Below are 144,179 nucleotides of genomic sequence, written 5' to 3'. Positions count from 1 at the left end.
AAGTTTAAAAGTTATCTGACGATCCATAACAGAGCCTTGAAAACCTGCTTCCAGTGTAGACGCGTGTATCTTGCCAATAAAATTTTTTTTGTTAAAAGTCGCTTAATTGTTGGATATGTACCGTGTGTCTTGATACGTTTGACATGTGCATAACAAATACTTACATATGTCAATTTTCTCTTCACCTATCTGTGGTAGTTGCTGAATTGGTACAATTGCATGATTGTTACTCACAACATTGTCATCACTGGTGATAATCATCCTATTAGTGCTTGACAATGCTAAAACGTACAAGACATACATGAACACTGCGGAGTACATAACATTTGGTGCAGTACATGTGTGACCATATTTTACAAAACTGATCCACATTGCACATTAGGTAAAATCAATAGCTACATCCTCAGCATTACACAAACTATTCGAGGTTGGTTTTAAGAGGCATATTTTCTGAGTGGTGTGGCAAGTTTTCAATGGCAATTTCTGGCCTTGATAAAGGACCTGGCTTGATGAGAATCAGTGGTGCGCTGGTGGATGGCTTAGCTGATACATTTGGCCAAACATTTCTGTGTTGATTCTGCTGCATAGGAGCCAGTATGGTCCTGTAAAGTTTCATGTGTGCGCTTCACTTGTGGTCTCATTTTATTTTGAAGAGACGGTCTATCTCTCATCCACCCCAGCTCCCTCACCCTCCTGTTCTCTTTGAGTACTCGTGATACTACTTTGCTCATCCAACTTGCCAGATTGTCTATCTTATTGGTGGGAAACTATACAAGCAGCTACAAGTGCTGGGGATGCTCTGAAAGGTAATATATTGATGTATCTCTTGTGTAAATTTCATACACATACTCACTATCCTTGCCAAGTTATAATGGCTTGAAACTGATGCGCAATTTTGATCAGTTTTCTAAAATCCAGTCATATATTACAGAACAAAGAAGCAACTAGATTTAAATAGGTGAGTAACTTACAGTCATAAGTACTTAACTTAATGTATTAACTTACTTACTGTCTCATTAGCCAAAGTTTGTAGGGTTAATGTAGTACAAAATGGCAGTGGTGGAGGAAGTAGTCGATGTGTGTGTGTGTGTGTGTGTGTGTGTGTGTGTGTGTGTGTGGGGGGGGGGGGGGGGGGGGGGGCTGACCAGAGCATGGAATCTCTGGTGTCAGGGGTCAGCTGAAGCCATTTTAGGTTTTACAATGTCTATTTATTGCACAATTTGAAGCATATCACCAACTTTTTAAGTCAAAGGTATTTATTTTAGTAACAGTATAGCTATTTGCAGTCTTGGCGATGTTGACTACTGGGTTAATAAACATGCAGCATTTATAAGCAGTTCAAAATATCCTTTTAAACATCTGGAAAAACTTGGTACAGTGGCATTACACTAACTCTCTCAAGTAAGAGGTTAGTGGTTCAATTCCCAGTGCAGGAAAAAAAATTTTTTTTGCTTTTGACTACTTTTACATGTTTTCATGAAGCGTTTTGACTGCTCTATCATTCTATTAGAGTACAAGTACACAGAAAAATTTGGAATTTTCAACTAGAGTAGGGACCATAGGACATTGATAAAAGTACTGAAACAAGCTGGAGTAGTGCACGATATTAAATCAAAGTAAAACAATAAGAAGTGTTACATCCCTACTGTGCATTTCTATTATGGTATCTCTAGTTGAAAATTCCCAAATTTTTCTGTGTACTTGTTTGTAAACTTTTTTGTAAATATTATTATGACTGGTGAACCCACGCATACCGCATCTGAAATGGCACATTGTGCCACAGCTATATCAATTATCATCTGAAAAGTGAAGTATCCATTACTCTTCGTTGTCAACTATGTTCAACCTGTTACACAGCATTTTGGTCCAGAACTGTTTGAAAAGCACTTCTGCAATCCATGCATATCAAAAGAAATGGTGCCGCGCACCCCAGCTATATCAATTATTGTCTGAAAAGTGAAGTATCCATTACACTGCATTACGCTTTGTTGTCGGCTGTGTTCAACCCGTTACACAGCAGTACGAATCGAGAACTGTTTGAAAAGAACTTCTGCAATCAAAACAACCACACGAAAAATATGGATGATTTCCATTACGAAGGAAAGCCATCACATGCTACCGCCAAATTGACACTTTTTGCTGTCAGCAAAGATGGATGGGACACAAAGGAGGACACTGGTAAGTCCATGAAGAATACAATGTATGTACTGCGGTAGGCCAAAAGGCTCCTCTCGGGCTGAAGCGATGTCGAACAGTGAAAAAATCAAGCCCGTAGCCTTAGCAGTTATCGAGGTATGGTTGTCTGAAGGAATCAGTCAGTCACTCAGGCAGTCAGTAGAAAATTCCATTAAATAAGTAATTTTAAAAATTCCGTAGCAACTTGTTGAAAGCGTTTTGGGTTGATCTGAAAGCTTGTGTGGGCTTAGTTTTACCTAACCAATACTGCCTCATCATCATCAGGGAAAATTGAGGCTGTTTTTTTTATTTCATAGGCCACGCCTACTCGTTTGTGGTACCTACTATACAGTGCTATCGTACTGTATGATATCGGTCCATTCATGGATTTTTTCTTCTTTCTCCACCTTTTCAAACACACTTTCTATAACAACTTTAAACTGGCTGTAGGATCAGGAGTCTTACAGACCTTCAGCACTTGTGCTGTAAAGTCTTAATAAATAAATAAAATATATAAATAAATCATTTTCACGCTTTTCAGTCCCACTCCAGGAAGGATAATTTCAGCCCCTACCTTCCACCGCCTATGCAAAATGGTAAAACTAAAAATCTATATCTCATTTTTGTAATTTTTCTGGCTTTGTGTGTAAAGCATAATGATGTATGAATAACATTCTATTAGCTCATGCTATTAGCTCATGCTATATTGATCATGAGGTACTGATGTATAAAAGAAAGAAGGGGTGCTCTGTAGTTCTTTTGCCTATCAGGTGAGTATATGCCTAGAGTGATATATATCACATATAAGCTTACTATGACTGTCGGGTTTTACAAACTAGCACATTTAAAAATTAGTAATTTAAAAATGAAGTAGGAATCCAAGTGATAAAAGTAGTGAAACAAGAGATGAATGATGGTATTGCAACATAGCTTGGTGGGAAAATCCCCACTTGAACACAATAATTGTTATAACATGCCAATGTAGGGATTTTCTCACCGAGCTATGCAGCAAAACCATCATTCATCTCTTGTTTCCCTAATTTCTATTGCTCGAATCACTACTTGATTTTTAAACAAAAATTTTTCTAATATATAAAAGAAACTAGCATTGGTACCTGCCCTATGTGCAGGACAATTTCACATTCCACATTAACCACAATAACACGTATTGGAAATGAAGCATTAAAGATCACGTTCTAAAGTAGGTGATATCTTTTGCATGAACCTTATTCCACCATCATGCAAGCCTAATGGTTAAAATGATGTGAACATGTGGGTTAACTAAACAGCAGAATTGCACACAAGCTAAACCAATAATTATCAAGACACGTGCAAATTATGTGGTGCTGTTCTATCATGCAGACACTGTAATAATGTGGTCAACAAAGAGCATTTAAATCAGTACTATTTGTTGTAGCTATGCTGCAAGCAAAGGTTTCAGCAAAATTAACTTAACACACAGGTGCACACTTCCTGGCTAATTGTTTTTATAATTTAGGCAAGTAGTTAACATCACAGAATTGGAGCTACAAAGAGAAAGTACTTACTCTAATAGAACATGCAGACAAACAAGCATGCACTCATTTGGCTTGCCCATGCTAGCATTGGTACCTGCCCTACATGCAGGACCAATTCACATCTTCATATTAACCACAATAACATGAATCAATGCACTGGCTAAAGTAGCATGCATGGTGATATCTTTTGCATGAACCTTATGCCTGCAGCAGGTCCTGACAACATACCAACACAATTGCTTAAAGAAACTGCACAGCAAATGGCCCCACTACTTACATTTATCTTCCAAGCATCACTTGACCAGGGAAAATTACCTTCTGACTGGAAATCAGCTAATGTCACACCTATACACAAAAAAGAAATAAAAACAGACCCTTCAAACTACCGACCAATTTCCCTGACTAGTGTCTGCTGCAAGACTCTTGAACACGTAGTATACTCGTCAATATTTTCACATCTAGAAAACCACCAAATATTAACTGATAACCAACATGGGTTTTGTACACGACGATCATGTGAAACTCAACTTATTAGTGCTATCTCTGACTTCCACAATGTCTCGACAATAAAAAACATATTGACGCTATCTTTCTTGATTTTGCTAAAGCGTTTGACAAAGTTTCTCACACTAAGTTCTGTCACAGACTCAGACTATCTCATTATGGAATCAATGGTCAACTTTTATCATGGATCAAGAACTACTTATCTGATTGATCTCAATCTGTAGTACTTGATGGATTATCTAGTAGACCAACTTCAGTTATTTCAGGTGTCCCACAAGGGACTGTACTAGCCCCACTACTATTTTTAGTCTACATTAATGACATAACTATACTTCTGTTAATAGTACAATCAAACTGTATGCAGATGATGTTTTAATATACAGAGTTATTGACTCGAAAAATGACTGCCACATGCTACAAAATGACCTTAATAAACTGGAACACTGGGCAGACTTATGGTCAATGAAATTTAATCCCAGTAAATGTGTACACTTAACCATAACTAACAAGAAAACTTTCCTTAAATATAACTACAGTATCTACAGCCAACAGTTAAAACATGTTACTTCAGCCAAATACCTAGGGATCATTATTGACAGTCATCTCATTTGGAAGGACCACATTAACGAAATTAACTCCAAAGCCAGCTCAGCCAAAGCATTCCTAAAACGGAATATATACCAGTATCCCACAACAATTAAGTCTAACTGTTATGAATCTTTTATTAGACCAATTCTTGAATATGTTGCACCAGTTTGGTGTCCATTTCAACAAGCTCAGATCTATCAAATAGAGAGGATACAGCGCAATATGGCACAATTTGTGATGAATGACTACTCTCGATACAGTAGTGTTACAAGTATGTTAAACCATTTATCCTGGAAACAGGTGAACTTACCTAAAACTATTATTGTTTTACAAAATTGAGAAGACTCTTGTTGAAACCACCATAAGCTTGACACCATTGGATTCAGTCACATGAGGTCACTCCTGCCGCTATACCATCCCTTTCATCAGAACTGAAACCTTTGCACATTCCTACGTACCTACCCTCAACTACCAAGATGTGGAATAATCTCCCAGTGATGATCAACAATTTAGATGAATTTAAAGATAAACTAGCACACTATTTGTTATAGCACTCATTTGTACAATTATCTGTGTTGTATACTCTGCATGAGGTTTACACAGTAATAATTATACAACCAAGTACTAAAGATAATACGAAATACGGTTGAAATTAATAATGAAATAAACAAATAATGAAATAAATAATAAATAATAGATAATGTTTGAGAAAACTACAAGGCCTAATGCTTCGCACTCACCGGGAATAGAATGAAGAGACAATCGTATAATGGGCGGGTGTTCTTATGGAGGTGATAGAAACGTACGACGATTCTATTTAACGCCGATTTAAACAGTTAGCACGTGATGCCCACTAGACAAGCGAACTACTGTTCATTTGTGTTTGAAAGTGGGCGACAGCTATCATGGACTGACTGTATAGTTACAGCTAACAGTAATGTATAGTAGTAATATAAGTAACTTAGGTATTATTTAGAATGTATGATGTAATTGTTGTCACGTGCGTACAATACAATAAGATGGAGTTGTAGCGTTTTCCCCGCGGTCTGGGCTGTATCCAACTGTATCAGCAGAAGACGAAGTAATCCTTCCTAGAAGCACTCCCACACCTTCTCTACTATCACGCCGCCCCCTACATTGCTGGTGCTGTGACCGTACTTCATTGCTGAGACGATCCTCCCACTACTGGAGATTTTGTCCATGAAAATCCAATGACAAAAAATGTTCACCCTGTGAAAAGTAAAGTATTCATTGGGTTGCATCAATGAAATTTTATTTTCATAGCATTTTCATAGGAAAATTTAATGAAAACCCAATGAAAAATTACCGATGAAAATTCCATGAAAAGCAGTTTCAAAGAATTTTCAGTGGTAATTTTTCATTGGGTTTTCATTAAATTTTCCTATGAAAATGCTATGAAAATAAAATTTCATTGATGCCACCCAATGAATACTTTACAAGAGACTGTCCGCCTCAACGACACTTCCAAGTTGTAACCCCAGACGCAAACGCTGTTGTGCCGTGGCATTGGATACTAACGGCACCCAGAGAGGCAAGCATCTGCGTAGCTAAGACAATTGTTTGCTGTTGGTGTTTTTTAGCGGACTGAATACTACGATGGAAGAACCTGCCCGTCTACGAACCTTGCGGAAAGCATACCGCGCACACGTCACCAGAATCCTGAACAAAGTGGATGACGCACTGGCCAATGACCTCGACGAACTAGCTCTGACTTATTTGAGAACTGCCATCACTCAGCTAGAGAAAAAGAAAGAGCAAATCACTGCCCTTGATCAACGAATCATTGACCTTATACAGAACCCAGATGAACTGGAAATAGCCATCTTAGATGCAGAGGAACTACAAGATCTGATTATGGAGAAAATCAATGAACTGAATCAACAAGTGGAGATGCAATCAAGACCGACTCACGTTGTCCCTGCAGTGCCATCAAGCGACAAAGTAACCCAAGAAGCCATCCATGAGAATGTGAGTAACACAAATAACACACCTCAGTCAATTAACACCATTATCAATGACACACCTGCAGTTAGTGCTAGTACTGTAGCAGCTAGTGACACCATTGCAACCACATCATTAACACTTGAGTCAGCCATTTCTAGTACACCACCCGCGGTTACATCACTTGAATCAATCCCACATCCAATTTCAGTGACACCAGTTTCCCACCCACATGTGAGCCATGTACATAATTCAGGACCGCCTCCACTGATACCAGCAAACATGACTCAACACGAACTATTGTCAACCTCTGCTTATGGCTCACTACCGTTACCACCCTTGTCAACCCTTAACTTTGGGAGCAGTACCTCATCAACCTTTGCAACAGTACCGGTAGTAACATCTAGAGTAAATCCAGATTTGAAGGGTGTCAGGACCACAATCACTACAGTAGATCACCGTGACCACTCTCAACAATTTGCTGCAAGTAGGCTACCCAAGTTGACCTTACCGACATTCTCTGGAAACTCCCTAGCCTGGCTTACTTTCTGAGATTCATTTCAGGCTGCCATTCACTTGAACCCCAATCTCAGTGGGGTCCAGAAGTTTAATTATCTGAAGGCTCAACTTCAAGGAGACGCAGCACGAACGATTGACGGAATACCTTTCTATGATAAGAACTATCTTCACGCAGTCACCCTACTTCAAAACTGTTTTGGGCAAACTCACAAGTTGGTTTCTGCTCACATGCAAGCCTTGCTACAGGTGCCAAACCCAACGAACACATTAAGTAGTTTGCACACATTTCATGACACAACTGAGAGCCACTCCCGTGGCCTATTGTCCCTTGGGAAATCTGAACAAAGCTATGGTGACTTGTTGGTGCCGATTATTCTGGGCAAACTACCCAAGGATATCAAGCAGAACGTGGCAAGAAACTCCACAAGTACAGAGTGGAAATTTTCTCAACTCATGTTAGCCATTCTCAGGGAGATCGAAATCTTAGAAACTGATAAAGCCAACCCTCACAGTTCCCCATTTACAGCTGCGTTTATGGTGAATTCCAAGCCACCTCGAAGTACCAAACCTCAGGACAAGGGACCACCAGCTTGTGTGTTCTGCAAGGGACCTCATACAACCAACCAGTGTACTACAACTGATCATCATAGAAGACTAGACATTGTCAAGCAGAATAACCTATGCTTTAACTGTTTAGGGAAACACAAGGTCAGCACTTGCTCATAAAAACATCGCTGCCGCAAGTGCCATCGTAAGCACCACACTAGTCTTTGCACTGAAGTGACCACTGCTAAGAAAGAGGAAAACACTGAGACAACTCCAGTCGCCAAGACAACCCCAGTCACCAAGGAAGGGTCCTTTAGTACAGTTGTCTCTCAACCAGTAACAACTTTACTTCACCTGGCTAGTAACCAGACCTGTTTACTGAAAACTGCAGTAGCCACTATTTCAACTGGAGGTGTTTGTGTGGAATCTCTTTGATGAGAGATCGCAACGTTCCTTCCTAGCCAAAGGACTGGCAGACTGCTTACAAGTGCAGCCACATGACACAGTGGAACTATCTCTCTCTACCTTTGGCACTGGTACCAGTCGCACGGGCAAGTTTGATGTCACCACAATCAATCTGCATAGTATCTCTGGACATTTGATACCATTAACTGTCTTGATTGTGCCAACCATTGCAGCACCGATACACACAGTGAATCAGAAGTCAATTGCTAACCTTCCTTATCTCAATGGATTACGTCTGGCACATCCAATTTCTTCAGCAGAACAATTCTACATTACCCTGTTAATTGGAGCAGATCAGTACTGTAAGATAGTAGAGGATCATGTGATCAGAGGCAATGGTCCAACGGCTGTAGGATCCAAACTTAGTTACCTACTTTCAGGTCCACTAGACACAGCCGCTTCAGGACAGTTAGTCACCAATGCATTCCATGTGGCAACTCAACCCACTGCAACCCCTGATTTAGAACAGTTCTGGAATGTGGAGTCAGTAGGAATTTCACCCAAGGATGAGTCACCAAACAATTTTCTGGACTCTTATATCACCAATAGTGTCGAACGCTTGAATGATGGTTCTTACTGCGCCCGTTTTCCGTGGAAGGACAGTCATCCTCCCTTACCCACGAATTTCTCAACTTCTGCTCACCGCACTAGATCACTGGCTCGCAAACTGGCACTGAACCCTCCATTGTTGACCAAGTACAGTGACATCTTAACAGATCAGGAACGTCGTGGTTTCATTGAGAGAATGACAGATCCGACCAGTACCACAAGATGCCATTACATACCACACCATGCTATACGCAAGGACTCATCCACTACTCCAGTACGTATAGTGTACGACTGTAGTTGTCACCAAACAAGGAACCAACCTAGTCTTAATGATTGTTTACTTACCGGCCAACCCAAGCTTAATGATCTCTGCTGTATCATTTTAAGATTCAGGCTCCACCCTGTAGGAATTTGCACAGATATCGAGAAAGTTTTTCTACACATACAACTTCATGAAGATGATAGGGACTGGACTAGATTCCTTTGGCTAAGTGATCCACAAGATCCAGACAGTGAGTTTGTTACATATAGACTTAGAGTTGTCTTGTTTGGTGCTGTGTGTTCGCCGTTCATGTTAAACGCTGTCCTACATTGTCATTTAACTCAGTACAAATCACCAACTGCAGAGAACATACTTGATGACTTGTATGTAGACAATATTGTATCTGGATGCCCAACAGAATCAGAAGCTATCAGTTTTTACAACAAAGCTCGATCCATAATGAATGATGCTCACCTCAACCTTAGAAGTTGGGCCTCTAACAGCTCCCGACTTATGGACTAAGCAAATAGAGACAAGGTTGCGGACACCAACAATCCAGTCAATGTTTTAGGACTACAGTGGAACACCCAGACAGACACATTAGCACTCACATCCAAGTATTCCATCCCCAGTAGCAGCTCACTTATCACCAAGAGAGATGTCTTGAAGGAATCATCCAAGGTGTTCGACCCCCTGGGTCTACTATCCCCAGTAACTGTTAGAGCAAAGATCTTCATGCAGTCATTATGGCAGAGAAACATAGACTGGGACGAACCACTATCTGATGAGGACCAGCAAAAATGGCTTACAATTGCAGGGAATATCCAGGAGGCTAGAAGTTTACAGATTCCAAGACGATACTTCCCAACAGTTAGGGTTTCAGAACAACCTGACAGGCTACACGTCTTTGCTGATGCCAGTCTCACTGCTTATGGAGCTGTAGCCTTCCTTTGCAGTGGCAACAGCACATCATTCGTTATGGCAAAGTCCAGAGTCGCACCCCTCAAACCACTGACCTTACCTAAACTGGAACTAATGGGTGCACTGACAGTGGCAAGGCTATGTGACTTCATTGTTCAAGCTCTACACCCTCTCAGTCTGTCTACTCACTTTTGGTCAGACAGCCAGATCACTCTTCATTGGATCAAAGGAGAGAAACATGTCAATACATTTGTCACTCATCGTGTTGTCGAAATCCTCAACCACTCAAAACCAGATCAATGGCGATACTGTCCAACACAGGACAACCCAGCGGACTTGCTCACTAGGGGCATCACTTCATCTCAACTGAAGTTGTCAACGTTGTGGAAACATGGACCTCAATGGCTCCCATCCGAGAACAGTTGGCCCACTTGGAGCTTCTCACCGACTATCGAATTGCAGGAACTGGCCGTTACGCAACCAGTTTTAGTCCTTCAACTACTCCACAGTATGCAGGTACTTTACATATTAACTGTATTATTGACATCTCCAATTATAGCACACTGTTCAGACTTCTGGCAGTTACTGCATACATGTATAGATTCATCTCCAATTGTAAGAAGCCACAGCAGGAATGAGAAACTGGATCATTGACACCATCTGAGCAACACCACGCTTCAATCATTTGGGTGAAGCAGTGCCAAGAAGAGGTTTACTCCAGAGAACTCGTGAACCTTACCACCAATTCCGCCAAGAAACTACCACTTGTTCGCCAATTACGTTTATTTGTTGACAAAGACCACCTGCTCTGCTGTGGCGGAAGAATCCACAACGCCCCCCTAAGCGAGACAGCAAAGTTTCCGCTTCTGCTACCACCCAAACATTGGCTAACATCTCTGATCATTCATAGTATACATGTACAGTTATTTCATGCTGGAACCAATGCTACCCTAACGGCCATAAGACAGAAATTTTGGATACCAACTGCCAGACAACGTATAAAGTCACAACTACGCCGATGTGTTATTTGCCGTAAACATAGCGGAAAGCCATACCAGATACCTGACCCTCCACCACTGCCACAGATTCGCACTTGTGCTTCAGTTCCCTTCACCATCACAGGCATTGACTTTACTGGGGCACTCTATGTACGCAGTAATCACACTGAGGAGAAAGTCTACATCTGTCTGTTCACATGTGCCACGAGTCGTGCCATTCACCTAGAGATTGTTACAGATTTAACAGTGGAGACTTTCCTTCTGGCATTCAGGAGATTTGCCAGTCGCAGGTCACTCCCACAGATTCTCGTGTCAGATAATGCTTCTACCTATCTGGCAGCTGCAGATGAACTGCAACAGCTTCTACAATCAGAACGTCTCACAGAAGCACTTGGGAGGAAAGGTGTACAGTGGAAGTTCATCCCAAAATGTGCCCCCTGGTACGGTGGGTGGTGGGAGCGCCTTATCGGTTTAACAAAGATGTGCTTGAAGAAGGTACTGGGGAGATCAAGGATCAGCTTAGTTGTGTTGCAGACACTAATAGTAGAAGTAGAGGCCACACTCAATGACAGACCTCTGATACATGTATCCTCAGACCTCAGTGATGTCGAGCCACTCACACCAGCCCATCTTTTACATGGTCATCGCATAACACCACTTCCTCATGAAGTAGTGGAAGGGCAGGACTTAACTGATCCAACATATGGTGGTATAACCGATGTTTCCCAGAGAGCAAAACTGCAAGCCTTTCTCTTCAGCCAGTTTCAGTCACGCTGGAAATTTGAATACTTGACCTCCCTCAGAGAGTATCATAGAACCACAGGAAGCAACAGTCAGCAGATTAAGTAGGGAGATGTTGTCCTGATGTGGGATGAAGCTCCACGGAGCACTTGGAGTTTGGCGGTTGTTGAAAAACTGATGATTGGGAAAGACGGACTAGTGCGTGCTGCCTACATCAAGACATCACAAGGAAGAACAAACCGCCCCATTGCCAAGTTGATACCGTTGGAAGTCTCATCTCCAACAGTTACCGAAACTGAAGGATCTACCAGTGGTTCCCAGAAGGATACAATCAACAAGCCCACAGTGAAGAACACAGCTGATAAAAGACCGAGAAGGGCAGCCGCTCACAGGGGCAGAGAGAGAGCTGTGAATTGGGTGAAACAGCTTGGTGCCCCCCCGGAAGATGTCATGGACTGACTGTATAGTTACAGCTAACAGTAATGTATAGTAATAATATAAGTAACTTAGGCATTATTTAGAATGTATGATGTAATTGTTGTCACGTGGGTACAATACAATAAGATGGAGTCATAGCGTGTTCCTCGCGGTCTGGGCTGTATCCGACTGTATCGGCAGAAGACGAAATAATCCTTCCTAAAGCACTCCCGAACTTTCTCTACTATCACGCCGCCCCCTACAACAGCGACTATTTCGATTGGAAGGTGAGTGGTTGCTACTCCTGCTTAATAAACAACATGATTGGAAGTTGCTACTAATCGCTGGAGGCTAGTTTGTGTTGGTCAAACACTTTGATAGTCTTGTTTCTTTAGTCTCGCGTAACTAGGCTACCTTCACTCATGTATGGGATGGGAGAAAACCTCACCTGGCAGGCCATTGTGCGAAGAAGGTGCAGTTTCCAGCTGGTAAGTTTTTGTGATGATGCATAGCTCTCCACCTGAACCCTCACATCTCCATAGTCGGATAATCACTGATTGTAATTGCATAATACATCCCTTATGTATATGTGCCAGTCAATTCCTCTAGAATTGGATTATTGTGCATCTTTTCTACCTGCACACACTGTGTTGGCCATGCACTGTTTGTACATGCCCCACTAGTAGGTTGTCCCGTTGGTGATTGTACTTGGTTGTATTTGCCCCGGGCCTAGTTATACAACCAAGTACTAAGAATAATACGAAACGTGGTTAAAATTATGTCATAAATAAGGCCACTCCAAGTCATACCTTAGTTTCTGGTCACTCCCTAGCCAACAAAAGGATGCGGGCGGGCGGATGATCAGGACTTCAGGACTATCATAGACTCTTACATATACACCAGTAATACTGTAATGTTATTAATTTTGCTCAATTTACCCATTTCATATTGAGTTTACAACCAAGCTTAACCAACATTCTTATAGCATAAGTAGTTAATTATGCTTCTGCAAAGTGCACCAGGAAAATTGTTGATGGCTAGCTACACTGCTGAGCACAACAATGTGTAGCTAACACTAAGGAAAGGTCTGCTCATGTAGCTACTTTTGCTTTACAAATGAAATGTTTCATTAGCTATGTCAGGAAATTATTATTTATTAGCTAGCTAATAATAATCCAAAACTATATTAACACATCAGAAACTCTTTCAAATGTGAAGTCTTAGTCAACTATATATGCATGTGTTTCCAGCCTTCTATACAGTAAACCTTCAGTAAAGTAGCTGTCAAAGTTTTGAGTTGAGTTGTTGAGTGCTCCAGGCTAGTGTTTTTCAGTGATCATGAGGGAAAGCTAAGTTAATGTTTTAACTAAGGGATGCCATGCACTTGTTAATTTAGGACCATACTTGCAATTATTTAATCATGGAAAAGTTGAAGTTTGAGCTCACCAAATGTTACCGGATTTCTAGTCAGTATATCAGTGATCAGTGATAAGGAAGTCCAAGTTTAGATCCACTAGAAGAGTTACTAGATTAATCATTAGAGGACCACATCTGAATTGTTAGGAAAGTTTAAGCTGTGGTATATCTGATCATTAGGATAGTGATCAATGCTACATACATACTGTACTGAAGTTACTTACTGGCAACAGAAGCATTACTAATAGCTATATAGCTAATCAAGGACAAGTCAAAAACGTTATAGTAGTATCTGTCTATTCTAGTATTAAAGTTAAGGGTAGTGTGACTGTTCTATTAGAGTATCTCGATCTTTTGCAGTGTTTAAAAATCACTGTCTTTGGTCACGTACACTTAAGCGCCTGTAATATTAATAATAGTCCTCATAAACTGGGGTTCCAGTTTTCCATGCGGGCGGGTGACCAGAAACTAAGGTTTGACTTGGTGTGGCCTAAATACATAATAAATAATTAATAAATAAATAATGTTTGAGAAAACTACACGGCCTAGAGACATAAACTAACCGGGGATCGATTCGCCTGTGAACGAATGCACAAACGTATAATCGTTGCGCCCATTCGTGCTGATGACTTGACCATACGTGTAATTCTATATAACGTCCAGTACCACACCCTTGCTTAATTACAGATTGCGCCGAAGGAGAAGATTAGCGAATGTCTGTGGAGTGACTGCAGGAGAGCCAGAGGCCACTTTACACGTAAACAAGAAGATTACAAGTAAGTTTTTTATGTTTGTAACGTCTCAAGTCTCCATGCCAGCTGCCAGTCACACTATAACTGTAATTAATTAACAATACAAGAAAACATTAAAATACATGCCGCACTCTTTACAATACAATTACATATAAAATACAAGTAAACAATCTTGTCTTGTGTAGCTGGCATGGCGAACTTCCTTTGTGTTGGTGTCAGGCAATTCAATACATGCTTAATCTTTTTTGCCTTCACCTGGCTTAGCTACTAGGGCTTGGCTGTCTTCCTTTATCTGGTTCATCTGGCTTGTATACTCCTACAGTATTGTGTAGCTATCTCCTGCAAGTTGTGTATGCATAATTATAGTGTGTCACCCATCACTTACACCACTGATGAACCTTATTTAGCTCTAGTTGATATTGATACTGTACTGTATATTGGCTAATAATTTTTATCTGTTGATGTTGCCTATAATGTATTGCTGCATACAATACTGCAATAATGTATAGTTCTCTCCTGTATGTTTTGTATATATATATCTAATCAAAAACAGCCAAGCTGTAAAAAAAGGTGCGGCCCCCAAAAAGGCCATGGTGAAAAAAGATGTGAAATCCAAGGTGGCGGCCAAGAAATGGCTGTGATGGTAGGTTAATGGTTACATTTTAATAACCACAATTCAGGTGAATTTGGTGCCAAGACCAAGCGGCACAAAAAATTCACCTGAATTGTCGTTATTAAAATGTAACCATTAACCTACTATCACAGCCATTTCTTGGCCGCCACCTTGGATTTCACATCTTTTTTCACCATGGCCTTTTTGGGGGCCGCACCTTTTTTTACAGCTTGGCTGTTTTTGATTAGATATCACTTCTTTTTGTATTTGTATACTGCAAAGCCGGCCTATGCCTGGCTTTGGGGCTTTTTTAACCCATGTGTTTTTTTCTTTACTACAGGAAGAAGAAAAGAACTTAAAGAAGAATTTTAGTACTTCAATTATTTTTGATTTTATTAGTAATTATACAAAATATATACATATATTTATTACATGCCCATTATGCCCCACAGGATATTTTTTTGCAGCTGATCTCTCTACTGGGTGACTTGAAATGTAGCTGAACTATATACAGGATGGTTTCTTTGTAGCTGAACTCTCTACAAGGTAACCTCTTCTAGCTGGTCTCTCTACAGGGTATTTTGTTTCTAGCTGAACTCTCTACAGGTGATTTGTTTGCAGCTAAACTCTCTACATGGTGGTGTCTTTGTAGCCGAACTCTCTACATGATGGTTTCTTTGTAGCTGAACTCTCTATAAGGTGACTTCGTCTAGCTGAACTCTCTACAGGGTGATTTTTTTGTAGCTGAACTCTCTGCAGGGTGATTTGTTTGCAGCTGAACTGTCTACATGATAGTTTCTTTGTAGCTGAACTCTCTACAAGGTGACTTCGTCCAGCTGATCTCTCTACGGGGTGATTTGTTTCTAGCTGAAACTCTCTACAGGTGATTTGTTTGCAGCTAAACTCTCTACATGGTGGTTTCTTTGTAGCTGAACTCCCTACATGATGGTTTCTTTGTAGCTGAACTCTCTACAAGGTAACTACTTCTCTACAGGGTGATTTGTTGTAGTTGAATTCTCTACAAGGTGGTTTGTATGAGGCTGAACTCTCTACATGGCAGTTTCATTGTAGCTGAATTCTCTACAGAGTGATTTGTTTGCAGCTGAACTCTCTACATGATGGTTTCTTTGTAACTGAACACTCTACAAGGTGACTTCTTCTAGCTGATCTTTCTACAGGGTGAATTGTTGTAGCTGAACTATCTACAAGGTAACTTCTTCTAGCTGATCTCTATACAGGGTGATTTGTTTGTAGTTGAATTCTGTACAGGTGGTTTCTTTGTAGCTGAACTCTGTACATGATAGTTTCTTTGTAGCTGAACTCTTTACGAGGTGACTTCTTCTAGCTGAACTCTCTACGGGGTAATTTCTTTGTAGCTGAACTCCTATATGATGGTTTCTTTGTAACTGATCTCTCTACAAGGTAACTTCTTCTAGCTGATCTTTCTACTGGGTGATTTGTTTGCAGCTGAACTCTCTACATGGTGGTTTCTTTGTTGCTGATAGGGACCCGTCGATTATGCTGGCATAATTATGAGCATAATAGGTGTCTGAAAGCATTGAGCATAATGCTAGCATAATAGGTAGAATATTTGTGTAATAGTATGAATTCTTGCTTATCAAAATAGCTATCACAGAAAGATCGATATACTCTAATAGAACAGTCAGTAACTCTAATAGAACAATCACATAGCTGACTGTTCTATTAGAGTATATCGATCTTTTCTGTGATATGCATTTTGACAAGTAAGTTTGTGCTTCAGCCACTTATTATTTATCCATAAATTGGAAATTATTAGCAGAGCATGAGAACTGAGGCATAAATATTTGGGCATAATTTGAGCATAATGGGTAAGTATTGAGCATAAATTTAAGCATAATAGGTAAATTTTTGAGCAGTGCAGCATAGCATAATAGGTAAAATTATGAGCATAATCGGCGGGTCCCTAGTTGCTGAACTCTCTACAAGGTGAATTCTTCTACCTGATCTCTTTAGAGCGTAATTTGTTTGTAACTGAACTCTGTACAAGTGCGTTTTTGTGGGTGATCTCACTGCAGGTTGATTTGTTTGTAGCTGAACTCACTAAAGGGTGATTTTGCTTGTAGCTGAACTCCTTGCATTGTATCTAGTTTCTAGCTGATCTCTCTACAGGGTGATTTGTTTGTAGCTGATCTCTCTACAAGTTGATTTGTGTGTAGCTGATCTCTCTGCAGGTTGATTAATTTGCAGCCGATCTCTCTACAAGGTAATTTGTTTGTAGCTGAACTGTCTATAAAGTGATTTATTTGTAGCTGATCTCTCTGCAGGTTGATTTGTTTTAGCTGAACTCTCTACAGGGTGATTTACTTGTAGCTGAACTCCTTACATTGTGTGTAGTTTCTAGCTGATCTCTATATAGGGTGATTTGTTTGTAGCTGATCTCTCTACAAGTTGATTTGTGTGTAGCTAATCTTTCTACAGGTTGATTTGTTTGTAGCCGATCTCTCTACAGGGTAATTTGTTTGTAGCTGAACTCTGTACAAGGTGCTTTTTGGTAGGTGATCTCACTGCAGGTTGATTTGTTTGTAGCTGAATTCACTAAAGGGTGATTTGCTTGTAGCTGAACTCCTTACATTGTGTCTAGTTTCTAGCTGATCTCTCTACAGGGTGATTTGATTGTAGCTGAACTCTCTATAAGGTGATTTGTTTGCAGCTGAACTCTCTACATGGTGGTTTCTTTGTTGCTGAACTCTCTACAGGGTGTTTTGCTTGTAGCTGAACTCTCTACAGGGTGATTTGTTTCTAGCTTATCTCTCTACAGGTTGATTTGTGTGTAACTGATCTCTCTACAAGATGATTTGTTTGTAGCTGAATTCTCTGCAAAGTGTTTTGTTTGTAGCTGACCTCTCTTCAGGGTGATTTGTTTCTAGCTGATCTCTCTACAGGGTGATTTTTTTGTAGCTGACCTCTCTTCAGGGTGATTTGTTTCTAGCTGATCTCTCTACAGGGTGATGTTTTGTAGCTGACCTCTCTTCTGGGTGATTTGTTTCTAGCTGATTGCTCTGTAGGTTGATTTGCTTGTAGATGAACTCTCTACAGGGTAACTTGCTTGTAGCTGAACCCCTTACTTTGTGTCTAGTTTGTAGCTGATCTCTCTACGGGGTGATTTGTAGCTGAACTCCTTACATTGTGTCTAGTTTCTAGCTGATCTCTCTACAGGGTGATTTGTTTGTAGCTGATCTCTATACAAGTTGATTTGTGTGTAGCTGATCTCTCTGCAGGGTGATTTGTTTGTAGCCGATCTCTCTACAAGGTAATTTGTTTGTAGCTGAACTGTCTAAAAGGTGATTTGTTTGTAGCTGATCTCTCTGCAGGTTGATTTGTTTTAGCTGAACTCTCTACAGGGTGATTTATTTGTAGCTGAACTCCTTACATTGTGTGTAGTTTGTAGCTGATCTCTCTACAGGGTGATTTGTTTGTAGCTGATCTCTCTACAAGTTGATTGTGTGTAGCTGATCTCTCTGCAGGTTGATTTGTTTGTAGCCGATCTCTCTATAGGGTAATTTGTTTGTAGCTGAACTCTCTATAAGGTGATTTGTTTGTAGTTGATCTCTCTGCAGGTTGATTTGTTTTAGCTGAACTCTCTACAGGCTGATTTGTTTGTAGCTGATCTCTCTGCAGGGTAATTTGTTTGTAGCTGAACTCTCTACAAGTTGATTTGTGTGTAGCTGATCTCTCTGCAGGTTGATTTGTTTGTAGCCGATCTCTCTACAGGGTGATTTTTTTGTAGCTGACCTCTCTTCAGGGTGATTTGTTTCTAGCTGATCTCTCTACAGGGTAATTTTTTGTAGCTGACCTCTCTTCAGGGTGATTTGTTTCTAGCTGATTGCTCTACAGGTTGATTTGTTTGTAGATAAACTCTCTACAGGATAATTTGCTTGTAGCTGAACTCCTTACTTTGTGTCTAGTTTGTAGCTGTTCTCTCTACAAGGTAATTTGTTTGTAGCTGAACTATCTATAAGGTGATTTGTACGTAGCTGATCTCTCTGCAGATTGATTTGTTTTAGCTGAACTCTCTACAGGGTGATTTGTTTCTAGCTTATCTCTCTACAGGTTGATTTGTTTGTTGCTGATCGCTCTAAAGGTTGATTTGTTTGTAGCTGAACTCTTTGCAAAGTGTTTTGTTTGTAGTTGATTTCTCTACAAGGTGACTTTTTGTAGCTGACCTCTCTTCAGGGTGATTTATTTCTAGCTGATATCTCTACAGGGTGATTTTTTGTAGCTGACCTCTCTTCAGGGTAATTTGTTTCTAGCTGATCGCTCTACAGGTTGGTTTGTTTGAAGCTGAACTCTCTACAGGGTGATTTGCTTGTAGCTGAACTCCTTACATTGTGTCTAGTTTCTAGCTGATCTCTCTACAGGGTGATTTGTTTGTAGCTGATCTCTCTACAAGTTGAATTGTGTGTAGCTGATCTCTCTGCAGGTTGATTTGTTTGTAGCCGATCTCTCTACAAGGTAATTTGTTTGTAGCTGAACTATCTATAAGGTGATTTGTTTGTAGCTGATCTCTCTGCAGGTTGATTTGTTTTAGCTGAACTCTCTACAGGGTGATTTGTTTGTAGCTGAACTCCTTACATTGTGTGTAGTTTCTAGCTGATCTCCCTACAGGGTGATTTGTTTGTAGCTGATCTCTCTACAAGTTGATTTGTGTGTAGCTGATCTCTCTGCAGGTTGATTTGTTTGTAGCCGATCTCTCTACATGTAATCTGTTTGTAGCTGAACTCTCTATAAGGTGATTTGTCTGTAGCTGATCTCTCTGCAGGTTGATTTGTTTTAGCTGAACTCTCTACAGGGTGATTGCTTGTAGCTGAACTCCTTACATTGTGTCTAGTTTCTAGCTGATGTCTCTACAGGGTGATTTTTTGTAGCTGAACTCTTTACAGGGTGATTTGTTTCTAGCTTATCTCTCTACAGGTAGATTTGTGTTGATTTGTTCATTGCTGATCGCTCTAAAGGTTGATTTGTTGCAGCTGAACACCCTGCAAAGTGTCTTGTTTGTAGCTGATCACTCTAAAGGGTAATTTGTTTGTAGCTGAACTCTCTCCACAGTGACTTGCGTGTAGCTGAATTCTGTGTAACCGAATTCTCTAGAGAGTGACTTAATTGTAGCTGAATTCTCTACACAGTGCATGACTTGTTTATAGCTGATCTTTCTTCAGTGTGACTTGTAATGTTCTGAATCTCTATAGTGATATATTTGCTTAACTCTCCACATGGTGACTGTCTTCTTGCTGAACTGTCTATAAGATTAACTGTTTGCAGCTGAACTCCCTACAGAATAACTTGTGATGTAATAAAATTCTATAATGGAATAAATAAATTAGCCGAATGCTCTATTAGGGTGACTGTTCTATTAGAGTATCTCGATCTCGCATTTGCTACACGGAGTTGGCTTTCGAATCATAACTCAGTGGTTTGTAATCCAATTCTTCTGTACTACTGCAAGGACTTTCAATGAAGATTATTCCAGCTATGCACCGATTTTCAGCTCATTGCTCTAAGCGGTTTGCCTAGTATGCGTGAAAACTAATACTTTTCTATTCATAAAAATCGATCGCGTAATTGTGACACAGGTTGGGTTTTGTGTCATATCTCCGTGGTCTTTATCTCGATTCCTTTCAAACCACCAAAAGGCACTCCTGCGATGGTTACTCCATCTACATAGCAATTTTCAACTCATTCCATGAAGCGGTTTACCCTGTAGGCGTGACAACAAATCGATCTTGTTTTACGCGAATAATCGGTCATAACTCCTGAACCATTCCTCGGATTTGTACCAAATTTGATGCTAGGATTCGCCTTTGGACTCCCTTTCTGTGTGCCAAATTTCAAGGCGATCGGAGTACGCGTTTGCTTGTTACAGTAATTTTTGCAAGTGTGCGAAAAGACGAAGAAAAAAAATCGAAACTTTGGCAGCTCGTATCTCGGAAATGGCTGGAGCGATTTCCTTCAAATTCGGAATGTAGACTCCCTTGACTGGCGGGCAACTGTGTAGCAAATTTGGTTCCAATCAGATAAGTGATCACCGAGATACAAAGGTGTGAAAATGACGTTTTCGTTCTTCCTGTCAATATACTCACGGTGTGGCGCGCCGGCTTCTTGGGCCGCACGACACACTACCGTGTGTCTTGATACTGTGTACACATCACTGTGCCATTACCACACCAATGATGTACTGGCACTTAGCTACTGGTGGCCTCTAGTTACAATGCCACTATTGTGTTATATTTGCATGTCACTACTGTGACATATTGAGTTGATTTTGGATCATAATTTCAATCATGCCTTCACCACCTAGTCAAGTAATAATAATAATAAGTGACGTCATAAATAAATAAATAAATAATTAATTAATGTACAGCGAAACTACTTAGCACACACACAAATGCTCACTGGGATTGTGTTAGACGATAGTAAAACTGCGTGTCCAGAAACTAGTAAGGCCGGTTTGTAGCTCATAGCAACCAATTCAAATGCGCTGCGCCGCCTGCACGTTAAACCAGGCACTTGACTCCTATGAGGGAAAGCACTATTATTGGTGGAAACAACGATGTTTTCTTACTTGGAGGTTAGTTCTATGTAATGTACTCCAACTATTACTTTACTGCAGGTAGTTTTTAGGGTGTTCCATTTGAGTATTTTATTTTATTTATTTATAATGCTTTTTGAAGCAGGAGAACCTGCATCAAAGGTCTGTGGGCAACGTGTGCTCACAGCCAGAAATGTACAGCTATACATTAATTAACTACATTACAATTTCTTATTACTTAACTATGTAGAGTAACTATGTACTTATTACGAATTTGTCGTTCAGTGTCATTAAAGAGGGAGAAAATTAGTGGAGATTGGTTGTCTTGAGCATCGGTGGCATGGACATAAGAAATGAAATGAACAGGATTGATCAGAGTTGAAGTTAACTGTAAAATGGTCCCATAGATGTTTTTTGAGCTTTTGTTTGATGACATAAGGTGGTAAAGATAAGTTTATAACAGGTAGATGATTCCATAGTCTTACAATTCGATTGAAATAGAAATGATGATGAGTGGTGGATACTGTCCTTGGATGGCGTAGTTTTAAGTGACTTCCAGATCTAGTGCTGTTGGTATTAAGAGATAAAATTTCTGATGTTAAAGTTGTCTGTTGGTGTGTTCAAGGATTTGATTAGAAACATTAAATCATTCAGTTCATAGATGTACATTAACGGTAATAAATTTAGTTGTTGTAGCCTTGATTTATAAGATGAGATGTAGTCATTCAGTATGAATTTAGCAACTCTACGCTGCACACGTTCCAGGGTAGTTATATCTCTTATTAGTTGAGGTCTCCATATTTGTGAGCAGTACATCATTTGTGATCTAACCAAGGAAATGTAGAGTTGCTTTTTAGCTTCTATACAATTGACCCTAAATGTACGTCTGATCAAGCCTAGAATCTGATATGCTTTTAATTAGTAGTGATAGTTTTATAGTGGTCTGTCCAATTGACATTGTAGGAGAAAATGACACCAAGATCCTTGTGTTGTAAGAGTTGCTTTATAGGGTTTCCATTAACTGTGTAAGTTGTGGTGTCCAGATCAAAGGGTGGAAAAGAACATGTACAAATTTGGCTTCATTAAATAATAAGTCTGTAGAGTGGCTCCACATAGCTGTATTGTTGACATCGCTTTGTAGTTTACCAATATCACCTGTGGATTTGATTGCCAGTAGACATTTGGTGTCGTCAGCAAATACAAAGGGTAATGCAGATTGGATGTGTTGAGGAAGGTCGTTTATGAATATGACAAACAAAAGGGGTCCTAATACACTCCCTTGGGGAACTCCGGAGAGGACATTACAGAAGGTGGATAATGAGTCACCAATTCTAACACTGAAATCTTTGTAGCAGGTATAAAAAATATTAAAATGCGCAAAAGCATTAGAATACACTTACGAGATTTTAGCCTTATAGTCAGTAGGGGAAAAGTCTTATTATTGGACCAAATTTACAAGTTTGTACTACTGTCAAATCACTGATACTACGCTGTGTGGTCTGTTATTTAGTGACTAGTCCATAAGTGGCGACTTACTATTTGTAGCTACTGTACAAGCATTGTTTAGCTAAAAGGTAGCAAAACAAAATTTCTATGAAAAAGACTCTGTTTATTGTGCTCAGGATTGAGTGAGGGGCACCAAGAAATAGTTTGTCATAGAGCAGTTGTTCTTATAAGACTTGTTTGTGTTTCATGTGTATGCAGCTTCTGTAGACATATCAGTACTGTGCATGTTGTACACTAATGATGCAGTCACATGTGTCATAAGATAAATAATATGCTTTGAACATTTGCTTTTACCATACCTTTGCAGCACTAGATGTGTGACTGCTGGTCAAGACAAATCTATTGTAGATAACATGGCTTATAGCTACTATAGCAATCAAACCAAGCACTGTAATATTGTTAACACTGAGTAATAAATAATGACTACAATAGCAGTGCAAATGTAGATGTAATGAGCTATTCAATTTGTGGATGGTAACAGTGTTAGTGGAGTATGTACTAAGATTCTGTCTTATAGCAGTGCTGCCTGTTCACGTCTGAAAACAAACCCGACGATTCACTCGCAAACAACTATAAACTTGTTGCTAACTACTCACGTAACACTAGTCTATATATCGCATACATACAGTATGCTATAGGATACTAATATAGTTATGTTCTGGTTAAATGTCAGTTGTTACATATAGCTTGTAATGTATGACTGTGTACAGTACGTATGTATGATAACTTACAATATGTGACCGTCTCAGCGAAAACCCGTCTAGTTTGCACAAGCATGAGTATTAAAATTTTAAAATAATTCGTAAAATTACACATGCTACAAGAAAAAATATGCAAGTTTTAATCGGGCCAGTACTCGAAGAAGGAAGATTCAAATCGATTAAACTATACACCATCTTACTTCATGGGGAGTTCGAAAATCTTTGTTTCATTTCTGTAGCCCCAATGGTTTTCGTGTCACATGAGTTTGTTTACAGAGCAGTAGACGTAAACAAAGTTATTGCTGTTTTTTTAAAAACAAAACCGCCTTCATACCCCTATGCACAGGTGAATGCAAGGCTAAAACTATACCTTAGTTGGTCTGCCAATCCATGGTGAACATTGTAAGCCAAATTCCAACTTTGTAGACTAATCCAAATGGAAGTTATGGCTGCGAATGCAAGCACCTGTAGTTTATTTTTAGTATAGTCACTGTACAAATTGATTTCCTTGTTCTTCCTACTTTCTAGTGCTGTAATTCCAAAACTACTCACTACTGAAGGCTGAAACTTTGGTGAACCATTCCTTGGACTATGCAGATAATGCTGAGAAATTTAAAAAATATATATTATTCGGAGGTTGTGCAAACTAGACAGGTTTTCGCTGAGATGGTCACATATGTGACTATTGTACGTACATTCAGTGAAATTAAGTAATGGATAACTCTCAATCTTTTTTGTTACTGTATTGTGTTGGCTGGTCCATCTGTAATGCTATAATTTTTATAGCATACTGTATTGTTACTAGGTTGTACTGAGAACAAAGCAGATGGGGTTGATAATGGTCCTATTCAGTGTCATACATGGTATTGGGGACGTTAGCTTTATATAAGTTGACCATATAATATTATTATATGTACCACTCTGCGTGGGCAGTTCAAAGGCACCGCCAGTGCCATAATTTGTTTATTGCACTGCTGCAGACCGCAGCGAGTGCATTATAACTTATAACGCACTGGTTGCGGTTTTGTACACCACAACGAGTGCATTATAAGTTATAATTATAAGTTATAATGCACCGACCGCAGTGCAATATACAGATATTGCACTGGCTGCGGTTTTGTGCAGCATAGCACAAGTGCCGGTGGCAAAGACCACTGCGACACCTCACCTAATAGGTGGAAAGACACTTCACAGATCACTCGAATTCTTTTATAACCTGACATGTAAAGGTCGATTGTGGGCCATAACGTCACCAATACGTATAATGTTTACAAGCAGCCAATGGCGATCGAAAAAGCCAGCACGGGTGGCCACAACTCTAGTCTACATATATATAAACGTACTTATACACCTTACTAGTCTGGTACCATCTTAGCCCAGATTAAACTGTAGTCTACTTCGACAATGACTCAATAAAACTAATATATTCTAAATAATACTAACCTTTATGTTCGATTGTAGGAACCAGTTTTGTCATGCCACCAGATTTGAGTTTAGCCAGTGTGAATAGTAAGAATTAGACTAGTATCGTTTAGTAGTTAGGTTACTTAAACCATCTATTTAGCTGTTTTTTTTTTCGCTCGAGAGAATCACTGGTGATTAGTCTGGTGCTTAGTCTATATGGCACACTGGCATGCTGAGCACTACATGATGAGAGTCCAACAGCGAATTTAGGTTAGTGATATAACCCATAGCGTACTAGCTTTCAATACCTCAGGTGGCTGCAGTACTGCAGGGGGAACGTCATCGCAACGTCTGGCTTGGTTACCCACAATCGATGTTAGAAACCTGGCCTTTATAAGTGTTACAGCTGTCTTGTGAGACTCTCCCCACCTATTAGGTGAGTGGTACATAACAGTTATACAACGTGCACTCGTGCTCTGCCTGTATAAACACACTTGCCTTCGGGCCTGACGGCCCTCAGGCTCGTGTGTTTATATCAGGCAGAGCACTTGTGGCCGTTGTATAACTATATAATATGTATGCTAAGCACAGAGTTGACGCTTGTTATCTGTATAGTAGTGTTGTGAACCGGTATGGAAAACTGGTTATTAACTGGTATTGTCTTTTGCCCACTCACTTGGTAGACTTCTGCTGACAAGTGATAATGTCATAGCATAACCTCAAAGCATGTGTAAATGCTGTGTAACAACAAAAGAATTTTTAGGTAATTTGCAGTTGTTAATTTGGCGAAATACACACTATTTAATTTTTATTAAATTTACTGATAAATTGACACTACACTGTTGCACATGTTGTAGACTGACAGAAGGATGAATTTGTATCCTGAATGTTTCTTGTGCTGAAATGTAGATTTAGTGCTCAGTTACAGTGAGCTGTCCACTGATCCCTTTCACAGGGTTAGATCATCCAACGCGTAATCAAATATCTGGATTGGATCATGTGTGCAATGGATCAATTAGTTCATGTTGAAGTGTTTTAACCTAGTCCTGCTACAATCTAGTATTTTTGTGAGCCACACCCACTTATCATGATCATGTACAGGATGTGTATCTCGAAGTAATACAGTAAACCTTTGATTTCTTTAGGATGTCATGTCAAGTTACACATACAGTGTTAAGGAGTGTTGACAATGTCATCAGTAGACTGCTTATTGAAGCCAAACTACAAGGGTTATTGAAACTTAATGCTGAGTAGAGACCTGACCAACTAACACATTGAAAGTGACTTTAGGTATTGCATCATCACTTCGAGATATGCATATGTACAGGCTATACTGAAGTAGGATACTCTCCTCTCTTTATATATTATGAACCCTTGCTAGTGGCCATGGGTTTGGCTCCATGTACGCTTACAGACAGCATCAAACATAAGATTCATGCAGACTGTAATACTCTAATTGATAAATGAATACAAGCAGAGTCTTATAATTAGAGCGAATTTGCTAGTTTGTGTGTAAAATCACTGATATGAGCAGTTGTTCTTTTAAATAAGACTTGTTCGTGTTTCATGTATACAGCTTCCCTAGACATATCAGTACTGTCCATTTGGTGCATATAGGCACACATGTCAGTGAATAATAGTATTGCTTCGAGCATCTTATTTAAAGATCACTTTTACTGTACCTTGCAGCAGTTTGGATGTGTGACTACTGGTTAAGACCAATCTATTGTAGATACACTTTTCTGTACACTTCGTAGAACGAAATTAATTTTGTGTATAAACATGGCTTATAGCTACTGTAGCAATTAAACCTATCACTTTACAATTATATCGGAGTACTGATGGCTACAATAGCAGTGCTAATGTAAATGTAATGAGCTAGTCATTTTGGGAGTGGGTAGCCATGTTAGTAGTGTGCATACTAAGATTCTGTCATATAAACTATTGGCATATAGCTTATAATGTATGTGGACAGTATAGATCCTCGCTAATCCAAACTCCTGTAATCTGAACACTTGCTAATCCCAACAGTAGAAATGACTGTTCTATTAGGGTATTTTGAGAACAAGTGTTTGTTCTATTAGAGTATTTGAATAGGGCTCTGTATATGTGACCGGATTTGCGAAAAGGTACCTTTTCCACACATTTGACATACCAGCAAACAAAATAATGTAACACTTGACTCCTTATACCAATTAACTTGCTCTTAGTATCCAAATGTAGCCAGATACTGTGGCTACTTTCATTGAAAATTTCAAGCAATTATATGCTATGATCAAAAAGTTATGAAGCTTTGAAGTCCAAAAAATGGGTCAAATTTTGTGTGTGAAAAAGGTACCTTTTCGCAAATCCGGTCACATATAGTCAATAATCTGAACAATTTCACTACTTTTATCAACTTAAGAACAGTGCTGTTCAGATTATTGAGGATCCACTGTTTAATAAATTGCTATAATATCCATTATTAGCTTACAATGTGTGACTGTTGTGTGCACATACGATGAAATTAAGTGATGGATAACTCCCAATCTTTCTATGATAGTTTTGCTCTGTGTTGGCTGGTCCATCTGTTGCCCTATAATTTTGATAGCATACTTTAACATTGTTACGAAGTTGTACTGAGCTTTCAGTGTCTTTGTATTGGTACTGGTGACATCAACTTTATAATATGACCATGTATTTTGTGTATGTACACTGTGCACATGGCTTGCCCCTTGTTATCTGTACAGTGGTCCTTCTATTATTTAAATTCATTAAATAATGGAAAGTTAAAACCGATTGATTTATATGTGACTGAATTTGACAAAACAAGGCTTCGACGCACAAAGCTTCGTTAGGAGATATGGCGATTTTAAGTAATCATTGTGTAATAACTTCCCAGTGCCTACAGCTGTGCAAACAAAATTTGCACCAATTATTCATCTATTTACTAGCTATCACTGAGTGGGTGTATACATTTCTGATACCCAAAATTTGCCCTGTTTTGGGCAGCTTTTTTCGAGCGGGTAATAATATCACAGGTGGTAGTAATAGGGTGGGAGGGTGGGCTTAATATAGGGGTATAAAATGAAGTAGGAAGACGATTGGAATCCAGAGGCCAAGTTTGGGCTCTCCATGGCCCTTCATGGCCCTCAAATCACTCCAAATTGACTGAGAACACTATTGGCGAGCTCTCTGTGAAGTCCCAGCTCACTACACACCATTATCACAAAGCCATGGCCATTTAATGGTGCCAATCTCCCACTCGTAGCTTTGACAGGGTCAGAAGAAAGCTGCTACAGAAACCAGACTTGCCAGTCCTGAAGGAAGTACAGTGTGGAATATGATAGTGTATTAGACCAGCAATCCATTTCTGGTAAAAACGTAAGTTTGATTTTGTGTGTGTGGAAGCCTTGTTATATGAAATCTGGTCACATATACAGAATTCCATTCAAATACTCTAATAGAACATACAATGTACACACTTAAACAAAATACTCTAATAGAACAGTCACTTCTGTTTGAATGACAAAACATTTGGGTATCGATGGCCGAACATTAAAGGGACCACTGCACTAGGAAATGTGTGACATATTAGAGTATTACATCATTACGTGAACATTCTATTAGAGTAAGTGTATGTTTTATTAGAGTAGTTGAACATAACTCTATGTAAACAAATGGGCTTCATTTATTTGAACAAATTCACTTAACTGGTGTTGAACTGAAACAGATGTTCGGATAATGGAGGTCCTACAATACTTATTATACATGTAGTGAAATGCTATAATAGAGCATTCGCTGATTAAAATAGTCTAAAATTATGGTAAGGAATGTTGTTAATCTAGGAAGGGACACTGAAATATTTTGGGAAATTCCTGAAAGAAAATTTTGAGCATATTTGGCTCAGGCCTATCTCTTAGTAAATTTGGTCCCACTGAGTTGTACCAAATGTACGCTTTGCACAGATATAGTATCTACATAAATACGGTTGGAAATTAAATCTTCACAATGACTTGATCTTCTCTCCATTTCCTCTTCCATCTGACCCTCATGGCATATATCATAAATTGTATGGAGCAGAATTTTCTTCTTTTCCACTGACAGTCTATGTACCTTGGGTGTGCAGCACTTTCTGTAGTAGACTAAAGCACAGTTGAACTGAAATGTCAAGGCCAACTACTCGAGATTGAATGGTGGCAATTACGCTTTGCTCTTATATATTTCAGTCCATTACACAATGCTACAAATGAAGAGTTACGGTAATAGCTTATTAATGCTAAATATCACGATGTGGCTTCCCATGAAACCTGGTTTTCGATGAATAGCAATCAACAGTTTCACTGTTTAGTGCCTGCATTTCTGTACAAGTGCTTCCCTTGTTGAGTGTATCACCGCTTATGGTATTACTTGTATGTTAATATTCCACGTAATTTTAGTGAGTTCTTCCAAGCAAAACGGTTAAAACAGAACTATAAACAAAACGCTTGCAAAATTATTTATCTGGTAACCCGTAACCTTAAGTTAGTTGCTTGTGATGGCTGGGCAAAGGTTAATTGATGGGAAAGGAACTGCAATGGTAGGGCAATGCCTGCTCATGCCAACCCTGGCCATGGCTACACCTATGGTGTGTGTGTGTGTGTGTGTGTGTGTGTGTGTGTGTGTGTGTGTGTGTGTGTGTGTGTGTGTGTGTGTGTGTGTGTGTGTGTGTGTGTGTGTGTGTGTGTGTGTGTGTGTGTGAGTGTGTGTGTGTGGGTGTGTGTGTGTGTGTGTGAGTGCGTGCGGGCGTGCGTGCGTGCGTGTGTGTGTGTATCTAATGATGTGTGTGTGTGCGTGTGTGTATGTGTGTGTGTTTGCGTGAATTTTTGTGCCCATATGTGTACATCAAGACACACGATAGTGTGTTGTGCGGCCCAAGAAGCCGGCGCGCCACACCGTGAGTATATTAACAGGAAGAAAGAAAACACAATTTTCACACCTATGTAGCTCTGTGATCCCTTATCCGATTGGAACCACATTTGCTGGAGGCGTGCCGCCCAGTTAGGGTAGTCTACATACCAAATTTGAAGAAAGTCGCTCCAGCCATTTCCGAGATACAAGCGAACAAAATTTCGTTTTAATTTCTTCGTTTTTTACTTCTTCATCTTCATTTTGCACACTTCGAAAAATTCGCCATAAAACACGAATGCGTGCTCGGATTGGCCTGAAATTTGGCACACTTAAAGGGCTCATTAAGGCGGATCTCCGTACCAACTTTGGTAGGAATCCGATGAACATTCACGGAGTTATGACCGATTATTTGCGTAAAATAAGGTCGAAGGTCTGTCACGCCTACAGGGTAAACGCCTTGGAGGAATCAGTTGAAAATTGATATGTAGATGGAGCAACCATCGTAGGAGTGCCTTTTTATGGTTTGAAAGGAATCGGGATAAAGACCATGGAGATATGATACTAAACCCAACCTGTGTCAAAATTACGCGATCGATTTTAATGAATAAAAAAACTATTAGTTTTCGTATCTACCAGGCCAACCGCTTAGAGCAACGAGCTGAAAATCAGTATGTAGCTGGAATAATCATCATAGAAAGTCCTTGCAGTAGTACAGAAGAATCGGATTACAAATCACTGAGTTATGATTCGAAAGACAACTACGTGCAGCAAATGCGAAATCGAGATACACTAATAGAACAGTCACCCTAATAAAGCATTCAGCTGCATTTATAATTTACTCAGTTATATTACATTTTAAGTTATTCTGTAGGGAATTCAGCTACAAACAAGTCACCCTGTAGTCAGATCAGCTAGAAGAAGGTACCTAATAGAGAGTTCAGCTACAAATAAGCCATCATGTAGAGAGTTCAGCTCAAATAAATCACCCTGTAGAGAATTCAGCTACAAAAAAATTGCCCTGTAGAGAGATCAGCTAGAAGGAGTTACCTTGTAGAGAGTTCAGTTACAAAGAAACAATCATGCAAAGAGTTTAGCTGCAAACAAATCACCCAGTAGAAAGTTCCGCTATGAACAGATCACACTGTAGAGAGTTCAGTTAGAAAAAAGTCATCCTGTAGAAAGATCAGCTAGAAGAAGTTACTTTGTAGAGAGTTCAGTTACAAAGAAACAATCAAGCAAAGAGTTTAGCTGCAAACAAATCACCCAGTAGAAAGTTCCGCTATGAACAGATCACACTGTAGAGAGTTCAGTTAGAAACAAATCATCCTGTAGATAGATCAGCTAGAAGAAGTCACTTTGTAGAGAGTTCACCTACAAAGAAACCACCATGTAAAAGAGTTCAGCTGCAAACAAATCACCTGTAGAGAATTCAACTACAAACAAATCACCCTGTAGAAAGATCAGCTAGAAGAAGTTACCTTGTAGAGAGTTCAGCTACAAACAAATCACCCTGTAGACAGATCAGATAGAAGAAGTTACCTTGTAGAGAGTTCAGCTACAAACAAATCACCCTGTAGAGAGTTCAGCTACAAAGAAACTACCATATAGAGAGTTCAGCTGCAAACAAATCGCCCTGTAGAGAATTCAGCTACAAACAAATCATCCTGTAGAAAGGTCAGCTAGAAGAAGTTACCTTGTAGAGAGTTCAGCTACAAACAAATCACCCTGTAGAGAGTTCAGCTACAAACAAGTCACCCTGTAGAGAGATCAGCTAGAAACAAGCCACCCGTAGAGAGTTCAGCTAGAAAAAGTTACATTGTAGAGAATTCAGCTACCATGTAGAGAGTTCAGCTGCAAACAAATCGCACTGTAGAGAATTCAGCTACAAACAAATCACCCTGTAGAAAGGTCAGCTAGAAGAAGTTACCTTGTAGAGAGTTCAGCTACAAACAAATCACCCTGTAGAGAGTTCAGCTACAAACAAGTCACCCTGTAGAGAGTTCAGCTACAAACAAGTCACCCTGTAGAGAGATCAGCTAGAAACAAGCCACCCGTAAAGAGTTTAGCTAGAAGAAGTTACATTGTAGAGAGTTCAGCTACAAAGAAACTACCATATAGAGAATTCAGCTGCAAACAAATCGCCCTGTAGAGAATTCAGCTACAAACAAATCACCCTGTAGAAAGGTCAGCTAGAAGAAGTTACCTTGTAGAAAGTTCAGCTACAAACAAATCACCCTGTAGAGAGTTCAGCTAGAAACAAGTCACCCTGTAGAGAGATCAGCTAGAAACAAGCCACCCGTAGAGAGTTCAGCTAGAAGAAGTTACATTGTAGAGAGTTCAGCTACAAAGAAGCTACCATGTAGAGAGTTCAGCTGCAAACAAATCGCCCTGTAGAGAATTCAGCTACAAACAAATCACCCTGTAGAAAGATCAGCTATAAGAAGTTACCTTGTAGAGAGTTCAGCTACAAACAAGTCACCATGTAGAGAGTTCAGCTAGAAGAAGTTACATTGTAGAGAGTTCAGCTACAAAGAAACTACCATGTAGAGAGTTCAGCTGCAAACAAATTACCCTGTAAAAAGATCAGCTAGAAGAAGTTACCTTGTAGAGAGTTCAGCTACAAACAAATCACCCTGTAGAGAGTTCAGCTACAAACAAGTCACCCTCTAGAGAGATCAGCTAGAAACAAGCCACCCGTAGAGAGTTCAGCTAGAAGAAGTTACACTGTACAGAATTTGGCTACAAAGAAACTACCATGTAGAGAGTTCAGCTGCAAACAAATCGCCCTGTAGAGAATTCAGCTACAAACAAATCACCCTGTAGAAAGGTCAGCTAGAAGAAGTTACCTTGTAGAGAGTTCAGCTACAAACAAATCACCCTGTAGAGAGTTCAGCTACAAACAAGTCACCATTTAGAGAGTTCAGCTAGAAGAAGCTACATTGTAGAGAGTTCAGCTACAAACAAATCACCCTGTAGAAAGTTCAGCTACAAGCAAGTCACCCTGTAGAGAGATCAGCTAGAAAGAAACTACCATATAGAGAGTTCAGCTGCAAACAAATCGCCCTGTAGAGAATTCAGCTACAAACAAATCATCCTGTAGAAAGGTCAGCTAGAAGAAGTTACCTTGTAGAGAGTTCAGCTACAAACAAATCACCCTGTAGAGAGTTCAGCTACAAACAAGTCACCCTGTAGAGAGTTCAGCTACAAAGAAACTACCATATAGAGAGTTCAGCTGCAAACAAATCGCCCTGTAGAGAATTCAGCTACAAACAAATCATCCTGTAGAAAGGTCAGCTAGAAGAAGTTACCTTGTAGAGAGTTCAGCTACAAACAAATCACCCTGTAGAGAGTTCAGCTACAAAGAAACTACCATATAGAGAGTTCAGCTGCAAACAAATCGCCCTGTAGAGAATTCAGCTACAAACAAATCATCCTGTAGAAAGGTCAGCTAGAAGAAGTTACCTTGTAGAGAGTTCAGCTACAAACAAATCACCCTGTAGAGAGTTCAGCTACAAACAAGTCACCCTGTAGAGAGATCAGCTAGAAACAAGCCACCCGTAGAGAGTTCAGCTAGAAAAAGTTACATTGTAGAGAATTCAGCTACCATGTAGAGAGTTCAGCTGCAAACAAATCGCACTGTAGAGAATTCAGCTACAAACAAATCACCCTGTAGAAAGGTCAGCTAGAAGAAGTTACCTTGTAGAGAGTTCAGCTACAAACAAATCACCCTGTAGAGAGTTCAGCTACAAACAAGTCACCCTGTAGAGAGTTCAGCTACAAACAAGTCACCCTGTAGAGAGATCAGCTAGAAACAAGCCACCCGTAAAGAGTTTAGCTAGAAGAAGTTACATTGTAGAGAGTTCAGCTACAAAGAAACTACCATATAGAGAATTCAGCTGCAAACAAATCGCCCTGTAGAGAATTCAGCTACAAACAAATCACCCTGTAGAAAGGTCAGCTAGAAGAAGTTACCTTGTAGAAAGTTCAGCTACAAACAAATCACCTTGTAGAGAGTTCAGCTAGAAACAAGTCACCCTGTAGAGAGATCAGCTAGAAACAAGCCACCCGTAGAGAGTTCAGCTAGAAGAAGTTACATTGTAGAGAGTTCAGCTACAAAGAAGCTACCATGTAGAGAGTTCAGCTGCAAACAAATCGCCCTGTAGAGAATTCAGCTACAAACAAATCACCCTGTAGAAAGGTCAGCTAGAAGAAGTTACCTTGTAGAGAGTTCAGCTACAAACAAGTCACCATGTAGAGAGTTCAGCTAGAAGAAGTTACATTGTAGAGAGTTCAGCTACAAAGAAACTACCATGTAGAGAGTTCAGCTGCAAACAAATTACCCTGTAAAAAGATCAACTAGAAGAAGTTACCTTGTAGAGAGTTCAGCTACAAACAAATCACCCTGTAGAGAGTTCAGCTACAAACAAGTCACCCTCTAGAGAGATCAGCTAGAAACAAGCCACCCGTAGAGAGTTCAGCTAGAAGAAGTTACACTGTACAGAATTCGGCTACAAAGAAACTACCATGTAGAGAGTTCAGCTGCAAACAAATCGCCCTGTAGAGAATTCAGCTACAAACAAATCACCCTGTAGAAAGGTCAGCTAGAAGAAGTTACCTTGTAGAGAGTTCAGCTACAAACAAATCACCCTGTAGAGAATTCAGCTACAAACAAGTCACCCTGTAGAGAGATCAGCTAGAAACAAGCCACCCGTGGAGAGTTCAGCTAGAAGAAGTTACACTGTAGAGAGTTCGGCTACAAAGAAACCACCATGTACAGCTGCAAACAAATCGCCCTGTAGAGAATTCAGCTACAAACAAATTACCCTGTAAAAAGATCAGCTAGAAGAAGTTACCTTGTAGAGAGTTCAGCTACAAACAAATCACCCTGTAGAGAGTTCAGCTAGAAACAAGTCACCCTCTAGAGAGATCAGCTAGAAACAAGCCACCCGTAGAGAGTTCAGCTAGAAGAAGTTACACTGCAGAGAGTTCGGCTACAAAGAAACTACCATGTAGAGAGTTCAGCTGCAAACAAATCGCCCTGTAGAGAATTCAGCTACAAACAAATCACCCTGTAGAGAGTTCAGCTACAAACAAGTCACCATTTAGAGAGTTCAGCTAGAAGAAGCTACATTGTAGAGAGTTCAGCTACAAACAAATCACCCTGTAGAAAGTTCAGCTGCAAGCAAGTCACCATGTAGAGAGATCAGCTAGAAACAAGCCACCCGTAGAGAGTTTAGCTAGAAGAAGTTACATTGTAGAGAGTTCAGCTACAAAGAAACTACCATATAGAGAATTCAGCTGCGAACAAATCGCCCTGTAGAGAATTCAGCTACAAACAAATCACCCTGTAGAAAGATCAGCTAGAAGAAGTTACCTTGTAGAGAATTCAGCTACAAACAAATCACCCTGTAGAAAGATCAGCTAGAAGAAGTTACCTTGTAGAGAGTTCAGCTACAAACAAGTCACCATGTAGAGAGTTCAGCTAGAAGAAGTTACATTGTAGAGAGTTCAGCTACAAAGAAGCTACCATGTAGAGAGTTCAGCTGCAAACATATCGCCCTGTAGAGAATTCAGGTACAAACAAATCACCCTGTAGAAAGATCAGCTAGAAGAAGTTACCTTGTAGAGAGTTCAGCTACAAACAAATCACCCTGTAGAGAGTTCAGCTACAAACAAGTCACCATGTAGAGAGTTCAGCTAGAAGAAGTTATATTGTAGAGAGTTCAGCTACAAAGAAACCACCATGTAGAGAGTTCAGCTGCAAACAAATCGCCCTGTAGAAAATTCAGCTACAAACAAATTACCCTGTAAAAAGATCAGCTAGAAGAAGTTACCTTGTAGAGAGTTCAGCTACAAACAAATCACCCTGTAGAGAGTTCAGCTACAAACAAGTCACCCTGTAGAGAGATCAGCTAGAAACAAGCCACCCGTAGAGAGTTCAGCTAGAAGAAGTTACACTGTAGAGAGTTCGGCTACAAAGAAACCACCATGTAGAGAGTTCAGCTGCAAACAAATTGCCCTGTAGAGAATTCAGCTACAAACAAATCACCCTGTAGAAAGATTAGCTAGAAGAAGTTACCTTGTAGAGAGTTCAGCTACAAACAAATCACCCTGTAGAGAATTCAGCTACAAACAAGTCACCCTGTAGAGAGATTAGCTAGAAACAAGCCACCCGTAGAGAGTTCAGCTAGAAGAAGTTACATTGTAGAAAGTTCAGCAGTTTAGCTGCAAACAAATCGCCCTGTAGAGAATTCAGCTACAAACAAATCACCCTGTAGAAAGATCAGCTAGAAGAAGTTACCTTGTAGAGAGTTCAGCTACAAACAAATCACCCTGTAGAGAGTTCAGCTACAAACAAGTCATCCGGTAGAGGGATCAGCTAGAAGGACCACCTTGCAGAGAGGTCAGCTACAAAGAAATCACCCTGCTTTATCTTTTCTTCTTCCTGTAGTAAAGAAAAAAATGACAGGTTAAAAAGCCCTAAAGCCGGTCATAGGCTGGCTTTGGGGTATACAAATACAAAAAGAAATGAAATCTAATCCAAAACAGCCAAGCTGTAAAAAAAGAGTGCGGCCCTGAGAAAGGCTATGGTGAAAAAAGATGTGAAATCCAAGGTGGCGGCCAAGAAATGGCGGTGGTGGTAGGTTAATGGTAAAAATTTTAATAACAACAATTCAGTGAATTGGTGCTGCTTGGTCTTGGCACAAAATTCACTTGAATTGTTGTTATTAAAATTTTTACCATTAACCTACCATCACAGCCATTTCTTGGCCGCCACCTTGGATTTCACATCTTTTTTCACCAGAGCCTTTCTCAGGGCCGCACTCTTTTTTTACAGCTTGGCTGTTTTGGATTAGATAGTTTAGTGGGTGGCGATGATTTTGTGGTAGCTATAATCTGGCTAGTAGTTTTTTTGTATGATAACTGATGAGGTCCTTGGAATACATCTCAGTTTTCTACTGGTTACTTTGCCATTAGTTAAGTCAACCCAGCAGTAGTAATGGAAAAGTGTTGACACTAAAGAAATGATTGGCAAACTCATACCAGGGCCACCCACAGGGGGGCCAACTGGGGCATTTTTCCCTGGGCTCCAGCCTGAAAGGGGCCCTAGGAGGCCCCATGAAGGGCCCCTTGAATACCTGTTTAAAAGATCGATATATCTAATAGAGCAGTCAGAGTATTCTTCAGAGGAGCAGTGTAGCAAGCTTATAAATAAGGAGATATGGTTGGCGAGGTCTAGCTATTGTCATTGTCAGCATGTAATGACTTTTTTTTTTGGTCTACAACTAACATCTTGGGTGAAGTTGTGATTCAGAATGGGAAACCTCCTTGCCCCTGGGGCCCCACTTTAACTCTTTGCCTTGGGCCCTTTAATTTCTCTGGGTGGCCCTGCCTCCTACATCTTACTTATTGGGTTGAAAGGAGGGGGATTTGTGCCATCATCTGTGAACCTCCTGCTGAGTACTAATCTGTGAAGTACATGGTAATCAATAAAGCAAAGTGTAAGATTCTCTATAGTAGCAATAAATATTTTGAGTTTGGCCACCTTTCCATTGTACATAGCATTGCTGTATACACGGTAGGTTACCAAACTCAAATTATTTATACAAGGTAAAGGTTACCATAAATGCTATGCAATGGTGACATAACCAGCTGATACAGCAGGACCTTGAATCTTGATTATCTGAACTCTTTATTATCTGAACAGTGTAAGTGACAGTTATATTTGAGTATTCTGTTATTAGGTGAACGTTCTAGTAGAGTAAGTGTATGTTCTATTAGAGCAGTTGAACGGAACTTACTATATAAATGAATGGGCTTGATTTATACAAACGAATTCACTTATCTTAACACTTTTATAACTGAACTGGCACACAGATGCTTGGATAGTGGAGGTCCTACTGTACTTACTATACATCAGTTAGAGAAACAGAATTGAAGTTGTCTTATACGTAAACAATTTACTTGGTTATGTGTGACCAGGTCCTAGTAATAATAATAATATATAACCTGCGCAAAGTTTTAGATCTCCATGAGCTCGGGTAGATCTTCGAAATCTAGAACTTAAACCTTACCAGTGTATATATTTTGTATGTATGTCACTGTGAATTTGATTGATAATAATAATAATATTCCACCATCATGCAAACCTAATAGACTTATTTTCATGATTAATTATCAATAAATTTTACTTTAGATTAGAAAAATATTTAAAAAAATTTATTATCTAAATGACAGGGTAGACACTCATCATATATACACAATATTGGACAGAGTAGTACATATGCAGTTTGAGGGACTATAGTCAATAGTTAATGGAATTCATTTTAGTGCAAGTATTCTGAGACTATACTAAAGAGGAATCAACAATTTGAGATATTGTCAGTGTGCATAAGTTATTTGTCATATGTGACTGGATCTGCAAAAAGGGATCTTATAGCTTTTCCAATTGCATGCACCATAACTTGACTTGTGAATACATTATCAGCTTGAAATTTGTCACACTGTACTACCCCTAACATACCAATAGAATTTTAAGGTGATAGATTGAAACCATAAAGAGTTATGATTATTTAAACTTGGAAAGGCTATTTGAAGAGTTATGATTATTCAAAAGTTGGAAAGGCTATTGGACTCGTTTTTTTACAGCTTCCAATGCTGCATATGATTTGTAGAGTTTGCATCAAAGTTTTTGTGTTAGTGTAATTGTTTGAATAATGTAAATGATGAACTACAAAAAAGACCACAAAAGAAATCAAAATCAAATGTTCAATAAACTAGCTAAATGAGTACTTATCTAATGCTGTCATAAATGACCAAATACATTGCAAAGCAAAATAATTACAAACTGCTTTCTTCTTGCTTGAAAGAATGAACTTTATGTTCATTGGACTGGGCTTCTAGAATTGCATCAACACCATCAACTCTACACATGTAATTGATATGCACTTACGTACCTGTATCATGTTTCAGCTCATTGTTCATTATATCAAGTGGGTTTAGGCACCCATTACTAATGACATCTTCAGCCATGGATGAAAATTCATCACTACTTTTGCCATTAGCTAATTTGTATAAAATTTGCCAATGTACACTGTAACTGCAAAATGTGTAACAAAATGTCACAGACAATCAAAGTATTGTGATACGCATCCAGTGCAAGCATTGAGAACTTGAGGATTGAGGATGTGACTAGTGTAATATAAATCCCTTTTGAAGGGGCACAATATTTGTCTATATAACTTTCCTCTGCCATTGTCCTTCTAAGAATTTCAGGGGGTCATTTAGTGCTACGTGGTATTTGGTTAAATCACCTGACTACCTTAGGGAGCAAAAATTGCCTGATCCAGTGATTTTACCCCCTTTTTACATATAGGACAATACTTTTGACAAGTGTATAGCAAAATACTTACATATGTCAATTTTCTCTTCACTTATCTCTGGTAGCTGCTGAATTTGCACAGTTACATGATTGTTAGTCACAACATTGTCATCACTGGTGATCCTATCAGTGCTTGATAATGCTATAGCATACAAGACATATATATATCATACACTATGATAGTAGCGTCGTATAGCTAAAGCATACAAGGCATATATATATATATATCTAATCCAAAACAGCCAAGCTGCAAAAAAGGTGTGCGGCCCTCAGAAAGGCTATGGTGAAAAAAGATGTGAAATCCAAGGTGGCGGCCAAGAAATGGCTGTGATGGTAGGTTAATGGTAAAAATTTTAATAACGACAATTCAGGTGAATTTTTGTGCCGCTTCACAAAATTTACCTAAATTGTCATTATTAAAATTTTTACCATTAACCTACCATCACAGCCATTTCTTGGCCGCCACCTTGGATTTCACATCTTTTTTCACCATAGCCTTTCTGAGGGCCGCACACCTTTTTTGCAGCTTGGCTGTTTTGGATTAGATTTCATTTCTTTTTGTATTTGTATACCCCAAACCCGGCCTATGGCCAGCTTTAGGACTTTTTTAACCTATGTTTTTTTCTTTACTACAGGAAGAAGAAAAGATGTATGGGGTGCCATTTGTGCCAAAACTCCACTTTTTTAAGACATTGTGTTTTTCATGGTTATTTACAAACAACTGTAGAACATGCATGGTTATTTACGAAAAGCATGATTATTTATGAAAAGCATGGTTATTTACAAAATCATGGTTATTTACAAAAGCATGGTTATTTACGAAAAGCATGGTTATTTACGAAAAGCATGGTTATTTACGAAAAGCATTGTTATTTACAAAAGCATGGTTATTTACAAAAGCATGGTTATTTACAAATGCATGGTTATTTATGAACAGCATGGTTATTTACGAAAAGCATGGTTATTTACAAAAGCATGGTTATTTACGAAAAGCATGGTTATTTACAAAAGCATGGTTATTTACGAAAAGCATGGTTATTTACAAAAGCATGGTTATTTACAAAAGCATGGTTATTTACGAAAAGCATGGTTATTTACAAAATCATGGTTATTTACAAAAGCATGGTTATTTACAAAAAACATGGTTATTTACAAAAGCATGGTTATTTACAAATGCATGGTTATTTATGAACAGCATGGTTACTTACGAAAAGCATAGTTACTAAGTTTTTCGTGCGATATCGATACTACAAACTAGCAGTTATATATATCGATAACTTAGTTAATAACGGTGCGTATATATTTGCACCGGATGCAGTCTATAACTAGCGTTCCCCGGCATGGGCTAGCTAGCTGTCTGTAATATTGGTAGTTTCAGTCTGGTGCAAATACACTAAGCGCGGGATCGGCATACACCGAAACTGATGGCCAGTGGACTACATTCAGTTAGGAGTCAGTTAGGAAATGTTTTGCTGGAAGCATGGATGCATGGAAGAACTGGATACTTTTTAGTTTTGATTTCTTCATACTTAGCTAATCAACAATGATAATAATAAAGGGGTGGGCGCTGCCATACCAGTCTCAGCTACGCGGCACCGAGTAGCATAGCTGATGAGTGATTTAGTGACCCCTCAGTGGCTAGACAGCCATATATATAACTTAGCTATACGTAACTACCTACAATTTTACCTTTGATCACCATTGTCATCGTCACCATCCATAGCAGTGATGAAGCCTCTTCTCACCAGTTCTTCCATACATGCTTCCAGCAAGCATTCCCAACTGACTCTTAACTGAATGTAGTCCACTGGCCATCAATTTCGGTTCCGGTATGCCGATCTGCTTAGTGAATTTGCACCAGACTGAAACTAACAATATTACAGATAGCTAGCTAGCCCGTGCCGAGGAACGCTAGTTATAGACTGCATCCGGTGCAAATATATACGCACCGTTATTAACTAAGTTATCGATATATATGATATATAACTGCCAGTTTGTAATATCGATATTGCATGAAAAACTTAGTAATTATGCTTTTCGTAAGTAACCATGCTGTTCATAAATAACTATGCTTTTCGTAAGTAACCATGCTGTTCATAAATAACCATGCTTTTGTAAATAACCATGCTTTTGTAAATAACCATGCTTTTCGTAAATAACCATGCTTTTGTAAATAACCATGCTTTTCGTAAATAACCATGCTTTTGTAAATAACCATGCTTTTCGTAAATAACCATGCTTTTCGTAAATAACCATGCTTTCGTAAATAACCATGCTTTTGTAAATAACCATGCTTTTGTAAATAACCATGCTTTTCGTAAATAACCATGCTTTTGTAAATAACCATGCTTTTCGTAAATAACCATGCTTTTGTAAATAACCATGCTTTTCGTAAATAACCATGCTTTTGTAAATAACCATGCTTTTGTAAATATCCATGCTTTTTGTAAATAACCATGCTTTTCGTAAATAACCATGCTTTTGTAAATATCCATGCTTTTCGTAAATAACCATGCTTTTCGTAAATAACCATGCTTTTGTAAATAACCATGCTTTTCGTAAATAACCATGCTTTCGTAAATAACCATGCTTTTGTAAATAACCATGCTTTTGTAAATAACCATGCTTTTGTAAATAACCATGCTTTTGTAAATAACCATGCTTTTGTAAATAACCATGCTTTTCGTAAATAACCATGCTTTTGTAAATAACCATGCTTTTCGTAAATAACCATGCATACTCTACAGTTATTTGTAAATAACCATGAAATGTATGTAAATAACCATGAAAAACACAATGTCTAAAAAAATGGAGTTTTGACACAAATGGCACCCCATAAAGATGAAGTAGATGTACTTTAAATATTTTATCAGTAAATGTACAAATTATATATATAATACATATGTGACCGGATTTGCGAAAAGGGGTCTTCCACACACATCCAATTTGCCAACTTTGACAATTGATAACTTCAGATTGGAAAGAGCTATTACCTTGAAAGTTGGGCAGTGGTGAGCACCACTATAGTTGAATACATGGTGAAATTTTCAGGTTTATATGTTACTTGAACACTGAGTTATGGTCTCCAACGTTTACGGAATTGGATGTGTGTGGAAGACCCCTTTTCGAAAATCCGGTGACATATATTGATTACAGAAATCTCCATGGTGGTTTCTTTGTAACTGAACACTCTACAAGGTGACTTCTTCTAATTGCTCTCTCTACAGGGTGAATTGTTTGTAGCTGAATGATCTACAAGGTAACTTCTTCTAGCTGATCTCTCTACAGGGTGATGTGTTTGTAGCTGAATTCTGTACAGGTGATTTGTTTGCAGCTGAGTTCTTTACAGAATGGTTTCTTTGTAGCTGAACTCTCTAAAAGGTAACTTCTTCTAACTGATCTTTCTACAGGGCAATTTGTTTCTGGCAAAATTTTCTACAGGGTGATTTCTTTGCAGCTGAACTCTCTACATGGTGGTTTCTTTGTAGCTGAACTCTCTACAAGTTAATTTCTTCTAGCTAATCTCTCTACAGGGAGATTTGTTTGTAGCTGAACTATCTACAAGGTAACTTCTTATAGCTGATCTCTCTACAGGGTGATTTGTTCGTAGCTGAATTCTGTACAGGTGATTTGTTTGCAGCTGAGCTCTTTACAAAATGGTTTCTTTGTAGCTGAACTCTCTCCAAGGTAACTTCTTCTAACTGATCTTTCTACAGGGTGATTTGTTTGTAGCTGAACTATCTACAGGGTAATTTCTTCTAGCTGATCTCTCTACAGGGTGATTTGTTTGTAGCTGAATTCTGTACAGATGATTTGTTTGCAGCTGAGCTCTTTACAGAATGGTTTCTTTGTAGCTGAACTCTCTACAGGGTGATTTGTTTGTAGCTGAAATCCCTACAAGGTAACTTCTTCTAGCTGATCTTTCTACAGGGCGATTTGTTTGTAGCTGAGTTCTCTACAGGGTGCTTGTTTGCAGCTGAATTCTCTACTTGGTGGTTTCTTTATAGCTCTACAAGGTGACTTCTTCTAGCTGATCTCTCTACAGGGTGATTTGTTTGTAGCTGAACTCTCTACAGGTGATTTGTTTGTAGCTGAACTCTCTACAAGGCGATACTTCTAGGTGATCTCTCTACAGGATTCCTTGTTTCTAACTGAACTCTCAACAGGGTGATCTGTTCATAGCTGAACTTTCTACTGGGTGATTTGTTTGCAGCTGAACTCTCTAAATGGTGGTTTCTTTGGAGCTGAACTCTCTACAATGTGACTTCTTCTAGCTGAACTCTCTACAAGGTGACTTGTTTCTAGCTGATCTCTCTACGGGGTGACTTGTTTCTAGCTGAACTCTCTACCAGTGATTTGTTTGTAGCTGAACTCTCTACATGGTGGTTTCGTTGTAGCTGAACTCTCTACAAGGTAACTTCTTCTAGCTGATCTTTTTACACTGCATAGTTGTTTGTAGCTGAGTTCTCTACAGGGTGATTTGTTTGAAGCTGAACTCTCTACATGGGAGTTTCATTGTAGCTGAACTCTCTACAATGTGACTTCTTCTAGCTGAACTCTCTACAGGGTGATTTGTTTCTAGCTGAACTCTCTACAGGTGATTAGTTCCTAGCTGAACTCTCTACATGGTGGTTTCGTTGTAGCTGAACTCTCTACAAGGTAACTTCTTCTAGCTGATCTTTTTACACTGCATAATATTATTTGTTTGTAGCTGAGTTCTCTATAGGGTGATTTGTTTGAAGCTGAACTCTCTACATGGGAGTTTCATTGTAGCTGAACTCTCTACAATGTGACTTCTTCTAGCTGAACTCTCTACAGGGTGATTTGTTTCTAGCTGAACTCTCTAAAGGTGATTTGTTTGCAGCTGAACTCTTTACATGGTGGTTGCTTTGTAGCTGAACTCTCTAAAAGGTGACTTCTTCTAGCTGAACTCTCTACAGGATGATTTGTTTGCAGCTGAACTCTCTACATGATGACTTCTTTGTAGCTGAACTCTCTACAGGGTGATTTGTTTGTAGCTGAAATCCCTACAAGGTAACTTCTTCTAGCTGATCTTTCTACAGGGCGATTTGTTTGTAGCTGAGTTCTATACAGGGTGATTTGTTTGCAGCTGAACTCTCTACGTGGTAGTTTCTTTGTAGCTGAACTCTCTACAATGTGACTTCTTCTAGCTGAACTCTCTACAGGGTGACTTGTTTTTAGCTGATCTCTCTACAGGGTGACTTGTTTCTAGCTGAACTCTCTACAGGTGATTTGTTTGCAGCTGAACTCTCTACATGATGATTTCTTTGTAGCTGAACTCTCCACAGGATGATTTGTTTGTAGCTGAAATCCCTACAAGGTAACTTCTTCTAGCTGATCTTTCTACAGGGCGATTTGTTTGTAGCTGAGTTCTCTACAGGGTGATTTGTTTGCAGCTGAACTCTCTACGTGGTAGTTTCTTTGTAGCTGAACTCTCTACAATGTGACTTCTTCTAGCTGAACTCTCTACAGGGTGACTTGTTTCTAGCTGATCTCTCTACAGGGTGACTTGTTTCTAGCTGAACTCTCTACAGGTGATTTGTTTGTAGCTGAACTCTCTACATGGTGGTTTCTTTGTAGCTGAACACTCTACAAGGTAACTTCTTCTAGCTGAGCTTTCTACAGGATGATTTGTTTGTAGCTGAATTCTCTACAGGGTGATTTATTTGCAGCTGAACTCTCTACAGGGTGGTTTCTTTGTAACTGAACTCTCTACAGGGTGATTTGTTTGTAGCTGAACTCTTTACAGGGTGATCTGTTCGTAGCTGAACTCCCTATAAGGTAACTTCTTCTAGCTAATCTTTCTACAGGGCGATTTGTTTGTGGTTGAGTTCTCTACAGGGTGATTTGTTTGCAGCTGAACTCTCTACATTGTAGTTTTTCTTTGTAGCTGAACTCTCTACAATGTGACTTCTTCTAGCTGAACTCTCTACAAGGTGACTTGTTTCTAGCTGATCTCTCTACAGGGTGACTTGTTTCTAGCTGATCTCTCTACAGGGAGATTTGTTTCTAGCTGATCTTTCTACAGGGTGATTTGTTTGTAGCTGAACTCTCTACATGATGGTTTCTTTGTAGCTGAACTCTCTACAAGGTGATTTCTTCTAGCTGATCTTTCTACAGGGTGATTTTTTTGTAGCAGAACTCTCTACAAGGAAACTTCTTCTAGCTGATCTCTCTACAGGGAGATTTGTTTGTAGCTGAACTCTCTACACGCAATTTGTTTGCGGCTGAATTCTCTACATGATGGTTTCTTTGTAGCTGAACTCTCTACAAGGTAACTTCTTCTAGCTGATCTCTCTACAGGACAATTTGTTTGTAGCTGAACTCTCACATGATTGTTTCTTTGAAGCTGAACTCTCTACAAGGTGATTTCTTCTAGCTGATCTTTCTACAGGGTGATTTGTTTGTAGCAGAACTCTCTACAAGGAAACTTCTTCTAGCTGATCTCTCTACAGGGAGATTTGTTTGTAGCTGAATTCTCTACATGTTGGTTTCTTTGTAGCTGAACTCTCTACAAGGTAACTTCTTCTAGCTGATCTCTTTACAGGGAGATTTGTTTGCGGCTGAATTCTCTACATGATGGTTTCTTTGTAGCTGAACTCTCTACAAGGAAACTTCTTCTAGCTGATCTCTCTACAGGGAGATTTGTTTGTAGCTGAATTCTCTACATGATGGTTTCTTTGTAGCTGAACTCTCTACAAGGAAACTTCTTCTAGCTGATCTCTCTACAGGGAGATTTGTTTGCGGCTGAATTCTCTACATGAAGGATTCTTTGTAGCTGAACTCTCTACAAGGTAACTTCTTCTAGCTGATCTCTCAACAGGGAGATTTGTTTGTAGCTGAACTCTCTACACGCAATTTGTTTGCGGCTGCATTCTCTACATGATGGTTTCTTTGTAGCTGAACTCTCTACAAGGTAACTTCTTCTAGCTGATCTCTCTACAGGACAATTTGTTTGTAGCTGAACTCTCACATGATTGTTTCTTTGAAGCTGAACTCTCTACAAGGTGATTTCTTCTAGCTGATCTTTCTACAGGGTGATTTGTTTGTAGCAGAACTCTCTACAAGGAAACTTCTTCTAGCTGATCTCTCTACAGGGAGATTTGTTTGTAGCTGAATTCTCTACATGTTGGTTTCTTTGTAGCTGAACTCTCTACAAGGTAACTTCTTCTAGCTGATCTCTTTACAGGGAGATTTGTTTGCGGCTGAATTCTCTACATGATGGTTTCTTTGTAGCTGAACTCTCTACAAGGAAACTTCTTCTAGCTGATCTCTCTACAGGGAGATTTGTTTGTAGCTGAATTCTCTACATGATGGTTTCTTTGTAGCTGAACTCTCTACAAGGAAACTTCTTCTAGCTGATCTCTCTACAGGGAGATTTGTTTGCGGCTGAATTCTCTACATGAAGGATTCTTTGTAGCTGAACTCTCTACAAGGTAACTTCTTCTAGCTGATCTCTTTACAGGGTGAATTGTTAGTAGCTGAACGATCTACAATGTAACTTCTTCTAACTGATCTCTCTACAAGGTGATTTGTTTGTAGCTGAACTCTCTACAAGGAAACCTCTTTTAACTGAGCTCTGTACAGGGTGAATTGTTTGTAGCTGAACTATCTACAAGGTAACTTCTTCTAGCTGATCTCTCTACAGGATGATTTGTTTGTAGCTGAACTATCTACAAGGTAACTTCTTCTAGCTGATCTCTCTACAGGGTGATTTGTTTGTAGCTGAATTCTGTATAGGTGATTTGTTTGCAGCTGAGCTCTTTACAGAATGGTTTCTTTGTAGCTGAACTCTCTACAAGGTAACTTCTTCTAGCTGATGTATCTACAGGGTCACTAGTTTGTAGCTGAATTCTCTACATGGTGGTTCTTTGTAACTGAACTATCTACAAGGTGACATCTTCTAGCTGATCTTTCAACAGGGTGATTTGTTTGTAACTGAACTCTCTACAAGAAAACTTCTTCTAACTGATGTCTGAACAGGGTGAATTGTTAGTAGCTGAAGTCTCTACAGGGTAACTTGTTTGTAGCTGATCTCTATACAGGTTACTTATTTCTAACTGATCTCTTGAATTCTGTTCAGGGTGACTGCTCTATTAGGATGACTGCTCTATTAGAGTATCTCGATCTCGCACTTGCTACACCAAGTTGGATTTCGTGTTATAACTCCGTGGCTTTAAGTCTGATTCTTCTACACCATTGAAGAGCCTTTCTAAGATGATTACTCCATCTGTACAGTGAATTTCAAAGCATTACCCCAAGCGGTTTATCTGGTAGGTGTGGCAAGTATTCGTTTTTTATTAGCTAATCTCGGTTGCGCAATTGTTACACACTGTTGGTTTTGTTGTTGCATCTTCCTGGTTTTTAGCTCGATTTCTTTCAAACCACAAAAGGTTTGAGGTTCAATAGTTAACCTATTCACCCTCCGATTTTCAGCTTCTTCCCATACGCGGTTTACCTTGTAGGCGTGACAACATATTGGTGTTATTTTTCGTGCATAATCGCTCATAACTCTTTGCCTGTTTATGGTATTCCAGCCAAAGTTGGTACCGAGATGCGCCTTTATACTCCCCGTCTGTGTGCCAAATTTCAAGGCAATCGGATAACGCGTTCGCGTTTTATAGCAGTTTTTGTAAAGTGTGCGAAAAGAGGAAGAAAAATAAGAAGAAAAAAAAAACGAAGAAACTGAGCCAATTTTTGAAGTTGCATATCTCGGGAACGCGGGAAGCGATTTCGCTCAAATTTGGAATGTAGAGTGCTGCAGTTGGAGGGAATATACACAGCAAAATTCGTCTTGTTTCATCAAGGCAGCACAGAGCTACGAAGGTGCGAAAATTGCATTTTCTTTCTTCCTGTCAATATACTGACGGGGTTGCGCGCCGGCTTCTTGGGCCGCACGACACACTACCGTGTGTCTTGATATATATATATATCATACACTATGATAGTAGCGTCGTATAGCTAAAGCATACAAGGCATATATTTATATATATATCATACACTATGATAGTAGCGTATAGTAGGGACCACAAAGGAGTAGGCGTGGCCCACAAAATAATATCACCCAAAAACAGCCTCAATTTCCCCTAATGACGATTAGGCAGTATTGGTTAGGTGAAACTAAGCCCAAACAAGCTTTCAGATTGACCCAAAACGCTTTCAACAAGTTGCTACGGAATTTAAAAAATAATTTATTTAATGGAATTTTCTACTGACCGAGTAAGTAAGTAAGTGAGTAACTGACTGATGCCTTCAGGCAAGCGTAACTCGATAACGGCTAAGGCTATGGGCTTGATTTTTAATTCTTCGGCCCGACAGGTGCCTTTTGGCATACCGCAGTACGTACGATGCATTCTTCATGGACTTACCAGTATCCTCCTTTGTGTCCCATTCATCTTTGCTGATAGCGAAGTGTCGATTTTGGCGATAGCACGTGATGGCTTTCTTTCGTAACGGAAATCGTCCATATAGACCTTATGCAATGGGGCGCGCCTTACTAATCCGTATGTACGGCCACCTCGTGAGATGCCATTTTTAGTGGCAAAGAATCTAGTGTTTCAGGATGGGTGAAGAAATGGAATCCACATTTTATAAAGAACTGAGCAAAGAGGATAAAGTACGTTACAAGGAGAAGATGAGAATGTTAGGAAGGAGCACAGACCCGTATTTACTGCCAAGCGATGAGTGGTCAACCAACAGGAATGTCTGGCCTACTGTCGAATTTCCAGATATATGTGTGTATTTGCTGAACTCCCCAAGTCCTTATACAAAGGAGGCGCTGAAGCATTCATAAGCACCAAAGGGTATGCATATTTTGTAGCTGGATTTGTAGAGGAAGTGCTTATAGCCAAGCTATCAGAGAACACACTGTTGATTTAGTGCCACGTGATATTTGGTTAAATCACCTGACTACCTTAGGGAGCAAAAATTGCCTGATCCAGTGATTTTACCCCCTTTTTGCATATAGGACAATACTTTTGACAAGTGTATAGCAAAATACTTACATATGTCAATTTTCTCTTCACTTATCTCTGGTAGCTGCTGAATTTGCACAGTTACATGATTGTTAGCCACAACATTGTCATCACTGGTGATCCTATCAGTGCTTGATAATGCTAAAGCATACAAGACATATATATATCATACACTATGATAGTAGCGTCGTATAGCTAAAGCATACAAGACATATATATATATATATCATACACTATGATAGTAGCGTCGTATAGCTAAAGCATACAAGGCATATATTTATATATATATCATACACTATGATAGTAGCATATAGTAGGGACCACAAAGGAGTAGGCGTGGCCCACAAAATAATATCACCCAAAAAACAGCCTCAATTTCCCCTAACGACAATCAGGCAGTATTGGTTAGGTGAAACTAAGCCCAAACAAACTTTCAGATCAACCTGAAATGCTTTCAACAAGTTGCTATGGAATTTAAAAAATAATTTATTTAACGGAATTTTCTACTGACTGGGTAAGTAAGTAAGTAAGTAAGTAAGTAAGTAACTGACTGATGACCTCAGACAAGCGTAACTTGATAACAGCTAAGGCTACGGGCTTGATTTTTTCACTGTTTGCTGTCGCTTCGGCCCGACAGGTGCCTTTTGGAATACCGCAGTACGTACGATGCATTCTTCATGGACTTACTAGTGTCCTCCTTTGTGTCCCATTCATCTTTGCTGACAGTGAAAAGTGTCGATTTGGCGATAGCACGTGATGGCTTCCCTTTGTAATGGAAATTGTCTGTATAGACCTTATGCAATGGGGTGCGCCTTATTAATCCATACGTACGGCCGCCTCATGAGATGCCATTTTTAGTGGCAAAGAATCTAGTGTTTCAGGATGGATGAAGAAACGGAATCCACGTTTTATAAAGAACTGAGCAAAAAAGATAAAGTACGTTACAAGGAGAAGATGAGAATGTTAGGAATGAGCACAGACCCGTATTTACTGCCAAGCGATGAGTGATCAACCAACAGGAATGTCTGGCCTACTGTCGAATTTCCAGATATATGCGTGTATTTGCTGAACTCCCCAAGTCCTTATACAAAGGAGGCGCTGAAAGCATTCAAAAGCACCGAAGGGTATGCATATTTTGTAGCTGGATTTGTAGAGGAAGTGCTTGTAACCAAGCTATCAGAGAACAAACTGTTGATGACAGCAAAGGTAATGTAGATGTCTGAATAAATGAATAGATACAAAAACTCCTTGATTAGGTTAAACACAGCCAAAAGATGAGTAGTCCACCTGTAAGACCATGGGTTGGATGCAGGGACAATGGAGAAATAGTGTGTGCACACTATAATTGCATGGCTGGTGCTGGCGAAGCATGCTCACACATTGTTGCATTACTTACACAATTTGGACTGGAATAAGAATGCAACAGGAAACAGCAATCACATCACAATGATGCCAATGGCTTGAGGCTACTGGACCGGTATGTACCTATATTATTTGTGTTCCAGTTTATCTACTTGCTATCTGTAGACCACATTTCGCACTGTTGCAGAGATTCAGTTTGTTAAACCAAAGCGTTCAAAGAAGTTGTTTCCTGATCAGCAGAGCTTAGTAGTAAATGATGAACCCACCACATCAACAGCTGCAGCTAAGCCAGCTCAAGCAGCAACCACATTGGGATTGAGGATTGATTTAGAATGCTTCCTTGATGATTTATCCCTTGTTAATCCTTCAGCTTCCATTCTGTCAACTGTATTAGAGTATTTGGATAAGTTTGTGCCTCAGAGTTGTTTGCAAGAGTTACCAACCTGCCTATCCACATTGTACAATGCAAAATATTTAGATCTGCCATAACATGAGCTATTATCTAAATGCTCAGAGGTTTATGATTCACTGAGTGTTGATGCTGAACAAGCCTCAAAACTTGAGGAACTTACTAGAAAGCAAGCCAACTCTAAAGTATGGTTTCGATACAGAGCTGGTAGAGTCACTGCATCATGGTTTAAAGCCGCAGCATCTACAAATGTGGCACAACCTTCACAGTCACTTGTAAAAGTAATTTGTTATCCTGAATCTCAACAATTTAAAAGTTCTGCTACTTGGTAAGTTCAAGCTATTATGATAATATTATTATGACCATGTTTTTTTGTGCTTATATAGTTTGGGATGTGAGCATGAATCTGAAACGAGGCTCCAGTATTCAATTCGTGTTTCACCTGAGCACAGTAACTTTGAAATTAGTGATTGTGGGTTGTTTATTAATCCCCTGTATCCCACTCTTGGTGCTTCCCCAGATGGGATCATATCATGTGATTGCCATGGAATTGGAACCTTGGAGATCAAATATCCTTACTGCTCCAGGGATTGTACTCCAGAGACTGCAGCTGAATGTAACAAAATAACATTCCTCGAACATGATACTGATGGTGATGGCTTTAAACTAAAGGAAGACAGTGCATATTGTTATCAAGTCCAGGCACAGCTGAACATCTGTGATTTACAATATGGCGACTTTGTTGTGTGGACACCCCACGGAATAAATGTAGAACGACTCTTTCCCCAGAAAACTTTTTTTTGCATCAACAGTGAGGAAGATTGAGGAATTCTACAAACAGGCTGTGATGCCTGAATTATTGGGAAAATGGTACACCAAGATGCCAATAATGCCACCCTCCAACACTGATGCAGCTACTATCTCCATTCCACAAGATGATGGCAGTACCAACAATGAAGAGTTGTGGTGCTACTGCAAAAAACCAGAGGATGATAGGCCAATGATTGGCTTTGATTATCCTGACTGCCCTATTGAGTGGTATCACCTTGACTGTTTACAACTAAAGGAGGTATCCAAAGGAGATTGGTATTGCCCAGATTGTAGGCAAAAAATACTCAGGTAAACATCCACGTGGTCAAAGAACTTGTAGGATTGTAATCATTGTAATAGTTTTTATGAATATTTACATACAAATGAAATGTTACATGCTACTCAAATGGTACTACAGATTCACTTAAATTAATTAATGCAGCACATGTTGTAATTATATCATCAATTGTACATGAATCTGAATTTTTCAGCAAGGAAATGGGAAGTTGGTGTTGAAGTACCTTGAACCTCTGTTTCAGCAATCCTATAACCCGCTCAACATGTATACGGACATGTGATATCTCACGTGACCAGTCAATGTCGCATCTACTTAACTATTTCTTACCTTTGGTAAATGGGGGAGTTTTCACCTCAGCACAATGAAATCCAACACTATCCTGAATGGTGAACCCCCTGTCAGCTAGTATAAGATCACCAGGGAGATGCTTATCCAGTATCCCACAATGCTCTGTAATATATTTGTCCAAAACTCGTCCACCCCAGGCTTTAGAAATGAATGATATGGTCCCTTAAGGTATAATTCCAATTAAAATTTTAATGGTATTGTATTGTTTATAGTTGCTCCATGTTTAACAATGAGCTTTCAAATCAGATGGTCGGTCAATAAAGATTTCAGTGCAATCAATAATGCACACACATTTGCTGAAGAAATTTCTGTATGCCATTGGCAAAGTTTTCCTAAGTTCATCTCGACATGGCCATCGAATCAGAGGAGCTAGTTTATGACCCATATATGAAATCCATAAAAACATTCTGGAAACTGTCGATTGTGAAATATTGAATTGATACGCCAAGCAATTCTCTTCAAGATTCAGATGTAGTTTCATTAACACCATGACTATTTGTTGAAAATGGGTTAAGCTTCTCTCAATTGATTTCATCCCTGGCAGTAAAAACTTTAACAATAAAAGTAGGGTGGGTAAATTTGTCACTCCTGTATAATATTTCACTTTTTTGTCATCACTCATGTCCTGCTGGTCAAATGGTAATGTGTGTGATTGATGGGCAGTAATGACCACCACATCTTCTGTTTGACATTCCTTGTCAACCATAAAAATTGGCACTGTCTAGCATTCTTTATTTTTTGCCCTCCCACTGTCTGACTGCAATTCTGCTGCAGCAACATCCAACATCTCAGTTTGACACTCAGTCTGTGTATATTGTTTTGGAATCTCATTCGCTACTTGGTCATTATTATTATTCTCATGTTCACTCACAATCTGAGCCTCTCCATTCATATTTTCATCATTTTCAACCTGATGTTCATCATTATCATTCATAACTTGCACATTTTCAGTCAGATATTCACTCACCTCCTCATTTGTAACACTCATAGATTGTCGGTCCTTAGTTATTTGCACAGTTTCATTCTGTGATTCGGATTCCCTCACATTTCCCTTGTCTGATTCTGACAATGCTGCTCTTAACCTTTTGATTTTCATATTTTGAACAACTTGGTACTTCTCCAACTGCCTTTGTCTTTTAGCTCTGTTCTTCTCGGGAGATTTAATGAAGCCAAAAATTGTGGGAATGTAGTCAGGGTGAAATTGATCACTCTTCTCCCCTACACTCACGAGAATTCAGCTACGAGAAGAATATGAATTGTGATATTGTAGTCTGCTTACCTGAAATAAAATGAGCACTACACACCAAGGAAGACTCAGAGGGTGACCAGTCTTTTCAGTTAATGGCGGCTATCCAAGCAACTCGTTGGTTTTATCAACAGGAAAGGTGTAGAAATGTAGCCCATTGCCTTTCACACAACGATTTGTACACTCAGGAACACAGCAGGATTTCAGCATTCTTCAGTCTCTCCAAATTCAGCTGGATTCATGGGATTCAACACTTGACTCTTGCCACTACCGTGATTGGGTTCTACAGGGCCCGCGCTTCATTACGAACTTCGCGGGCCCCATTGCATAAGGTCTATTTGTCATAGTGGCTATTTTGATATCAGAGGTGCTTTTCAAACAGTTTTTGATTCATACTGCTGTGTAATGGGTTGAACATAGCCGACAACGAAGCGTAATGGATACTTCACTTTTCAGACGATAATTGATATAACTGGGGCACGCGGCACCATTTCTTTCTTTCGGTATGCGTGGATTGCAGAGGTGCTTTTCGAACAGTTCTTGATTCAAAATGCTGCGTAACGGGTTGAACATAGCTGAAAACAAAGTGTAATAGATACTTCACTTTTCAGACGATAATTGGGGCGCGCGGCACCATTTCAGATGCAGTATGCGTGGATTCACCAGTCATAATTATTATTTACATTAACAAACAAGTACACAGAAAAATTTGGAATTTTCAACTGGAATAGGGACCATAACACATCAATAAAAAGTACTGAAACAAGCTGGAGTAGTGCACGATATTAATTCACAGTAAAACAGTAAGAAGTGCTATATCTCTACTGCACTCAAGATACCATAATGGAAATGCACAGTAGGGATATAACACGTCTTATTGTTTTACTGTGAATTAATATTGTGCACTACTCCAGCTTGTTTCAGTACTTTTTATCGATGTGTTATGGTCCCTACACTAGTTGAAAATTCCAAATTTTTCTGTGTACTCGTATATGCATATATAGAATATGTATTGTGGAGTATACATACATTATATACAGTACATACATATATTCAAATCTCAACAAGGAGGCAAGTTACACTATATTCTGATGGACAAGACCACAAATAATCAGTGTTTGGCATATTATTATAAAGTAAAGTCATCAACTTTTATTTACTATAATTGTGGTAAATTTACAAACTTAATGCTTGAGATTTTGCCAAACTTATTCTCATCAAACCTTTGTCACTTATTATTATGGTAAATCATTTCATTCTTTTTAAACCAGGCATTCCCCCCTACTGGCTGTGGGCATGTGCCTGTTTATTTTTAAATTGTTTTCCAAGAAACATGTGTGTGTGTAATTGTATGTTTATTTATTTGTTTGTCTTTCCACATCCACTTAAGCAAAATGTTTTATGCTAAAAACAGCTGTATATGCAAATATTGTGAAAGCGTTTCACAATTGGCTATACTAATAAGCATAAAACAAGCACAAAATGGCATAATTATTTAGCCCCATTTCCTACCACGAATAATAAATTCCTTCTTTAGGTGAAAGGGGACATGTCTCATACTTATGTGAAAAAAATGAAGAGCAGCCTTAGTCTTGTCACCCAGACCCTACCTCAGAGCACTTTCCAATGTACACCGAGGTCTGGGTGACAAGACTAGAACAGCCTCAGGGCTTGTTTACATCAGAAAACATGATAGACAGATTATATAATAGTTGAGAAGATACGTCTGTACGTAATTTGTGGTTTGTTTGAGTTACACTTCCTTAGCTGGCAGTGCATAGCAATGTAGTTAGCAAATCTTTACCACAAAACAGCCAAGCTATAAAAAGCCAGGGAATTGTTGTTGTTAAAATTTTTACCATTAACCTATGATCACAGCTCATTTCTTTGCTGCCACCTTTTATTTCACAACTTTTTCACCCTGACTTTTTTGGGGGCCACACCTTTTTACAGCTTGGCTTTTTTAGTATATAGTTTTGCTTATTTTTGTAATCATAACCCCTGGACATTTCTTTTACTTGCCCTTTTCTTTATTACAGGAATAAAGATCAAAGACCGAAGAGTTTATATGTAGTTTAAATACCTTTAAACAAAGTTAATGTTGAAGATGACAGCAGCCTCAAGTAATCATCCATATAAGTGAGACAATAATAGGAATAACAGTGCATTAATAAGAACACTAGCGCATGCGCAGTAGCACGTGGCGACAGTTGCTTGACAAGTGACTATCAAGTGATATGTCTCTGAAGTCAAAAGGCAAGAAGTCCACAATGCAATCACGGAGGGCGGCTGCAAAGAGCGTAACAGCAAAGAGTGCAACATGGAAGAAGACAACTCCACCTTAGAGAGCCCCATGCAGCAGAAACCGGATTGCAAGGCAAAGTGCCCAAGGATTCTATCGCAGTGGCAGGCAGGAAGAGAAGACAAACCAACAGCACTGCTATATACCATATTGGCAGGCAAGAAGAGATGACAGATCGACAACAGTGGAGCTCCGCGTGAGAAACGTATGAAGACTGAGACTTGCCCCTTAACAGCAGCCAACATCCCAGACATAGTTTCAGCGATGGTAAAGGCCATGCCACAGTCTAAGGACACAACCCCGACTATGAGAAGATCAAGCCATCACACGTCGGGTAATCAGCCAAGCCAAACAACGCATCGAGTTGCCAGCACTCCGTCCATCATGGACTCCCAGGACAGCACCGACAATGAAGATGACAAAAACAAGGATTTTGGTAAGCTATAGTATACAGTGTGTATTGACGTAAAGCATACCATGCCCAAACTTCTATATAACGCACTCCAAGCTTAAGCTTCCATATAGCGTGCATCCCAAACCCAAGTTTCTAGATAATGCACACCATTACTAAGCTTCTTGTGCACCACACTTGAACTCTTTATAATGCACAGTGTATGACCATTCAAAAAATGCATCCTAATGTGCCATCGTGTATATAGTCAACATGTAAAAAGCAAGTAGTATGCCTATACCAGCATATTCCTCTCCCCACTGTCTGTATATCCCACCCCATAGCTGAGCTCCAGGATGGCAGTCAGCTTTCCCATATCCAGCAGCTAGAACCACATTCTGATTCAGATTACCTTGTCAGCATTGATAGTGATGACTCTGATGCATTATTCCCAACTGAGAAGTTACATTCACCACAGTTAATCAGCAATGGCCTCCCTCCCGTGCCATCCAGACAAGTGAAACATGTAGAGGATGGATTATTTGTCAAGATGGCAGAGCTTTTGCCAAGCTACCTGGACTCTGCTGACCTCAACACAGATGACTGACACAATGGATCCCGTAAGCATCATCTCCCTGTGGTATCTGACATCATTGATTGGGTCCAGTGCTTTGAAGTCTGTATGGCTTTCATTTCCCACCAAAAGCCAAAGCATGTTGCTGACCTCCTTGGTTATCAAAGCCTTATAATAGGAGCATCACAGGACTGTTGTGAAGGTCAGTGGATAATTTCTGACCACCGCGTTCATCTGAAAGCATCAGCTACTCAGTGGTCCACTATAGATGTCACCATTTTGAATATGACTTTCCCAGAAAATGCTATTCAGAATCATCAACCACAAGGACGTGTCCCTTACAATCCATCCAATCTGAACCTTCCTCAATGATCACCGTGCCAAAACCGATCTATCTCAAAGAGACAACCAATCTTCCTAGACTGAAACGACAGCCCAAATGGATGTTCCCAGGCTAACTGCTGCTATGAACATGTATGCTACAGATGTATTCACAATCCTAGAGCTCAGGACAAGAACCACATAGCTTCCCAATGTCCTTACAGGCAGCAGTGCAATCACCAGTCATAACTCTCGTTTATCTTCGTTTGCTGATTCACACCCACGTAGACTCCCTCTAAAGAAAACGCTACCTCACTGTAACTCCTGCTTTATGTACACCATATACATATGTTTACATGTAAACAATATTTTTATGGATATAAGTATATCTGTATGTGTCACATTGCTGCTCACACATGTGTTAATAGTATAGCAACATATAGTCAGTATTTAGCCGCTGTCCCTCCTCTATAGCAGTGACAGAGCAGCACATTATTGGTATGCAGGGGTTAATCTGGGAGGAAGGAGGGGGCACAGCCCTCCCCCCCCCCCCCCCCTAGGTTTATACCTGAAGCTAAAGTTGTATAATCGAATGGTCAATATTCAATGGTATCACAGTAAAATTTCACCAAAATTGAGTATAATAACACCTAAATTTTCAAATTTCCTGGGGGAGTATACCCCCAGACTCCCCTAGAATCCAAAGTGGCTTACTTTTCCCCCTAGTTTAATATTCTGGGTCGAGCCCTCCAGCACACTAAGGACCAATGTTGCAATGATTGGATCTTAGCTTGGACATCTTACTTAAGCAATCAATCAGTTGTTATCAAAATTCCACCCACAGCCAGGACAATCACATCACCACTGAATGTAAGCAATTGGGAAAAGTCACTGGCAGATCATCCTAATAGACTGTTGGTTGACTTCTTTCTTTCTGGAATCACAAAGGGGTTTCGCGTTGGCTTCAAGCAACAACCAAATCCTTTGAAGTCTGCCAAGCAAAATTTAAGTTGTGCTCTTCAACACCCAGAGACAGTTGAGAATTATTTGGCTGAAGAGAGTGCTCTTGGACATGTTGTTGGTCCATTCCAAAAGTTGTTAGTTCCACATGCACATGATAGTCAGTTTGGGGTCATCCCCAAACACCATCAACCAAACAAGTGGAGATTAATTATTGATAGCTACTGGCAGTGTCAATGGGAGGATCTCAAAGGAACTATGCTCGCTAAAGTATATCACAGTAGATTCAGCCATTGATTATATTAAATGTACAGGCCGTGGCATGTTGCTGGCAAAAATCGACACCAAAAGTGCCTTCTGCTTCCTGCCAGTTCACCCAGCCAATCGCCACCTTCTGTCAATGAGATGGAATAAACAAATCTTCATTGACACCTGTTTACCCTTTGGGCTCAGGTCCGCTCCCAAGTTGTTTAATGTCCTGGCTGACCTGCTGTCATGGATCCTTGAGCAACAGCAGGTGACACCAGTCATGCATTACCTGGATGATTTCCTCACTATAGGCCCGCAACATTCCCCTGTGTGTGCCAATAACCTCCAGATGATCAAGGACACCTGCTCCATGCTAGGAATACCTCTTGCCTTAGAAAAGATTGAGGGACCTTCCCAATGTCTGACCTTTCTAGGGATCACCCTGGACAGTCAACTCATGCAGGCTCATCTACCAGAGGACAAGCTTAAACGAATCCGCAATCAAGTTGCAGCCTGGCTGTCCTGAAAAAAGGTTACAAAAAGAGAGATTCTGTCCTTAGTAGGCCTTCTGCAGCATGCCACCAAGGTGGTAGGACTTTTGTTTCCAGAATGTACGCGGCAGCAGCCCGCCTACACAAACTATCTCACTTCATGTATCTCACTAGTGGCTTCTGCTCAGACCTTAGGTTGTGGCATCTCTTTTACACCAACTGGAATGGGCTCAGTTTCCTCAATGGCTTTGCCCCAGACCACATAATCGTCACAGATGCATCAGGGTTCTGGGGTTGTGGAGCAGTTTTTGATCTCAATGGATGCAGTTGACTTTGTCAAAAGAATGGGCATGTATGGACATAATGGAAAAGGAGCTAATGTCAATTGTTTTAAGCTGTGTTGTGTGGGGACCACTATTATCTGGCAAATTCAAGTGTGACAACAGCATCATTGTGGATTCAATCACTAAAGGCTTCTCTAAGGAGTTAATGGTCATGCATCTTTTGTGATGTCTTTGGTTCTTCTCGATATTAAAGTTTAAGTTTGCCATATTCTGGGCGTGTTGAACACTGCTGCAGACCAGCTCTCAAGAAACAGATCCAAGGAATTCCTACAGATGAACCCCACACCTTCAGTGTCCCTGCATCTATCCCAACGTTGCTCTTGAAGCTTATATCTCCTCAAAAGTGGGACTGGACTTCCCACTCCTTTCTGTGCCATTTCAAGCACACCATAAATAGGTTTCACTCAAGAATACGACTTACAAGTAGCCTGGCATGGTATTATGGTTTATTATTTTTTTTACAACAAAACTATGGACTACAATAAACAACCACTGTGCACAAGCATATGATCAACTATAATGTACATATCATGTTATAATGAGTTTTTTTCCACAGATCCACCATCCTCTCTGAGGAATTCCCACCTCAGCAAACTCCTTAGCAAAACCAAGAAGCTACTACACATCGGCCTGGCAAAGTCAAGCAGGAATACCTATGCAGCAGGCTGAAGAAGGTGCTTGAACTTCTGCAAGATGACAAGGATCAAGCCAATCCCAACATCTGAGTGCACTCTAACACTATTCATTACACACCTGGCCACTTATAACATCTCACAAGGAACCCTAAAGGTGTATTTATCAGCTGTCAGACACATACACATCTGTAAGGGATTACACAACCACTTTAATCGCCAAATTACCCCTCAGTTTCAACTCATCTTAAGGGGAAAAAAAAGTGCCAAGCACAGGTCTGGTTCTAAGGGGGTTTCACTGGTTTCTGGAAACCAGTCAGCTTTTTGAGATCAAAAAAATATTTAAAATGTTTAATGAACTTTAAGCATAAAATAACGTATTTAACTACTTGGATAGTTTATTAATTGATTATTAGTGATCAAATTACTCTCTCCACCACCAAACAATCCAAATTGCACTTTCAAGTGATTAAGCACCTCTAAAGATAATTATTGATATTGATTTCATAACTTCTGTAACTGCTTAATAAGGTATTTAAAATGAGTAGATATTCAACATTTTTACTCGTAATTAACTATATAGCTAGGTTCTAATTCCAATACCACTGTATGGACCCCACCCCTACCCTAAAGCTGGAAACCAGTCAGCTAGAACCTCCCCTGGGCAAGGAGGTACGCACTCTACCAAAACGCGCCTGCCAATTATCCAGTTACTTCACAAAATCAATATCTTTCTGTCAAAGAAGACCCCCTCTTATGATAACTCTACACTCTGGGCTATGTGTTGCCTTGCCTTTTTTGGTTTCTTAAGAGTCAGCGAGTTTACAATCCCCTCAGAAGGCTCATATGACCCATCTTTCCACTTATCACTTAGTGATATTGCAGTCATAACAGGAAAAACCCTCGGCTACTACAACTGTTCCTAAACAGACCCATTCACACAGGGTGTCAGAGTGTACATGGGTGCCACTGATAGCGTTGTCTGCCCAATAAAGGCAGTTCTCTCATACCTGGTGAAGAGGAGCAGCCAGCCAGGTCCACTCTTCATCACAAAGGAAGGAAAAGGTTGGACTAGAGCTATGCTTTGTGCAGACCTCAAATCTTTGTTGGCTGACCCCAACTAAACAAGCGTTGCTACAATACACATAGCTTCCCCATAGGGGCAGCAACCTCCACATCACTAGCAAAAATGCCAGATGCTCATATACAAATGCTTGGTCACTGGAGAAGCAACACATTTCAACAGTATATCAGACCACTTCCCAATGAACTAGCAAAAAATGTTCAAGATTATAGGTCATCAATGACGCTGTAGGGACAACTTTGTGCATAAACACTTACACATGTATGCCATAGCAGAGTTTGTTACTCATTTCACTTTTGTATAGATGTTGACATATACTATCAGTTGTTATTAACATACATTGAGCACTGTTCTTAACCTGCAGACCGCAGGTTGGGTTCATACACAAAAAATCCAGATACTTGGGTGAAAGGTTGCCCTTGTACCTTGTGAGCCCCCTTTCTGTGGCTTAAAGGAAGGCATTTGAGGCATTGGGCACCAATTCCTTCCCTGCCCAAGTATCGATACACCTGGAAAGTAAATATAAGACCTTGTAGGCAATTGACCCCAAAAATATTAGGGTAGAAAAAACTAATCAAGACACACAGTAATGTGTCGTGCGGCCCAAGAAGCCGGCGCGCCACACCGTGAATATATATACAGGAAGATAGAAAACGAATTTTTCACACCTATGTAGCTCTGTGATCCCTAATCCGATTGGAATAAAATTTGCTACAGAAGTGCCGGCCAGTTAGGGGAGTCTACATACCAAATTTGAAAACAATCGCTCCAGCCATTTCCGGGATACGAGCGAACAAAATTTCGTTTTAATTTCTTCATTTTTTTCTTCTTCATCTTCATTTCGCACACTTTGCAAAATCTGCCATAAAACACGAATGCTTGCTCGGATCGGGCTGAAATTTGGCACACTTAAAGGGCTCATTAAGGCGGATCTTAGTACCCACTTTGGTAGGAATCCGATGAACATTCACGGAGTTATGACCGATTATTTTCATAAAATAAGGTCGAAGATCTGTCACGCCTACAGGGTAAACCTCTTGGAGGAATCAGTTGAAAATTGATATGTAGATGGAGTAACCATCATAGGAGTGCCTTTTTGTGGTTTGAAAGGAATCGAGATAAAGACCATGGAAATATGACACAAAATCCAACCTGTGCAAAAATTACGCGATCGATTTTTATGAATAAAAAACTATTAGTTTTCACGTATACCAGGCAAACCGCTTAGAGCAATGAGCTGAAAATCAGTATGTAGCTGGAATAATCATAGAAAGTGCTTGCAGTAGTACAGAAGAATCGGATTACAAACCACCGAGTTATGATTCGAAAGGCAACTGCGAGATCGAGATACTCTAATAGAACAGTCACCCTAATAGAGCATTCAGCTACGTTTATTACTTACTCCATTATAGAATTATATTACATTGCAAGTTATTCTGTAGGGAATTCAGCTACAAACAGTTAATCTGATAGACAATTCAGCTACAGGCAAGTCACCCTGTAGAGAGATCAGCTAGAAGAAGTCACCTTGTAGAGAGTTTAGAGAGTTCAGCAACAAAGAAACCATCATGTAGAGAGTTCAGCTGCAAACAAATCACCCTGTAGAGAGTTCAGCTAGAAACAAGTCATCCTGTAGAAAGTTCAGCTACAAATAAATCACCCTGTAGAGAGATCAGCTAGAAGAAGTCACCTTGTAGAGAGTTCAGTTACAAAGAAACCACCATGTAGAGAGTTCAGCTGCAAACAAATCACCCTGTAGAGATCAGCTAGAAGAAGTCACCTTGTAGAGAGTTCAGCTGCAAATAAATCACCCTGTAGAGAATTCAGCTACAAACAAATCGCCCTGTAGAAAGATCAGGCAGAAGAAGTTACCTTGTAGAGAGTTCAGCTACAAAGAAACCATCGTGTAGAGAGTTCAGCTGCAAACAAATCACACTGTAGAGAATTCAGCTACAACCAAATCACCCTGTAGAGAGTTAGCTAGAAACAAGTCATCCTGTAGAGAGTTCAGCTACAAATAAATCACCCTGTAGAGAGATCAGCTACAAGAAGTCACCTTGTAGAGAGTTCAGCTGCAAATAAATCACCCTGTAGAGAGTTCAACTACAAACAAGTCACCCTGTGGAGAGATCAGCTAGAAGAAGACCTTGTAGAGAGTTCATTTACAAAGAAACCACCACGTAGAGAGTTCAGCTGCAAACAAATAACCCTGTAGAGAATTCAGCTACAAACAAATCGCCCTGTAGAAAGATCAGCTAGAAGAAATTACCTTGTAGAGAGTTCAGCTGCAAAGAAACCATCATGTAGAGAGTTCAGCTAGAGAGTTCAGCTCCTGTAGAGAATTCAGCTACAAACAAATCATCCTGTAGAGATCAGCTAGAAGAAGTCACCGTGTAGAGAGTTCAGCTACAAAGAAACCACCATGTAGAGAGTTCAGCTGCAAACAAATCACCCTATAGACAATTCAGCTACAAACAGATCGCCCTGTAGAGAGATCAGCTAGAAGAAGTTACCTTGTAGAGAGTTCAGCTACAAAGAAACCATCATGTAGAGAGTTCAGCTGCAAACAAATCACCCAGTAGAAAGTTCAGCTATGAAGAGATCTCTCTACAGGGCAAAGAAAAAAAGATAGGTTAAAAAATCCCTAAAGCTGGCCGTAGGCTGGCTTTGGGGTATACAAATACAAAAAGAAGTGAAATCTAATCCAAAACAGCCAAGCTGTAAAAAAAGAGTGCGGCCCTTAGAAAGGCTATGGTGAAAAAAGATGTGAAATCCAAGGTGGTGGCCAAGAAATGGCTGTGATGGTAGGTTAATGGTAAAAATTTTAATAACGACAATTCAGGTGAATTTTGTGCCAAGACCAAGCGGCACCAAATTCACCCGAATTGTCATTATTAAAATTTTTACCATTAACCTACCATCACAGCCATTTCTTGGCCGCCACCTTGGATTTCACATCTTTTTTCACCATAGCCTTTTTAAGGGCCGCACTCGTTTTTTTACAGCTTGGCTGTTTTGGATTAGATATATTTTAACCCAACATGGCAACTGGGATCAGGTAAATTTACCAAACCACCACCACTAACACCAGTTGGTGGGAGGCGAAGAGCTACCAGTGCTGTGTCCCCCAAGGACATGTTGAAGGTTAGTCAAGTAATCAACATTAAGTGTGGTTTAAATACCTTTAAACAAAGTTAATGTTGAAGATGACAGCAGCCCCAAGTAATCATCCATATAAGCGAGACAATAATAAGAATAACAGTGCATTAATAAGAACACTAGCACAGTAGCATGTGGCAACAGTTGCCTGACAAGTGACCATCAAGTGTTACCTTCCTCTCCCATCCTCCAGTACTTGTCGCCTTCCATAACAATAACATGGCCACAATAACTTATTTGCACAGATATTGGTACCTGCCTCTAGTAACATATCTGCTGCAAAGTAATATTTATACAGGCTTTAGCTTAACTCAGTGTTATAGTGCTAGCACACTGATAGGGCAAGCATACAGCTGATATAACTACGTGTTACTAGCTAATCCTGCGTATTGTATTACTGTGTGCTGTTACATGTTGCTGCTGCATTTGATGTACTCATTAGCTCACTGCAGGTGAATGCTGCTTTTCTAACCAGGAGTGTTGGCAAGCAACTCTACTATGGGTCACTGTCAGCTCCTCAAAAGCACTGGAGCATCTGGCATGTGACTCTGTCATGGGTCAATGTCAGCTTCCTTAACAGGAGTATTGACATGCAGCTTTGCCACAGGCTGGTTGATGTTAACTCCTTGTTGTGAGGGGTGAAACACATTGCTTTCTAGCAGGTGTTGCCCCTCATGCAAGAGTGTTAAAGTGCCATTCCTTTATGGGAACACTTCAGCTTCTGTTCCTCAGAGAGTTTAAGCACAACAGTTGCCAAAACATGTGCCACCTCTCAGTGGAGTGTTGGTTTACTATTTGCTCAAGAGTAATGAGCCAGCTCCACACATCTCAGAGGGTATATCAACATGCGGTCACCTTGTACCAATGTTGGTCATGCTGCTCTGAAGTAGACCATCAAAAGAGCTAATAGCTACATACGCAGCATCTCCATTCCTGATAGAGGAATGTGATAGTACCGGTTTCCTAGGATGGTTGCCACCTACGTATATTAAGACCTAACTATGGCTTAAGGGAAGGAATTTGGTGCATAGAATACTTCTGCACCAAATTCCTTCCCTGTCCAAGTATTGGCACACCTGGAAAGTAAATATAAGACCTTGTAGGCAATTGACCCCAAAAAATATTAGGGCAGAAAAAAACTAATATACGTATTTTTATCCCAACATGGCAATTGGGACCAGGTACATTTACCAAACCACTGCCACTAACACCAGTTGGTGGGAGGCGAAGAGCTACCAGTGATCCCCAGGACATGCTGAAGGTTGGTCAAGTAATCAACATTAAATTTCTAGTTTATACTGATGTGTCTGCACGTACAATTTTGTAGCTTACAAATTTCATACTCAACAATTACAGAGCTGATCATTGTAATAGTTACTGATGTAACTGAATGTACAACAGAGTTGCTTGTTAAGTAGCTGAACCTTCTACAGGATGACATGTTTGTTTGTAGCTGAACTCGCTACAGGGTGACTTGTGTGTAGCTGAACTCTCTACATGGTGACTTGTGTGCAGCTGAACTCTCTACAGGGTGACGTGTTTGCAGCTGAATTCTCTACAGGGTAGGTTAATGGAGCTGAAGGGTGAATTTCTTGTAGTTGAACTCTGTACAAGGTGACAAGCATGTAGCTGAACTCACTACAAGTTGACTTGTTTGTATAACTGACCTCTCTACAGGGTGACTTTTGTATCTGACCTCTCCATAGGGTGACTTGTTTGTAGCTGAACATTTTACAGGATGACTTGTTTGCAGCTGAAATTACTAAAGAGCAACTTGTTTACAGCTGAATACTCTATAGGACGACTTGCCATATAGCTGAACTCTCTACTGGGAGCTTGTTATGTACGTATAGCTGAACTCTCTACAGAGAGATTTGTAGCATACCTGAACCCTTTACAGGGTGACTTGTTACATAGCTGAATGGTTTACAGGGTGACTTGTAATGTAGCTCAATTCTCTACTGGGTGATTTCTTATGTAGCTAAATGCTCCACAGGTGACTTGTTTGCAGCTAAACTCTCCACAGGGTGACTTGTCCACAGCTGAACTCTCTACACGGTGACTTTCTGAAGTCTCTACTGGGTAATTTTGTTGGTAGCTGAACTCTCTACAGGGTGAACTTTTTATAGCAGAACTCTATGGTGACTTGTTGTATAGTTTAACTCTCTACAGGGTAACTTGTTACATAGCTGGATGGTCTGTATGGTGACTTGTAATGTAGTTGAACTCTCAACTGGGTGACTTCTGATGTAGCTGAACGCTCTACAGGGTGATTTGTTTGTAGCTGAACTTGCTACAGAGTGACTTAATAAAGCTTAACTCTCTACAGGGTAAAGTTCTGTAGTTGCATGAACTCTATAGTGCAATAAGAAAAATTATTAATTTAGAAATGAAGTAGGGTTCCAGTGATAAAAAGTAGTGAAACAAGAAATGATGGTAGCTATGAGGGAAAATCCCTAGCTACTTGGCATTATAGCACCCTGTCTCAAGTTGACAGATGCAAGTACTTGGATATCATTATCCAGTTAGACCCGAAATGGAACACTCATGTCAACTATATAACAGCCAAAGCTGACAGAACCCTGGGATTTCTTAAACAAAACTCTTCATGTGCTACTCTCCACACAAAGAAGTTAGCATATACAGTATTCATTTATCGCCAACTTGAATATACTGCAACAGTCTAGGCACCTTGGCAGTCTACCCTGAATTCTCAACTAGAACAGATCCATGCCAATGCAGAACAGCCCGCTTTGTAACAAATGCATACACATGTAATCCCATGCACTGTCAGTGTAACTCACCTTATGGACCAGCTGGACTGGGAATCACTTGATAATAGACCAATAAAATTAAGATTGTCTATGATGTATAATAATAAAATTATTCAAAACGAAATTGATATCCTGTTTGAGTTGTACACCCATTTTGGACCCTTTTAATTTCCAACCATTGTCATCATCCAAGACTGCATGCCAGTTTTCTTTTTTACCAGCCACAATTTTGCTATGGAATGATTTATCCCACTTAGCTAAAGATTCTAATTCACATCAAGTGTGTAAATCTATAATTAATTTGTAATTATTTTTTGTTGTTTGCCTGTACGCTTATCTTCATTTTCTTTTGAAGTTATACAGTATAGGAAAATAATAATGTAATTATACAACCAAGTACTAAGAATAATAAGAAATGTGGTTGAGATTACATCATAAATAATAAATAAATAATAACTAATAAATAATGTTCTCAAAAACTCCACAGACATGTACTAACTGGGGATAGATTTGCCTGTGAATGAAGGCACAACATATAATACTTATGCCTGTTTGTGCTGATGAACGTAAACGGACTTAGATTATCCATTTTTGTCAAAAGACATGGGTACACAAAAGGCATATAGCCTGGTAACGTGCTCCCCATACAAAGTACATACACGCATACACATGAGAACAAGTTTGCAATTACGACGGATAAGACACATACAAAAATAACAACCAGTTAAATTACACAACAAGAAAATGACGAAGTGCAGAGTAAAATGCAAGACGATTTGACAACTGGAGAATATGATGGAGAACAAAGTTCCATAAAAAGGGGTGTTGACAAGAAAAAGAATGATAGTAAGGATTGATAGTTGTAGAGGGAATGGAAGGTGTTAGTGGATGGGATCATGTGTTGGTAGTAGAAAATTGAAAACAGATGTGCAATTCTACATAATTCCCACTACAAAGCAGGTAATTAAAGACCACACCCATGCCATTTCACACGAAGGAGAAGATTAGCGACTGTGTGTGGAGTTATTGCCAGACGGAGGCCACTGTACACGTAAACAACAGGATTACAAGTATGTTTATTGTTCGTAGCAGCCTGCCTTATCACTGCCTTTGTATCGAACGATCGATAAGTGAAAACTGGTTCACTAAATGTTCAATGTAACAACTAAAGCCTGTTCAAACGCACACACTATTGTAACACTAATTGGAATACAACAAAACTCCCAGTTTATTAATACAAACTTATGTCACTGGTGATGTCATCTTGTCTCATGATTCTCGCTATCTGCGACACATCGACCAAAATACTCTCCTCAAGGTTGAGCCAGCTCTTAATCTTCATTCTAGCAGCTACTGTTGCTTTCCTCTATGGACGGGTCCTTGGAGTTGTCTCCATCATATCATCCACATCATGTATATCCTTATCTCCTCTGGCTCTTGGTCATAACTTTCCTTTAATTCACAAGGCACTGCAGTGACTGTTTCACCCTTCCTGTCCTTACCAACTGGTTTCTCAGCAGTAGAGCTGTCCCCTTACTCACCACGCACTTCATTATCATCATTGTCTCTATCAGCCAGGCACTCAATAGGATATATACAGCAAATTCAATGGTCGGTGTAAGTACTTGTGTGGTGAAACAGGCACTTTAGCTGACCTGACGTTCTGATCTTTTCCAACCAGTAGTTCTGAAATTTTGCCCATCTTCCATTGCCCACGGGGTAGGTTGTCCTTAATCAATAACACCTCTCCAATTCTGGGAACTGCAATTCCTTGGCGACATAATTTCCTTTGAACTCTTTTTCTCAGGCTTAACATGTATTCACTTCTCCACAAGGATTCAGACGTTTCTGACCTCACTTCCAAATGTCCAATAGTTGTTGTGCAGTACTTGGTTTCTTCTCTTTATAATCGGGGTCAGATTCAGCATCTTCAACCATATCAGGAATTACATGTTGGGAATGTAGTGATAAAAAGTCAGCTGGTGTAAATACCATGCTAGAGTTTATGTCTTCATCAACATAAACCAAAGGGCAGGTGTTCACTACTGCTTCAACTTCCACTAGGATAGTCGACAGCTGTTTTTCGGTCAAGCACTTACTCCCCAGCATCTTTCTGAGGGTTCTCTTAGTAATCCCCACCAATCTTTCATATAATCCACCCATCTGTAGGGCTAGTTCAACAATGAACTTTCACTGAATTCCCTGTCGTGCAGAGTAGTCATTCACATCACTTTTCATCAACATATTGCTCCAAGCCTTGTTAACGGCTGTTCTAGCTACCTTAAACTGTTGGGAATTATCAGATATAATCTGACATGGTACCCATTGTCTTGCTACAAACCAGCGTAATAAACACATGATAAACTCTCCTGCCGACATATCTTCGATGAGCTCAAAATGGATGGCTCTTACCACAAGGCATGTGAATATACACACCCATACTTTCTTGACAATGGTCTCTGATCCTTGCTCAAACTTCTTAATGTAAAGTGGCCCAAAATAGTGAAGACCTGTAAATTCAAATGGTAATGACCGAGCAACATGTTCTTGTGGCAGGTGTGGAATCTCAGGCATCATAAAAGGACTTCTTTCACACTTTCTACAGACTTGACAGCTCTTCAGCAGCTGTTTTATTAGAGCATGTCCTTGAGGAATCCAGTATTCTTGACGAGTTTGTACCAATGTCTGAGAAACACCTGAATGTAATATCTTCTGGTGATAATACTCAACTGCCAGCTTCGTAAAATACTCCTTCTTGGGTAAAAACTTAGGCTCCTTTGCTCGATCCTTGTGTCAAGTCAGAATTGGAAAATCTTCTGTGGCATCTAAGTAGACCATTCTTATCTATTTTTAAGTTTAATTGAGCTTGTAAATTCCCTTCCTTTCCATGTTTAATGTCACTGATTAATTTAGAGTAGTGTTTGCATTGAATGTAGAGTTCCTAATACAATTTTGCTTTCTGCAATTCCTGGGCTGTTGGTGGTACAGATGTAGTATCTTTCTTCTTTAGTTTATCTACAAACTGCAATACTCATGCTGTGACTCTCAGCAATTTGTACAATGATGAGTGTCTCCTTTCATCAACAACTGAAAGGTCTGGCCCTTTCACACACTCTCCTGAGGGATCCTCCCCAGCGACAAGTTTAACTTCATAAAGTGGCTTACTGCCTTTGACTTCTACTTCTGATTCTTGCTGAACAATTTCATCCATTACTGGTTCACGGTTTTTGGCCATAACTGGTAGGGTTTTGCTAGCCAAGGGGGTCCCTTCCACCACATAGAAGAGGATAATTCTTTGAGAGACTTCCTTCTTGTTGCCATGTCTACAGGGCTATCATTGGAAGTTACATGGGCAAAGGTTACTCTTTCCAAAGATTAATTTCCTTGACTCTGTTTGCTACAAACACTGATAGCAGTTTGGTTGCCCTTAACCAGTACAGCATACACAATGAATCACTGAACAGATGGCATGACACATGTAAATAAAGCTCATCACACAAAAACTTCAGGGCTCTAACACCGATAAGAACACCCAACAGCTCCAACCGAGGTATTGTTGTCCCATGTGGTGCTAAACAAGTTTTAGAAAAGAGCAAATCAGCCTTGTAAGTATCACCAGCTGATTGGTGCAAATAAACCACAGTAGCATATGCCACGGCTGAGGCATCACAAAAGAATACTAGTTGGTATTGAACTGATTCGGATTTCTCAGCGATTCCAATGTACCTCGGTATGTGGTATGATGAGATCCTTTCAAGTTATTCACCGATGTCCTTCCACTCTGTCAGGCTTGTCATCCCAGTCACATTTGTCAATCCACAATTTCTTTATGAACAACTTTGCTCTCAGGATGGTGGATGAGAAATATCTCAAGGGATTGATAATGTTAAAGAATGCACTTTTAAGTATATGTGTTTATAAATATATGCATGAAGTGTGGCATTTTATAGGAACACATATTTAGTGTCTGTAGAAATCTTTATTTCATTGGTTGTAATTATATGCACTTGTGGTTGTTTTTATAGGTTTTCATGCATTAGGTAATTTATATTGTAAGTCTTCTGGTGTAAAGTATTAATTTAACTGTTCTTTTTGTATTGTTCTATTGTTACTGTACCCAGTGCATTAGTTGTGTATTCTATTGATTAAAACTGTAGTTGCTAGTGTATAAACTCTAACAGGTTCTGGGCCCAGGCTCCCCAGTCTCTGTGTAAGAAACTATTGAACTTGTGCTTATTTTGAAGCATCATGGCAGAACTAAAATCTGTGTCAATTGTTCCATTGAATGGGGTAAACTATCCCACATGGAAAGTGCAATGTAGAATGGCACTCATGAAGGACAGCCTATGGGGCATTGTTAATGGAACAGAAATTCCTCCAGGAGACGATGATGCTGAAAAGTATGCCAAGTTTGTGGCAAGAAGGGACCGTGCTCTAGCACTGATTGTTTTGACACTTGAACCTTCTTTGCTATATCTTATTGGGGAGCCAGAAGATCCAGTTGTTGTATGGAAGAAATTGTCTGAGCAGTTTCAGAAGAAGACTTGGGCCAATAAACTGGAACTTCGACGCAAACTCTATGCACTCTGCCTTAAGGAGGGAGGGTCTGTACAAGGGCATATCAAAGCTATGACTGAGGTGTTTGATGCCCTAGCTGTTGTTGGTGATGCTGTGTCTGAAGAAGACCGTGTAGTGCACTTACTCGCAAGCTTACCTGATTCCTTTGACATGTTGGTCACTGCTTTAGAGACAAATGAAACAGTACCTAAGATGGAAACTGTCACAGAGCGCCTACTACATGAAGAGCGCAAACTGAAAGACAAAAGAGAGAAGGAAGGTGGGCGTACCAAGGCACTGGCATCTCAGACTCAGTTTAGTCAAAAACCATTTAATTGTCATTACTGTGGAAAGCCAGGGCATTTCAAGCGTAACTGTCGTAAACTAACCCTTGATAAGGAGAAGAAAGGAAGGCTTGATGCCAAGAAAGAAGAGAAACACAAGGCAAACAAAGTAACATTGGAGCAAGGAAGTAGTGAAGATGATGCACTGGTAGTTACTCATGCTCTGTTAACTTCTTCAGAGTCCAAAAACAATTGGATTGTTGACTCAGGAGCCACTTGCCATATGTGCAATGATCAACAGCTATTTAAACAATTTGTTAGTTTGAAGAAGCCACAAGAAGTGGCCTTAGGTGATGGACACACTCTGGAAGCTGTTGGTCAGGGAATTGTCACACTAGAAGCAAGACTACCAAGTGGAAAAATCAAAAGGTGCAACTTAAATAATGTTTTGTGTGTACCTAAGCTTGCTTATAATTTGCTAAGTGTTACCAAAGTATCAGAAGCTGGTAAAACAGTTTGTTTTAACAAGAATGTTTGCACAATATTAAGCAAAAGGGGGAAGGCCTTAGCTATAGCTACAAAGTTGGGTAGCCTTTACTATTTAAATTGTAAGCAAAGCCAAAACCAGCTAATGAATGTAAGCATTGACAAAAGGGAGAGTAAAGAAACTCTTTGGCATCGCCGTTATGGACACCTTGGAGAAAACGGCCTAAGAAAATTGGCTAAAAAGGGGCTTGTTGATAGTTTTAATTATGATGCATCAAAGGAGATAAGTTTTTGTGAAACCTGCATTGGTGGTAAGCATCATAAAAGCCCAATGCCTACCTCAAGTGGCACTCGTTCGAAGGAGTTGCTTGGCTTGGTACACAGTGATGTTTGTGGAAAAATTAGCACAAAATCAATTGGCAATGCTGAATATTTTCTTACCTTTATTGACGACAAAACACGTTATGTTTGGGTGTATACCTTAAAACACAAAGCTGAAGTGTTTGATCGTTTTGTCGAATGGAAGGCCTTGGTTGAGAAACAGAGTGGGCAAAAATTGAAAGTGCTTCGCACAGATAATGGCGGGGAATATACCTCAAACAAATTTGAGGAGTTTCTGAAAACAGAGGGGGTACTTCATGAACACACAGTACCCAAAACACCTGAGCAAAATGGTGTTGCAGAGAGGCTTAATAGAACTCTTGTAGAAACGATTCGCTCAATGCTTATCGATTCCAAACTTCCTCACAAATTCTGGGGTGAAGCGCTATCTACAGCAGCTTATCTGAGAAATTTGAGCCCAACTAAAGCGCTTGAAGAGATGACACCTTATGAAGCTTGGACAAATAAAAAGCCAAGGGTGAAACATTTGCGAGTTTTTGGCTGTGGTTCATTTGCACATATTCCGAAAGACGAGAGGCAAAAGCTTGATTCCAAAGCAAGAAAATGTATTTTTCTTGGGTATGGTCAAGGAACCAAAGGCTATCGGCTTTATGATACAGATTGCCTCAAAGTGTTTTATAGCCGTGATGTGAAGTTTTGTGAAAATGAGCGAGTGCTTGAACCAGAAGTAAATAGTGAGACTGATTATCACTTTGTTGTAGACTTCTCGGAGTGTGAGGTACCTAGCCAGGAGCAACCAACTAGCCAGTCAGTTGCTGAACCTGTTCTTAGAAGGTCAGAACGACAAAGGCGACCTCCAGATTTTTATGGAGAGAGAGCAAATGCATGTACTCAAAATGGAAAGGAACCCACTACTCTTCAGGAAGCTTTATCCAGCCCTGAAAGCTCACGCTGGATGAAAGCTATGGATGCTGAAATGAACTCATTGAACCATAACAGAGTGTGGAACCTAGTTGAGCTACCCAAAGGTAGAAAAGCTGTAGGAAGCAAATGGGTGTACAAGATCAAAACTGGCGCAGATGGAATGATCGAGCGATACAAAGCGAGATTAGTTGCCCAGGGGTTTTCACAAAAATACGGTGCTGATTATGATGAGACATTTTGTCTAGTTGTTCGGCTTGAATCAGTCCGTGTTTTGATAGTATTAGCTGTCCAGTGTGGTCTTAAGCTACATCAAGTTGATGTGACCACAGCTTTCTTGAATGGCGAGCTTGAGGAGGAGGTTTACATGAAGCAACCAGAAGGTTTTGTTGCTAAAGGCAAAGAACATCTTGTTTGTAAACTTAAGAAGAGCATTTACGGCCTTAAACAGTCTCCTCGTTGCTGGAACGTGGCCTTAGATTACCAGCTTAAGCAAATGGGCTTCTGTAAATCTGAGAGTGATCCTTGCATATACGCAGATGCAGGAGGAGATATGTTCTTTATTGGTGTTTATGTTGATGACATCATCCTTGTTGGAAAGGATGAAAAGAGAATAGAAGAAATAAAGTATGCTCTTTCGCAGTTTGATATTAAGGACATGGGAAAATTGCACCATTTCCTGGGAATGAAAATCCTCCAAGATGAGAGCTCTGAAAGAATTTGGATTGGGCAACCAGCTTACATTAGTAAGATTCTCCAAAAGTTTGGCATGCAAGATTGCAAGCCAGTTAGCACACCTGTTGATCCTGGGGCAAAGCTTACAAAATCTTTCAACAGTGAAGATTGCCTTGATCAACAACGTTATCAATCTGCAATTGGAGCTTTGCTTTACCTATCGGTAAGCACTAGGCCAGATATCACTTACACTGTTAGTACTTTGGCTAAGTTCTCTTCAAATCCCACCAAACAACATTGGACATCTCTGAAGCGCGTTATGCGATATTTAAAGGGAACAGCCAACCATGGCATTGTTTACTCTAAGAAAGGCACCAAACAATGTGTCGGTTACTGTGATGCAGACTGGGCCGGAGATCTTGATGACAGAAAGTCAACATCAGGGTACATTTTCAAAATGAGTGAAGGAGCAATTACCTGGAGCAGCAAGAAGCAGCCTTGTGTTGCCTTGTCAACTGCTGAAGCCGAGTATGTAGCCTTAGCCAGTGCGGCACAAGAAGCAGTTTGGCTTAGACAGTTAATGTCTGAATTGGGGAATGCACCCATTATACCAACCACTATGTTTGAAGATAATCAATCTGCCATCGCAATGACAAAAAATCCTCAGTCACATGGTAGAGCCAAGCACATAGACATCAAATACCATTTTATTCGTGAACAAGTAAATAAGGGAACTGTAACTCTAAAATATTGTGCTACAGAAGAAATGACTGCTGATATTTTTACAAAAGCACTTAGTCGCGAACGGTTCTGCAAATTACGTGAAATGATGGGAGTTAAACATATACCAGAACATTATTCTTAAAAGTGAGAAGGAGTGTTAAAGAATGCACTTTTAAGTATATGTGTTTATAAATATATGCATGAAGTGTGGCATTTTATAGGAACACATATTTAGTGTCTGTAGAAATCTTTATTTCATTGGTTGTAATTATATGCACTTGTGGTTGTTTTTATAGGTTTTCATGCATTAGGTAATTTATATTGTAAGTCTTCTGGTGTAAAGTATTAATTTAACTGTTCTTTTTGTATTGTTCTATTGTTACTGTACCCAGTGCATTAGTTGTGTATTCTATTGATTAAAACTGTAGTTGCTAGTGTATAAACTCTAACAGATAATGTGTCATCAACTGAATTCCAGTAAACACCAAGCACTTTCTTGTCTGGTTTGAATGCCTTATCTTGTTGTGGGATAAACTCAAAGAATTTCTTGCAGTTTGATGCCTACTCTCTGAGGTTCATCGAAGCAGTTTCAAACAGATTCTTGTCACCAGTATACAACAACTTTGCTTCATCAACAGTGCGAACCCCAGTGATCAAGTTGTCAACATATAGGTCTCTTTGTAAGTCCTGATTGTTGCTCCTCTGCAAATGATAAGCAATAGTTGCTCCCAATAAGAAGCGACTGGGTATCACTCCAAAGGGAACTCTGCAAAATCGGTAGATTTGTAAGTTGTTTTCTAGGCTAGTTTTTGATGGATTCTTTAACCATAAGAAGCGTGTTACATCTCTTTCATGGCTTTGGAGTCCCATGTTTAAAAAGACCTTTCAACATCGGCCACTATCCCAATTGGAGATAGTTTAAACCTTAGCAATAGCCCATACAAGTTGGGTAAAAAACTTAGCAATAGCCCATACAAGTTGGGTATAATCACAGGGCCCTCTGTAAAGACACTCATTGAGGCTTAGATTGCTCTTCCTAGTTTTGGCTGAGGCATTGTACAGTATGTGTACCTTAGTTGTATTCTTGGATGGGGTAATCATTGGATGGTGTGGGATGAAATGTTTGACTGAACCCTCTTCTGAATCACTGGTGAGCCTTTCAATTATTTCTTGGTTGAGTTGTTCCTGAATTATGTCCTCGTACTGTTTAATAAGTGCTGGGGACTTCACTAACATCTGGAGCAGATGACCAAATGCCAATTGGTAGTTCTCGGGTAAATCCAGAACTCTATCCTTCCAAGGCCACATCACCATGTATCTACCTTCAGTGAACTGGACTGTTCAGTTAAAATGATCTATGGCCTGATCATCACCTGAGGCTGAAGGTGACTTCATTATTCCCAAAGACTCCAAGTTCCATAATGGATCCAGTTAGTCAATAGTGAGGAATCAACAGTGGTAAGCATATGTGTACTTGGCCTGACACCCATGGGTGGAATTCCCACAGTGCTGACCAGCAAAGTAGGTTCTCCTGCAGTATCACTCTCTGCGTGATAGCGTCCACCTAATATCCAGCCCAATTTGGACTGAAACAACCACAAGCCAGGTCTCAGGTCAATTTTCCGTGGTAGCAGCAAATCAAAATAATAGTCGTTTTCAATTAACATCTTGATAGGACAGGAATCTGACTTGGCTGGGAGCACATTGGCTAATTTGTTCTTGAACCTTTCTGACATAAGGAAAGTGATATCATCTTTACATAGTGGTGTTTGGGTTACCCTTCCAGTGATGTTGGGAACCACACTTACATCTAAAGTCATTGGTCACACTTACATCTAATTCATTGGTCTGCCTTAAAATAAGCTGTGGTTTACTGGGCATGTATTGGAGATACTTAGGTCTGTCTGTGCCAAATGTAACCACAGCAAGTCTTTCCGGTACATTCAAATGCAAGTTAATATCCTTGGCTAATCTCTCTGTGACATATGTCCTTTGACTCCCAGAGTCCAGTATCACACAAGTAGAAATTGAAGACTCACCAGATAAATTCCTTACCTTGCAGGTAGCTGTTTGCATTTGAACTTGACTATTAGAAGGCAACAAGGTACTTCCATTATCACTAATATCACTACCACTGACACTAATATTTTGAGCTTCAGTAGTTTAGACTGATTCCTGATCGAACAGCTTGTGACAAAGACTCTGATGATGACCTGACCTGTTACAATGCATGCAAGGGCGGTCTCTCTTACAATCCTTTAGGACATGTCCTTTCTGTAGACACTTGTAACAAGAGCCCTTTGATTTATTTCTTCTGGCCTGTAAGGTGGTAACCTTGGTACATTTGTCAGACCAATGGTTTTCACCACAATAGAAACATTTCATCACTATCGAGTGCTGTTTGGCTACCATAACACTGTTGCCACTGCCTGCTAGTAAGCCTCCTGCAGTTGATTTCCAATGAGGGTGCCCACTTTGTGAAAATTTACCCTGAGGCTTTGCTGGAATTTGCGTAGTACGGGATTCACTACCTGCCATTTCCAGAGCAGTAATATGCTTTCCTAGCAAGGTATACAGCTTTGGCACAGTCCACTCCTCACCATCACCCTTAAGCATATATAATTGATACAAAACCCTTTGGGGTAATTTCTCAGTTATTAATGCTATGAAATGACTATGATTAACATCTTCCTCAATTGCCTCCAAGCTTCTTAAATGTTGCTCAGTAGAATCAAAACATTGTCTCCGGACCCCAGTCTGGTTAACAGCAGCAGGAAGGTGAGAAAGGCTATGGTAGTGTGCATCAACTATTAATTGGGGGTTTCCAAATCTGTGTTTCAGTACATCAACTACAACCGTATAATTGTTGTTTGACAACTGGTACCCTGAAATAGCACTCAAGGCCTCCCCCTTCAATTTTGATTAAACTTATCAATAGAAGGATAATTTGCCTTGTGAATCGATGCCTCCCAAAATTTCCTGCCATTTTAGGACATCTCCATCAAATGGAGAGTAATCTCTAGTCATGGTGGCCTAATGGCCTAATAGGGCCTTGTGCAGGCTGTGACCAACTACTAGCAATACTGCTTCCTTGAGTACTTAGTGGAGTTGTATGTACAGTGTTACTATCCTTACTTAATTTCTTACGTTTTCTCTCAAGTTCATCTTTTAATACCTTCAACAAAGAGGTACTTGTGACCACACCATCAATTAGATCAGCCCCTCATCTAAAACCCTCTGCTCCTTCTGTGCCATTACTCTGCTCATATGCATCCGCCAACTTCTCATTCGCTGATTCTAGCCTCGCTAGTTTTACCTCCAGGCTTAACAACACTTTCCCAACTGCCATGTGGAGGTGCAAAATATCCTCAATATTGTTATTGTACTCTTCCTGCAATAACTTCTGGGCTTCTGCTTCTTTTTTAATTAATGCCCTATTCTCACGGGTTCATGAACTCTTCAGTAAACTTATGGCCAGCATTCTCAGTTGACCTATGTATCAACCAAAAAACATTATTCAAGTGATAAGCTTTACTCGCCTTCTGTGGTACCATTATCCTGAATATGGCAAGGTACCACAACTTCTAGATTTGGGGTACCAAAATCAATGAAAGCGATGATACGAATATCAATTTGCTGGTCTCAAAGAAATTACCCTCCTGGGTTTTGGTACCATGTATCAAACGATCGATAAGTGAAAACCGGTTCACTAAATTTAATGTTTAATGTAACAACAAAAGCCCGTTCAAATGCACACACTATTGTAACACTAATTGGAATACAACAAAACTCATTTTACCGGTTTATAAATTACAAACTTAATTAGTTTATGTCACTGGTGATGTCATCTTGTCTGGTGATGTCATCTTGTCTTGTGATTCTCGCTATCTGCAACAGCCTTATCTACACTACCTTATCTATATTATAATTTTATAATTTATTATTTTGATAATAAACTTTTAAGTACTGTGTAAGTAGTAGACAGGTATACCTATAAGTAGTAGACAGGTATACCTGCAAGCACTTACTTGTAAGTATGTTATTGTTCTTCCCAGTTTTATTAACACTTGTACTCAAAGTGCCCAGTTTGCTCTGTAGCTGTATAGAACATATGAAGGTATAAAATATATGATTTGTTTGACTTACCATTGCAGCATAGGACTGGAATGCATCCTGTTTCTTGACAAATTTCAAGAACTATATAAAAATATATGGAACAAAGAGATACAGATATTAATGCTGTGTTATACTGTGATGCACTACACTGTGATGCACTGTTACACTATGATGCACTATTTATTCTCAATTCTATACCATACTGTTAATGGTAGTGGAAGCAAAAATATCACTAGATTATACAAAATCAATGGTATCTCAATTCAAATAACGTACGTACTATAAATACAAACTGATCAACACACACGGTAGTGTGTTGTGTGGTCCAAGAAGCCAAGGTGCCATGCTGTGGGTATTATGACAGGATGAAAGTAAATGCAATTTTCACACATATGTAGCTTCGTGATCCCTTAACCGATTCAAACCTATAGATGCCCATCAGGTAGGGGAGTGCACATACCAAATTTGAAGGAAATCGCTCCAAGATGATAGTAGCCAAAGTTCTGTGTTTTTTCCTTCTACGTTTTTTGCACACTTTGCAAAATCAGCTATAAAATGCAAATGTGTACTCCAATCAAGCTGAAATTTGGCACACTTAAACAGGCTAGCAAAGTGAATCTCTGTACCAAGTTTGGTGGAAATCCGATTAAGATACACAGAGTTATGAACAATTGTTTGTGTAAAATAAGATCTAATCCAAACAGCCAAGCTGTAAAAAAAGAGTGCGGCTCTCAAAAAGGCTACGGTGAAAAAAGATGTGAAATCCAAGGTGGCGGCCAAGAAATGGCTGTGATGGTAGGTTAATGGTAAAAATTTTAATAACGAGAATTCGGGTGAATTTTGTACCAAGACCAAGCGGCACCAAAATTCACCTGAATTGTCGTTATTAAAATTTTTACCATTAACCTACCATCACAGCCATTTCTTGGCCGCCACCTTGGATTTCACATCTTTTTTCACCATAGCCTTTTTGAGGGTTGCACTCTTCTTTTACAGCTTGGCTGTTTTGGATTAGATTTCACTTCTTTTTGTATTTGTATACCCCAAAGCCGGCCTATGGCTGGCTTTGTGGCTTTTTTAACCCATCTTTTTTTTCTTTACCACAGGAAGAAGAAAAGATGAAGCAGATGTTAATACTTTAAATATTTCTGTAAACGTACAAATTATATATATATAGTACATATATTTATTACAGAATTCTCTACATGGTAGTTTCTTTGTAACTGAACACTCTACAAGGTGACTTCTTCTAGCTGATCTCTCTACAGGGTGATTTGTTTGTAGCTGAACTATCTACAAGGTAACTTCTTCTAGCTGATCTCTCTACGTTTGTAGCTGAACTCTCTACAGGAGATTTGTTTGCAGCTGAACTCTCTACATGATGGTTTCTTTGTAGCTTAACTCTCTACAAGGTAACTTCTTCTAGCTGGTCTCTCTACAGGGTGATTTGTTTGTAGCTGAATTCTCTACAGGGTGATTTGTTTGCAGCTGAACTCTCTACATGGTGGTTCTTTGTAGCTGAACTCTCTACAAGGTGACTTCTTCTAGCTGAACTCTCTACAGAATGATCTTTTCGTAGCTGAACTCTCTACAGGTGATTTGTTTGCAGCTGAACTCTCTACATGGTGGTTTCTTTGTAGCTGAACTCTCTACAAGGTGACTTCTTCTAGCTGATCTCTCTACAGGGTGAATTGTTTGTAGCTGAACTCTCTACAGGGTGGTTTGTTTGTAGCTGAACTCTCTACAGGGTGGTTTGTTTGTAGCTGATCTCTATACAAGTTACTTGTTTCTAGCTGATCTCTTGAATTCTCTTCAGGGTGACTGCTCTATTAGGATGACTGCTCTATTAGAGTATCTCGATCTCGCACTTGCTACACCAAGTTTGATTTCGTGTTATAACTCTGTGGCTTTAGATCTGATTCTTCTACACCATTGAAGAGCCTTTCTAAGATGATTACTCCATCTGTACAGCGATTTTCAAAGCATTGCCCTAAGCGGTTTTTCTGGTAGGCGTGGCAAGTATTCGTTTTTTATTAGCTAATCTCGATTGCATAATTGTTACGCACTGTTGGTTTTTTTGTTGTTGTATTTTCCTGGTTTTTAGCTCGATTTCTTTCAAACCACAAAAGGTTTGAGGTTCAATAGTTAACCTATTCACCCACCGATTTTCAGCTTCTTCTCGTAAGCGGTTTACCCTGTAGGCGTGACAACATATTGGTGTTATTTTTCGTGAATAATTGCTAATAACTCTTTGCCTGTATAACGTATTCCAGCCAATGTTGGTACCGAGATGCGCCTTTATACCGCCCTTCTGTGTGCCAAAGTTCAAGGCAATCGGATAAGGCGTTCGCGTTTTATAGCAATTTTTGTAAGTGCGCGAAAAGAGGAAGACAAGTAAGAAGAAAAAAAAACCAAGAAACTAAGCCAATTTTTGAAGTCGAATATCTCGGGAACACTTTAAGCGATTTCACTCAAATTTGGTATGTGGAGTACTGAAGTTGGAGGGCGTGTCCACAGCAAAAATCTACTTGTTTCATCAGGCAGCACAGAGCTACGGAGGTGCAAAAATTGTGTTTTCGTTCTTCCTGTCAATATACTCACGGGTGTTACGCGCCGGCTTCTTGGGCCACACGACACACTACCGTGTGTCTTGATCAAACTTCTGGCATGCCTACAAGGTAAACCACTTTGAGGAATCAGTTGAAAATTGGTCTGTAGTTAGATTAACCATTGTAGGAGTGCCCAGAGAAATTAAGGGGCCCAGGGCAAAGGGGCCCCAGGGGCAAGGAGGTTCCCATTCTGAATCGCAACTTCACCCAAGCTGTAAGTTGAAAACCAAAAAAAAGAAGAAAAGGTATTTACATGCTCACAATGACAATGACAATAGCTACCCCTCACCAACCATATCGCCTAATTTATAAGCTTGCTACACTGCTCCTCTGAAGAATACTGTGACTGCTCTATTAGAGTACCTAGATCTGACTGCTCTATTAGAGTATATCGATCTTTTAAACAGATATTCAAGGGATCCTTCATGGGGCCTCCTGAATATCTGTTTGAGTATCTATCTATCTGGATTGATCATCGTAGAATAACCTTTCAGTGATTTAGAAGAATTCACACTAAACACACTGGGTTGTACTGCATAAACCAATTACATGAAACAAGCGCCATCGAGATACTCTATTAAAGTGCCATCAAAATACTCTACTAATGTGCAGTCACCCTACTAGAACATTCAGTAAGTAGCAAATCATTCTGTAGAGATCTAGAGTTCAGCTACAATCAAGTAACCGTGTAGGGACAAACAAGCCATCTTGTAGAAAGTTCAGCTACATTAAAAGTCACCATGTAGAGAGTTCAGCTACAAACAGGACAAACTGTAGAGAGTTTAGATACATTTCAAGTCACCCTGTAGAGAGATCAACTAGAATCAAGTCACCCTGTAGAGAGTTCAACTATACATTTCAAGTCACCATACCTATAGAGAGTTCAGCTAGAAACACATCACCTTGTAGAGAGAGATCAGCTAGAAACAAGTCACCCTGTAGAGAGATCAGCTAGAAACAAGTCACCCTGTAGAGAGATCAGCTAGAAACAAGTCACCCTGTAGAGATTTCAGCTACAAAAAAGTCACCCTGTAGAGAGATTAGCTAGAAATAAGTTACCCTGTAGAGAGTTCAGCTAAAAACAAGTTACCCTGTAGACAGTTCAGCCACATTTTAAGTTACCATGCAGAGAGTTCAGCTGCAACCAAGCCACCCTGTAGAGAGATCAGATAGAAACAAGTCACCCTGTAGAGAATTCAGCTAGAAACAAGTCACCATATAGATAGTTCAGCTAGAAACAAGTCACCCTGTAGAGAGTTCAGCTAGAAACAAGTCACCCTGTAGAGAGATCAGCTAGAAACAAGTCACCCTGTAGAGATTTCAGCTAGAAACAAGTCACCCTGTAGAGAGATTATAGCTAGAAATAAGTTACCCTGTAGAGAGTTCAGCCACATTTTAAGTTACCATGTAGAGAGTTCAGCTAAAAACAAGCCACCCTGTAGAGAGCTCAGCTTGAAACAAGTCACCCTATAGAGAGATCAGCTACATTTCAAGTCACCATGTAGAGAGTTCAGCTAAACAATTCACCCTATTGAGAGTTCAGCTGCAAACAAGTCACCCTGTAGAGAGTTCAGCTATATTTCAAGTCAACCTGTAGAGAAATCAGCTACAAACAAATTAATCTGTAGAGAAGAGTTATGTGATAATTTCATATAAAATTTGTATAATTACATAATCAAAAATAGTTAAAGTATTATCCACAAGAAAAATCTGCTTTAGATCTCTTTCTTCTTTCTATAGTAAAAGGACAGGTTAAAAAGCCCCAAAGCTGGTCATAGAAGTGACATATAATCCAAAAAGGGTGCAGCCCCCATGGTGAAAAAAGATGTGAAATCCAAGGTAGTGGCTACGAAATAGAGATGTACCAATAAACGGATCGGATAAAATATCAGCCACCAATATGGTAATTTTTACCAATATCGGTATCAGTACAGAACAGCAGGAGGACCGATATCGCTACCAATATTTATACAGTAGCAATAGCTTGTACATAAACGGATTATGCATTGGTTTTCTACATTATTCATGTGGCTCTTTAGTGCCAGTGGCTCATTGTTCATTCTAAAACAAGTGCTATGCTACGAGAAACCATATAAATACATGCAATTCAAAGCTTATCTCACAGTCTTTACAAATGAAGCAGTTATCGAGTATCTTTGTACTAAAAAGAATGGTCATAGGATAACCAAGGAAATTTGCTGTACCAACTTTCTCACAAGCCATTAGAATGCAGAAATATTCATTTAAGGCTTCATGGGAGTATACATAAAAATGTTTCTGGGAGCCTAATTGTCTGGATTGCACAATAGAAACCCAAGCTGTATACCACCACAGGCAGAGTATAGCAATGAATACATGCACCTGTATAGGTAAATGTACACTTTTAACTATAATGCAAATATTGGATCGACTATTGGTTAGGCCACATAAACTTAATTATTAGTTTCTCATCCCCACCCGCATGGCCATTTTTCTTACCTCATCAAGGATTTTTTTGCATCACTGGTGGCTAAGGGAGGCCAATTAGCACATTTATAGTTGGTACCTTGCTAGATCAGTCTAAGAAAATTGCATTTTGAATCATTTTAGCTAGCTAATTCAGCTATCTAGTTAGTAAAAAATAAAATAAAAATCCACCCTCCCGCACTGCTATTTTGAGTACAGGAGGATGAGAAACTAATAATTAAGTTTATGTGGCATTATCGGCTTCTTTTAGTAGCATCAATATTGGATATTGGTACATGCCAAAAACCCATATTGGTACACCTCTACTACGAAATGGCTGTGATTGTAGGTTAATGGTAAAATAATAACAATTCAGGTGAATTTGGTGCCAAGAGCAGGTGGACCAAATTCACCTGAATTGCCATTATGCCATTAACCTACCATCACAGCCATTGCTTGGCTGCCACCTTGGATTTCACCATGGATTTTTTGGGGGCTGCACCCTTTTTACAGCTTAGCTGTTTTGGATTAGATTCATAATTACAATGATTATAGATATTGAAAAACATTCAAGAACCTGTGTCCTGCAGCATGTCTAAGAATTCTATTTATTTTATGCATTGATACTGTCACCTTTTGGCAGGAGAATAGAAAACAATTTGATACCTAAGTCCATCTGCTAAGATATCTGTGTTATTTCCTTATAATCAGTCCTGGCTTCCTTTTTGTGTAATGATTTTTATAAAGTGTGTAGAGCTGAGCAATAGTGCAATTACCATAACCATGATTTATAGTAACTTTTATATCAAGATATAATGATAGTATCACAATATTACTAGCAGCTATCAAAGACACTCAACTTCACATTATAACATGGATAATCAAATTGCACATCACATATGTGACCCGCTGAGCGAAAACCAGCCATTTTCTATTTGCTATAAAAACATATTGAAATAAAGAGGGAAAGCTCTCTCTGTCCGATTGACTCATGTTGAAATCTGTGTGTATATTATAAATTAAAAAAAAAAATTAAAAAGTGTCTTTAAAGTAAATAAATAAACTGCTTAAAAATTTGCATGCCACATAAAAAATTTATGCACGTTTAATTGCTTTGTACTGAAACAAAGCTCAAATCAATAAAACCTATGCATCATCAGATTTGCCTGTTCATGGGGAGTAAGATCTTTGTTTTGTGTTCATACAGTGTACAACATGTGTGCTTATTTACGATTAGGCATGAGGTTATTATGCTCCAAAAATTGAGCATTATGCTTTTGAGCAGTGCTCAAAAAATCACATATTATGCTTTTGAGAATTGCCCATTATTCCCAAAATTATGCCACCATACTTGGTTAATAATACCAGTTCATTGCTGTATTACACCATTTTCATTGATGTTTAAGCTTCAAATAGTCTTGAATTCTTTAGCTGGTTGCTTTATTAGAGTATTTCATTTCAATGTGACTGCTTTATTAGAGTAAATAATATTCAGTGACTGTTCTATTAGAGTTTCTGACTGCTCTATTAGAGTATCTCAATCTTTTTCACGGAGTTGTGCAATCTGCAGATTTTCCTACTGTTAAAGCTTTATAATCACCTCAAAATGCTAGCATAATTCCTGATTCCCACACATACCTATTATACCCGAAATTATGCCGGCACCGCCGCATCTCTATTTACGATAGAGTAGAAATAAAGTTTACCATTGTCATTTCATTCTTGGAATGGCCTTCTTCTTTGTTCACATGAAGATGTACAGGGAAAACACTATACCTTGATCAATTTGGCGGCTCATGGTGAACAGACTAAATCCCATCTTTGTAGCCTGCTTCAGTCGTGAGTTAAATAAGAGCCTGTAATTTAATTGTCATATTGCTGTACAAATCAAATTTATTCCTGTTCCAGCTGACTATTACTATAGCGGCGTAGCCCCCAAAATTGGTAATATTGTGCACTTTTTCATAAAACCATGAAACTTTCCACATAAATAGTACTCCTCATGACATGTAATTTTAGATATAGTGCCATCACTGAGTTGACCTTTGGTGACTTTTACGGCCATTTTTGTACAGAAAATCAATCATTTTTGTCTTTAACTCCCTGAGGCAGTAATTAACTTGTTAAAACATGATACCAAACAAAAGCTCTTGCTGATAGAAACAACTTGGTTTTTATTTGAAGTCAATAGGTGATTTCATTACAAAGTTATGATCATTTTTACTAGATGCAAAATTTGATAAATTTACCTGCCCTTGAGGTGTGAATTACCTGTGGGCAGTTAATTATACATAAATTTATCAAATTTTTCAGCAAATAAAAATACTCATATTTTAAGAATGAAATCACCTATTAACTTCAAATAAAAACCAAGTTGTTTCTATGAGCAAGATCTTTTGTTTGGTACGATGTTTTAACAAGTTAATTACTGCCTCAGGGAGGTAAAGACAAAAATGATCAATTTTCTGTACAAAAATGGCCATAAAGGTCACCAAAGGTCAAATCAGCGATGGCACTATATCTAAAAATACATGTATTGAGGACTACTATTAATGTGGAAAGTTTCATGGCTTTATGAAAAAGTGCACAATTTTTTGGTTGTGCCGCTATACTATATAGCGCTATAACTCCAAGACTATGCATCACAAAAGGCTGAAACTTTGGCTGTCCACTCCTTTATTACTATAGATAACAGAGAAGAAATAGAATGTGCAAATAGGGATTTTCAACCAAATTAAAACTTTTACATTCCTTAAATTCTTTGGCACGGCAAATATTGTGCTATCTTCTAAAATCATTTTAGCCCCACCTCAATTGATGGTTTCCATCAAGAGATACAAGTAAAAGAAGTTGGTAGAGTGATGATTTTTGAGTACGACATTTTCAGGGCTTTCCTGTACATTATATGGTACAATATCAGAAGTGTCATATATTTCAATGTGAATTTCCTAATGACATGAAATTTTCACCACATAACCACGTAATGTATGACCTCTCAAGAATGACCACTCCTTTGTAGAATGACCAAATGTAATATTGTTCATTGAATCAATATTTTACTAAGAATATACTGCATGTTCCGTGTAATATCGGCCAAAAAGCCGGCTTGCCACACCGTGAGTGTATTTACAGGAAGAACGAAGCATCTGCTGACACTTGTTTCTGTAAGAGTATCATACAGTGCTAGGAGTTGAGCCTTTGTCAATTTTTCTTTAATGTCTGCAAAGACTTGGTCTCATTAGAAAGATTGCTTAGAGCTGAGCAATTCTGTCAGTGGTTTTGTCAACTCTGCACTACACGGAACAAACTTCGACAGTTGATTCATCATGCCAACAAATCATCGCATTCTTGAAATGTTCTTTGGTACTACATGTTTAAGATTTCTTTGTCTTTTAAGTCAGCTTGTATGCCGTATTGATTGACAATGTGTCTGAGTAGAATTTTGGAAAATTCGCATTTGCTAGAATTGAGCATCACTTCGGCCAAGACTATCTGTTTTAAGACTGCTTCTAAGTGTTCATCATGTTCAGTCTCATTCTTACCAAACACCAAGACATTGTCCATCAAGCAAACTACACCTGACAATCCATTCAATAATGTCTCTGAAATAGTTCAGGAGCATTTGATATCCCAAAAGGTAATTAGTGGAAACAGTACCTCCCAAGTTATAAATGTGGTTAGAAGACGCGAATTTCTGGCTAGTGGGATCCACCAGAACCCACTGTCGGCATCTAGCTTTGTAAATACTTACGCTCCTGTTAAAGTCTCCTCAACACAAGGCAAGGAATGAAATTCACATTGAACATTTTGATTTAAATGTTTGAGATCTACACAGATTCTGACTTGTCCAAAGGGCTTCGGGATGACAACCATGCTGGCACACCATGGTGAAGGTTCACTCATGGGGAAATAACACCCATTGATTCCATGTGCTTCAATTCATCCTACATAATGGCAAAGGTACATTTCTAGCTATATGAAGAGCAATCGGCTTGGCATCACCCTTCAGTGACACTTCATACTCATCTCCTAGGGTGCCAAATCCTTGGAATAACTGAGAGTAAAGCTTCTGAATGTTTATAGTACTTTGATCAACTGAGTTTAGTCTTGAAATCAGGAAAGTCCCAAAAGGTTCTGTTTGAGATCTTTCACGACAGATACAGTTTGTTTGCAGGAAATGTATTTGTAAGTTAAACTAGCTGTGAATTGTCCTGTTACTTTCAAGGGTGACATTGCTGGGTCATAGAGATTTCTGGTAGGCTTCTTCAACTGAATAGTCTGTAATTGCCTAAAAGTGGTCTCACTAACTTCTGCTCCAGTGTTGATTTTGAAGTAACTGTTGTCACTGAGAGTGATTGTATCAGTACCTTGAACTGAATCAGTAGCAGTTTTCACATACTGCTATAATGACCTCTCTTATATATATGGCATTTGTAACATGTGCATCTTAGGTAGGGCAATTCTCCTGAAGGTGCTTTGCGTTTCCACAGCAAGTGCATTTCTCGGCTGATACTGTAGAGCTAGGGGTTGGACTATCAAGTTTTTAAACTGGTTTACATTTGTATTAATCCTCTTTAGATCACTAGCAGGTATGTCTACCTTCCCCTTCAGAATGTCATACTACTGCTGGACTGCTTCCTTTTGTCGTATCAGTTTCTTGGCCTCATCAAGGGTTAACTCAGGCAACTGCTGGGAAAGAGCTTGGTCTCTGATGCCTAATACTGGTCTGTCATGAATCAAGTCTTCTTTCAGATTTCCAAAATTGTAAGTGTTGGCTAGATGATACACAGCAGCAATATACTATTCAGCACTTTTTCCATCAAGTACTTGTCTAACTTTAAGTGTTCATCGAACTTAGCCAGGACGTCACCGTACTTTTTCTCTTGCTCCTTCATTATGTTAGTGGATGAAAAAAGTTGTCAGCTTCCTCACCTAAATAGTACAATAGTGTACTTATTTGGCATTGCTCTGCCTCTGCTGAGAGACCAGATGCATCACGGAAATGTTGGAATCACTTTTTCCATCATGGCCAATTGTCGGGACCATTGAAGATGAACTGCTTTGGAGGGTTTATATTGGAGTGTAGCCATCATTCTTCCACTTCTCTTTCACCGTAAGATCACTTTTGACATCATGTATAGTTTAACATGAAACGTGTATGACATCACGAGATCTCATGTGAGTATACATGTGAGATACAGAGCCTAAATATAATAATCGTGTATGCACCTAATATATAACGTTTAGTCCATTACACTACAATGGGTAGTAGTGAAAATTAGGATAAATACCACTCTTGTTTCATTGAAAATGGAAATTTCACTCAGCTTCACCTCATGAAATTTTGCCCATTTTCAATGCAACTCTCATGGTATTTATCCCAAATTTCACTGCTACCCATGCTATTACTAGTTGGAGAAAACAGGAGTACAGAATTTTTCATTCCTTCCTATAGAAATTCTAAGACAGTTGACTACTATCCCATTCACCATGTTAATTTAGAGCTATTTGTTACTCCGTGTAAGTGGCATTGTTGTAATTTAATGATGCACTGAGTTGGCATTATTCAGGTGATAGGTAATTAACAGCTAAAGGTGTTTGTAACAGTGAGACCATGACAAAATGTTGTACCAAACCCATAACTCCATAGTTACTTGTTTATGCATTGCCAGAGATACTTGTGTTAGTGCAGAAAAGTACAAGGATCAAAGGGAACACAAAAGGTATAAATAATTCCAAAATACACCACAAAATTGTTGTCTCACCACTATCACATATTTACATACCTTCTGATTTCTGATGACGTAGAATAACATGATCAGTACTCCCTATTAATAAGATGTCTACATACTGTTCTTATGGTAAATGATGTAACTATTATTACCTGAAGTGAATTCAGTATTGTAAATATCCATGCAAACACTATAGTGTCTTCATTCACAGCCAGTAGTCCAAATACCCAAGTTAGGCCAAGTAGTGGTAGCAGTACTAGAGTTGCCTTGACTAATTTTCTGTATATTAGATGATTTCCAATGATAAACTACATAAACATTAACTAAAAGTACTGTCTTGCATACCTTTATATAGCAAAACTAAAGCACTGACATGTAGTTAACAAAAATGTGGGAAAGTTAGCAAGATTGATACAGCACATTAGAGTGCTGTATTAGTCACAATACCTACCACTGAATATTAATTGATGTGTGTAGTTGCAAGTAACTATATACACTACTTCAAAGGTGGCATGTGGATTGCTGATACAGTTTGATGCGCAGTTGAGCTTAGCTCCAGAATAGTTGATACTTACTTTGTAACATTATATGAAGATGTTTTTGTAGCGTTTATTGGATTACTTGCACTTGAAAAAATTCTGTAGAGTGATAGAATTAAACAGAGTGTGTTGATCTGTGTGTAGCCAATTATTATGTAAAACTGATTGATTTTATTTCTGTCTTACCAATATGATTACTAACATTGGAGCAATAAATGCCCAAATAGCACCTTTTTCTTCAGATATCCAACACCTGTAAGTGTATTAACATGTATGCTACACACTCTTATTGAGGGTAGCTACATACCAATCATCAGTCCCATACTGTTCATGTGATACAGCCGAAGATATAGTAATAATGGGAAGAGGTAAACCTGTACATTACACCAAAGTGAACACCATAGTATCTGGTCTATTGATACTTACCCCAACCAAGTAGCATAAAGAATTTTCTGGTTTTGAATATTCCATTGTACCAGATATAATTTAGCCAAATGAACAGCATTACTCCTTCACACAGCATCCAGCTAAATGCTGCTGTGAAAAAATAATGAAGCAAGATGGATACCATGAGACAGCTGGCCTACAAGGTAAACAAATACATAATAGTTGCATTGAATTGCTATATAATTTTCTTACTCTGTATTCTGCAGCAGTCTCAATTCCACTAACAAAAATTATGAGACCCACCAACAGTGCAATGGAGAGATTGAGATGAATGAAATCTGGTACCTTATTGAAAACTTTCTTACTACATAAACAATGTCATCAAAGTGTACATGTATCTTATTACAGTATATAGCAAACTTACTGTAGCACAATCAACACTATTATGGTGATTGTCAGACAGGCAATAGAGATTCCACATCCAACATAGCTAACAATGGAGAGTGCTTCAGACTGAGCCTGTGTTCAAATCCATGGGATACTAGCTATAGTTACCATTAGTTATATCATATATCAAGACACATGGTAGTGTGTTGTGCTACCCAAGAAGCCAGCGTGTTATTGACAGGAAGAGCAATAACGCAATTTTCATATTTCCATGCTACCTTTACAAAATAAGATGATTCTTGCTGTAGAGATGTCCTCTACTGTCAGTAGTCCACATACCAAATCTGGGCAAAATCAATTAGCAAGATATGAGTCTTCAAAAATTGGCTTAATTTCTTTATTTTTCGCACACTCACAAAACCTGCTATAAATCGCAAACCTGTAGTTCAGTTGCCTAAATTGGGCAGATATAAAGTGGATTTAAAGACGAATCTTGGCACCAAGCTTGGTTGGAGTACAATTAAATTTTGCAGAGGTATAAACAATAAGTAATAACAATATGTTGTCACCCTAATGCCTACAGGGAAAACTGCTTGAAGCAAGAAGCTGAAAATCAATACGTGGATAGGTTAACTATTAAACTCAGACCTTTTGTGGTTTGGAAGAAATCAAGCCAAAGACCATGAAGATACAGCACAAAAATCAACAATGTGTAACAATTACATGATCAAGATTTGCTAATAAAAATGATTATTTGCCACATCTACCAAACAAACCGCTAAGGGGAATGAAATCAGTGTACAGATGGATTAATCGTCTTAGAAGTTCTTTCAGTGGTTTAAAAGAATCAGATTTAAAACCATTCAGTTATAGTATGAAAACCAATTGTGTAGCAAGTGCGAGATTGAGATACTTTAATAATGCAGTCATCCTAATAGAGCAGTCAATCAAGAAATAAATAATTCTATTAGAGTGTTCAGTTATGTTACATGCCACTTTGTAGAGAATGTAGCTCTGCTATAAGTCACCCTGTATAGAGTTCAGCTACAAAAAATCACCCTACAGAGAGAGTTCAGCTATAATCCAGTCACCATGTAGAGAGTTCAGCCTCATTACAAGTCACTCTGTAAAGAGTTCAGCTAATATACGAGTCATTCTATAGAAGGTTTGGCTATGTTACAAGTCACCCTACTAGAGAGTTCAGAAAAGTTAGTAGAAAGTTCAGATACATTACAAGTCACCCTGTAGAGAGTTTAGCTAAGTTACAAGTCACTGTGTAGAAAATTCAGCTATTTCCAAGTTCCCATGTAGAGAGTTCAGTTAAGTTGCAAGTAATCCTGTAAAATGTTCAGCTACATTACAAGTCACCCTGTAGAGAGTTCAGCTATGTTACAAGTCATCCTGTAGAGAGCTCAGTTTTGTTACAAGTCACCCTGTAAAGAGTTCAGCTACATTACAAGTCTATCTGCAGATGGTTCAACTTCATTACAAGTTTCTAGGCTTGTGGGAATTATGCTCAAAATGATTCTATTCCGAATCTCTCCAAAAATGTTATTATTATGCTATTATTATTCCCAAAATGTACTCATTATTTCCAATTTTTATAACTTTTCTTCACTTTTGTAATCAAAATGTACAGAAAGACTTGGAAAAACTACTAAATCTAATTGTATCAATTCGTCAGAAGACCTATTTTTGCTAGCAAAATACTTAGTGATCAGTAATGAATTATTCTGCACCAATCATTTTAGTAGAGTAAGTGACTGCTCTATTAGAGTATCTTGATGATGATTATATTTTTATGCCAATTATGCTCTAAAACTGCCAGAATAATGCTCAATTCTTTTACCCCATCATTATAACCATAATTATCCGGGCTTAATTCCTGCATTTCTTTGTAGAGAGTTCCACTGTGAAAAAGGTGGGATATAATATAGTATTTCCAGTGGCTTATTGAATACAAATAAGCCTTAATATAAATCCTGTATTATACTCATCTTATACTTTAGTATAATGCATAGTATACTATTGCATGTATGGTTTCAGTTTAATTACCACAATACTTGAAGTAGCTTATATCTGATATAATGCCCACACTATACCATCACATATATGGTTTCAGTATGTTTAACACATTAACTAAAGCCTTATGTGGGATTGTTAGTATAATACAGGTTATACCAAGCTTTTTTGTATTCAATAAGCCACTGGAAATACCATCTTATATCCCTCTTTTTTCACAGTGTTCACCTTCATAACTAATAATCCTGTGAATCATTCAGCTGCTTAGCTGTAGTGCATTCAGATACACCAGTAACAATTAGAACATCATTCATTTCTATAATTATACTCTATATTTAAACAATAATACAATATATAGTTATATGTAGCAATATACAGAAAGTTTCAATGTTTCTCATTCCTGTAAGACAATTGCAAGTAAAAAGAAATCCTCAAATAATGGCTTTGGGGCTTGCAATTACAAAAAAAAAGTGATTATCTAAACCAAAAAAGTCAAGTTGTAAAAAAGTGTGCAGCCCTCAAAAAAGGCAAGGTAAAAAAAAGTTAAGGTGGCAGCCAAGAAATGGCTGCGATGATGTTTGTTAATGCCAATCATTGTTTATAATACAGTTTGGTTATTTTGGTTTACATGTAAGGTACTTGGGAGCATAGGGATATCTAAGACACTGTTAGGGGGCTGAGGGGGCAATAAGTTTTAGGATAAAATCCACTAAGAGGAGAAGAATGGAACTCCAGTACACAATTTACATAACATTGTTTGGTATAGCTGGATGAATAAAGGACATACTTAGAAAATTTTTAAAAGTAGACCTTAATTTGGGAGCATTTTAAGTAGCTGTTTAGTTAGTGAGCCTATCTGAGATAAAACCTGTTTGATGGTAAACTGTACTAAATCAAAATAAGGTAGTATTGTTATAATTCTAGTTGCAAAAAATGACATTAGAATTGTGATTGTTCTATTACAGTAGTGACTGCTCTATTAGAGTATCTCGATCTTGGCACAAAAATTCAAACTTATTTGCCTCACTTCACATTGTATAGTTTATAACTGTTGTCTTCTATTTTTCCATGGAATTCTGTACTTCTGAATACAGTATGAATGCATGATTCCTGTTCCTGGTATCAATATAGTCCTGTAAGTCCAAGGGAAGGATGGAGGGGGGGGGGGGGGGGAGGAGGGCAAAGCCCTCCTTAATTCCACCTAAGCTTGGGAGAAATCTCCTGCTTTGATACAGGATGATTAAGTTGTGTTAAATGTGGTCTAAAGTGCATCTACTTTGGAGTTGAAAATCAGTCAACAAAAATTCCAAGAGCAACCCCTGATGTATTACAATGTAAATATGTTCACTGCACCATTGAGGACATCATTATTTCAGTAACTGACAGTTACATAATCCAACTTTTTCATGTCCTGGTTTTATTAAATTGATAGTTGCATGTGTTGTATGCATTTGCAAGGTAGACGCTGTAATTTATTTCAAACCCTACAACTTACACTTCCTCCTGTTGCATCCACCAGAACAGCAAAACTGGTCAAATGTGAAGAGGTACACTGAACAAAACTTTTGTTGCTTCCTATCTGTTGTACGCCTTCTTCAGAAAATTGACTACTGTTGCTGAAGGGAAAAAATTAACTACTAAACAACCATTCTACAAGTACGTATTTTACTTACTGTGAAAAGTCAAAAAAGGCACAGCGAAGATTGAAGCGAGGTTGATCTTCATCCTACACAGTATTAAAAATCCCTGAACACCCCACATATTAAACATCAATCATAAGATCGTTCATAGTAGGCATATATATTTTTCACAACATGTAATGCTTTATAGCAAGCTCACATAATAGAGCATATCTGTAAACACAAAACGTACTGTTTCAATGTTGAATAATATTGATACTGTTTCATTGCTCAGATTTACTCTCTCTCTAGATATCTGGCTCACTAACACTGGACTTTCAATCCTTGTTCTAGGAGTGTCAATTAAGTAACACATTTTGCAATGATGTATACATACCCAGGATCAGTTGGTAGGTGTGAATTTCTGATTACACCATTAACTATGGCAATTCTCCTTCCTGTAATAAACTTTGGAACATTTGAAACTATGTAGTCAATAATGTAACCTTCATTTCTTATTTGGTTAAGGATTTCAGCAGTTGGTATTTCAATCATGGGTATTGTACCATTAAATGTATTGCTATCAGATGTATTGGAAAATGAAGGAAAATTAAATGTCTCTGTATTAAGCAATTCTTCTTCTGTAGGAACTTGGATGTCAAGTACTACACAAGAAACACAGGCATACACATAATTGTAATCATGATCAAACTTTTTGCAATATTTTAAACGGATATAAAGTCAAGATTAGGTTTTACCAGCAGACTTAAGTGTCACCCATCTTTTACACATTCTGACTATTCCTCATTCTGCCTACAGTTTACCTACTTTCTAAAGAGGACCTTGCCATGAGTAAATTTCTGTGGTCACAATCTGGAGATAATAATAATAGCATTCAGGAAAAATAACATGCTGGTCACGGTATTGGGTCCAAAATCTTTCAGCTACGTATATTTTCACTAAACTGAACTTCAAACACTTGATAATATGAATGATCAGTATACTGCAGTTTGATCAGTAATAATTACATAGCAACTTACATACATTACTTCCCATCAAAGTCAATTGTATTGATTCATTACCACTAGTGTTTAAGGTAGTTCTAAACAAACTACCAACTCTTTCTACAGTCATCTGTAATCCTTCACTGGCTGTTGTGCCACCTACCTGTGTGTGGATGATTTAATATTATTAACACATTTGCTGAATTATTAATACTAATAATACTATGTATTAACCTATACAGCTTTCTTTCAAACAAACAGTTTCTTTCAATTTGTAGATATGTACATATACCAAATTTATAACAGTGGTTGTGTGTACAAGACCCATTCATCAAAGGTGGTTAACCACCTTTGATGAATGGGTCTTGTACACACAACCACTGTTATAAATTTGGTATATGTACATATCTACAAATTGAAAGAAACTGTTTGTCAAGTTCATCCTGTGATTGTTCAAAGTATTGACCTCATGAGCTAGAATATATGTGACTGTCTCTGGGAAAACCAGTCTAATCGCCCATTTAAAAGTATCAAGAAATGCTGGTTTTAAATATTCAGAGTGTTGTAGCTTGCCAATAGTGGTAGCTACGCGTACCAAATTTTCACACGTTTTACAACAATTTATTACCTTCCAGACCATCCACTGAAGAAGTAGTCAACAGCTAAGTTTCCTGCCATTTTAGATAGTTTTTTAAACCAAGGTTGGCCGTATCAGGCGAGCTACAAAAGGGGTGGGAGGCAGCGGGCCTGGAAGGTGGGCAAGATGCTGTTTAAAAATTGAAGAGGAACATGTTGGGATGAACTAGGCCAAGTTATGGGCCATTCAGGACTCAAAACTGGCTAAAACGAAAGGAAATTTACAGCACAGCTCATTGGCCAATACCACGGAGCTGTACAGCCACACACAGCCATCTCCTAGTTGTCCAGGGCTCCATGAAAACTCCAGACCACTCGTACAGCTTGCCACTGTGCTTGAAAAAAGCAGCTAGCAAAAGCAGACCACTTTACTCTGGTCGACTGTGACAGTGAAATTTGATAGTGGATTCATAAAGCTTTGTGTTTGTGTGAAAAAATCAAACTTCTTGTCTTGGGCGATAAGACCGGTTTTCACAGATCCAGTCACATATTCATATTTCAGCTGCATTATTTGTACATACCTGTAATAATGGCATGCATGTTCATAAAAGTATAAACCATAATCATGCAGTGTTCTTATGGCAGCACTTTATATCTAAATATTGTACTTTGCATGGGAGGAGCAAAGTGCCAACGAGTATGGTACAGTACCAATTAACTACATAACTGTACTGTAGTACAGTTACTGTATGTGGATAATCGGGAAAATACAGTATACTTGGGCAAATACATGCAGAGCAGTTAAGTAAGGAGTGTCATGAAAACATGACATGAAAAAAACCTCACTCAGACAGCACGAATGATCATGTGAGTGACATTGTAAATCGCTAAAACTAGCCCAACTAGTTTTTCTACGACTAGAAATAGATTATATGGATACTTACTGATACTCTGATAACTGAAATTCAAAACGGTTCAGGCACTCAAGATGAACACTTCGAGCAAGATGACTACAAAGTACATGAAGCACCACTGCGCCTGTGTGGCATGAGGGGGTGTTGAGAAGTAGCTTGTGTTATTGTATAACATGCTCTAGTTTATAATCCACAAACCTGGCTTTCCATCTGCTGAAATGACATATCATTCCTTCCATCAAGTAAATTATCCAATGTACCAAAGATATTCTACAGTATATCATGTTATTATTGAGTGATACAGAGACTATCGTAAACTATACACTGAAACCTCTCTAATCCGACACCTCTATAATCCAGAATGCCTCTATAATCTGACATTGTTTTGTATACCAAAGAAACTTTTTCTATGTAATACTACCTCAATAATCTGACATCCTTGCTAATCTGACACAAGTTTTTATCTCATTGAGCATCGGATTATAGAGGTTTCACTGGACTTGTATATGGCATCCACACAAAAACAGCCAAGCTGGGTGTGGCCTTCAAAATACATGGGTAAAATAGTTGTGAAATCAAATGTGGCAGCCATAAAATAGCTACAATGATGTTGATGATATTAAATTTGCTTTGTGCACTATTAAAATTTATTATCATTGACATCATGGCCGCCACCATGTCAGATGGCCATTTTTAGCCATTTCATGGCCGCCACCTTTGATTTCAAAACTTTTCACCCATGGCCACACCCTTTTTATATATCTTGGCTGTTTTGTGTGGATTTCATTTCTTTTTTGCATTTAAATATATACACCAAAGCTAACCATAAACTGGCTTTGAGGTTTGTTTTTACACAGATTATTGTTCTTCTTATCTACAGATGCAATGAAGATGATATAAGACAAACCACTGCTCTACCAATACAGAAAATACCTACCGATCCAATACCACAGCCAATTTATATACTGATATATAATTTTTTGCTTGCTTTTTCAAGGCTATATAAAAACTGTATTTGATTGCACTAGTGTTTTATAACAAAGTAAATTCCTTCCAAGTTAGGTATGCATGATTGTACTATTTGTCTATTAAGAATTATTTTGCAGTGACTGTTATATTAGAGTATCTCAATTTGCATGCAAAATGTGATAAGTTGCAATTGCTCAATTTTTAACAAAGCAAATCCTGTACCTATTATGCTAGAATATGATAGCACTTATTATGCTGATTATGATTATGATGATGACGATTGGCATGAGTGGGTCTTAACAGTAGTGTACTACCCTGCCGATCTGTACGAAAATGGCTATAATATCAGCTTTGATTTGATGGAATACTAGAGAATTTGCAATAGTATTGCATTACAGAATTTATTTGATTACTTTCATAATGCTCTAATAGAGCATGCATTTTTCGAGGATTTCTAATAGAACACATATAGAATGTTCTAAACCAATCTAGATTTTCCATTGGTAGATCTATGAAATTATGAACTTTTACTATTGAGTAGATTATAGCTATATAGAAGTTTCATTCATAAAATAGAAATTAAGTAAGGTGAATAGCTGTGATAGCAGCGGCTCAGTGGTTAAGGATTTGGGTGTTCAGTTTGGCGGTACCTGGTTCGAATTCCGGTACATTTTTTTGACATTTTTCATGCACCTTTTTATGCTGCAGTGACTGTTCTATCAGAAAATTTCAATCCCGCGATTTACAGTTGTTTGGTTTTTGCCTTGTAACTCTATAGCTGTCAATGCGATTTCTTTTAAACCACAAAAGGTTTGAGCTATAATCGTTAACCTATATGCATATCAATTTTTAAGTCATTCCCATAAGCGGTTTGCCCTGTAGGCGTGACAACATGTCAGCCTTTTTTAATGCAAATAATCATCTATAGCTCTATGATTATTAATCACATTTGCACCAAACTTAGTACGTGATTGTGCTACAATTATTCTTGAAGTGTACTAAAGCTCAAGAAATCGAGCTACGTATTTGCATTTTATAATGGTTTTTGTAAAGTGTGCAAAAAGAATAATCTAAGCCCACCAAGCCTTCTAAACAAAGAAAAAACCCCAAAGAAATTAAGCTGAATTTTGAAGGCTTTCACGATTGTGTCAGGCAATCTTGCTCAAATTTGGTATGTGGGGTGCTAAAGGTGGAGGGAATTTGCAGAATAAAAATGTTTCCAATTCGAGAAGGGAGCACGGAGCTACGTATGCATGAAAATTTCAGTTTGTTTCTTCCTGTAAATATACTCACAATGTGGCATGCCGGCTTTCTTGGTCACACAACAAACTACCGTGTGTCTTGATCTATGGAGATACTAAAATGTACAACAGAGAATTAACATGACGGAACCTTAGATAGTCAAGACTTGATGGTATTGGTCTGCCAAAACTTACAGTAGTTGGCATTTATACAACATTGAATCACTCATGTGCCATATTTACTTAGAATAAACCTGTCACGTGTATGGTGGTTTCTAATGGAGCTGAGCGATATTATCATTTTAGTGATATATCAAATAATGCGATATTTATTGTGATATTATGTCTGTACATTAGTTCCATTAAAATAACTATTTGCAATACAGGTTAGGTCAATAATTGGCTAGGAATCCTTGTAACAGCTTAAACCCACCTACCTGATTACCCCCACCTAAGTGTGAACATCATTACATAACCTCAAAGCACGTGTTACAATAACCATTACTGTAAACAAGGATGATAGTGGCAGTTATGTAGCACCTATATAGGCTTGCTGTTGGAATACCAAACAAAACAATAAGTATGCAATTGTATCGTGAAATATTGTGAATAGTTATTTTAATATTGATCGTGATAGTAAAATGGCAGTATCGCTCAGCACTAATTTCTACTGACCACTACTGTTACTACCCAGCCTATTAAATTACTGTCAATACATTCCAATGTGATTGCTGACAGTTTATGAAATGATGGAAGCTCATCATTTAAGTTGACAATCTTTATGGGTCACTGGTTAATGCTATTACACTACTAAATCAGGACTAATCTATGTCAAAGCTATATTTTTCTCCACAATATTTGTTGCTTAGGGTAAAGTTCTTATCCCTGTCCAAAAATATCTTGGCTGTAAAAAAAGGTGAGCTCAAGAAAGAACAAGTTATTGAATGACCCAAAGGGGTGATATCAAAATGAGGCCAAGTTGTCCAGATGCAGTAGAGTTATCTTTTCTTATAAAAAATCTAATTCAAAACAGCAAAGCTGTGAAAAAGGGTGTGGCCTTTCAAAAATAGGCTAGTATGAAAAAGATGCGACATCAAAGGTGGTGGCCAACAAATGGCTGCAATGATATTATTTCATATCACATCTTTTTCATACTAGCCTATTTTTTAAAGGCCTCACCCTTTTTCACAGATTGGTTGTTTTGAATTGGATATTATTTCTTTTTGTATAATTATGTTGACTTTTGTCTTTTTAAAATTTTTCTACAGATAAGCAGAAGAACTAGATTTTAAGTGACATATTTGTGCTATTGTGAAATAAATTTTTGTAAACTTCATATTAGTTGTTGAATGTCGCGGATCTCAAAACGTGCATGTTACATGCATGCATGGTTGGTTTTCATGTTGTAATCTATTGAGATTTTTAAACAGATTTCTTTTACATTACTGAAGGTTTGTACCTTGATAGTTTACTGACATGTGCAAGAGAATACAACTGGTTTGCACCACAACACCGCAAACACTGCAGCACCTCAACACAGCAACACCGCAGCACTGCACCACACAACATCACTACTCCAACATAACCACTGCACCACATCAGTATTTCATATCACAGTTATACACAGCATAATAGCCATACAATATCTGTGTTGTGTAGTGCACAAGCCACAAGAATTCAGCATTTGCTACTAAAAAAAGAATTCAGCATTAGAAACTTTTACAATGACTAAGAGTTTTGGAATAATTGTGTACTGTCACAAAATTGCAACACTGCAACTGTTGTACCAGGTGAAAGTGAGCTCTTAGCTGAGCATATCTTGCCACATATGGGTCACTTCAGGTGATGACCTCCCTTGTTTAAATGATCCCATATACTTTACACTGATACAGTAAACATTTTATAAACAAACAACTCTATCCTTACATGTATGTATATTCATGAACTTAATTAACTGCTTCAAGTCCTAACAGGGAAACACTGTGGCCTAGACTTGATAAATTTAGCATTATACTCATAGCGATACATAACATTGCTGTATACACTGAAATCTGTAATACTATATACTAAGTTTAATCAACTTTACCTCAGCTATTGCCATAGCTGTTAACTGGTCAATCTCATTACTAGATATCTCTGTTATCCTGCCAGATATATAATTATAATTAATTCACATAATCATTTCATACTGACCAAACAGCTTGATAAATACGCAATTTTGTGTGGTCTAAAAAGAAGTTGTACTTATAAATATGTAAAATTTGTCCAAGAATTGGCTGATCATGGAATACTGTTAATGGCTATCAATAAAACTGGCATGGCATTATTACACATTAAAATTACTGCAGTAATTTATACAGTGGCTGTCACCATGGAACAATTTTTCAATCAGTCTTACTATTTTTCTTCTAAATCTAAATCTAAATTTTATTATTTTATTTTATTGCAGGTGATAATTACAAAATCAAAGGCTATTAGCCAGTTTCTATAGACATGATTAATAGTCTGTTCACATTCACGTTCACCTGAGCCCTTGCTTTTTTGTTAATAACTCATGGTACATGGGCCAGCTACCCAAAAATTTGATAGCACAGTAAAGCCTTTTAAATGCTGGAACTGTTTACCAAAAAATGCTTTGATACAAGCTAGGACAAGTGAGTAATGAGGCTTTAAAAATATCCCATACATTTAGTATGGATAATTCAGGCACACAAACAACATGCCTGTTTCAGTAAAAAAATCATTGGGAGTAAACACATCTTATTATTGTGTTTGGCGGGGGCTCAGGTGAATGCAAACTGACTATAGTAGAATGTCCCATGAATTAGAATAATACATCTGACTACTTTGTTAGACTATAATACATTTGTATGTAGCTTTGACAGATATAACCCATTACCTAATCAATACAGACATTCAAATAGTTTGATGCACAGCAGTAGGCAGTTAAGCTATGTATCTGTGAAAGTGTGACACTAAAGTACGTAGGCCTTTCTATGGTTTTTCAATACACACTTCAGTACAGTGAAACAGCCACTTTTGTATTTTGATAAGACCAATTTAGTGGCTATGCACATCAAGTAGGTGCACTTCATGACCTCTTACTTTGTTATTGTAACCATATTTCAGGTATATGGGTGACTGTTTTACTGTACAATCAAAGAATATATGTACAATTTTGTACAGGTACATGCAAAAGAAAACAAGCTAAAGAAAATTAATTTAGAAGAATTTATCCACAGATGTACAACTGTAGATACTCATATGCACAATAAAAGCATACGTAAGAATGGTATCAAGTGCTTCAGCTGAAGAAGAAATATCATTTGGTAGTATAGGTTGTGTAGTGGTCGTAATTTCATCAAGTTCAGTTGTAATATCTACTACATCTTCAGGTATAAACATCACCGTCATATCTCTGTTTTCAGCAATAAATATATTATTCACAAGGCTTCTTAGCTCTTCAGCTCTCATCCTCAGTCTTATTTGCTCTATTGTTTGACATTGTGATACATTAGGGGATGCCCATTGATCATCACCATCACATCTTCTGCTTGCCAAACCTGTAAAATGAAATACTTGAAGTATAAAGATTACACAACTTATTAGTTACTTATACCTTGTGCTTCACTGCCTCCAGGACATTTTTGAATAGCTGTTTCATCAACACCAATTGCTGGCCATGTTATGTTCCAGGTATCATCTTGTTCAAATTGGCACCCAATGAAGTCTATGTGGGTGGTATAACATATGTGATAATGAGATATGAGTCTAATTCTTTGTCTTTATAAGATTGAGCCTTCCCTAGTGGGATAGCACTTATAGTAGAATGTCATAGTGTGATAGTTGTACACTTTTTGATTAAATTACGAAACTTTCCATATAAGTTGTACTCCTTGTGACATATATTTTTTGATATAGTGCCATCACATATTTTACCTTTGGTGATCTTTACAACCATTTATGTACTGAAAATTCATCGTTTTTGTCTTTATCTCCCTGAGGCATCATTTTGCAAGGTTTCAAATTAAAGGTGCTGCTAAAACGAACTACTCGGCTTTTGTTTGAAGTCAATAGGTGATTGTATTCCAAAGTTATGATCATTTATATTAGCCATGAAATTCTATGAATTACTTGCCCATTAGTAATTTACACTCCAAGGGAAAAGAATTTTATGACTTATAATAAAAATGATCATAACTTTGTATCGGAATGAGATACTAACTTCAAACAAAAGTCAATATAGTTCTTAGATCAACACCTTTAATTTGATATTATAATATTTTTAATAGTGTAAAATAATGCCTCAGGGAGATAAAGACAAAAATGATTAATTTTCAATGAAAAATAGCTGTAAAGGGCAAATCCATGATGGCAGTATATCAAAAAACATAATTTATGTCACAAGGAGCACAATTTGTGTGGAAAGTTTCGTAATTGTATCACAAAATGCACAAAATGCTCATTTTTTGGTGCTATGCTGCTCTAATATGTACTACAGACAGATGCAAACAGACACAGATACATGTTTGTACTTCGAGTGTTGCATTCAAGTAATATAATATGTTTTTCAGCTAGTTTTATGCATTTTATATTGTACAAATCATATCAAACAATATGGTAGTACTGCTTAAGTAGGGATCCCCCCAAAAATGACGTGAGCCGCCTAAAATTCTGTCTTTAAAAATCATCCTAGAGACATATTACGCCACGAAAACCACCTTTACAGAATAATAATAGTCCATCTAACATGAAATACAGCATTAAAAACGAGAAAACACTTACCGGTGACCGGATATAGAATTTTTTTTTAAAATCTCCAAAACTTGAAATTAATTTTCATCTCACTCACTGCCTCACTATCTCACTAACAGTCGCAAGCCTAGAGCCCAAACGAAGCAGCGCACAGTCACCATTTTACGCCACAACAACAAACTCACTGGTGGGATGTGCATTTTTGAGTTCTGACGAGTATAGGCCCTCTGCGCCTTGTCTTTCTTTTATCTTCAATCAGGCTGCTTGTCTTCTTCTTATCCAACGAAACCATATCAAGGCGTTAATTTTCCGTATCAACACTTTCTTTTAGCAGCATATTTAGATGCCACAGAATTATTTCAGAGCTGGATTTCAGAAGCGCATCAGTCCCGGGCGTTACTATAAGAGGTATACTAGCTAGATATCTGTAACTCAGGAGTCACAATTGGGATCTCGTTCGCGATAGGTTCAGACCACGCCCCTCAAATAAAGATGTAGGTGGACTAATAGCGATAGATTACTGAGACCCCACCTCTGATCTAACAGTAAACAATATCACCTCACCCCATATTGGTCTAGCTAGCTTTACACTCCTTGGCTGACCTGAGATATACTCTAATACAACAGTCACTCTAATACAACAGTCATGTATGATAGAACAGTTACAAGCCACATTGTTCTGGTAGACATATTTTTGTAAGAAAAAGAAGCAAGCACAATATAAAAACGTTATTGTTCTAAAGGAGACAAGTGCCCCTGCAGCAACAGCAAGGTCGACAGCTGGAGGCACACAGGGATGATTGGATCTAGAATGTGATCCCTGATGCACATTATTGAAGAGCGCAGCAAGGAAAACTCCAAACTACAGCAAAGCCAGCCTATAACCACAGAATATGGGGAACTCCACTTCTCACTGTCAGCAAATGGGCAAGATGTTTATAAGTGATGGTATCTGCCTCCCCATACCTACAGATATGGAAAATACAAGTGGACTAATACAAGTTACATTGTAGCTAGCTGTGCCACAACAAAAAACTAACCAAACTAGTATTTTTTAAAAAATTGTTAATTTAAAAATGAAGTAGGGATCTATGCAATAAAAGTAGCGAAACGAGATTAATGATGGTATTACAGCATAGCTCAGTGGCTACTTTGGCACATTAGTTATTATTATTATTTTGTTTAATGTCAAAGTAGGGACTTCCCACTGAGCGATGCTGTAATACCATCATTCATCTCTTGTTTCACTACTTTTATTGCATAGATCTCTACTTCATTTTTAAATTAACAATTTTTAAAAATACTAGTGAATGATCGAAGCTCACTGAATTTGTATACACAGTCAGCATTCGTTAATAATTTCACTGGTACATACTGTACTCAGGATAAAACATTTAGCATAAATTACAACTTGCCTTTCCCTGTATAGAAAATTATGGTGCATGATTTATTCTTTCTCTTCTATTTAGGTGTTCTTACTGTACTACTACCTACACTAATAAGCTGGTTTTCTGTGCATATAGTGGATACCATATAAAATCAATTGCCAATAAGCATTATGTACTATCATACTAAATGACCCCTTGAAAAATTATGGTCTACTAAATGTGTATATTACATATATTTTAGCAATTTTTAAATTCAAAGTTGCATCTTTCATATGTACCTATATCTACTGGTTTCATACAAACTTCACTTCTTTGTGTTCCAATGCTGTACACATCTGGACAAATATCCTGATAACCGAGAATTATGAAATGAATTGATTTAGTTATATTTTACAAACTTGTATACAAGATGGTTCATCACAATCCAGACCAACATCAGGAAATCCATCACTGTCTGAGTCTAGTCCACAGACATGTCCATCACCAACAAAAGTTGGAGTGTTACACTGCATAATAAATTAAACTTCATTTTCAAGTGATTTAGTTATAACTTACCGCACAACAACTAGAATCACACAAACATGGAGCATCACTAGGTCCAACACAGACTGTTATCATTTTATCATTGTTGGTGACATTAACATCACAAGAGCAACTTACTGTTGACCAAAAATAAAAATGAGTGTAAAGATTTAATAGATGCTACAAGGAAACTACTAATTTGATATGGCTGAGTTTGCAATAGGAGTAGCTAGTACTAAATGAAAGTTTTCACAATTTTTTGAGCACATCACTGACTGAATTATCAGCAAAGAACACCGTGGTTATAATAAGTATTACCAAGAGTTAATAATAGAGAGGAGTGTCCAACACAATACAGAGCCTCTACAAATGATTCAGCGTGATTCAAAGGGATTCTTCTGAAAATTCTGTGATTTGTAGTATATTCTCAATGGCGGATCCAGGATGGGGCATTTGGGGCAAATTCCCCCCCTCCACCCTTGTGTAGTAGCCATAGCTAGCTAGCTACTTCTTTTGATTAAAATATTTAACTTTATGTCAGACAAGATTGACTTATAAATCATGAAAATATACACACTTCACTAGCTTTTATTATTACAAATTCACCTAAAACCAAGAAAATCAGTAAAACTAGCTGTGGAATTGTCAGCCAGCACCTTCGTACGTACTAAGCACCTCTAACAATAATTATCATGTTGCTGATTTTAGAGACTTTTAAGACTTCACAACCATCTGCGAAGACCAAAATGGCAAAAATCAACAGTGAGACGCTACTAAGAGGTGATTATTTGCTGCTTCAAAATACAGCAACTAGCAAGAAGATCTGGTTCTCCCAAACCACCAACAACTTAGTCTGTTTGTGCCCCTCCCCTTGCCAACTCCTGGATCTGCCCCTGATTCTATATGTGAAGATTGCTTTAATCATCACATTTCTTTGTTCTTCCCATGTGCAATCATCACATTTGTTTTTTCTGGCAGTGTGCACTTGTTAACACGTCTGAGAGAATCCCCTTGAATCACACTGAATCATTTGTAGAGGCTCTGTATTGTGTTATACACTCTCCTCTCCACTATTATTAACTCTTGGTATTACATATTGAAAGGTAGATGTAATTAATGGGATACTACATAATAAATTTGTACCTGGCTTTATAGCTACAAAGTTTATATGCTCAGTGTACTGGTGTTCACCAAAATTAAGATGTCCTTTTATTCTTTTAATCTTACTACTGCATAATCTGATGGAAGAGTTACTGAACAACCTGTTAGTTAGCTTTCATACTTACATGATGGATGCTGTACCCATGATTATGTGAGAAAAAACATTTAGGCTCTGCGTAATCTTAATGTGAAAAGTGGACAGGAATCCTTTCCAGATTAGGTTTCAGATTAAGCCAAAGGCAGCCAAACGTATATTTTGACTACTTACATACCAGCAAATATTTGAAATATGAAAGTATAATATTTCAACTTACAGCCTGGATGAACTATTATTATTTGAAATCCTTCACTTGTTACATTAGACCTATTAGGTAATAAGCTGTTTCTCTTCAACACATTCTGAATGTTTTCAATAAGGTTGCTTGTAACTGAATTTTGAAGGTTAAATGATAATGCAAAGCTCACAAATGTTGCTCCTGAAGTAGAAATATAACTCCAAGTTCTATTCATGGGATTAGTAACGTCCAAACTAAAATCATTCCCAAGTCTCATCAGTACCTACACAAGTTAAATATTTCCATCCATATAGTTGACAAAATATTATACTCACATTATCAGTAATGATATCTGTTGAAATCATCATGTCAGTATTGTTCATAGTTACAGTAAAGTAAATTATCACAACTGATTCGGATCCTATGAACATGGTGCAGTTTCTTAGATCAACTGGTGACCAACTTCCATCACTCCTACACTGTCGACCAATATTAACACCAGAACGAAAACTGGGATGAAGTTGTGAACATGATTGAGTAACTAGTGAATTCTGTTGGCTGTTAGGCCAGAACAGAGCCTCAGAGAAGTCATTATCACATGCTATCAAGATATTATACATATAAGACATTTATAGTTTAAAAAAAAACACCATTATACATTTTTGAGGATAATGTGTAAGTGACCTCAGCAGAAACCCATATAGTTTGCACTTGAGACAGTTTGTAAAAAATGTGATTTAATATACTTGATTGTTAGTAGGTCATTAAGGCTTAAAGGATACCAAATTTTGGCACATCTATATTTGGAAATTTTTTGAGAACAAAGGTGTAGGAACGATTTTCAGTGGGGGAGTGGGGGGGGGCAAAGATAGCCATAACCAGTTAACCATAAACTGACATACAGACACACAGGGTCCCATTGATATGGCTCCTGTACTCAGTTCACACGTGCATTTATATAAAGGAATTGTGGAGCGTGTTATCACTAGCTAATAACCCTACACGTATACTGCATAGCAATGTCCTCATAGCTATCCTGCTATGCTCCTCTACACCTACTGCATATGTGCTTGATGCATGTATATATCACGTGAGAAATCATGGTCACATGAAGGTCTTCTCTTTATGCTAGCTTTATGTACTTCACACTACAAGGATTACAACATTAATGGTTGTTATCCGCAAAGTAAAACATTGTTACCTTTAAGGAACTACAAGCTGGGATGTCTGCTCTAACAGGTGTTCTCAAACTGAATGTGAATACCACACTGCGTTCACAGTTGGCCACTTCATTTTCAGCATCCTTGTATGTTTCTCTTTAGACTACTTGATAAATCAACTTCGCCAAAGTCTTCATAATTTCTGGTTTAATCATGAAGTCAGCAACTCCCATACACTCGTGCACTACAGTGAGACTGCCCTCTTAGATCTGTTACCACCCTCAATTCGAGTTAAATCTTTCCCACATCATAAAATACCATGGATGTGGCACTCTTTCTACTGTTTAAACTTCTCACTGATGGAATCCAGGGAATATTTGAACAACAGATATCATGTGCAAGTATAACAGAAATACAATTACAGGCGCTTTTGTGTTTAATACAGCACAACGAATGGCTTGACATGGACTGGTGATGCCACACCCCAGAGAGTACTTTTGTGTGATGGTTTTATGGCTTCTCGTATGGAGGCATGTATTTCTCTGTGTGCATAAAGCTATGGCTGATTGGCTACTTGGCCCAAAAAGTGTGTGTGTGGTGGTGGGCCCATGCTTTTGATTTTCCTGCATTTTAGTTAGGGTTGCTTCAATGGTGTTGCTATATCATAACTGCTCACATAGGTTTGGAGAGTAGGGGCAATATACAGCACTGGAAAATGAAAGAGGAAGACTATGGAAGGTTCAGGATCATACACTAGCCTTCTAGATGTCATCATAAACTGTTGAAATTCATTTATTGACAATTCAGACCTCACCGGGTCAGGCCATGTACATCACTACCACACATTTCCTTAGGCTCATACAGATTAAGCAGCAGTGGACAAAGTTATAACCATGAATGGAGTGTAACCAACTACTTGTAGAGTTTCAGCAAAGTGCAAACTATGTGGGCTTTAACTGAGACAGTACCATATTATAGGTCTAGCACTGAATATGATCTAGCACATCATTAACACATTCAAATGGTACAAGACATTTTAGTGCTTAAATAAAATTATCATAAACATTGTTGGGCAGTGAATGCAAGCTTGGTGTTATACATAGTGATCTACTGTACTTGAAGTAAATATAACCCCCCAAAAACACCTTTGCTGTAAAAAAAAAAAAAAGAAACTACAAGTATTTGTAACCCCATATAAAACAGATAAGCTGTAGAAAAACACTCCATGAAATTAATGGGTAACTGAAAGAGCTGATATCTAGAGCGGCCAAGAATCAATAATGTTACTACAACTGACTATGATTACCAAAGAATACCTTGGCTGTAAAACAGGCAAATAAAAGTAACTGGCAATTAAAACAGTTGTTCTATACATTCACCCTTGCTACATCCTAAATTAATTCTTTGTAACTCTAATTGGCTGGTAATTTGGCTGCCTTTTTCAATAGTCAGAGTAAAGAAAAAAAGGCGGCCAACTTACCAGCCAATTAGAGTTACAAAGAATTAATTTAAGATGTAACAAGGGTGAATGTATAGAACACAGTTGAATGATTAAGATTCAATGTTGCAAGTTAATAAGTTGTATCAACTTAACTTTTATTCTTGGCCGCTTCAGATACCAACTGTTTTAATTGCCAGTTACTTTTATTTGCCTGTTTTACAGCCAAGGTATTTTTTGGTAATCATAGTCAGTTGTAGTAACATTATTGATTCTTGGCTGCTCTAGATATCAGTTCTTTCAGTTACCCATTAATTTCATGGAGTGTTTTTCTACAACTTATCTGTTTTATACGGGGTTACAGATACTTGTAGTTTCTTGGATGTACCTTTTTTTACAGCAAAGGTGTTTTTGGGGGGGATATCACAAATTTTTGTCAGTTATATAAATTACAGACCCAATGTTCAAGCCATGGGGGGTGTATGATGAACTCTGCCTTGTAGAGGTGTTGCAACTAGTGTTGTTTTAGTAAGGACTTTTAGTTTTAGTTATATAGTCATAGTTAGTTTCATCAATATTATTTTAGTTTTAGTTTTAGTTATAGTAATTTTTCTTAATTCCTTTTAGTTATTGATTTAGTTATGGTTATATTCTCTGTGTTATTTTAGTTTTAGTTATAGCTTTAGTTAAAAATGTGAAAATCTTTTAGTTATAGTTTTAGTAACATTTCTAAAAACGTTTTAGTTTTAGTTATAGTTTTAGTTGTAAATACGAAAATCTTTTAGTTTTAGTTATAGTTTTAATAATCTTTTCCAATTCTTTTTGGTTTTAGATTTAGTAAAATATTCTGTTGTATTTTAGTTATAGATTTAGTTCTAGTTATAACACGGATTTGCTTTTAGTTATAGTTTCAGTTTTAGTTAACTAATACATATTTGTCTTATTAAAAGTACTTTTAGTTTTAGTTGTAGTTAACTAAACCACCATCAGGTCACAAACTATAGCATTATTGATGTTTGGATGTTACATTAAGCAGTACAGTTTCATTCTGTGCTTTTTACCACCTGTAGAACATATGTGAACTTACACGTGCAGTCGTCTGAGCAACATAGTGTTGTTTTAGTAAAGAGTTTTAGTTTTAGTTATAGTTACAGTCATAGCTAGTTCCATGAATAATTTTAGTTTTAGGTTTAGTAATCCTTCTAAATTCATTTTAGTTATAGATTTAGTTATGGTTATATTGTCTTTGTAATTTTAGTTTTAGTTATAGTTTTAGTTAAAAACATGAAAACCTTTTAGTTTTAGTTATAGCTTTAGTTGTGCATAAGGATATCTTTTAGTTTTAGTTTTAGTTATCTTTCTTAATTCTTTTTAGTTTTAGATTTAGTTTTAGTTATAATATGGATTTGCTTTTAGTTATAGTTTTAGTTAACTAATACATATTAATTATTTACTAAAAGTACTTTTAGTTTAAATTATAGTTAACTAAAAGAACACTAGTTGCAACCAAACACAAATCTGCTGATAGGTGGTGAGCATATAACATACATTCCTATAGTAGCTGTTAATTTTTTATTAGGACAAGGGCCAGTGGAAATTACTGGTCATGCCAAGCAATAATGGCTACAGTCAGGGTTACCAAAGATGTGTGTACAGCACTTATTTGCAAAGCATGTTTTCTAGGTGATCTTGGGGAATTCCACCATCTTGAAATAGCAACTCTGAGATTGCATCTGGGATTTGGGAGTGTTTTCAGACAGAGATGTAAATATTCAGTTATATTGTTCAATAACTGTTCTATTAGAGTATTTTATTACCTGACTGTTCTATTAGAGTATTTATTGCTTGACTGTTCTATTGGAGTATATCAATCATTCTGTACTTATCAATGAATAAAACCTGCTATGGCCACTGCCATAGTGTCCTTAGGACAACTTATTAACTTGGTTTGCCACTCGTAGAGCTAGATGCTTTGCTAAGGGTTATGAAAGAGATCACAAACATCATACTATTATTTTTATTTCACTACATACAAATACACGCTTATATCATATACAAGCACAAGACACACACAAAATGTGCGAACACTATACACACATGTTCACAAACATACACCACATGTCGGTTGTACTCAAGTTAATATCACATCTCTTGTGAAATGCTCTTGTAGGTGAGATGGTAGTGCCCTTACTTGGTGCTAAAAAGTTCTTGTAGAAAAGAATATTGTGTTGTAGATTGTTTAGCGCCAATTAATTACACATGTCACTCCATAGTTAAGCCATGAGGATATCCAAGCAAGTGTCTTTGGTGTTGCGACCGATGTTCCAGGTTAGTTGCATGTGTGTTTAATTTAAGGTTAAGTTCAGTGCCTACTTATTCTTTTAGGCAGGTCTCACTTAACCTTGTGTCATCATGCAGACATCTGAATATTGTGCAAGCTGTGTGGAACAACCCCAACTCATATACACAATCATTGGCAAATCATGAACCACATGCATAATGTACATGCAAGCAATCTGTTACAAAAGTTGAAAACCACAACACGAGCTCATACTGGCAAACCACGAACCACATTCCAGCAATTTGTTACAAACTTTGTTGCACCATGGTATGTGCATAATGATCGATTAATGAAAGCCACAACACAAGCTCCATGGTGCATTAATGGAAATAAATAAATTCCACTTGACTGAATATTATCATGTGACCTATTTAGGGGATATCCCTTGGAAAGTCCCTGCACAGTAACACTTCAAGTGAAAAGTGAACACACTCAGACACCTCAACTCTCACGCATTATGCGTGAGACACACACATCAGATTGTTGTCTCACACATGGTTTTCCATCTCACGCATTGCAATTCCTGGAAAATTAAGCTCTTATGTAAGTTAATTTCACTTCAAACCTCTTGGAAAAGCACTAAACAGTGCTCTAATGGCTAAAAATGGAGAGTTATAACTGAAAATAACCAAAGAAAGTTGCAAATTTTGCAATTTTTACAGGAATTTTTCTACGAAGACAAGACCTCACTCCTAAGTAAGCAAATCTCACTCATTTTAACCTCAGGTCTCACTCCAAGTGCACTTTACAGGTTGAGGTCTCTGACACACTTGATACGCAATTTATATCATTATTGATGGCAGTCCATGTCTTGAGATATAATATTATTAAATACTAAAATACATTAAAGTACGAGTACCGCATTGTAGAGCCATAACCAAGAACAAGTTCCACTCGACTGACAATGATCACGTGGTCTATTTAGGGGAAATCTCTTGGATTGTCCCTGTAACACCTAAAGTGAATACACGTGATACGTGGTTTACATTAATTATTGATGGCAGTCCATGCAATGGTCCATGTCTTGAGAGGACTGAATACTGCTAAATATTTGTTATATTGTAACTGGATTTCAATGGAGTGGCGAAGCGTACTTGAACTGATTTGAAACTAAGATACGTACACCGCTTGAAGAAGTCGAATGGATATTAAAGAGTCGCGAGAATACTGATGTACTCAGGTCTTCATGGAGGTTCAGTAACGAAAGGAGGAGTGAAAAAAATGAGGCTAGTGTACAAAGTGCCACCATAGATTTATAAACCCCTGGGGTTTATAAATCTATGGTGCCACATCTATTCACACTGATTAACCGCGTGTATGCGATTGGTTTTTGACTGTCAGACGTCTGCACTGACTAGTGCAAATTCACTGAGACTAAGTTGAAAACTACAGTGATGGTACCAACTTGAGTAGCAGTAAATACCAATGTTATTCCACTTGAAATTATCTCATGGATGGATTGTCAACAAGGTGTACTCGTACAGACCAAACAGTTTTCAGTATTGTCACGGTAGTCCATGCAATTTAGAAGTCCCGGAATTGTAGGTGGAAGAAGTAAGGTAATGTACATGATGCTTGTACAAAAAAATACTCTTTCACATTGTATACTGGTCTTTATGTACAGTGAAACCTGTCTAATCAGGACACTGTGTAGTAAGGTCACTGCCGGGCCAACTTGTGAATCCTCAGATGTATTACCTCAAGGGTGTGATGAATTTTCAGGTCCTCAAATTTTGTATTACCTCAAGAGTGTGATGAATTTTCAGTTCCCAAAATCTGTCATTTACCTAAACAGTGACAGATTTTTAGCTGTATTGTATTTAATGCCCGCCTGTCGATTTCACAGGTACAGGGTACTTGGTCATAGCATGCGGTTCTCTTACTAGCAGTGCTACATACGTAACTTGGCTACAGCTCTAAACTTGGCAACTAAGATCAAGGTTCGGGGGGTAAGTAGACAAAGGAATTTTATAATGTTATGTGTGTTCTTTAGTTCTCAATTGTCAAGTGTACGTGGACTGTAGTAACATCAAGGGCGTTGTGGATCTTCAGGTCAGTCTGTGTATACTAAGAAATTTTTGCATTACCTCAAAGATGTGATGAATTTTCAGATCCCCAAATCTGTCATTTGCGTAAAAAGTGACAGATTTTTAGCTGTATTGTATTAATTCCCTGTCAATTTTACAGGTACAGGGTACTTGGTCATAGCATGTGATTCTCTCACTAGCAGTGGTACATATGTACCTGGGCAACTAAGATCAAGGTTTGGGGGAGTAAGTTTATATAAACAGAGGAATCATATAATGTTATGTGTGTTCTTTAGTTCTCAATTGTCAAGTGTACGTGGACGATGAGGCCTGGTAAGATCTTGGCATTATATCGCAGTTGATTATAATCTTCTGAATTTCCAGGATGAGGCGTACAGTTGTGATGGGACTAATTATCCCATTTTATTGTCAGAATTTTATTGTTAATGTCACAAACAATTAATGTGATATATTTTGTTATGTAACATGTGTATTAATTAAGTGACATGCATGACGAAAACCACAATGGGAGTGACTACTTGCTGTTAGGGTGGGTAACGCTATGTAACAAGCTGGTTTGAGCACCACCAGAACACACAAGTTATTTTAATACACCATGTGTGGTGTGGCAACAAGAATTATGCTTGGAACACCTTCCCTAGTGATGCTACGTAACGTTCTTTATCAATTGATGCACGTATGAGGCGTAGCATTAAATGGAGTTTAAAAGATTTCTGCTTAAAACACCTTCCCTAGTGAACTTACGGTTCTACATGCTTTTACAACTTGTTTATTAGACATTAGGGCTTGTGTTCACATCGTGTCTTTAAAAGTTATTGTAGGGATTAGAGGTTTGATCGAAGAAAATACGCACATGAACAAACCAGGATTAGATAATGTCAGTGCTAGATGGACTGTACAAACATGGGTAAGTTGACTGGTATAAGGTGACGCTAGGTGTAACACAAGGTTGAGAAATAAAGCGAAATATGTCTAAATACGTGTCTTAAACCGGTCGCAAGAAAACTACTATATACTACTACTACTACTACTACTACTACTACTACTACTACTACGAAAAAAGATTTTTTATTACGTAACACAATACAAACCTATTGAGAGATGTTGCATAATCCAGGGCTAATATTGTGAAACTGTCCCTACACGTAAATAACTCACAGTAGTGGCTGCACGTCTTTTAATTGGGCGTGCACTTTGTAGTTTCTTGGCCGCGCGCCTCACTACTGTGAGTCTTGATCTAATCAAAAACAGCCAAGCTGTAAAAAAGGGTGCAGCCTCCAAAAAAAGCCAGGGTGAAAAAAGATGTGAAATCAAAGGTGACGGCCAAGAAATGGCTGTGATGGTAGGTTAATGGCAAAAATTTTAATAACGACAATTCAGGTGAATTTGTGTTGCCTCTTCCAAATTTCACTAGGATTCAGCACCAAATTCACCTGAATTGTCGTTATTAAATTTTTTGCCACTAACCTACGTACCATCACAGCCATTTCTTGGCCGCCACCTTTGATTTCACATCTTTTTCACCCTGGATTTTTTGGAGGCCACACCCTTTTTTACAGCTTGGCTGTTTTTGATTAGATATCACTTCTTTTTGTAATTTCATGTCTAAAGCCAGCCTATGGCCAGCTTTAGGTATTTCTTTTAACTTGTCTTTTTCTTTACTACAGAGAGAAGATTATTACATATGAAGAAGATTTTGATGATTTGTTTAGCTACATGTACATTTAGGCAATAATTTACAAACATTATTGTGTTGACTGATCATAAAAATAAGTCACACAGGTTGAACTGTTTGCAGCTGAACACTCTACAGGGAAATGTGTATGTAGTTCTACAGGGAGCCTCACAATGTAACTGTACTCTTTGACTACATAGTGAATGATTTGTAGTTGAATTCACCACATGGTGACTTATTTCTAGATGAAACACTCTACGAAATGTAGCTGAATTCTCTCTTGTTTCCAGCTGATCTATCTACAGGGTGACTTGAAAAAATACTTGAACTCTTGCAGGTAACAGGGTAACTTGCCTAACTGATCCCTCTACAGGGAGATTTGTTTCTAACTGAATACTGTACAGGGTGATTTATTTCTAGCTGTGCTTTCTACTGAGTGATTTGTTCATAGCCGGGCTCTCTATGGGGTGACTTGAAAAGTAGATGGGCTTTTACAGGGTGACTTGATCATGCTGATCTCTCTACAGGGTGCCTTGTTTCCAGCTGATCTCTTTATCGAGTGATTTTCTAGCTGATCTCTCAACAGCGTGATTTGTTTATAGTTGATCTGACTTATTTCTAGCTGAACTCACAAGGAAGAGCCTATGAAAATGCAATGGTAAACCATGAAATTTCATGTAGTTTTCATGGACACTACCTATAAATAATTGACAATTCATGGACACTGCCTATGAAAATTTGACAATTCATTGACACTGCCTATGAAAATTTGACAATTCATTGACACTGCCTATGAAAATTTGACAATTCATGGCCACTGCAACCATGAAATTTTCTTGTGCCATGAAATAATTTGTCGGTGATATGAAATTACCTTGAAATCTCCACTTTTCTTGAATATTTCATGGCATGGATGTTACCATAAAATATCAATGAAATGACTTTCATTGCACTTTATTTTACTATTCACGGATAATCCATAGGTGTTTGATGGCACTGTTCTCTGGTAGTGCTACACAGTGACTTTATTCTATCTGATCTCTCTACAGGGTGACTTGTTTCTAACTAATCTTTCAACAGTGTGATTTGTTTCAGCTGATATTTCTACAGGGTTATTTGTTTCTAGCTGATCTCTTTACAGGATGACTTGTTTCTAACTGATCCTTCTACAGGGTGACTTGTTTCTAACTGATCCTTCTACAGGGTGATTTGTTTCAAGCTGATCTTTCTACAGGGTGATTGAAATGTAGCTAATCTCACTACAGGGTGACTTGTTTCTAGCTGATCTTTCTACAGGTGATTTTTTCTAGCTGATTTCTCTACAGCGTGACTTCTTGCTGGCTGAACTCTCCACAGGGTGCCTTGTTTCTACCAGATCTTTCTACAAGGTGATTTGTTTCAAGCTGATCTTTCTACAGGGTGATTTGAAATGTAGCTTATCTATTTACAAGGTTAATTATTTCTAGCCGTTCTCTCTACAGAATGACTTCAAATGTAGTTCAATCCTTTGCAGGATAACTTGCTTCTAGCTGATCTCTCTACTGAGAGAGTTTGTAGCTGAACTTTCTGCAGGGTTGCTTATTTCTAGCTTAATCACTCTACAAAATGTAGCTGAATTCTCTCTAGGTGGATTGTTTCTAGCTGATCTCTCTATGGGTGACTTATTTCCAACTAAACTGTCTACAGGGTGACTTATTTCTAGCTGATATCTCTACAGGATGATTTGTTTCTAGATGATCTCTACAGGGTGAATTATTTCTAGCTGATTTCTCTACCGGGTGACTTGTTTCTACCAGATCTCTCTACAGGGTGATTTGTATTGAGCTGATCTCCCTACAGGGTGATTTGTTTCTAGCTGATCTCTACAGGGTGAATTGTTTCTAGCTGATTTCTCTACAGGGTGACTTGTTTCTACCAGATCTCTCTACAGGGTGATTTGTTTTGAACTGATCTCTCTACAGGGTGATTTGAAATGTAGCTTATCATGAACCATGATAGTGGGTTCATAATAGGGATCACCCATGTTTTTTGCAAAAATCCTAATAAAATGCACACCTAAAAACCACCTAGAAAAGCATCCTTCAACTCAAAACAACCCTCTGGTGGTTCTTTGCAATGAGTATAGGCCACTAGCAAGTATCAAGTGAAAAAGAAACAGTATGTGTATTTCAGACAAAACTGAAATATGCCCTTTGTTCATATTATTATTATTATTATTATTCACTAGGACCGGGTCACACATAACCAAGTAAATTTGTTAACATATAAAACAACTTGTATTTGCTTTGTCTAATTGTGATGTATAATAAGTATTGTAGGACCTCCATTATCCGAACATCTGTTTCAGTTCAACATTAAAAGCATCCAGTTAAGTGAATTTGTTCAAATAAATGAAGACCATTTGTTTATATAGAGTTACGTTCAACTACTCTAATAAAACATACACTTTCTCTAATAGAATGTTCACTAAATGACGAAATACTCTAATAAGTCACACATACTCCAGTGCAGTGGTCCCTTTAATGTTCGGCCATCGATACCCAAATGTTTTGTTATTCAAACAGTAGTGACTGTCCTATTAGAGTATTTTGTTCACTGTATGTTCTATTAGAGTATTTGAATGGAATTCTGTATATAAATCAATCAGTTTTAACTTTCCATTATTTAATGAATTTAAATTATAGAAGGACCACTGTACAGATAACAAGGGGAAAGCCATGTGCATAGTGTACATACACAAAATACATGGTCATATTATAAAGTTGATGTCACCAGTACCAATACAAAGACACCGAAAGCTCAGTACAACTTCGTAACAATGTTAAAGTATGCTATCAAAATTATAGGGCAACAGATGGACCAGCCAACACAGAACAGAACTATCATAGAAAGATTGGGAGTTATCTATCACTTAATTTCATTGTATGTACACACAACAGTCACACATTGTAAGCTAATAATACAATAAAATGGACATTATAGCAATTTATTAAACAGTGGATCCTCAATAATCTGAACAGCACCGTTCTCAAGTTGATAAAAGTAGTGAAATTGTTCAGATTATTGACTATATACAGAACCCTATTCAAATACTCTAATAGAACAAACACTTGTTCTCAAAATACCCTAATAGAACAGTCATTTCTACTGTTGGGATTAGCAAGTGTTCAGATTACAGGAGTTTGGATTAGCAAGGATCTATACTGTCCACATACATTATAAGCTATATGCCAATAGTTTATATCATAGAATCTTAGTATGCACACTACTAACATGGCTACCCACTCCCAAAATGACTAGCTCATTACATTTACATTAGCACTGCTATTGTAGCCATCAGTACTCCGATATAATTGTAAAGTGATAGGTTTAATTGCTACGGCAGCTATAAGCCATGTTTAGACACAAAATTAATTTCGTTCTACGAAGTGTACAGAAAAGTGTATCTACAATGGATTGGTCTTAACCAGTAGTCACACATCCAAACTGCTGCATGGTATGGTGAAAGTGATCTTTAAATAAGATGCTCAAAGCTCTACTATTATTCTCTAACATGTGTGCCTATATGCACCAAATGGACAGTACTGATATGTCTAGGTAAGCTGTATACATGAAACACGAACAAGTCTTATTTATAAGAACAACTGCTCATATCAGTGATTTTACACACAAACTAGCAAATTCGCTCTAATTGTAAGACTCTGCTTGTGTTCATTTATCAATAGTATTACAGTCTACATGAATCTTATGTTTGATGCTGTCTGTAAGTTTACATGGAGTCAAACCCATGGCCACTAGCAAGAGTTCATAATATATAGAGAGGAGATCATCCTACTTCAGTATAGCCTGTACAAATACATATCTCGAAGTGATGATGCAATACCTACAGTCACTTTCAATGTGTTAGTTGGTCAGATCTCTACTCAGCATTAAGTTTCAATGATCCTTGTAGTTTGGCTTCAATAAGCAGTCTACTGATGACATTGTCAACACTCCTTAACACTGTATGTGTAACTTGATATGACATCCTAAAGAAATCAAAGGTTTACTGTATTACTTTGAGATATACACCCTGTACATGATCATGATAAGTGGGTGTGGCTCACAAAAAAACTAGTTTGTAGCAGGACTATGTTAAAACACTTCAACGTGAACTAATTGATCCATTGCACACATGATCCAATCCAGGTCAGACTCAGATATTTGATTACGCGTCATGTGATCTAACCCTGTGAAAAGGATCAGTGGACAGCTCGCTGTGACTGAGCACTAAATCTACAAGGCAAACATTTCAGCACAAGAAACATTCAGAACACAAATTCATCCTTCTGTCAGCCTACAACATGTGCAACAGTGTAGTGCCAATTTATCAGTAAATTTAATAAAATTAAATAGTGTGTATTTTGCCAAATTAACAACTGCAAATTGCCTAAATATTATTTTGTTGCTACACAGCATTTACGCATGCTTTGAGGTTATGCTATGACGTTATCACTTGGCAGCAGAAGTCTACCAAGTGAGTGGGAAAAAGACAATACCAGTTAATAACCAGTTTTTCCATACCGGTTCACAACGCTACTATACAGATACCAAGCGTCAACTCTGTGCTCAGTGTACATACATAATAATATTATATGGTCAACTTATATAAAGCTAATGTCCCCACTACCATGAATGACACTGAATAGAATCATTATCAACCCCATCTGCTTTATTCTCAGTACAACCTAGTAACAATACTGCAGTATGCTATAAAAAGTATAGCATTACAGATGGACCAGCCAACACAACACAGAGCAACAATATTAAAGAAAGATTGAGAGTTATCCATTACTTAATTTCACTTTAATGTACTTACAATAGTCACATATGTGACCATCTCAGTGAAAACCTGTCTAGTTCGCACAACCTTCAAATATTTTTTTTAATTTCTCAGCATTATCTGCATGCATAGTTCAAGGAATGGTTCACCAAAGTTTCAGCCTTCTGTGGTGAGTAGTTTTGGAATTACAGCGCTAGAAAATAGGAAGAATAAGGAAATCAATTTGTACAGTGACTATACTAAAAATAAATTACAGGCGCTTGCATTCATAGCCATAACTTCCGCTTGGATTAGTCTAAAAAGTTGGAATTTGGCTTACAATGTTCACCATGGATTGGCAGACCAACTAAGGTATAGTTTTAGCCTTGTATTCACCTGTGCATAGGCGTATGAAGGCGGTTTTGTTAAAAAAAAACAGCAATAGCTTTGTTTACGTCTACTGCTCCGTAAACAAACTCACGTGACACGCAAATCATTAGGGCTACAGAAATGAAACAAAGATTTTCGAACTCCCCATGAGTAACATGGTGTATAGTTTAATTGATTTGAATCTTCCTTCTTTGAGTATTGGCCTGAGAAAAACTTGCATAGTTTTTCTTGTAGCATGTGTAATTTTACGAATTATTTTAAAATTTAGATTTTCTCAATACTCATGCTTGTGCGAACTAGACGGGTTTTTGCTGAGACGGTTACATATTGTAAGTTATTATACATATGTACTGTACACAGTCATACATTACAAGCTATATGTAACAACAGACATTTAACCAGAACATAACTATATTAGTATCCTGTATGTGTACGATATATAGACTAGTGTTAGGTGAGTAGTTAGCAACAAGTTTATAGTTGTTTGCGAGTGAATCTTCGGGTTTGTTTTGAGACGTGAACAGGCAGCACTGTTATAAGACAGAATCCTAGTACATACTTCACTAACACTGCTACCATCCACAAATTGAATAGCTCATTACATCTGCATTTGCACTGCTATTGTAGTCATTATTACTCAGTGTTAACAATATTACAGTGCTTGGTTTGATTGCTATAGTAGCTATAAGCCATGTTATCTACAATAGATTTGTCTTGACCAGCAGTCGCACATCCAGTGCTGCAAAGATATGGTAAAAGCAAATGTTCAAAGCATATTATTTATCTTATGACACATGTGAATGCATCATTAGTGTACAACATGCACAGTACTGATATGTCTACAGAAGCTGCATACACATGAAACACAAACTAGTCTTATAAGAATGACTGCTACATGACAAACTATTTCTTGGTGCCCCTTACTCAATCCTGAGCATAGTAAACAGTCTTTTGGCCGATAGAAATTTACCTTTAAGCTAAACAATGTTACCTTGAATGCTACAAATAGTAAGTAGCCACTTATGGACTAGTCACTAAATAACAGACCACACAGCGTAGTATCAGTGATTTGACAGTAGTACAAACTTGTAAATTTGGTCCAATAATAAGACTTTTTCCCTACTGACTATAGGCTAAAATCTCGTAAGTGTATTCTAATGCTTTTGCGCATTTTAATACTCAAATGGAATACCCTAAAAACTACCAGCAGTAAAGTATTAGTTGGAGTACATTACATAGAACTAACCTCCAAGAAAGAAAACATTGTTGTTTCCACCAATAATAGTGCTTTCCCTCAAGAGCCTTGTTTAATGTGCAGGCGGCGCAGCGCATTTGAATTGGTTGCTATGAGCTACAAACCGGCCTTACTAGTTACTGGGCACGCAAACAGGTTTTACGAGTGGTAACTAACGAGTTACTGGTCGTCAGGTACTGAAAAGGGATGGCGTTATATGGAAAACTCTATTCAATAACGAATGGACGGAAGAAAAAATCCCTTTTTATTTTTCCTGTTTTACTATCGTCTAACACAATCCCGGTGAGCATTTGTGCGTGTGCTAAGTAGTTTCGCTGTACATTAATTAATTAATTAATTATTTATGACGTCACTTATTATTATTATTATTACTTGGTTATGTAATAATATTATTATTATTATTACTAGGCCTGGGGAAAATACAACCAAGTACAATCACCAATGGGACAACCTACTAATGGGGCATGTACAAACAGTGCATGGCCAACATAGTGTGTGCAGGTAGAAAAGATGTACAGTAATACAATTCTATAGGAATTGACTGGCACATAAACATAAGGGATGGATCAGTATGCAATTACAATCAGCGATTATCCGACAATGAAGATGTGAGGATGCAAGATTGCACTTTAAATTGTGAGAATCATGGTATTGAATCTGATGCCTACAAGTAGTAAAGCTTAAACATCCAACAAATACTTATTACATTAATTCTATGCAATTGTACACTATTTGTGTTACATGATATGTTTAAATGAGGATGGAATAGAGAACTGGATTAAGACATGGCTGGAATTGCCAAGAGCAGACCACGGTAAGATTGGGATAAAAGCAGAGTATTTCAACTGTCTGTCACCTACAACTGATATCTGAGTTATGTATCAAGACACACGATAGTGTGTCGTGCGGCCCAAGAAGCCGGCGCGCCACACCGTGAGTATATTAACAGGAAGAAAGAAAACGCAATTTTCACACCTATGTAGCTCTGTGATCCATAATCCGATTGGAACCAAATTTGCTAGAGAAGTGCCGGCCAGTTAGGGGAGTCTACATACCAAATTTGAAGAAAATCGCTCCAACCATTTCCGAGATATGAGCAAACAAAATTTCGTTTTAATTTCTCCGTTTTTTTCTTCTTCATTTTGCACACTTCGCAAAATCCGCCATAAAACACGAATGCGTGCTCCAATCGGGCTGAAATTTGGCACACTTAAAGGGCTCATTAAGGCGGATCTCAGTACCAACTTTGGTAGGAATCCGATAAACATTCATGGAGTTATGACCGATTATTTGCGTAAAATAAGGTCGAAGGTCTGTCACGCCCACAGGGTAAACCCCTTGGAGGAATGAGTTGAAAATTGCTATGTGGATGGAGTAACCATTGTAGGAGTGCCTTTTTGTGGTTTGAAAGGAATCGAGATAAAGACCATGGAGATATGACACAAAACCCAACCTGTGTCACAATTACGCGATCGATTTTTATGAATAAAAAACTATTAGTTTTCATGCCTACCAGGTAAACCGCTTAGAGCAATGAGCTGAAAATCAGTATGTAGCTGGAATACTCATCATAGAAAGTCCTTGCAGTAGTACAGATAAATCGGATTACAAACCACTGAGTTATGATTCGAAAGGCAACTACGTGTAGCAAATGCGAGACCGAGATACTCTAATATAGGGTCCGCAATCCGAAAAATCAACTTTCACAAATCAATCCCCCTACCATTGTGGGATGTTCATTGTAGTATCCCATTGCTAGATCCACCATGAAACTGGAGGCACGATTGTTGTCTTCACAGAACTATCGATTTTAGTATTTCGTGAGATGTAAAAATTATTTTTTAAATTTCGTGCTCCACACAAAGAACAGGACAGAACTTGCTGCTTAGCTAGGTATTATCTAGAGTTAATGTAATTAAAAAGTACGCACAGTAATAAGCAAATGATTCACTGGGTTACCAGCACAGGGTTGCTTTCTCTCAAAAAGCAGAAAACAAAACACGAATTTTCAAATTCAAACAGCCCTACCAGCCAAGAGAAGAAAAGGCAACTCTTCCTCATAGTGATGTGATAAGGTTGGATGCATAGTCTGTCTATACTGTTAGTCTGGAAAGGATCTGAGACTTCTCACCATCTGGGTGAAGGACGTCAAAATTTTCGTGCGTCATTTCAAGGGATTCTCTAAATGGTACCAAAGTACTTTCCAGTACTTCTGATGCCACGCTGGTCACTTTATGTTGTTTAGAATGATGGTAAATGATGGTTCAAAACGTTTGGTGAAGGAAGTAGTTGGTATTTCTGTAATTTCATATGATGCAGTATACCAGCAGCTCACCAGGAGCTCCACCCAGCTCGAATCAAAAATGAAAGATTTTGTACATTTTCGGTTTGTTTTGGGATGTTTTGAAGCATAATGGTGATGTAGGGCGATCTAGTGAAGATTTGAAGCTGCTGTGGAGCGTGAGAGGTGAAGTCAAATTTGGACGATTTTGCTGCCTCCCTTGATGCATAGCTTAGAGCGAGGCGTGGAAGCTGTGGAAGAAACAATAATTCACAACCGCTATTACCAAACGTTCAGGGACATCTTTTGCCATAGTTTTAGTCTATAATTAATGATTGTTGTGGCTGCAGAAGCGCTGGAAATGGATAGAAAGCGCGACACAATTGTTTGATACTGCAGAAAATTTTGACGCTCGTCACCCAGATGGTGAGAAGTCTCAGATCTTTTCCAAAGTAACAGCATAGACAGACTATGCACCCAACCGTATCGAAACACTATGAGGAATAGTTGGCTTCTCTTTCCCTGGGTAGTAGGGCAGTTTGAATTCGAAACTTCGTATTTCTTTGTCTGTTTTTTCAAAGAAAGCAACCCTGTGCCGGGCACCCAGCACATCATTTACTTATTTCTGTGCGTAGTTTTCAACTACAACAACTCTGGATACGATTTGGCTAAGTAGTAAGTTTCATCCGGTCCTTTGTGTGGAGCACGAAATTTTAAAAATAAATCTTGCATCTTGTGAGATACAGAAAATGATATTTCTGTGAAGACAACAATCGTGCCTCCGGTTTCATGGTGGATCAAGCAATGGAATACTACAATGAACATCCCACAATGGTAGGGGAATTGATTTGTAGAAGTTGATTTTTCGGATTGCGGACCCTATCTAATAGAACAGTCACCCTAATAGAACATTCAGCTACGTTTATAACTTACTCCATTATAGAATTATATTACATTGCAAGTTATTCTGTAGGGAATTCAGCTACAACCGGTCAATCTGATAGACAATTCAGCTACAGGCAAGTCACCCTGTAGAGAGTTCACCTAGAAACAAATCACCCTGTAGAGAGATCAGCTAGAAGAAGTCACCTTGTAGAGAGTTCAGTTGCAAAGAAACTATGCACCATGTAGAAAGCTCAGCTGCAAACAAATCACCCTGTAGAGAGATCAGCTAGAAGAAATCACCTTGTAGAGAGTTCAGTTACAAAGAAACTATGCACCATGTAGAGAGTTCAGCTGCAAACAAAATCACCCTGTAGAGAGATCAGCTAGAAGAAGTCACCTTGTAGAGAGTTCAGCTACAAAGAAACCATCATGTAGAGAGTTCAGCTGAAAAAAATCACCCTGGAGAGAGTTCAGCTACGAAATGATCACCCTGTAGAGAGTTCAGCTAGAAGAATTCACCCTATAGACAGTTCAGCTACAAATAAATCACCCTGTAGAGAATTCAGCTACAAACAAACCGCCCTGTAGAAAGATCAGCTAGAAGAAATTACTTTGTAGAGAGTTCAGTTACAAAGAAACCATCGTGTAGAGAGTTCAGCTACAAACAAGTCACTCTGTATAGAGATCAGCTAGAAGAAGTTACCTTGTAGAGAGTTCAGCTGTAAACAATTCACCCTGTACAGAGATCAGTTTAAAGAAGTTATTTGTAGAGAGTTCAGCTACAAACAAATCACCCTGTAGAAAGATCAGCTAGAAGAAGTCACCTTGTAGAGAGTTCAGTTACAAAGAAACCACCATGTAGAGAGTTCAGCTAAAAACAATTCACCCTGTAGAGACATCAGCTAGAAGAAGTTACCATGTAGAGAGTTCAGCTACAAAGAAACCATCATGTAGAGAGTTCAACTACAAACAAATCACCTGTAGAGAGTTCAGCTACAAACAAATCACCCTGTAGAGAGATCAGTTAGAAGATGTTACCTTGTAGAGAGTTCAGCTACAAACAATTCACCCTGTACAGAGATCAGCTAGAAGAAATTACCTTATGGATAGTTCAACTACAAACAAATGAACCTCTAGAGAGATCAGCTAGAAGAAGTCACCTTGTAGAGAGTTCAGCTACAAAGAAACCATCATGTAGAGAGTTCAGCTACAAACAAGTGACCCTGTAGAGACATCAGCTAGAAGAAGCTACCTTGTAGAGAGTTCAGCTACAAACAATTCACCCTGTATAGAGATCAGCTAGAAAAAATTACCTTGTGGAGAGTTCAGCTACAAAGAAACCATCATGTAGAGAGTTCAGCTGCAAACAAATCACCTGTAGAGAGTTCAGCTACAAACAAATCACCTGTAGAGAGTTCAGCTACAAACAATTCACCCTGTATAGAGATCAGCTAGAAGAAATTACCTTGTGGAGAGTTCAGCTACAAAGAAACCATCATGTAGAGAGTTCAGCTGCAAACAAATCACCTGTAGAGAGTTCAGCTACAATCAAATCACCTGTAGAGAGTTCAGCTACAAACAATTCACCCTTTACAGAGATCAGCTAGAAGAAATTACCTTGTGGATAGTTCAACTACAAACAAATGACCCTCTAGAGAGATCAGCTAGAAGAAGTCACCTTGTAGAGAGTTCAGCTACAAAGAAACCATCATGCAGAGAGTTCAACTACAAACAAGTGACCCTGTAGAGATATCAGCTAAAGAAGTTACCTTGTAGAGAGTTCAGCTGCAAAGTAACCATCATGTAGAGAGTTCAGCTATAAACAAAGCACCTTGTAGAAAGATCAGCTAGAAGAAGTCACCTTGTAGAGAGGTCAGTTACAAAGAAACCACCATGTAGAGAGTTCAGCTACAAACTAGTGACCCTGTAGAGACATCAGCTAGAAGAAGTTACTTTGTAGAGATTTCAGCTACAAAGAAACCATCATGTAGAGAGTTCAACTACAAACAAGTGACCCTGTAGAGACATCAGCCAGAAGAAGTTACCTTGTAGAGAGTTCAGCTGCAAAGAAACCATCATGTAGAGAGTTCAGCTACAGTACAAACAAATCCTGTAGAAATATCAGCTAGAAGAAGCCACCTTGTAGAGAGTTCGGTTACAAAGAAACCACCATGTAGAGAGCTCAGCTACAAACTAGTGACCCTGTAGAGACATCACCTAGAAGAAGTGACTTTGTAGAGAGTTCAGCTACAAAGAAACCATCATGTAGAGAGTTCAACCACAAACAAGTGACCCTGTAGAGACATCAGCTGGAAGAAGAAGTTGCCTTGTAGAGAATTCAGCTGCAAAGAAACCATCATGTAGAGAGTTCAGCTACAAACAAATCACCCTGTAGAAATATCAGTTAGAAGAAGTCACCTTGTAGAGTGTTCAGTTATAAAGAAACGACCGTGTAGAGTGTTCTGTAATAAATATATGTATTATATATATTTTGTACATTTACTGATAAAATCAGAAATATTTATAGTATTTAACATCTGCTTCATCTTTTCTTCTTCCTGTGGTAAAGAAAAAAAGATAGGTTAAAAAATCCCCAAAGCCGGCCTATGGCCGGCTCTGGGGTATACAAATACAAAAAGAAGTGAAATCTAATCAAAAACAGCCAAGCTGTAAAAAAAAGTGTGGCCCCCAAAAAGGCCATGGTGAAAAAAGATGTGAAATCCAAGGTGGCGGCCAAGAAATGGCTGTGATGGTAGGTTAATGGTAAAAATTTTAATAACGACAATTCAGGTGAATTTGGTGCCGCTTGGTCTTGGCACAAAATTCACCTGAATTGTCGTTATTAAAATTTTTACCATTAACCTACCATCACAGCCATTTCTTGGCCGCCACCTTGGATTTCACATCTTTTTTCACCATGGCCTTTTTGGGGGCCGCACCTTTTTTTACAGCTTGGCTGTTTTTGATTAGATATATTTAACATGAGCTGGGTCATTTGTACTAAAATGATCACATGTTGCCATGGATTTGCTGCAAGACCAAAAGAAAAAAAAATAATTGGAGAACAAATGTGGCTGAAATGCAATAACAGAATTTCATGGATATGTCAGTGTGCACAAGTATGTGGAGCATTGTTGATGGCGGCAGACTGTAGCTACATATCATACAGTACGATAGTAATAGCTGTATAGTAGGGACCACAAAGGAGTAGGCGTGGCCCACGAAATAACATCACCCAAAAACCAGTCTCAATTTTCCCTGACAATGATGAGGCGGCATTGGTGAGGTAAAACTAAGCCCAAACAAGCTTTCAGATCGACCTGAAATGCTTTCAACAAGTTGCTACGGAATTTAAAAACTTTTATTTAATGGAATTTTCTACTGACTGACTGAGTAAGTAAGTAACTGACTGACTGATGCCTTAAGACAAGCGTAACTCGAGAACGGCTAAGGCTATGGGCTTGATTTTCTCACTGTTCGACGTCGCTTCGGCCCGACAGGTGTCTTTTGGCATACCGCAATACATACAATGCATTCTTCATGGACTTACCAGTGTCCTCCTTTGTGTCCCATTCATCTTTGCTGACAGGGAAAGGTGTCAATTTGGCGGTAGCACGTGATGGCTTCCCTTCGAAACGGAAACCGTCCGTATTTTTCATAGTGGCTATTTTGATTGCAGAGGTGCTTTTCAAACAGTTCTTGATTCGTATTGCTGTGTAATGGATTGAACATAGTCGACAGCGAAGTGTAATGGTTACTTCACTTTTCGGATAATTAATAAAATTGGGGTGTGGCACCATTTCTTTTGGTATGCGTAGATTCATAGATTATCAATAATCTATGGTAGATTGTAGAGGTGCTTCCGGAAAAGTTCTTGATTCGAAATGCTGTGTAACAGGTTGAACATAGTTGACAACCAAGCGTAATGGATACTTCACTTTTCAGACGATAATTGATATAGCTGGGGTGTGCAGCACCATTTCAGATGTGGTATGCATGGGTTCACCAGTCATAATAAAATTATTTACAAAAAAAGTTAACGAATAAGTACACGAAAAAATTTGGAATTTTCAACTAGAGTAGGGACCATAGCACATCGATAAAAAGTACTGAAACAAGTTGGAGTAGTCCATGATATTAAATCACAGTAAAACAATAAGAAGTGTTATATCCCTACTATGCATTTCCGTTATGGTATCTTGAGCACAGTAGGTATATAACACTTCTTATTGTTTTACTGTGATTTAATATCATGGACCACTCCAACTTGTTTCAGTACTTTTTATCCATGTGCTATGGTCCCTACTCTAGTTGAAAATTCCAATTTTTTTCGTGCACTTGTAACAATAACAGTTAATAGCCAGCACAACCATGCACACAGCAATTATCAGCATAACAGCACATTTTGTGTATGTTGTGTTTGTTCTCTCCATCAGCATTCAGTATGTGGGATGCAATTTGGCAGTGAGTATTTATTTCTCAGGGCCCATATCAGTGATAAGTCTGGGCACTCCTGACACTACAAGGCCGGAGGAGACGGTCCAGTTGGTCAGGCCTGAGCCGTACCAATAATCTGGAGTTGAACCAACCAGCTGACTAGCTTGAACTACATTACTCTCATGCAATCTTTGGACGATAGCTACGTACATTTTACAGATGTTATTGAAAATGCATGACACCAGTAGTTACCTAGTTTCTCAGCCTAACTAAAGCACAGAACTACACGTATAGTACCTCCAATTACCTTACAGTATAGCAGCATTCGTATCGTTTTGTACAGAAATGATTGTGGGTTCTACGTACAGTATCACATGTGCTGACAGTTGACATTTATCACGTGTAAGGCAGGTGCCTTCTTTGATTCTAAACAGGTAATCCTAAGGCTGCAGCACATGTTGCTGTCAGACCTCAGTGCTGGTCACTGTAAAGTGCTAATAATAATAATAATAAACCAGCACACTTATATCAAAATTCAATCTTCATAATAATAATCATTAGCATTCCTTGGCTTGTCTCTCTTGGCTTCTTTTACTGGGCGAAGGGCTGGCAGTGACAAACCAGATGACTCATTCCGCGGCAAGAAGCTGTACACCGTACATACATTACATGGTGGCCATCTGGATGAGATGTTGAGTAGAAATCACTCCTCTCCAACTACCTACTCGTCCTGTCGAGATGCTGAGCAAACTCTCAGTCTTACCCACATCGCGCCATTTTCGAATACTGATTGGTCTCGTGACTGTCCACCAGTATATTTATGTGATGATCCGTTCACTTCATACAAACCAGTATAGTAGTATATTGTATTTTTGTAGCTGTGCAGCTTTTTATTGTAGTTGTGTGAATTCACTGTATGGTAATTACATCCTAGCTAAAGGGGGCCATGCTGCATGGGGTCCCTGTGAAATTTGGGGGGAAAGTTGCAAGTTGCTAGCTATAGTTTTACTTTAAAATTTAGCATCAGTTTTAAATTTTAAGGCATTTTCAAGCCTTTAAATTGCAAAAATACTGTAGCTCCTGGGGGTTGCACCCCCAGACCCCCCTTGAACTTCTAATTGCTAGCTATAACTAAATGAACCATACAGCAGGTTTCATGCTGTGTCCCCTGTATGTCAGGTCTACAATTATACATAGTATAGAAAGTCTGAAGAACAACAGGTAGGCTTGAGCATATTTATATAGCTAGCTAGCAGTGAAATATCACTAAAATTGCATATCTGACTGTCTAATTTTCAAACATTTTCTGTGGGGGCATGCCCCCAGACCCCCCTAGAATGCTCATGCTTCGCACACTGTGCAACAGCTCCTGGCATGTATACAGTAGCAATTTCAACATTATAGTCAATGGCCTGACCAACTCAATTTTCCCTCCTCCGGCCCTGCACTAGAAGGCTTCAGGTGGAGAGTTATGCATCATCACACAAACTTACCAGCTGGAAACTTCACCTTCTTCGCACAACGGCCTGCTAGGTGAGGCTTTCTCCCATCCCATACACGAGTGAAGGTAGCCTAGTTATGCGAGACTAAAGAAACAAGACTATCAAAGTGTCTTAGCCAACACAAACTAACCTCCAGCGATTAGTAGCAACTTCCAATCATGTTGTTTATTAAGCAGGAGTAGCAACCACTCGTCTTGCAATTGAAATAGTTGCCGTCGCCCACTTTCAAACACAAATGAACAGTAGTTCACTTGTTCAATGGGCGTCACGTGCTAACTGTTTTGATCGGCGTTAAATAGAATCGTCGTGCGTTTCTATCACCTCTACAAGAACACCCGCCCATTATACGATTGTCTCTTCATACAACATGGATTCTATTCCTGGTGAATGCGAAGCCTTAGGCCTTGTAGTTTTCTCAAATATTATTAATTAATTAATTATTTCATTATTAATGACGTAATTTTAACCACATTTCTTATTATCTTTAGTACTTGGTTGTATAATTATTCTTTTACAGGCATAGCAAAGTTTACAAGGAGAATCCTGGGATAAAAAGTAGCAAGGCTTGCTGAATGGATCATTGTGCATGTCCATGACCTATTTTTGATTTCGTTTTTGGATAGAAACAGCCCAAACCGGGCCATTTCCTCTTGCCAAAATGCCATTACGTTCGAGAAGCCATACAACAACGAGCTCAAAGTTAGGTTTTTTGGTGTGCGCTGCTTGTGGCTAATAGAATCTATACAAAAAACAGCCAAGCTGTGAAAAAAGGGTGCAGCCTCCAAAAAAGCCAGGGTGAAAAAAGATGTGAAATCAAAGGTGGTGGCCAAGAAATGGCTGTGATGGTAGGTTAATGGCAAAAACTTTAATAACAACAATTCAGGTGAATTTGTGTTGCTGGATTTGGCACCAAATTCACCTGAATTGTTGTTATTAAATTTTTTGCCATTAACCTACCATCACAGCCATTTCTTGGCCGCCACCTTTGATTTCACATCTTTTTCACCCTGGCTTTTTTGGAGGCCGCACCCTTTTTTCACAGCTTGGTTGTTTTTGTACAGATATCACTTCTTTTTGTATTTGTATACTCCAAAGCTAGCCTGTGGCCAGCTTTGTAGTTCTTTTAGCTACTTGTCTTTTTCTGCAGAAAGGAGAAGACATCAAAACCTGAATTCAATGGATACTTTTTTATAATGATGCATTTTTTTTACACTGTATGAAAATTATCACATGTACTCTCGCCCTCAGGTAGACAACTTTGTAGCAGAAATCTCCACAGGGTAACTTGTTTGTAGCTGAAGTCGACAGGGTGACTTGTTTATTGCTGAACTCTACAGGGTGACTTGTTTGTAGCTGAACGCTCTATAGGGTGACTTGTTTGTAGTTGAACTCTCTATAGGGTGACATATTTGTAACTGAACTCTCTACAGGGTGATTTATTTGTAGCTGAAGTCTACAGGGTGACTTCTTTATTGCTGAACTCTACAGGGTGACTTGTTTGTAGCTGAACTCTCTATACAGTGACTTGTTTGTAGTTGAACTCTCTACAGGGTGACATATTTGTAACTGAACTCTCTACAGGGTGATTTATTTGTAGCTGAAGTCTACAGGGTGACTTGTTTATTGCTGAACTCTCTTCAGGGTAACTTGTTTGTAATTAAACTCTCTACAGGTGACTTGTTTGTAACTGAACTCTCTACAGGGTGATTTTTTTGTAGTTGAACTCTCTACAGGGTGACTTGATTGTAGTTGAACTCTCTTTTGGGTAACTTGTTGTTAGCTGAACTATCTACATGGTGACTAGATTGCAACTGAACGTTCTAATAGAAAATTTTTATTATGAAGCTGAATGTTCTATTAGGGTGACTGCACTATTAGAGTATATCTCGATCGCACACTTGGTACACCTAGTTGACTTTCGTAGTGTAACTCAGTGGCTTTTTTATCTGATTCCTTATAAACCACTGAAAACTTGTTCTAAAACAATTAATCTACCTCTGTAGCTATTTTCAGCTGATTCCATAAACTAGTTTGCCTGGTAGGCATGACAAGTAATACTATTTTATTAGCAAAACTCGATCATGCGCTTTTCACACATAGTTGGCATTTTTGTTATAACTCCATGACTGTTAATGTGATTTCTTTCAAACCACAAAAGGGTTGCACTATGATAGTTACTCCATATACAGACCGATTTTTAAATAATTCTGTCAAGCGGTTCACCCTGGAGGTATGACAACAAATCGCCCTTGGAGTTTTGAAACATTGCGCATAGCTCCCTTGTTCTTTGTCTGATCTGTACCAAAATTGGACTGTAAATGTGCAGTATCACGTTCCTACTGCCCCTCAAATTTTAAGTAAATTGACCTAAGCATGCACGAGTTATTACAATTTTTCTAAAGTGTGCGAGACGAAGAAGAAGAAGAAGAATAAGAAAAAGAAGAAGGAAAAGATTAAGAAGAAAAATACGAAGAAAATAAGATGAACTTTGAAGGCGTGTATCTCAGTGATGGATGGTCATATTCATCACAAATTTGGAATGGAAGGTGCCCTACCCTGAGGGAATTTCCACAGAAAAACCGGTTGATTTCTGTCCTGCCATTATTGAGTTATGGATGTGTGAATATGGCATTCTCTTGGTTCCTGTAAAATACACATTTGTCTGTTGTGCATCCGCACTAGCTGTACTTGGCCACACGACACACTATCGTGTGGCTTGATTTGTCTTTATTATACTCAGTATAGGCCAGGAAGCTTAATCTGGGCTGATGACTTTGTTGCAAGGTGGTTTTTTTTGCTCCATGATTATTGTATGTGGGCGGGTTATCCAGATTAAATACTCTAATAGAGCAGTCACGTAAATACTCTAATAATGTAGTCAGGTGTATAACAACAATCCTTGCACTGACTTTGACAGCTATTAAAGGCACCAGTAATGTAAATTGTAGCTCATATTAGGAGACTCTCAGTCTGTATGCACATTGCAATTTGATCAGATTCATGTGTGTACTGAAACATTGACAGCATTACTATGCAGAATGCAAAATTACACTATTCACTACAGTCTTCATAAGAAATCCATGTTAATTTGTACACATGATATTGTAGTCAATAGATATTGCTGAGGAGAAGATATGTTCCAACAATTTGCAGCAAATACTAGTCGATGATGTAAGTCTATAGTTCGATGGATTAGTATGCGGGCCTTTCTTGTATACTGGTGTTACAATTGCCCTCTTCCAGTCTGAAGGGAGTTCACCCTGATGTATAATGCAATCAAGTGTATAACAACAATCCTTGCACTGAATTTGGCAGCTATTAAAGGCACCAGTAATGTAAATTGTAGCTCAGATTAGGAGACTCTCAGTCTGTATGCACATTGCAATTTGATCAGTTTCATGTGTGTACTGAAATGTTGATGGCGTTACTATGTAGAATGCAAAATTACACTATTCACAACAGTCTTTATTATCAATAAAATAAATCTCATAATCCATTACTGGATTAATAAAAAGTACACAAACTAGATGAATAAAAAATTGGAAATTTTAAAATGGGAATAGGGATCGCTGAAAAAGCCACGAAACACAAAGGGATCACTGGGGTGGTAATGTAAACCACAAATCTCTATTTTGACTCTCTGTCGGTGGTAATGTAAACCACAAATCCCTATTTTGACTCACTTCAAAATAACAGAGCATGTAAATAAAGATTTATGACAGAGAGTCAAAATAGGGATTTGTGGTTTACATTACCACCCCAGCAATCCCTTCTTTTTTCGTGGCTTTTTTCAGCGATCCCTATTCCCATTTTAAAATTTCTATATTTTTTATTCATCTAGTCTCTTTACAAGGTTACTTGATCTCTCTACAGGGTGACTTCAAATGTATTTGAACTCTTTGCAGGATAACTTGCTTCCAGCTGATCTTTCTACTGATAGAGTTTGTTGTAGCTGAACTCTCCACAGGGTTGCTTATTTCTAGCTGAAACACTCTACAAAATGTAGCTGAATTCTCTATACGGTGACTTGTTTCTAGCTGATCTTTCTACAGGTAGCTTGTTTCCAGCTGAACTCTCTACAGGGTGACCTGAGTCTACCTGATCACTCTACAGTACGTTTCTAGCTGATCTCTAAAGGGTGAATTGTTTCTAGCTGATCTCTACTGAGCTCTTTACAGGGTGACTTGAAACGTAGCTGAACTCTCTACAGAGGGATTTATTTGCTGATGAACTGTCTTCAGGGTGTAGTTGAACTCTCTACAGGGTGACTTGTTTGTAACTGAACTCTCTACAGAGTCACTTGTTTTTGATACTGGTTGAAGGGTGACTTGATTGTAGTTGAATTCCCTTGTGGGTGACTTGTTAACTAAACTCTCTACATGGTGACTTTATTGTAGATGAATGTTCTAATAACACTCTACAAAATGTAGCTGAATTCTCTATAGGGTGACTTGTTTCTAGCTGATCTCTCTACGGGTAGCTTGTTTCCAGCTGAACTCTCTACAGGGTGACTTGAGTCTACCTGATCACTCTACAGGGTGATGTGTTTCTAGCTGATCTCTACAGGGTGAATTGTTTCTAGCTGATCTCTACTGAGCTCTTTACAGGGTGACTTGAAACGTAGCTGAACTCTCTACAGAGGGATTTGTTTGCTGATGAACTGTCTTCAGGGTGTAGTTGAACTCTCTACAGGGTGACTTGTTTGTAACTGAACACTTTACAGTGTTATTTGTTTTTGATACTGGTTGAAGGGTAACTTGACTGTAGTTGAACTCCCTTGTGGGTGACTTGTTGTTAGCTGAACTCTCTACATGGTGACTTTATTGTACATGAATGTTCTAATAGAGTGAATTATTTCACAGCTGAATGTTCTATTAGGGTGACTGCACTATTAGAGTATCTCGATCGTGTACTTCTTACCCCTAGTTCACTTTCATAGTGTAGCTCAGTGGATTTTAATCTGATTCCTTGTAAACCACTGAAAGATCGTTCTAAAATGATTTGTCTACCTCTCTACCTGATTTCAGCTGATTCCGTTAACTAGTTTACCTGGTAGGTGTGGCAAGTATTAAGGTAAATTAGGGTAATTCCGGACACTCTTTAGTAAAATCGCTCTAACACTGCACTCACAATGAGTTAAAACAAACTCTAGGAATCATTTTAAAGCCTATCTCATGGTGCATCTGCAGTACAAATTTCGTTTCAATACAATCAACTGCTGAGGAGTTATGAGCTGAAAGTTAACAGCGTATAAAAATGCAACATGCGCCTAATTCCGGACACTTCAAATAACAAGCCAGTAGCGCCTTCTACAGGTTATACCAATCCTCTTTGAAGTATGGAGGCTAAAGTACCACTCATCTGCAGCTTATAAATCAAGTAGAAAGTTCATACTCTTTGGGAGAAAGCAGCAGTGCGTATTTTAAAAGTTTATGTAATTCGCGAATATTTTCTTTGTATTTCAACCGAGCAGCTGCTGAAAAATCGACTGCCACTCCGCCTGTGCTGCATAGATTCTTATGATTTTTAGTATGCAATTAGCCGAGAGTATGACCGTCATATAAATCTTTGAAAATCGAAAATATGAGCTTGGGTTGCCTGGTTAGATAAACATTTTCAAAGTTTTTTAACAAGACTACCCGTGATTGCGCTACAAATACGTATCAAACTTCAAGGTGGAATAACGGTTTCGCTTCAATTTTGGTTTGTTGATAGACCATAGGACACTGCATTAGCAAACCAAATTATAGGCCCAGGGATTCTACCATTGGTGAGAATGATCTAAGTGTCCGGAATTAGCCGCTGTCCGGAATTACCCACACTTACCTTACTTTTTTACTGATTAACAAAACTCTATCTTGCACATTTTACATATGGTTGGTATTTTTGTTATAACTCCATGACTGTTATCGCAATTTCTTTCAAACCACAAAAGTTTGCACTATGAAGGTTACTCCATGTACAGACCGATTTTCAAGTCATTCTTCAAACGGTTTACCCTGTGGCCGTTACAAAAAATCGCTATCGAATTTTTTGAAAATCATGTATAACTCCCTCGTTCTTTATCCGATGTGTACAAAAATTGGACTGTAAACATGCTTCGTTACGTTCTTAGTGCCTTCCACATTTGAGGAAAATCGACTAAAGCATGTGTTAGTTACAGCGATTTTTCTAAGTGTTGCAGAAAGAAGAAGAATAAGAAGAAAAATATGAAGAAACTAAGACGAACTTTGAAGACACATATCTCAGTGATGGCTTGGCGGATTCAGCTCAAATTTGAAAATGGAGGTGCCCCACCACGAGGGAATTACCACAGCAAAAAATGGTTAATTTCCGGTCAGGCACTATCGAGCTACAGATGCATGAAAATGGCATTTTCCTGGTTCCTGTAAGATACACACTTGTCTGTCGTGCGCCTGTAGTCTACTTGGCCGCACGACACACGATATCTTGATGATTTAATTTTAAGTGCTTTCTGTGCACAAAACGTTTTTTTAATCAATAATTTTTTGAACACTGATACAATGAGATGCACAACCCAGCAATGAGATACACCAAAGAAACCTGGACATTACAAATGTTTATAAGCTGGCCACTTTGTGAGATAAAGTAACTATATAATATTGTACATGATAATAAATTTATACTAAAACAGCTAAGTTATGAAAAGGGGAGCTCCCCCCCCCCCACCAATAAAAAGCCTAGATCTCAAGAAAAAGAGTTGATGAAAAAGAGTTGTGAAATGACTGCAATGATGTTAATGTCAATCATTTAATGATTACATTCATTATTAAAAAATGATTGGCATTAACATCATTGCACAACTTTAGTTTCACAACCTTTTCAATGGTGGCTCCAGGAATTTGGGTGACAAGTTTTAAAATTAATTTTCTGTTGCATACACACTTAAATCTATGGGGATCTAGAAACATGTTCCACAAAGAATTATGTATTCTGAGATTTAATCTGGCAACAATTTTCAAAAAAATCTTTTAAAGCTGACATTTAGACACATAATCACAGTCACATAACTGTCACATTTAGACTATTTTTACTGTGTAAACTAAGTACCGTAGAAAATGTGGCTGTTCTATTAGGGTGGTTGACTGTTGATATCTTTGCAAATCAATGTAAAATCAATTTTAATTGCCTGAATATATTTGACCAGTTTCAGGAAACTTCAGAACCCCCTGGATCCACCTCTTCCTTTTCACCCTGGCTTTTTAGGGGCCACTTCCTGGGTAGTGCTAAAAGCCAGAAAGGAATGGAACAGAACCAATTGGGGCGCGTGCCAAGTAGAAAAATCGTTTGAGACGGATTTTGCATCATTTCCAACTACCACACAGTGACTAGAATTGTGCTAGAGTTTGTTTACTTCTACTTATATGCATGCTAAAAATTGCACTCGCAAAGTTTCTATTTAATGCCCGCCACATGGCATATTGTGTTCTTACCAATCCATCAAATTCTGTTTAATTCTGATGTAGAATTACTTCCCTATCATTCTAAAAGATAAACTACTGTAGTATTTTCATGTCATAGTCGTGTCCAAGTCTTTAGTAACAGCGAGGATGGTTTTCTGAAGTCTGCCAGCATTGGTAATAGTTTACGAGAGTTAACCACAGTGTATATTAGTGGCTGTGAATCATATGCTTACAGTACTTACAAAATAATAGTTTAGCAGGTTAAATGATAGTTTTTCAGCGTAGGTGATTGCACAACGCATTATTGCAGTGGGCATTAAATAGAAACGTTGAGCGAGCAATTTCTAGCATGCCTACAAGTAGCTACAGCACAATTCTAGTCACTATGTGATAGTAAGAAACCATACAATCTGCAGAATCGGTTTAATAACTTGACGCGTGTCCCGTTCCGTTCCGTTCCGGCTTTTAGCACTACCCCCACATCCTCTTTTCATGGCTTTATTTTTGGTATAGAGATCACTTATTTTCATATTTGTAAGCCCCAAAACCAGCTTTATGGCTTGTATTATAGCTGTCTTACTTGCCTTTCTAAAGGAAAACTGGAGTGGTGATGATAAATAAATACACAATTTGTTTTGTTTATACTTGATTTAATGTTTACTTATGCTTTTATTTATGTTATTGATGTTTTTTTATGATTTTATATATGAATGTTTTATTTGGGTGACTTCTCTATTAGAGTATCTTAACTGTGCATATTTAAACATTTTTGGCTTTTACATTACTGGTATAACTCTATACCTGTAACTCTGATTCACTTGCAACTGCAAAATACTTAAGCTGTGATGGATACATATCAATTTTCAACTTGGTCCCTTAAGTGGTTTGTTGTGTAGGCGTGACAAGCTATCTATTATTTCTTATATAAGACTAGATTGCAAGATTATTTCCAATACTTGGTTTTCACTTTATTCGGATTGCTTTCAAACTACAAAAGGTTTGAGCTATAATGGTTAACTCATCTGAATGCTGATTTTTAATTCACACAAGCGGCAGGCATAACAACAAATCGGGTTTTCTATGCATGTGGATAATCATAAATAACTTGGCGATTGTTCAAGCCAACTTGGTACCAGATTTGCCTTTGAACCCTTCCTACATGTGCCAAATTTCAAAGCAATTGAATAACGTGTTAGCTAATTTGCATTTAATAGCAATTTTTGTAAGTGTACTGAAAGGAAAGGAAAAGATAACGATAACCCAAATTTTGAGCTAATTCCTGGGGTTATGTGAACTAATAAAGATAGAAGGGCATTTCCAAGGTAGTGTGGACCCATACATGTGAAAAATTGTGTTATTGTTTTTCCTGTTAATAACACACTGGTGTGGTGTGCCAGCTTCTTGGGTTACACACAATTACATATTCACCTGGTAAGACTGTTACAGTGATGTTTTGTTTAGCTGTTAGTCCACCTACTGTAGCACTACATGTGTATACTCCACTGTGAGTAGGTCGAGTATTTTCAATGTATAGGTTGTGGTTGAGAACTGGTGGAGAAAATGTAGCATCCCTTGCTACAAAGTTTGTTCCATTGTGTAACCAAGTCAAACCAACTTCCATTATGGATGGTGAACATGATATAGTAATTGACTCTCCCTCCAGTATTGTAACTGATGTAAATGATCTTGTGACAGTCAGGTCTGTAATAATATTGAATTTTAAAAAGGAACAGATGGCATAATTAATATATTAATAAAAACAATAATGAATACAAACAATTTAATTATCTATAGAAAATACTTTGTCCCTAAGACTTGCTCATGTAAAGTACAAAATAATATGATTGTCAAATACTTTAACATTGCAAAATTTAGTCACATATGTGACTGTCTCTGGGAAAACCGTTCTTATCGCCCATTTAAAAGTATCGAGAAACGTCGGTTTTAAATATTCTGTGTGTTGTAGCTGGCCAATGGTGGTAGCTACGCATACCAAATTTTCACACGTTTCACAACAATTTCTTACCTTCCTAATCATCCACTGAAGAAGTAGTCAACAGCTAAGTTTCCCGCCATTTTAGATAGTTTTTAAACCGAGGTTGTCTGTATCAGGCGAGCTCCAGAAGGGGTGGGAGGCGGGGGCCCTGGAAGGCAGGAAAGATGGTGTTCAAAAATTGAAAAGAGACGTGCTAGGATGAATTAGGCCAAGTTATAGGCCATTCAGGGCTCAGAACTGGCTAAAATGAAAGGAAATTTACAGCACAGGTCATTGTCCAACACCACAGAGCTGTACAGCCACACACAGCCATCTCCTGGTCGGCCAGGGCTCCATCAAGACCCCAGACCACTCGTACGGCTCGCCACTGTGCTCTAGAAAAGCAGCCAGCAAAAGCAGACCACTTTAGTCTGGTCGACTGTGGCAGTGAAACTTGATAGTGCATTCATTAAGCTTTGTGTTTGTGTGAAAAAATCAAACTTCCTGTCTTGGGCGATAAGAACGGTTTTCGTAGATCCAGTCACATATATTGTATTGTGACAAAGCAAAACTCTAATGACCATTCCTAGGTGGTTGGCCATGTACCCTTTTTCACAAATCTGGTCACAAATGGTTTTAAAGATTCAAGTCAGCATAAATTGCTAAGGATAGCAAGCATGCTTATGAAATTTACACAGAAGTTGCATCAATTTATATATTACCTTTCAGACCACTTCCAGTACATGTAGCTGCTTGTAGAGTTTCCCATCAAATAAGATAGAAAATCTGAGCAGTTGGATAAGCAAAGTAGTATCATGAGTGCTCACAAAGGGGAAAAGGGTGAGGGATGGTGAGGTGGACAAATGATAGACTTCAAAATGGAGGCAGACCAAGATTGAAGTCCAGGAATGAGATTACAGAGCTGTACTGGCTTCGTAGTGGATGATATGCAGCAAAATCAACAGAAAAACATTTGGCTAATAATATCAGGCCATCCACCGGCAAACCACTAATTTTTGCCAAGCCAGGCCCTTCATAAAGCCAGAAACTGCCATTTGAGCTTGCTTGACCACCCAGAAAAGACGTCTGTTAAAATCAGCCTCAAATAGTTTGAGTAATGCTGAGGGTCAAAACTATTAGTATGATAGTGTAGCTATCCACTGGTGGTGATAGTTTTATTTTTCCTGATGCACCATTTGGATCGGTTTTGTAAAATCTGGTCACATATGTATGTAGCTACATGTGTGTGTTTGTGTGTTTGTGTGTGTGTGTGTGTGTGTGTGTGTGTGTGTGTGTGTGTGTGTGCGTGTGTGTATTACTTGTTATTTCTTTACATGCTTCCAATTAAATTTTATTACTTAATGTTCCACTAGTAAAATTTGATCATTCTTATTTTGGAAAACTGTAACAGCAAGTGTAGCATGCAAAGTAAATATCACACATAGATGCTTACCAATAAGTGTTTGCACTTCAAATGAGTGCGATCCATTAGTTTCAAATATCATTACAAAACATGTATACATGCCTTCATCATCCTTAAACAGAGAGGTAAAGTGAAGACTTCTATTGTAAGTGTTATCACTGAATGTGATTTGACTGACAGTCACTCTGCTAGTATTCACTATTAAATCTTTTCCTCCAGGTCCCATCCAACTGATGTTTACTAAACTGGGCTCTACTCCATCAACTATATCAACTATACACTGGACAAGTAGGAGATCACCAACCATAGCTCCTAGCACTGTACCACTTGGTGATGTGGTAATAATCGGAGGAGGAACTACAGTACATATATGTGATATGTGATAGGAGGACAATTACCACATCAATTGCAAATTTACTACCATGCCAGGATTGGACTAGATCAGTAGATGCAGTCCTGGACGAATGACTGACCCGGATAAAACACTGTATAACAGGCTAAGCCCTTTCATATTAAACTTTCAAGTTCACTTGTATGCATCAACTATTGATGGATGGGTATGACTCTATGTAAACCTATAGACAAGAACATTAGTTCTTCTTTAAAAATTGATTTGCTAGTGCACTGAGTCCTAATTATACTTGCATCATTGATCTTGATTAAGCTATGATTTAATTGCTGGAGTTGATTACCAAGACAAAATGTGGCCCAGGTGAGCTAAATAATTTGGATGACCCTCAACCATGTACCATGCATATGCATGCAGTGTGCAAAAAACAGTTTTATTCATTACTCACCAGTCACATCCAGTGTGATGCTATTGTTAGTTGTCACTGTTGTGTTAGAATTGATCACCACCTCACACTGGTATATTTTATCATCATCAGATGTTGTCAGTGGTGATATAGTATAAGTGTCTGTGTACACTGCAGTACTGCTTGTCATTGAGCTAATATTAACTCCTTCCATTCTCTCTAGATCCGTACCATCACTACTCCACACAATGTCCACTCTACTGGTGATACCTCTCACAGTAGTCACAATACATTCCAGAGTTAATGGCTGACCAACTGTCTGATTACTGGGGGTAGTAACAGTTACATTGGGTGTTGGAACTGTAAAAATCATATCATTTATGTGCCAATATTGTATGTAAAGTTCTTAGCAATTATGCACCATAAAAATACACCCACAGTTTGGCTGCACAAAATGAGTGAATCCATGATGTAAAAGTTAGTGGTGACGAAGAGCTGATATTGGATGGCAAAGAATACAACTAACGATAGTTTATGAAGATTTAACATTAGTCCCTTATGCAATCTTGCTGCATTGCTAATTGATTCTATTTAACCCTAATTGATAGGGGTTAGC

The 144,179-nt window shown here is 38.4% G+C and overlaps 2 protein-coding genes across 2 annotated transcripts; one reads left to right on the top strand and one right to left on the bottom strand.

Annotated features, from left to right (window-relative positions):
* The first annotated feature begins 6,401 nt into the window (after positions 1-6,401).
* Positions 6,402-11,855, top strand: LOC136261077 (uncharacterized). Its single transcript, XM_066055043.1, has 5 exons — positions 6,402-7,154; positions 7,311-7,973; positions 8,206-9,574; positions 9,659-10,524; positions 10,932-11,855. The coding sequence occupies exons 1-5, from the start codon at positions 6,402-6,404 to the stop codon at positions 11,853-11,855; spliced, it is 4,575 nt and encodes a 1,524-aa protein (XP_065911115.1).
* A 26,887-nt stretch (positions 11,856-38,742) lies between these two features.
* Positions 38,743-108,402, bottom strand: LOC136261076 (adhesion G protein-coupled receptor L3-like). Its single transcript, XM_066055042.1, has 29 exons — positions 108,109-108,402; positions 107,813-108,056; positions 106,371-106,474; positions 106,214-106,321; positions 106,094-106,163; positions 103,292-103,402; positions 102,956-103,235; positions 101,759-101,816; positions 97,661-97,732; positions 96,009-96,135; positions 95,475-95,633; positions 95,366-95,426; positions 95,222-95,318; positions 95,023-95,075; positions 94,845-94,965; positions 91,365-91,459; positions 91,193-91,304; positions 90,980-91,136; positions 90,861-90,927; positions 90,740-90,806; positions 90,590-90,687; positions 90,167-90,293; positions 90,069-90,110; positions 79,259-79,309; positions 79,141-79,210; positions 49,401-49,511; positions 39,407-39,517; positions 38,951-39,058; positions 38,743-38,893 (listed from the first exon to the last, which is right to left on the bottom strand). Exons 1-29 carry the CDS (start codon positions 108,400-108,402, stop codon positions 38,835-38,837), a joined length of 3,234 nt encoding a protein of 1,077 aa, XP_065911114.1. The 3' UTR covers positions 38,743-38,834.
* Positions 108,403-144,179: the final 35,777 nt, after the last annotated feature.

Source organism: Dysidea avara, chromosome 7, assembly GCF_963678975.1.
Source record: "Dysidea avara chromosome 7, odDysAvar1.4, whole genome shotgun sequence".
In the NCBI taxonomy this organism is placed as follows: Eukaryota; Metazoa; Porifera; class Demospongiae; order Dictyoceratida; family Dysideidae; genus Dysidea; species Dysidea avara.
The sequence above is the reverse complement of the archived record's forward strand: the minus strand, read 5'-3'. Positions and strand labels throughout refer to the sequence as shown.

Coding starts and splice junctions, on each gene's coding strand:
- LOC136261076 (XM_066055042.1), bottom strand. CDS start 108,402: ATGTCTTATATGTATAATATCTTGATAGCATGTGATAATGACTTCTCT. Junction 95,427..95,474: donor TAACCAAATAAGAAATGAAG/GTTACATTATTG, acceptor AGTTTATTACAG/GAAGGAGAATTGCCATAGTT. Junction 94,966..95,022: donor GCCTTTTTTGACTTTTCACA/GTAAGTAAAATA, acceptor TTTTCCCTTCAG/CAACAGTAGTCAATTTTCTG.
- LOC136261077 (XM_066055043.1), top strand. CDS start 6,402: ATGGAAGAACCTGCCCGTCTACGAACCTTGCGGAAAGCATACCGCGCA. Junction 7,155..7,310: donor TACCGGTAGTAACATCTAGA/GTAAATCCAGAT, acceptor GATTCATTTCAG/GCTGCCATTCACTTGAACCC. Junction 7,974..8,205: donor ACTGTTTAGGGAAACACAAG/GTCAGCACTTGC, acceptor AAACTGCAGTAG/CCACTATTTCAACTGGAGGT.